Genomic DNA, 144,179 nt, shown 5'->3' on the forward strand with positions numbered 1-144,179 from the left:
ATCTCTATCTTTCCACTGCTCGCCATCTTCTTTTACCACCAGAATCAATCTCGTAGATCTCCTACTGAACAGGGTCTACCACAGGCTCGAGCGAAACCCCTCAGCGATAAAGGCGTCCCCTTGAAGCTAAAAAACAACTCTGATACCAAATATAGGTTTTAACCCCGTATAGAAATTACCTGCATACAAATTCTAAAACACATAAAATAAAAAAGCGAGAGCATAACACATAAAACACATATACACAGAGATTTCCCCTGGATCCCAAAACCAGGACTACCAGCTTGATTTTTTCATTATGTTCCTTTCACTGTTACAATACATATTTATACATGCCGAAGCATCCAATACCATGGACCGAAAACCATCACGTCCAAAAGACATGTGCGAAAATTATACACAAAACCGTAGGTGGGTCTGCCCAACTTAACATAGGGTCCAAAACCAAATTTTTTTGTTGCGCTGCCCCGAACCCCATAAAGTGGGGTTACGGGTATGCCTCAAACCCCCTATGACCCCCCCCCCGCCCCCCGCTACACCATTGGTGCAACGAAGGGGGCCTCCGCCTCCCCCTCTAACCCCCCGGTTAAGTACGTCGGCTAGTCGTGGAAAGAATATAACACAACCCAACAAAAGAATGGGAAATCCAGCACTACAATGGTCCTCGATCGAGCTACAAATGGCGAACCAACAAAATATTATTCCTATGGGACGACTACATAGAGTAACTATGGATATTGAAGGGCCGCATACCATAACCAATTTTGAAGTGATCAAAATAGTGGACAACAATAATCCATACCCGCCACTGCTTGGCATTGATTGGGCATTTGATATGAATGTAGTCATCAACCTTAAGAAGTGCAACATGACATTTGAGAAGAAGGAACTCAGGTTTATTGTTCCATTGGATCCAGTTGAAGGTGCACGATATACTGAATCAGCATGAGATTATTATGAGGATGATTTTGAACAAATCTATAAGCTTACTGCGCGGGATGAGGATTGGATCAACCCTACGGTGGATGGGTGAATTACTTGGGAGAAGGACAACTCCTGCAATTTGGATTCAGATGAGGAGCTTGAGCACTGGCAGAATAGATTACATGAGGTATCGACATTGTGATGCAACAGGCTTATTAAGTCACTTCGATGTATAGTGATTGAGGTACACAACTTACCGTATTATAATGGTTTAGAAGATGTCAATTTATTTCTAGATAAATTTGAAAGAGATGTACTGGAGGAACATCAATTCCAAGCATTAGACATCGCGCTGAGAGCTATGCCTTCTAGATGGTGGGGCACACGTAAGAACAACTTTGCAAATTGGAAGGAGTATCAACGGATGATAAAACTGTGGTTTGGGTATGCCAATACCTGAATTTCAGAGAAATATACAGGAGAGGATGATGTTCGTGAGCATCTGGTTCGGTGGAAAAAAGCATGGGGAGAAGAACCACAACCAAAATGGGTTCACATATTCTCCTACACTTTGTATATGATTATGGTGAACTGGTATCTAGAAACATATTTACGACATGGAACCACAGAGTGGGATGTTTTGAAAGAAAATTTTCTATTAACTTTCAGTTTTGAGGATGGATTTGAGTGTATTGACAAAGCGTTACAGGAGATCAAGGCTGTAATATTCAGAATTCCTAAAGAACCTGTCACGTGGGTACAACCAGACTAGAATACGCAGCTGTACCATGCTCTGGAATGCTACAATGTGACTAGAGAGGAAGGTGAGGAAGATCCTAGGAACATCAATATTCTTGATTTAGAAGGACAATGCGAAGTTGCGGGACCTAAGGCAGAAGTCCTTGACATCTCAAAGCCCTTGAAGACTAATTAGGTGAACATTGGGTTGGAAGTGCAGCCGAAGTTCACAAATATATGTGATTACTGGGATGAGGACATAGTGGACAAAGTCTATGAGTTATTGCAGGAGTATCAGATCTTGTTTCCCACAAAGTTCTCTGATCTAAAGAGAATAGCAGGTGATTTTGGTGTCATGAAGATCACTCTGAATCCATATGCGAAGCCATAAAGCAGCGCCCACACCGATTGAATCCTAAGTACAAGGAAAAATTGCACGAAGAATAGGATAAGATGCTTGTAGCCCGAATTATTGAGTCTGTCAAGGAATCACACTGGTTAGTCCTATGGTGGTTTAGGAAAAGAAGACGAAGTGCGAAATTCAGATCTACGTAGATTTAAGAAAGTTGAATGATGCTTTTGTCCATGATCCATTTCCTACGTCGTTCATAAATGAAGTATTGGAGAATGTTGGAGGTTAGGAAGCCTATTCGTTTACCGATGGGTTCTTAGGGTATCATCAAATCAAGATCATGCCAAAGGATCAAAGTAAGACTACCTTCACTACAGAATGGGGTTTTTTTCAGTATAAAGTTATGCCCTTTGGACTTAAGAATGCCTTGCAATCTTTTCTAGGGTGGTAGTCGTGGCTTTCAAAGAATTTATTCATAAGTTTTTGGAGGTTTACTTTGATGATTGGACAATGTTTGGGTTAGTAAAGAAGCATGTTTCTAGTCTTCGCCTCATGCTGGATACTTGTCGAAAGTATCAGATATCCCTTAATCTGAAAAAGTGCATATTCTGCGTACCATATGGGATACTCTTGGGCCATGTTGTCTGTAAGCAGGGGTTGATGGTAGACCTTGCCAAAATTGCAGTAATTATCAATTTGGAGCCTCCAAGAAATTTCAAACAGTTGCATGCAACATTGGGCCATACAAGATATTATAGGAAGTTCATCAAAGCATATGTGCAAATCATTGCGCCCATGGAGATATTACTGAAGAAGGATGCGACGTTTTGCTGGGATGATGATTGCCAGAAGAGTTTGGATGTATTAAAGGAAAAAATGGTCACAACGCCTATTCTAGTGTTCCCTGACTGGAAGAAAGAATTCCACGTACATGTAGATTCATCCTGCATAGCATTAGGAGTTGTGCTAACCCAACTAGGCGTAGGTGATATTAACCACCCGATAGCATTTGCAAACATAAAGTTATCTAAGGAAAAAAATAATTATTCAACCATAGAGCACGAAGGTTTGGCGATGGTGTATGCGCTCTAGAAGTTCATGCACTATTTGTTGGGTGTGCACTACAAAATGTACACAGATCATTCCGTTTTGAAGTACCTGGTCAACAAGCCTGTGTTTGGGGGGGGGGGGCAAATTTGTAGATGGTTGTTGCTCTTTCAAGAATATGACTTTGAAGTAGTTGTGAAGCCAAGGCGATTAAATGTTGGACCAGATCACCTCTCGTAGATTGAGAATGGTGATGAACCTACAAATCTGGATGAAGGATTGCCTGATGTGCAACTCTTTGTTGTGTGCGTCGCAGATGAACATTTTGCAAACATAATCTAGTTCTTGTCTATGGGTACAACTCCTGAAGGGTATACGACACAACAAAAGAAAGAATTGGTGGTCAGGGCTATATATTTTCTGTTATTGCAGGGCACTTATATAAAATGGGATCGGATGAAGTGTTGCATAGGTATGTCCCAGATTATGAATGATAAAGTATCCTTGCTGAAGCACATGGAGGGGTTGTGGGAGGACATTATGCGGGAAGAGAAACTGCGTAGAAGATCTTATGAGTCGGGCTATGGTGGCCAATTGTGCATAAGGATTCCAAGGATTGTTGCAGGACATGTGATGTATGTTAGAGAATGGGGAGGTCATCGCGAAGGGATGAATTTCCTCTAAACCCACAAGTGTCATTACAGGAATTCGATAAATGGGCAATAGACTTCGTGGGACCAATTCAACCGCTCAGAAAGAAGATAGGAGCAAGATACATCATTACAGCGACCGAATACTTGACCATGTGGGCTGAGGTGTAGCGTGTGAATGATTGTAGCTCGACCATAGTTGTGAAGTTAATTTTTGAATACATTTTGTCTCGGTTTGGCTGCCCTAAAATTTTGATGAGTGATAGGGGTTCACACTTATTGAATGAAACAATTGTTGCCTTGCTTGAAGAATTCCAAATGTATCATCAGAAAAGTATGTCATATCATCCTCAAGCAAATGGAATAGTGGAAGCCTTTAATAAAATCCTGGAGAATTCTTTGACGAATATTTGTAATGCAAATCAGAATGATAGGGATGTGCTCATACTCGCTGTTTTATGGGCGTATAGAACTACCCGTAAAAAATTGACTGGATAGACGTCATTTAGACTGGTTTATGGACAAGAAGCCATAATGCCGATCGAGTACATTATGCCGAGTTTTCAGATTGCTGCAATCACAGAGATGGTCGATCGGGATACCACGAAAGAACGCCTTGCGCAGATAGTTGAGTTTGAGGAAGATCGCTTCTTGGTTGGTTTTCATCAGCAAGTGCAGAAGGCTCATGAAAAAGTGTGGCATGATCGCCACATTAAAAAACACACCTTTAAAATTGGAGATTTAGTGTTTTTGTATGATATCAAGTTCACAAAGTTTACAGGGAAGTTCCAGATGCATTTGCTGGGGCCATATATTGTCAAGGAGATTACGGATGGAGGCAAAGTTCAGCTCGTGAAGCTAAACGAGGAGATGTTTCCAAGAAAGATCAATGGGAGTCAATTAAAATTGTACAGGGGTGAACCAACCCCTGCGCAATGAATATATGAATGTAAAATAGTCTTAGTACTCTAGGAAGTTTCAAGGGAGTGCGGGACTATAAACTACACTTCCAAAAGGATAGTTTGGCAAAGTGAATGGGTTGTGTGATGAATTGAGGGAAGGTGCAGAGGAGAGCTACGATGAAGGAGCTGCGCTAGAATTGTGGGTCCCATGCAGCCTGCGAAAAATTCACCATTGGAAGCACTGTAGATGATTGGATGGCGATTTTTCTATTGAAGGGAGCGGGGGGAGAGAATTTAAGGAGGATATCTTTGGAAATCTGCCGCCAAAAGCACATTAATGATAGGAATCTGGAGGGAACGAATGGATTTGAATTCAAATTGGGCTATAAATACAACATCCCGCTCCACATTTGAACACTTTTCTTCCTGATAAATTTCCTTGAGCTTTTGCGCTTTAGTTTGCACTAAGATAATTGTTGCATGTCTGCAGAGGATTGGAAAATACTTCGAGAGAAAAATTACAACAAGGATTTGAGAATTTAACTGATTAGAAATGCGAAATATTCTTGGAGATTATTATTGCAAACTGACCTAATCCAGCCCAACCTGTGCCTAAAACCTTGCCTACCACAGTGCCTAGGTCACTGAGGCCTAAACCATTTGCCTTCGCGGCAGGAGAAAAGAAGCAGAAGAAGCCCCAACAAGCACCGATGTGACAATTGCTCCGCAAAAATCCAACAGAGGTCAGACAAAAGGAGAATATGGATAGAACCAAATAGCCGACAGAACCCTTGGACTTAGACGAAGAAGAGCTATTGGCTTAGTGGGGCCTGACCCAGGTTCAGAGGTGATTTAGCCAAGAAAATCCCCATACTACTGGCCCTTTCGGCAACAGTCCGGGGAGCGCGGACTGAGGTCTCACCCAAAGTAGTATGGGAGGGTGCTAGAACTAGGTTTCCACACCCTAGGGATGTCTGATGGGCTTCTAGAGGTTTGCGGTCTGACCTGTCGCTACTTGCACTTGTGATCCCTTCGCGACCTGCGGTGTAGCGTCTGCGCAACCCTACTTGGGGCGCGACCCATACAATACCCAAGATCCTTGTTAATTAACCGATTACTTAACCTGCGTGTGTAATATTTATGATGACTACAACATATTCATCAACTATAATAGTGCACACAATACATAAACGAATACAAACATAAAGCAGATAATGCACAACAAATACACAGGAATATGAATCAACTTCTCTTTTACTAATCTTCAATCTTGCTTACAAACTCGAAATCGCCTCGTGTACTCAGCTTCAGGGGTCCATGCACTCAGTTGCAGACTCTACTAGGCCTCTTCGCACTCAACTGCAGAGCTTCTTCCTACTACTACAACCCAAGACACTTAGAACTCTACTCTATGCTCGAACCATTCCTTCACTATTCATCCCTTCCTTAACCGACTTTACAACTTAAAGCCTCGCTCTATTTATACAATCGCATGGTCCACGAACCATGGGTAGGCCGACTTTACACTATTTTACAATACAACACTTAGTGTAGACAACCCTATGACTCAATTGTACACTTCGCACTCCGCGCCCGCAATTCGCAGAGTTTTACAACATTTCTGACCAAAAATTGGGCTTTGAGCCCCAAAAACCTGTTGTGGGGGGGATTCCATGCCCAACAGGCCCCCAACACAATCATTGTGACTCGTCCCGAGTTACACTGCTGGTGTGATGATCTTGGCGTGGAGCCCCTCCAACCGTTCCTTCGCTTCCCGGAGGTCTACGGCAGACTGATCTGCAGTCCATTGGATCTGCTCCACCCTCTCGGCCGAAGTCTTGCTGTTAGGGGAAACTCCTCATCTTAAGGAATGCATCGCCTTCATTTATGTTAGCTTTCCTTCGATGCCTGTAGTGATGATGAAGGCCTCATCAATCCAATGTTGGACGCGCGCTTTAAGGACCACCTCTTTCTGCCACGCAAAATCCACCTGTTCCTTCAATGCCTTTGCCTGCTGTAGCTTCGTAAGCCGCTGGGTCAGGACAACTGTTTGCGTCGTACTGCACACATTATCATACTACCCCTGAAGCTCTCGTGCCTCCATTTCCAGGCATTGTATGTTGGGGTCCTCTTGTAATGAAGTGAGGACCACGAAGGATTCCTCCAACATAGCGGTGCAGTTTTGTACTGCCTGTCCTATTTCTTCCAACCCCTTTTGAATAGCGCCAGTGCGCTGTTCCCTAAATTCCGGGGGCATAGAGGACTATGCCTTTAATCACAGCTCAGAAATCTGAAGGTTGAGGTCAAGTTGTACTCTCGTTGCTTCCTCCTTTGCCTCGCAGAATCTAGTCGCCAATCAGTGGATCTGCTCTGCTACTGGTAGATCTGTCGGGATGACCAATTCTGGGACGTTTCTACAAGCATTGTCTACCGCCTGCTCTAGTCCTTGAGTCTATGCAACCAGTTCATCACGCTGCTGGCTGAGTTGTTCCATATTGATATTTTGTTCGCTCAATACCTATAGTGCGTGACCTTCTCTCACGCGGAGCTCGACTGTGATCCCATCTTGTAACTGGTACATGGTTTCTCGCAGAAGGGAAGCCAAGTTTAAGCCCAGTCCCTTAATCTTTCCCACCACAGTTCAGTCAACCTCGTTCGCTGCTACTAACATGCCCTCGGGGAACACAAAAGTGTTGGTCATTTAGGCGCACAACATCTGTTCTGCCTCTAATGTACCTGCTACGACATATGGGGCCATTGTTCCTGTTTGTGGGGTTTGCACCTGTAGTCCCTGTAGCTGCGCGCTTAGCGCCCCCAACACAGTTTTCTACTGTCATCACCTCTTAGAGCGCGTCCTTAGTGACATTGTGAACCATTTCGCCGATGTCAAAAAGATCACCTTCTGTAAGCATGATGGGGTCGATAGATGTCTTCGATGCCTTAACCTTCTTTCCGGGGACCGGTTTCTCAGGGATACATGACCATTTCAATGGTTGCGAGGTGGTTGTTGGGACCATGCACTTTTCAGCCAGGTCTATGTTCTCAGCCCCCTACCCTATGGACATGTCATGGCCCTCCTCGGCCTCTTCTATTGGCGTTGTTATTGTTTCTGCTATCTGCGCTGCTACTGATTCATCGACTGACTTCTGCTGTGTGGATGCCTCTACTGCTGCTTTTTCCTAGGACCTCTTTTCAGCTAGCTGCACGATGCGCAGCTTGGTGTCCTTCTTCCTTTGCTAAGTTGTGGCCCTTTCCATTCCTATGAAGTCTGGGGTGCACCACTCTAGAGGCCATGTTTCCAACGCCGTGAAGATGGTGTCGTTAGTAGCAATGAATGGGAGCTTCATCCATGCCTTTGCCAGATCCTTCCGCTCCTGGACATAAATGTTGTGCATGTCCACTTTAAACTCTGCAAAGCTCTACAGAGTGGCATACACTGTGGGAGACAACCGTGGTCTTCTATTGATCCACATCCAGATGCTTGCCTCCATCAACACCCAAAAAACCTTGGTGGCGCGAATCCGCTTTGCATCCTTAGTGGCCCAGAGCGAAGCATACTTCGTAGCCTCAGGTATGTCCTGGTCGATATCCGGGAATTGGCTATCTTCCGGTAGTTCGCCCGCTATCAATAAGATGGATAAGAGCAACCATGCATAGTGGAAGGTCTTACCTTGCTCTTGGGCCTCCTTGCAGTTTGTCAAAAATTCCTCACAGAGGAACTTTGCCCAGTTGAATTGGACCCCCTCCACGCATTGTTCGGTCAGTGCAACCACAGGCACTGGTACTTCATCGGCGTGGAACTTCCGCATTAGTTTTCCAGCTAGGATCTGGGTGGCTAGGCACACACCTTTCTCCTTGATACTTGCAATTGCATAGCCACACTTCTTCTTTTCCAGCTTGTATTTAGTTTTCATGGCTTCTGCGAGAGCCAAATCACTGCTTTTGCTTGCCATCATCACGGGGTCCTTTCCCTTATAGGGAAGTTGAGAAATTTGGTGAATAAGCTCTGTCATGATGGGAATAGGCTCCTCCAACCATAGATACCCATCATGCACCAGGCACAACAGCTACCTCATGACGAAATTGGTGATGGACGCGTGGTGAAAGTGGGGTATCCAGCATAGATGAAGTAAGCCAACCTTCTCCACACCGCGCAACCATTTTCATTGCTCTAGCATGGTTACTTGCCCCTCCAAATTTTGCTTCATAAAGCTCTCTGTTGCTAGGTGTGGGAACTTCTCGCTATCTGAAAGTTCCTAATCTTCGAATTTCAGGGTAGGCACTCGGCTTAGGAGCAGACTTTCAAAATTAATTCCGTTGGGGAGGAGCGGGGTCTGGAGCATACTCTTTATGGCCTCTAGGTCTTTGGGCGCCCTAACTTTCCCTTTCCATGGAGGGATGTACGTGGGTAACTTCACTGCGGAAGACATTGGTGGGACGTCCTCTTCCACGTCATCTTGCGCCTCTATTTGATCAATTAGAGCCTGTAAATCCTCCTCCTCTTCGTCCGATTCAATGGTGATGGCCTTGCCTTTTTCTTCCATTGATATCTTGCCGAACTGTGGGTTTATTGGGGACATGTGGACTAGTCCCATATTCTATTTATCTTTCTTCGGTCACGACGTCCGTGGTGATTTTGGAACTTCTGGCGCAACAGCCGCATCTCCGGGCTCCTTAGCAGTATCTTTGACAAATTTCACACCTAGCTTGGTAGCAGTCATTGTGGGTTCACGAGATATGTTCTGTCGTCTACTCAAAGATGGTAAGATTGCTCAACGCTCAATACTCTGCAATTGCTGAAATCCCAAACAACAAAGTGTTGTCTCGTGGTTAGTCCTTGGAGTTTTATAGTGTTTTTTGAATTTGAATTCGACCGTTCCCCCTACTTCTGAGTCATTAATGCATTCTTGGCGCCAGATTGTCCCAAATCTAGCCCTTAATTCATGTCTTAATTGTCCGCCACTCGCTCCCTTTTGCCTTAAATTAGACATCTTGTCATGAACAGTGACATCAACGGTTACTTCCTGGTTGACCCACGTGGCAGCGCAGCCCCCTGTGCACAGGCGCAAACCTTGTACCATGTTGATTTTGTGCGTACCTCCCTCACTGCACAGTTCCCAAATAGACTCATTTAGAGTCTCATGCTCTCTTTCAACTGTCTGGAGTGCTGAGACTGTGCTCCCTACGGCTAGTCAGGTGGTTGCACCACCTGTGTGAGACTTCAATTTGCCTTCTAATATAGTCCATGGACACTCCTCAATTGCCATCGCGATGACCGGCGCAGCTCATTCTACCTTATGTGGTGTGCTCCCCTTGTTACTACGTTTGGTAAGGTGCAGTCTTAGCCATGGTATCAGAGTCATAAATTCTCAGCGATAATCATCTAACATAGTGGTATGATCATCCGTATCTCACCTTGTCATCCTTGGTTTATCAACGAGACATGCTTGCATGACCTCGGTTTTCCGTCTTTTGATCCCAGCATATTTCAACATACTTTTCTCCCTCAAACGTACCCAATATTATTCGAGTTCAAAAAGTCTAAAGTTCCCTCGTTGAATGTCTTCCCAAATCCTTATACGGTCGTCCTTGCATAGCTGTGTGATTCCTTCGTCTTGGTCTTCACGCGCTATCATAACTATGGGGGCTATTACATGTGGATTCCTTCTGGTATTCCCTTAAGAAATCTTGGGTTATACTCTGTTTCACACCTTTGGAATCACTTTCGCACTCAGGTTTTTGCATATGGTCCTATGGGCCCACTGAACCGCTGGCACGCGCAGGTCCCAGCCTGTTCGTCTTACTTTGTAAACCTTGTTCAGTACTCCATGCACCCTATGGAATGCTTCGTCATGGAGAATTGGTAACGCGCGTTGAATTTCTTGTTGTTGTGGTTTGTTTCGATGCTCTAGGTTGGGGTTGGTGTGCGCTTGTGTAGACTATACAACATATGTCTGTACCCATTAGGAAAGGTGGGCATGCAAGTCATTCCACCCCATATGATTTTCTTTCATTTAAAGTTGGGGTTTTCCAAAATGTAGGCGCATCATCCTTCTGCATCCACGCCAGTCTTCAAAAGTTCCTTGATGCATACCCCACCATCGTGCGGGTGTTGCGTGCAGTGCCCACTTCAGCGCATCGAACCACTGCTGCTCTAGTACTGCACTTTCAAATTTGCTCAGAAATTCATCCACCTATGAAAATCCATCATATGTCGATAGATCCCTTTCCTAGATTGTTACGCAACATAATGACCTAATCATCATGTTACAGTTCAGTGTTGTTACTTCGTGCAGCCGATTTTGCCATCGCTCTATCTCTTCGTCCGAATCCAACGTGTAGGAGCCTTCACGCTCCCATGAAATCCTTCCATCTGCTGTTGGATTCACCCAATCCTCTCCTTGTGTAGTTATCTTGTAGATACAGTCGATATCGTCATCATTAACGTCCTCGCGCACCGATAGTGAATTTTTCTCAAAGATCATTTTGCGCTTCTTCAGATTTATGAGTCCATTCATATCGGTAGCCCAGTCTATCCCTAGTAGCGTGGGATAGGGATTGTTTTCATTGACAATCTCTATCACTTCAAAATCTGCCTACGTGCTGGTGCCTTCAATATCGACTGTGACCCCTTGCAATCTTCCCATGGTCAAAATCTTATGTTGGTTTTCCATCCGTAACTGAATAGGGGACCATTGCAACATAGGTCTGCCCATGTGTTCCCATGTTTTCTTTGGTAGTGCATTCGCGTCGGAACCCAGGTCCAGGATTACCTAATCCATTTTTTACTCACCTATTTGCGCAACCAACCTCATCTCCCTTCCTGTGCGCAATGCATGCTTTCCTAGTTTTCGGACCACACGCGGTTCTCCTAACCCTGCGAACCTAGTGATAAGTTCATGTAGCCCTTTGACTACCTTGTTGCCGCACAGCAGTTTCATGCATGTCTCCAGAAAGGTAGTGAGCATTGAAGGATCCATCGCTGGTTCTAGTTGATCCTTACTACTTGAAGTGGAGGCCTCTGTGAAGCTCTTCTTAGCTTCCATGAATGTCTCCTTCGCGTGTTCTAAATCAAACTCGAGTTCCTTTGTAGCAGCCTTATGAAACCATGCACTTTATTCTAGCTACTTCCCTTTATCATCTCCTGTTTTCATACTGCTCTTGAGCATCATGTTTACATTTGGGACTTCTTCGCACGGTTTAGACCTCATCATTTGTAAATTCTGGGCCGGAGTGGGCTAGAGTACCCCCTTTTCACACATCTTTGCTATCAGTGAAGGGCAATCTTCCTTCTCATAATCAAACTGATTATAGTACCAACATGATATCCTAGTCGGGTTAGTACAATTGCGGGCATAATGCACTGGCCCCTTCCTGGTCCCATTCCTCCTTGACCCTAACCGTGCCCCTGAAACCCAGCACGTGCCATCCCTGTATTTGGGTCGAGGGCTCGGGTTTTGGCCTGCACCCTGTAGGCAGGAGTCTGATCCATCATTAGTTCATAACTTCAACAGGTGCGTTCGTCATGGCCTACCAACTTGTAGAAATAACAAAAAAACTGCTAGGATGTCTGCATGTACTTCTGCAACAGATGACAATTATCTGTGGTATGTTTTCCTCCTATTTGGCAGATCACGCACCATATTGCAAACTCTGTGTGCGGCCCCGCCTGTGCCTCTGGTCTTAATGGCATTGGCCTTCCTCTTGCCAAGTAGTTCGCGAACACTGAACAATGATCTTTTTCGTGGCCCTGGCCTTTGCATTTTATGCACCATACTTCCTCGTGCGCCTCTGGCCGAGGTGCCCTATCCTATTTCAAACTCTACATTTATAGACACAGATTCTATAGCTGTGTGTGGATCTGTTGGATTCCTAATCCAGGGTCTTGTATAGGGGTCTCATGAAACCTCATTTCCATCTCCAACGCTTCGTCCTAGGTGGAAATTTTTTGCTGTGACAACGCCATCCTTAAGTGTGGTGTAAGTGAGGCCACAAACCATGCATGACGCTGTGCATCCGTTAACATCATATTGGCTTCGTAGATCGTGCTCTTCAGCCTTTGGTCTAAATCCCAGGGGGTCTCTCCCAAGAGCATCACGATCTCTTTAAACCTGATGATTGATTGTGTCTCTGACTTTGGCTTGCTAAACTCCCTATTCAACACGGTCTGGATCTCTGCAATTCCTGCGTTCAGGTGGTCATTAGAATGCTTGATATACCACGTTAATGTGTGATCCTGCAACGCGCCCACCAACGTAGCCTTTTTAATATTATAATCCATGACTCCCTGTGCTTCCCATATTGCTCTTACCACGAACCAGAATTGGTCCACGTCTTCATTTCCTACTCCTGTGAACATCGGCAGTTTGATCACACTTGCCATGCTAAACTACGGAGGTGGCAGAGGTGGAGTGGGTGGAGATGGAGGTGATGGGGGTGAAGTGGGTGGTGGTGTGGGTGGGGGTGGTAAATGCAGAATTCTCTGCCTTATCAAACTGACTACGCTTCTCAGAGAAACCTTTGCAAGCTCGTCCTCGCTCTCCTGCAAGGGTGAAATTAAGGGATTGTTTTCTAATTCTTGACTGCTTCCGCTTCTGTAGATATTTCCACCCCGCATAGTCCCAAACATTAATTTATTCGCATAACCTACTTTTCACACAATAGCATCTTAATCCATGTGTTCAAAGATTTAACGTACTTACCTTGCGGTCCCTTGAGAAAACGTCGCTCTGCCTCGCTGTAGCTTACAGTCATGTCTACCGCGAACTCAATGATAAATCCTCCTATTATCTAGTCGATCCAGTGGTCCACAACTCATTCTGTCTTATATTCTGAGGCTTCTAGTCTGCGCACTAGTTCTGGAGTCCACACTATTGGTTTATCGAGCCTACACCTTCCTTGGTTGTCTGTTAACTTTGCGATCCACTCATACAGCTCAAATGGCAAAGATGCAAAGAAAATTTCGTGGATTTTAGTGTACAAGTAGCGATCCGGCCACTGCTCCTTAGATACTCATGGATTTCTATTTTCCAATGCCACGAACTCATGAATCTCCTTGTCCAACCACTCTTCAATTTATTTCTTTGTAGGGTTCCAGTGGCATGACATCAAACATCCTTTATGTAGATCCTGGTCCCGACAACGGAACCATTTTTTGGCTTAGTGGAGCCTGAACCAGGTTCAGAGGTGATTTAGCCAAGAAAATCGCAGTACTACTGGCCTTTTCGGCAACATTCTGTGGAGCACGGACTGAGATCTCACCTGAAGTAGTATGGGAGGGTGCTAGAACTAGGTTTCTGCACCTTAGGGATGTTTGATGGGATTCTGGAGATCTGCAGTCTGACCTGTCACTATGCACACTTGTGATCCCTTCGTGACCTGCGGTGTGGCTTCCGCACAACCCTACTTTAGGCATGACCTGTATAATACCCAAGATCCTTATTAATTAACCGATTAATTAACTTGTGTGTGTAAGATTTATGGTGATTACATCATATTCATCAACTATAATAGGGCACGCAATACATAAACGAATACAACCATAAAGCAGATAATTCACAACAAATACACATGGATATGAATCAACTTCTCTTTTATTAATCTTCAATCTTTCTTACAAACTCGACACCGCCCTGTGCACTCAGTTGTAGACTCTACTAGGCCTCTGCACACTCAACTGCAGAGCCTCTTCCTACTACTATAACCTAAGACACATAGAACTCTACTCTAAGCTCGAACCATTCCTTTGTTATTCATTTATTCATCCCTTCCTTAACCGACTTTACAACTTAGAGCCTCACTCTATTTATACAATCCCATGGTCTGCGGACCATGGGCAGGCCGAATTTACACTATGTTACAATACAACGCTTAGGGAGGACAACCCTATGACTCAATTGTACACTTCGCGCTCTGCGCTCGCAATTCGCAGAGTTTTACAACATTTTTGACCAAAACTTGGGCTTTGAGCCCCAAAAACCTGTTGTGGGGGGATTCCATGCCCAACAAGAGCTCACCATGGGGATTGAAGAAATTGATGTTGATGAAGCAGTGTCGATTACTCGGCTACCACCTTATATACCACCAAGGAAATGCACCGCCAAGGTTCATAAAGATCGAGATTCAATGAAATTCATAGTCTCCACACCATTGTCGCTAGATAATGTACCTTTTGAGGGAAATCTATTAACCCAAATACCGTATTTAAAGATGGAGGACTGGGAACTGGAGGATCATGTGAGGTTCCCGCAGTTGGAACCGAGAAAATAACTGAAGAAGGTATACTATGAGGAGTCAGATGTTACACGGCCTGAAATAATGCAGTGGGCAGCCGGAGTTGAGTGAGCGGGGTTGTTAAACATGTTATGGGTGCCACATTTTAGCCACAACATCATTAACACTGTCTATGTGGGTCAATTATTAACGTTGGTTCATGATGGGTGACTTTGGTTAGGAGGGCCCATCCCAATCACTGATATGTTGATTCACTGGATAACATTGTTGCCATATTAAGGAGTAGATCCTACAAATGCTTTCATAGGAAAATCGCAGGAGAATAATTTGGCATATTAGATGAAGAGCGACTTCGGGTTGGTGAAGTCATACAACTATGCAATTAGTTCCATCTCAGATGGAGTGGTGCAGTTCACTGCACAAATATTGGCCAAGAAGATCATGAGGAAATGTCACACTGATGAAGTGCTAGCGCCAGTAGTATATATGGCTGCGTAGTGCGCCAAGGGAGTCCAATATAATTGGGCTAAGTATTTATGCCATGATATTTTGGAAGATTTTCGTGAAGCCCAAGATGATAGTAAGGCATTCCACTACATGTGGTTGCTTCTCTTGATCATGCTAGTGGCATGGAGAATGCCAGAGGAAATTCAGTTCTTGTAGCATGATTAAGACCTATGTGAGGTCGCAAAATTCGCCTCGCTATGGGAAACAAAGGACCCTGAGCGCATTATGGAGACAAAAAATATTTTGGGTCCTCTCTTAATCATAATTAAGGATGGTGATTAACCAACGGCCATGGTTATCACCAAGCTTGCATGCCCAATATGCGAATGTTGTTGATTTCAAGGTAGATTTTCATAATCTGTCTATCTGCGTGAAGAAAGATTCCACGAGCATATGGCACAAGTTTCCATACTTGGTTGCCGAAGATGATATTATGGGGGTTGTCAACAAATGACCGAGCGATTGGCTCATCCCATCTGATGCAGGCACAGGTACCAGTAAGGCTACCGAAGGAGAAGCAGAAAAAATCACATCTACAACAACAACAACGAAAGAGAAGAAGAAGGAAGAACATAAGGCTTTTGTGAAGGAAAAGGCCGCACAGAAGAAGGGGGCTTCTTCCAAGGAGAGGGATGCACTAAAAGAGGTCTTTGCCAAAGAGATGAAAGTGCCAAAGGAGAAAGTTGCCACCACGTCCTAGGCCACTATTGACCTTGGAGAATTTGAAACAGAGTGCACCAATGAAGAGATTGAGACAGAGGGTGAAGAGGAATGGGGTGCAGGAGTCCCCCTTCATTGTCAAAAAGAGACAGAAGAGGAGCTCCATGGGACTGTGAAAAGAAGCAAAAGTCTAACAAATCTGCGAGCATGACACCTTTGTTCCTCATGGAGGGGGACCCGGATGAGATTGGTAATGTGATTCGCAGCGCAACAGAGTCTATTTGGAATGACATTGAGGACCAATACCATTAGTCACTGGACAAGGTGCAACAGGGTCTGAGAGAATTGCAGGTCCAAATTGGGGTTATTCAACTGAGCGTTGGACAAGCGAGCCTGAAGAAAGAGAGCGGGTTAGCCTTAGCAGCAGAGATCATTATAGACCTCTGCATAGTACAATTACCATAGAGATCACTACACATCAAGACTTCATAAGACAAGGCGTGCCTAGTGCATCTAAAGAATTTGAGTCTGAACCTGGTGGTGCTCCATATTTAGACACTGCACAAGCTGCATCATGGAGTATCAGATGAGCTTAAGGTTTGGGAACAATGAGAATTACTGGTCATCAACGAAATAAATACCAATAACCAGCAGACGTTCAAGGAAAAGGCGCATGCACTTAAGGAACGCGAAGAAGTCATTGCTCGTAGTTAGCAGCTAGAAGCAGCAATAACACAGGTATGTAATGAGATTCTCGAGCTCCAGATCCCAGCAGAAGCGACCTCTGTAGAGAAGATCAAGAAGTTAGCTGTCGCGGTAAAAGAGTTAAAGGAGGAGATTCATAAGTTTTTTTTTTGAGCTGCAGCTGCAAATATTTGAGCTTCAACTTAAGCTGTAGCCAACCACTCCTCTGGAATTCAGAAAGAAACGCGAGGATATTATTAAAGAAGACATGACTACAATAGAAGATGCAGTGAAGGATTGCACCAGTTGTTTGAATAGGCCATGGAACTATGGACCTTGTTGAAGGAGGATCCAACCTTGCAGAAAATCAAAGCAGATATCTGGGAAAAGCAAAGGTAGTTCGACGCAATGTTGCACTAATTGTTATCGGGATAATTTCAATGCAGGGAAAAAATCAGAAAAAATTGTAAAAGTCGGGAAAAAATCGGTAATAATCGGGAAAAAATTGTAACATACAAAAATATTCATTTTTTTCAATTTTTTTAATATCTAAACCATCTACAACATAAAATAAATACATTGACACATAAATATGATAAAAGAACTAATATATAAGATGTTTAATATCATTTCTAGTGCTACATCACACATAACAGTGAATCGTGTCCTAAATAGTAAGTCCTCACTCCTGAGTCCCAACTCAACCTCAAAATATCAACAAAAAATATAATAATGTATCTCATGAGTCATATCATGAGTCATAATGTCATATACAATGAAATGAACAAAATAAATAAAGTCTAATACTATTGATTTCCTCTGCCCCTCTTGTGAGAAAATGCCATAGCTTTCCCTTTCCCTCTAGATGTAGATGCTGGTGGAGTTGGTAGTGGACTATGCTGTGCTCTAGAAGCTAAAGAACTAGGAGTAGGAGCTATAGGAGGTAGACCACATCCTCTACTAGTGGCAGGGGTAGCTCGAGCAGGTGGTGTCACCTCCTCCTCCTGTTGCTCTGCCTCCTCCTCCTCCTCCCCCTCCACTACATCTTGCACTAACCAATCATCAGTAGACTCCATGAGAGGCCTCTCGGCCTCAACCCTCCATGCAACAGTGGTGTCAATCCCATCCAATGAGATGGCCTCCATATCAGGCGTCCTCTCAAGTTGCCTCACCCACAATTTAAGATTGTAGTAGACGTAGACCATGTAATTAAGTCACTAGGACTCCAACCTATACAAAGTTCATGAAATAATAATTATAAAAAAAATATTGTTTAATGAATTCAAAAAATTATTTGGAAATTTGCAATATTTTAAATTTGTAAGTGTTAACCTGTTGCACTTCTTGTTGTGTATTTTTTCAAATACACACTAGTTGCGCTCACATCCCGAGGAGCTACATGTTTGGCAAAGGATTTGAATGGCAAGCTTTTGCAGAAGGGGTACCCTGGCACCATACATTCTCCACCATGCATCTACAACAAAATTACAAATAAAATTTTAAATAAACATAAGAAAAAAAATGGAATTTGAAAAGACAATGAAATTTGAAACAAACTAAAAAATACCTGGCAATTTAACCGTCCTATCAGTCACAGCCATGTCAAAGCCAAATGTGCCACCTTCCATCCTATATGTCTCAATTTCTTTAGAGATTTCTGTACGTTTTGCTGGAGATCGCACCATCCTCTAGACACAGGTTAAGAATCCATCCATGATCTTAGCATCAAATATGAACCCACATGCGTAAGAAAACGTGGGGTTTAGGTGGATCCTTGCAGCATGAATGGGACGATGGAGTGTGTTGTTCCATCGTTCATCAATCACTCCCCATAGGAGGAGTTGTCTCTGAAACTCCTCATCTCCCTTATCATTATAGTAGGCCCGAATGGACTCCTTTGCCTTGTCCATGGCCTCATACAAATAGCCCATTGCGGGCTTCTCACCATCAACTAATCGAAGAACCTTTACCAAAGGTTCAGTAATGGCGCACACCTCCTGCACTCCCGCCAGAAGTCTTCCTGGTATGAAACTAGTCTGCATATGGCCTCTCCCTCTGGTTTGTGGCTCATTGTCAAAGCACACCACTCCTCTGAAAGAAACATTCTCTTCACATCCCACATAGAATTCAAGAGGAGTTGAAGAGATATGAAATTGGTGGCAAACCGTGTAATGGCGGGGTGCACCAACTCTTTGTTGTTGGTGAATTTTCTCATCAAGCTAAGCACATATGTATGATTATATATAAATTTTGTAATGCTTTTGGATGAATCAACAATATCTTTGACAAAGGAAATTTTCCCTATGTCCTCCAACATCAAATCAATACAATGTGCAGCACAAGGTGTCCAATATAAAGTAGGATGCATATCCATAAGCATCCTGCCAACAACAACATAATTTGCAGCATTGTCCATTATGATTTGGACAACATTTTCTATACCCACCTCCAAAATAAACACATCCAGCAAATCACATAAAGTTTTTGCATCTTTGATTTGTGTAGATGCATCAACAGATTTGATAAACATACTTCCCTTGGGACAACTAATCAAGAAGTTTATAAGGGTTCTCCCCTTTTGGTCAGTCCAACCATCTGACATCACAGTGCATCTTGTTTGTGCGCATGATTCCCTAAAATCTCCAATCTTTTGGTGCAATCAAGCTTTTCATTTTGAGGAATCTGGCCTCTAATGTCATGATAAGAATGGATTTTGTACCCTGGGCCAACAGTTGCAATAGCATCAATAGCAGGCTAGAAAATGGATTATTCCTTACAATGCTGAAAGGAATATCACTCCAAAGGAGAAATTTGGCCAGCAACTTGTCAGCTTGTTCTTTCTCAGTTTTTTTAAGCATTGAAGTGATAGATGGTTGTGAACCACGTGTGGTTCGAGGAACAAAAAATGATGAGGCAGCTACCAGGTTGGTTGATGCCATAGTAGAACCACTATCACTTCCTTGTTCAGCTAACTTTGTTAGTTACCTCTTCATTTCTGCTTTGGCTTCTCTAGTGTGGTCTAAATTTTCCAATGATCTCATGGCTTTTTAGATGATTTCAGGATTTGTATTTATGCAATGCCCTACATCAAATCCAGGGATTTGTGAAAGGTGATACTTCAATCTATACACCCCCCTGGACATATGGTGCCCACACAACTTGCAAGACAAGTTTATTCTATCATTCCCTCCATCAGGTTCACCAATTTCCTTGGCATGTTTGACTTTGAACTTTGAAGTTGAAAATTTGAATGGTAATTCAGTGAACCTATGGCAAAATAAGGATTACAATTTACAAGTTACAAACTTACAATTTACATTGTACAAAAAAAAATAAAAAAAAATTTACATACAATTTAAGAAAGCCCATTCCAAACCCAAGCAAAAAAACTAAAAAAAAAATTACATTGGACAAATGTCAAAAACCCCATTCCAAACCCAACCAAAAACATAGAAAAAAAACAATGGGTTATCCAGATTCCAAACCCAACCAAAAACATAAAAGAAAAACCAAAACAAAGTTACAAAACACAAAACGTTGGTGCCCATACCGGTTTTATGGAGAAAATTCATCTCCTCCTAAGCTCACACTTTATTTTTCTCCTCCAGTTAGCGGATTCAGCTCCAAAATTACCAAGAGCTCACTCCAAGACTCCAAACCCCTGTCGCGCGCCTGTCTACTGTCCAAATGAAAAAAAAAACGTGTTTTTCTAGTTATAAATCGCGCTGCCTGACATAGCCATGATTTTTTCATAAAAATCGGCCAAAAAAATAAAAATCGTTTTTATCGTGCGATTTTATCCTTTTTTTTAAAAATCGCGATAAAACGATTTTATCGCGATATTTTCATGATTAGTGCAACACTAGAACTTCGATGAGATCAGATCTACATCACAGACCTTAGCACCATTGTAAAGGTTCATTTGACTATAGGAGGGGAAGTTCATCCACACTGAGATCGATGAGTTGCGACGAAAGGCATCAATCGTATCCTCAAGGATGCAACTCTGGGCAGACGAGGCAAGTCAGTTGACACAGATGGTGTAGAGCAAGTTGAAGGCTATGCAGCAGACACAAAGAACCATGGGCCTTGCAGTCGAAAGTCCAACTACAGATAAATTGTTTGAGGGAGTAAATTAGGCCACTGCATAGGGAACGACATATCTTCAAAAACTGATTACAGAGTTCAGTAGTTTGTAGGCAAAAATCGAGGCAACACCAGTAGAGTGACTCAGGACAAGTCACAAATTTGTGTTGGGGGCCTATTGGGATAGGGTACCTTGGGGTCAATTGAGGAATGGAGTACGCAGGTCAATAGGAGTGAAAGGGGATTTAGGAAGGTCAAATCCCCTTAGTTGGTTAGGAGTTAAGTTGTTTTGTGACCCACCCATGGTTCACGGACCATGGTATTATAATAGAGAATGATATAAAAAGGATTCATAGAGAATCATGATAGAGAATGGAGAATCTATCTATGTGTGAATGATCTAAGTAAGAGAAGTTTGTTTTCTGTACTTAGGCAAAGGGGAAGGATAGTGCAGCTATGTGTGCGGAGACCTTGGTAAGTCCGTAGCTAATTTTGCAGGCCCCTGCAGCTGTGTGCGCAAGGTTGGAAGAGTCTATAATAGAAGATCTGAGTATAATAAAGATTGTTTTGGAGCACTATCTATGTATCTGTGTGTTATTATTTACTTCTAAATTTACCATGTATTCACTCTGTTTACTGCAATGTATCATGAAACATACTTAATAGATGTGCAAAAGGGGTAGATATGTTTAATTACATGATGTTATGAATGTTTAAAACAATCGACAAAGGGTTTGAATCTGTTAATTGTTAGTTACTTTAATTTTTGGGTTTTAAGGGTTAGGATTAATGAAGGTAAAAATAAAGCCCTAAAAGTAACATAGTCACATCACATAGTCCTTTGGATGCAGAAACCTGGTTCTAGCATCCCCCAATACTGCATCAAGTGAGACTATAGCCTACACTATGCAGGTTGTTGTCGAAAGGACTAGTAGTGTAGGGTTTGTTGGTTAGCGCAACTAAATCTGAACTTGGGTCCAAGCCCCCTTAAGCCAACACCCCCCTCCCCCCTCCACACCTCACTCACCTCCCATTGAGCGTGGGAAGTACCATCAAGGTATACTTCCATCAACATGAATCATATTTACCATTACACCTCCAATAAGGCATGTTTTATTGTTTAGTAGGCATATAAATGGTTTACTACCACTTTAGTGGTGGTAATATCCAAATTGTAAGCACTGAGTGGTTTCTCAGCCCCAAGCTAGCACTCAATGGTGCATGTGCCTCATGACTTGACCAAGGACTCCAGTTAGTTGTTAGTATACCCGTTGATACAATATTCAACATTTCCTTGTCATAAACACAATATAAACATGGTCACATAAAAGTGATAAACACATGAGCATAATAATAACAACAAGAGTTGATTCTTCAACACTTACTTGATGGATCCCTTACATGACAGGGAATATTAGTGGATAGCCTCATCATGTTATCTTGAACATACCATTCACATTGTCATCATATTTTTAAGAACATTAATTAATAATCCTTCCACTGGAATGATTCTCAACAAGTGACTTCTTAAATGAAATGGAATCATACACATACATTTCATCATTAACATATTCATGAAATATGGTGCATACATATGCTAGACAATATAAAGGTTAGGAAAACTTCATTTTTATGTTATTTTCATAGCTTTCATATCACTGTCTATTTTGTTCATGTGGACCTATATAGGTCCATGAAGTTGTTTGTTCACCTTCTTCTACCTTCCACTTTTATTCTTATGATGTACATGATTTAATCATGGTCTTTCACTTCCATTTGGGTTCTATTTAGCTCTTATAGGTTCCTTTTCTTTCCTTTCCCATATCCAACAACCAACCAAGAACAAACCTCGAAAAAAAAGGTAAGAAGAAAGAATTAAAAATAGAGAAAGACCACAATAACAACACATGAAAACATTACAAAGTAGCATGGCCATGCTCAAAGTCAACAAACAAAAGAAACAAGAAAAACCGTGGTAAAAAATAACAACAAAGGCATGTAAAACATTCCTTTTCACATCATCCATTAGTTCTCAACAAACTCAATCCTTTGAGTTGTAGTGTTTAGTGTCTCCACCATTAATATATACATAAAATTTTAGTTGGAATCGTTTCCAAGGTTGATAACAACCTCAAAATTCTAGTATCCCTCTAAATAGTTCAAGAAGGGACTTTTAAATATTTCAGAGAGCTTGAGGGGATGTTCCCTCATCTCTTTTTTCATTATAGGTTACTAATTCAGGTTCCTGAAGTTTTCTTGATTTTTTCTTCCTTTACTGCTTGTTTGGGCAGTCTCTTCTCGGGTGTCCCCCTCCACAATTTCAACATGAAATTGGCTTTCTTTTCTCTCCTACCTTATAAGATTTCTCTCTGACTTTATCAGCATGACATTACTGTATATCTCCAAAGGTTGATGCATATTGTAACAACCCTTCCATGTATGATAAGTTTTGTAGCAACATTGTGTTCATCCTTTCTTTCTCTTCTTATCTTCTAATGAGCCTTTTATTTTCTTCCTTACAATTCTTCAACTCAGCTTTCAACTTTTTGATGATTTTTGTTCTATTAGGGGGATTTTTCCTTTTTTTCTCTCATGGTGGACTTGGCCCATGTTGTGTTGTACCATACTATTTTCCACCCTTTTATTTCTTAATGCAATTAGATCTTCTTATGTCTTGTCATGCACACATAATTATTAGTCATATCAAGCATGAATGGATTGGCTAAATGCCTTGTCTTTCCAATACTATGCATGTTGATATGAAGCATATTGTTGATCTATTGTAATTCACACATCTAGAACCCATGTTACTCACACATTCCAAGAAATTAAAAGAGCATATCAACATGTTTATACCCATACCAGTTAGCAAGTTTAAAATCAACATTTTACGAAAATTAGCAACCATAACCTTTACAAGTTTCAAATCATATGTTGACCTTTATAACAGATTGTATAAGAAAATTGATAATTTACTCATTGAAATGGATTTTAATTATTTTCATGCAAGCCTCCTCAAGCTTAGTGTTGAACCTTAAACTTTCATTTCATCTATTCTTAACCCCATCTAGTTGATTTGAATTTAAACAGGAATGCACAAATTATAGATATAACCATAAATATAGAGATGCAACAGAAATAACACTTCATTTCATTAAAATCAGATACTGAAATATGCTTACAAACAGAATGGAAATAAGACTAGCTTGGGCGATGGTAGCTTATCTCTGAGAAGAGATGTGGAGGCTACATGCCTCTGAACTGTGTTACAATGAGGCTTGAAGGCCTATTTATTGTTGAGAAACAATGGAAAACTCTAAAACATCCAAAAACCTAACCCTAGGAGATGAAACACCAAACTATGGGCCCTGTTGGGGTAAATTGGTACATCAACTTCCCGGGGTCGTAACTTTGGCATATGATATCTGTTTGATGCACAAGATACCTCCTTAGAAAGGTCTATTCGAGGAATACAACTGCTGAAAATGAAATGATACGGTGATTTTCCAAAAAAAAAAGTCGTTTAGGGCCTCAAAACGGCTCCAGAAGTTCAGGACCCAAAAACCTGCTAAAATTAGTAAACTATGCTACAATTAAGGAAACTGAAAAAAGTGAAAGAAACAATGGTGGGGGTCCAAGGGGAATAGGTGGGTGTCCACCAATATCCACCTAGATCATTCCTCCCCCCTTGGGAAGAAATGGTCCCCATTGCATTGAGTTCCTCCATGAGATGAGAAAACTTTTGTTGAACTTGGTCCTTGATGAGCCACTTGCCTTGGTTAAGGAGTTGGCCTACTTTGACAACTCAATATAGTTGGATCCTTTGTTTTTAGGTGTTCTTGATCTGTGTTTCCATGATCCGATCAATTGTGGCTTGTTCCATGCAGTCTGGGTTTAACTCTGTTGGTGTGAGTTGTTCTGCAATGTCGGATGTTTCCAACAATAGTGGAAAGTAGGGCCGAAGGCAGTCCACATTGAACATTGGGTGCATACCAAGGAATGTTGGAATATTAAGCTCGAAGGCATTGTCCCCTACTGCCTTGGTGATGGTGTATGGCCCATATCAGAGTGGGTGAAGCTTCCGGTGGGGCCCAACGAGGCTCTCCTTATGAAAATGTATCCAAACTTTGTCGCCCACTTGGAACTTGTGTGGCACCCAATGTTGATCATGTCACTACTCGTACTTAACATTGGCTTTGTCCAATATGTCATGGACCTATCGGTGGATGTGCTCAATGAAGTCGTTTGCCTTATTAGATTCAGACTGGACATGAGTGGAATATTCCTAAGTGGCTACAAATGGTATGATCACATCAATGGGACATAATGGATGGAATCCCGGGCCCACCTAAAAAGGGTCGTGGCCAATCGAGTTGTGGAGAGCTCGGTTATAGTTGTGTTGCACATAGGGGAGGCTCTCATCCCATATGCGTGGATGCTTTGAGTTGTACATGCTTAGAATGTGTATGATCATCCTATTGTTGACCTTTGTCTAACCATCAGTTTGGGGATGGAAATTTGTGGACTTAGAGAGCTTGGTGTCTAGCATCGACCAGAGATTAGACCAATTTCTGAGGAACCTGATGTCCTGATTTGAGATGATAGACTGTGGGGTCCCAAAGTGTACCTACACTTGTTCAAAGAAGAGTTTAGCAGTGGCTTCTGCTGTGATATTCCTTTTTCATGCCTCCGTAATGGCAATCTTTGAGAATCTATCGACGACCACAAAAACACAGTCATTACCATGCTTAGTAGAAGGAAGGCCTGACATGTAATCCATGGAGATGGATTCCCAAGGTCGAATAGGGGTAGGCAGCCGAGTATAGAGGCCTTGCTTCTTAATGGTCAGTTTGGAAATGGCGTAGGCAGTGTAGGATCTGATGTACTTCCCCACATCCTATCGAAGGTTCGGCCAACAGAAATACTTCTGCAGTACTGCCAATATTTTCTTGACCCCGAAATTCCTAGCGATCCGATTGTAGTGTGCTTCCAAAATCATCTTGGCACACTCTATTGAAGGAACACAAAGGCATCCCAGGTGGCATAACAGTGCATCCTGGAGGTTAAAATCTGGAACTTGTTGACCCTCCAAGAGCGTCTGGTATGTGTGGCTGAATTAAAGGTCGCTTTTGTAGAGAAGTGGCCAATCAGAAGTCTCGTGACCACAAGAGTTGAGTACAGTGATTAATGACATGATTAGTGGTCGATTAAGGCTGTTTGCAACATTATTGATGTTTCCCTTGTTGTACTTTATATTCAAATGGAATTGTTGCAGGTGTGTGAACCACTTCAGATGACGATCATTTTTCAACTTCCGTTGCATATGTATGAACTGCAGGGGTCAGTGGTCTATGTGGATGACCATTTCCTTCCCCAAAATGTAATGCTTCCATTGTCGACAGGCCTGCACAAAGGAATACATCTCTTTGTCATATGTGGGATACTTCTGGACTATGTCTAAAAGTGTCTCACTGTTATTACGAGAATTTTGAGGTCTAAAATGGCCCTCCTAAGGAAATTATAAAATAATAGTGGAAATAATAAAATAAGATTAGATTACATCATCAAATTTTAGAGGGAAAAAAGAAAAAAACCATTTTTTCAGCTTGTATTTTCAACTTATCTCCCTATGGGTTTACTAAAATTTCAAGTGGAAACACTCATTGGGTAAAAAATTTGATTCCTCATCCAAGGATTACCCATGTTGCATACTTTCGATGGACCCTACTACATGAGAAATGAAATATACATGAAAAATGTGATTGCAATAATGTTTTTCATGTATTTCTCATTTTTCGTGTAGTAGGGTCTATCAAAAGTATCCAACATGGGTACTCATTAGATAAGGAATTAAATTTTGTTTCCAACGAGTACTCTTTCTTGAAATTTGAGTAAAACCTTAGGGAGATAAGTTGAAAATACGAGTTGAAAAAGTAGTTTTATTATTTTATTATTTTTAATATTTTTACTTTTTAACTCCAAAAATGGTGAATCATCCCCCATGGTTGACATCAACATATTGAATCCTATTGGTTCATATAAAATCTATTTTGGTTGTACATTTTTCTTAGGAGGCCCATTTTAGGCCTCAAAATTCCCTTAATGGATATGCCACGGGATGCTCTTGTTGAGTAAGGATTGCCCCAATAACATAGTTAGAGGCATTGGTCTTGATCTCAAATGGTTGTTGCGAGTCTGGTAATGTGAGCACTGGTGCAGATCAGAGACGATGTTTCAACTCTAAAAATGCCTTTTGTTGAGATTCAGAAGAAAATAATTTTTCTTTCACTCCTCCCTTGGTGACTTGACTCAAGGGAAAAGTGATATGAGAGAACCCCAACATGAACCTGCAGTAGAAATGGGTAAGATCCAGAAAGTTGTGGAGCTCTGTTAGAGTGGTTGGGGTTGGCCAATCTCGAATGAATTGGATCTTGGCTAGATCCACGTGCACCCCTCATTCATCAATAATGTATCCCAGATACTGAACTTGGGTCATGCCAAAAGTTCATTTCTCTAAATTGGCACACAACTTGTGTTGCCGCAGTGTTTGGAGAACTTGTCGGATGTGGTGGAGGTGCTCTTCCCAACTCTGGTTGAAGATCAGGATGTCATCCAAGTATACCACTACAAATGAGTTAGTGAATGACCACAAGATGTCATCCATCAGTCTCATGAAGGTTGCAGAAGCAATCGTCCACCTGAAAGGCATAACCATCCATTCCAAAAGGCCCTCCTTGGCTTTGAAGGCAGTTTTCCACACATCGGAGGGTTCGATTGATACCTGGTGATATCCAGACTTCAAGTCAATCTTGCTGAAATATTTTTCCGCCTTGAGTTGGTCCAGAACTTCATCAATCTGTGGGATTGGGTACCTATTCCGGATAATGATCTTTTCAGTGCTCGATAGTCAATACAAAGTCTCCAAGTCCCATCCTTCTTCTGTAGAAAATCTTATGGTAGGTTAACCCGATAATGCAATATAAATCAAAGCAGAATACTATAACCTACTTCTACTATCAATTTGCAGAAGCTTAAAGATCGAGCTGAACAATATAACCAGAAGAAGAAGAATCAATGGCACAATACACATGAAAATACTTTGGGGAAAGCCTCAGCTAAAAACCCCACACTATTGAATTATCAACATGGTGGAAATACATAGGAATTATACAAGCCTTAGCTCTCACAGCTAGCCAGCTCTCAGTACAATCCTCACAGATGATCACAGGCAATATTGGCTTCTCTCCAGCCTTAATCTCTGCCCTCCAAGCTCCTATTTCCTTGCACTATTCCTTGTGGATGATTTTCCTATTACCAAGTGGAAAAACTTTCTTCAAAACTGTGCAATCCTCAAGGATAAATCCTTGACTGCATGCATGAGTTTTCTCCATGAGAAAATACATGCAACTGATAGTACACTGTCCTTGAACATTAATCTCAACTGGGTCTTTCTCAGAATAGACATGCATGAGTTTCTAATGAGGGAATGTTCAGTTATCTGGATTAGCACTAGTTGAGTGCATTAATGCATCAAGTGACTGTTAACTCATTATTAGTTCCTCAAACAGTTTGGAACTAATTTAAATGGACTTAACTCAGTAAATTGAGTTAACTAATTACAACTCAAATATAACTCAATCTTATCTCCTTAATTTAAGAGATAACTCTTGCGTGACTTCAGAAAGACTTCTAACTTGAATTTCTCCAACTAATTAATTTAAAATAAATTAATTAATTATTTCCAAGTAGCTTTTAAGACTAAATTCGAATTTAATTCAAAATTTAATGCAAGGACAAATTAAATTGGAATATTCTTGTTGCCATATTTCAACACTCCCTCTCAACAAGAAAGGGATTATCTGCCACCCCGATCCTGTCTCTATGGAACTCGAATTTACACTTTGACAATGCCTTTGTCAAAATGTCAACATCTTGCTCCTCTGTCAAAATATACTGCAACAACATGATCCTTCTCGCTACACAGTCTCTGAGATGATGATACCGGATGTCGATGTGCTTGGACCTATCATGAAAAACTGGATTCTCAGAGAGTTTGATACAACTCTGATTATCACAATAGATCACAATTGGATCCATCCTCTGATCAAACAAATCAACTAGGATTTTGCACATCCAGAAGGCCTCACATGTTGCCTGACTTGTAGCCATGTATTTTGCCTCTACCGAGCTGAGTGCAACTGACCTTTGTTTCCTACTGTACCAAGAAACTGTAGTTGACCCAAGGTTGAAAATTCCTCCTGATGTGCTCTTCCGATCTGATGGACTCCCTGCCCAATCTGCATCAGTGAAGCCCTGTAGCTTCACTCCCTCTATTCGTCTGTACCATAATCCATACTAAGATGTGCCTCTAAGGTATCTCAATACATGCTTTGCCACCTTCCAAAACATCTTGGTAGGTTGAACATTGCTTGACTCAGCTGGTTCACTGCATAGCTCAAATCTGGTCATGTGTTCACAAAGTACATCAGTAACCCCACAAGCTGCCTGTGAAAGTAGCCTCTACCACTTCTCTTGAAGTAGCAACTTCCTTCCTCCAGTTACCTTCTAGAGGAGTATGCATGGGCTTGCACTTCTCCATGTGGAATCTCCTAAGTATCTCATTGGCATACTTGCCCTAAGACACAAACAACTCCCCATCCTTCTGCCACACTTCCATGCCAAGGAAGTAATGCATGAGACCCATGTCTTTCATCTCGAATTCTCTTGCAAGGTCCTCCTTGCAAGACATAATCAACTGATCATCACGAGTCAATATGATATCATCAACATAAAGTGCGATGATCAATAGCTTACCTTCCACCACGATGTGGTACAGGTTCGCATTCGCTTCACTCTTTGTGAAGCCCAACCTGGTGAAGTAGTTGTCTATCCTAGTGTACCAAGCATGAGGTGCTTGCTTCATCCCGTACAATGCTCTCTTGAGTTGGCACACATGCGACTCACGATCAAAGGTCTCAAAACCTTCCGACTGCTCTATGTACACCTCTTTCGCAATTTGGCCATTGAGGAATGCAGTCTTCACATCCATCTAATGGATCTTCCAACCCATCTGTGTTGATAGTGCCAACATAGATCTCATAGATGAGTACCTTGTGACAAGAGAAAAGGTCTCATCATAGTCAATCCCCTTGACCTGTGAAAAGCCACGAGCAACAAATCTTGCCTTATGCTTCTCCACACTACCATCAGCAGCTTGCTTTACCTTGTAAAGCCAACAGGAACTCACAACTGACTTGCTCTCCGGTCTTGGAACCACGTCCCAAACACTATAACGAACTATGGAGTCATACTCCTCCACCATAGCATCAACCCAAATTGGCTATTGCACTGCTTCCTCAAAGGAAGATGGCTCGGTCTCAACACATTCCCCCACAAGGGCCATGTATCTAATGTACCTCTCAGATGACCTCCTATGTCTGCACTGAGAAGATGGTTTTCCCATATTCTCTCTCACATCCTCCAACAAATTTTCAGCTCCTCTTGTGCGCTTCCATCCATCTCTGGAAGACTCTGCTTGAGTGGATGCATCCACTCCCAGAACCTTTGCATGCGGCTGCTCCGCATCAGTCTAAGGCTCCTCCTCCTTAGGAACCAACAGTTCCTCCATAGCCTATAGTTGGAGCTCCCTCTTAAGGGAAACTCACATGGCCTTCTGCTCATCAAACTTGAGATCTCTACGAACCATTGTCCTCTGACTGGTAGGCAAGTACACCTGATAGTTGTGAGGTGTATCAGTGTACCCCACAAATATCCCCAACTCTGTTGTCAGCTCAAGCTTCTTCTGTGCATCCTTTGTCACATGGCAATATACCGATGAGCCAAAGATCTTGAAGTGACCCACATCTGGTCTCTTACCAGAGAAATCTTCCTCTGGTGTCTTCATCCCAAGTATGCGATGCAGGCTTCTATTCTACAAATAGACTGTTGTGTTGCATGCCTCAACCCACAAGTGAAGTGGTAGGCCTTGGTCATGCAACATTGCTCGTGTTGCCCCTACAATAGTTATGTTCTTCCTCTCGGCCACCCCATTCTGTTGTGGGTTATGAGGTGCCATCAACTCTCGTTTAATTCCTTCCATTGCATAAAGGTCCTTAAACTCTTGAGAGACATATTCTCCACCGTTGTCGCTTCTCAAGGCCTTGATCTTCTTCCCTGACTCTTTCTCGACCAAAGCTTTGAACTCACAAAACTTTGTGAAAGTTTGGTCCTTCTTCTGGATGAAATAAATCCAGTGTTTACGATAATAGTCATCAATGAAAATCACATAATACCTTTGCTTCCCTATGGATTCCGTCAAGAATGGTCCACACAAATCAGTATGAACTTGCTCTAAGATAACCTCTGCTCAACTATCTCGATCATGAAAGGAAGACTTGGTGTACTTTCCCAAGGTACAACCTTTGCATGTGTCAACTTTCTTAAGTTTACCTTTGGGAAGTCCTGTAGATATCTGTTGCATTATCTTCAAAGCCCCATGATCCAAATGGCCCAACTGCCTATGCCACAACTTGCCAATGTCTTGACTTTGCACCAATTCTGCTTTCGTACTCAATGCTGCACAATCATATACCTCTAGTCTATAGAGATTCTTCACCTGAATCCCTATCCTCTTGGTCTAACCCATGTCTTTGTGTCTTAGGAATGCCTTTCCTTTACTGAAGACAACATTGTAGCCTTTGTCCTCCAACATCGTGACCGATACCAAGTTCTTCTTCAATCCAGGCACATACATCACATCTATCAAGGTGAGAGGAGCTCCATGATCCCTCTGAAAAGCAACCGTGCCCACTCTTGAAACACTACACCTTCCATCGTCACCCATATCTATGCGCATCTTGAGGTTTTTCTCCTCCAAGGCACTGAATAAAATTTTATCACCGGTCATGTGGAATGAGGCTCCACTGTCAAGATACCAGACACAACCCATCATCGATGACACTATGCATGTGATGAGGGTAAAGTCCATTTCGAACTGAGAGGCTAATGCCTCACCTTCCAATCCTTCTGAGGATCCCTTCTTGGACTTTTTCGATGGGCAATTAGTTGCATAGTGCCCCATCTTGTGACAATTAAAGCATCTTACTTTAGATATGTCACCCTTCTTCCCTCCATGAGAAGAATTTGATTTGAAATGGGAATCCTTCCCCTTCCCTTTCCTTGCCTTACTTGCCAAGGCCAGATTTTCTTCATCATCATTCTTGGATGAAGAACCATCTCATGTGCTCCTCCTGATCTCCTCCTGCATAAGATCCGACCATAGTCGTTCCCAATCCGGTATTTTCTCCCTTCCATTCACAGAGTCCTGGTAACTATTCCAACTCTTTGGAAGGCCAAGGAGAGCGAGGCTCACCATATCATCATCGGTAATATTTATTCCCACACTACCAAGCTCATCTTTGCAGGTGGTGAGCTTGTTCAGATATGTGGAAATAGTATCACCCTTCTCCATCTTGATTCTTCGAAGCTTATCCTTGAGCGCCAATTTCCTCTGGTTGCTACTGTTCTGGTAGAGGTCCTCCAATATCTTTCACATTGAAAATGGAGTATCCTTCCCATGGAGACTCGAGACAATATGGTCTCAAACTCCCTCAAGGATGATTCATCTTGCCTTCGCCACATACTTATTCCACTCAACCAACTTTTGTGCATTAGTTGAAGTTGGCTTTGGGATTTCTTGATCAACAAATTCCTTCATGCCATTGTCTTCTAATACAACATACATTCTATCTTTCCATGCTATGTAATTCGAGCTACCTTCCAAGGCATACTCGAGTCTCAAGCCATAGAATGCCATTGGCCAACTTTGAAGTATGATATGAATTGGATTTGCACCTGCAACCCTGAACTTCAAACTTCGAATTCTCTTCTTAGTATACTATTCACAGCTCTGATACCATGTAGAATAATTTCTACAAATCTAGCTCTGATAACATGTAGAAAATCTGATGGTAGGTTAACTCGATAATGTAATATAAATTAAAGCAGAATACTATAACCTAATTCTACTATCAATTTGTGAAAGCTTAAAGATCGAGCTGAACAATATAACCAGAAGAAGAAGAATCAATGGCACAATACACATGAAAATACTTTAGGGAAAGCCTCAGCTAAAAACCCCACACTATTGTATTATCATACATGGTGGAAATACATAGGAATTATACAAAGCCTTAGCTCTCACAGCTAGCTAGCTCTCAGTACAATCCTCACAGATGCTCACAGGCAATCTTGGCTTCTCTCCAACCTTCCTCTCTGCCCTCCAAGCTCCTATTTCCTTGCGCTATTCCTTGTGGATGATTTTCCTATTACCAAGTGGAAAACCTTTCTTCAAAACTGCGCAATCCTCAAGGATAAATCCTTGACTGCATGCATGAGTTTTCTCCATGAGAAAACACATGCAACTAATAGTACACTGTCCTTGAACATTAATCTCAACTGGGTCTTTCTCAGAATAGACATGCATGAGTTTCTGATGAGGGAATCTTCAGTTAACTAGAGTAGCACTAGTTGAGTGCATTAATACATCAACTAACTGTTAACTCACTATTAGTTCCTCAAACATTTTGAAACTAATTTAACTGGACTTAACTCAGTAAACTGAGTTAACTAATTACAACTCAAATATAACTCAATCTTATCTCCTTAATTTAAGGGATAACTCTTGCATGACTTCAGAAAGACTTCTAACTTGAATTTCTCCAACTAATTAATTTAAAATAAATAAATTAAATATTTCCAAGTAGCTGTTAAGACTAAATTCGATTTTAATTCACAATTTAATTTAAGGACAAATTAAATTGGAATATTCTTGTTTCCATATTTCAACATCTTCTCTACCAATACGATCAGCTCCCACAGGGTGATGAACTTGGCCGGATGTGAAGTTTTTGTAGCAGCTCTTGAATATACCTCTTGATTTCTTTGTTCTCCATAACAAAGTGTTGATAGATTGGTCCATTGGGCAACAACGCATCTGGGGTCAGATCGATGAAGTGCTTGACTTGACAGTGCAGAGGCACCCCTGTGGGGGAGGTGAAGATGTCCTCATACTCCTCCATGACCTTGTCCATCTGTTGTTGTTGTGCGGAGGGGCTCTGTCTAGAGGTTGTGGCCACCATATTCTTCTTTCCCTAAGGGTGTATCTTTAGGAAAAAAAATCCCGGTTTTGGAAATGAGTTTACTGCATTGTTTTATAATAACCAAAGAGATGGCGGTAAGTGGTGCTCTTTGGTATGCTGTACAAATTATTTCCCAAGGTAACCATAACAACACGAGGCCTTGACTCATACATAGCATGTCACTTCCACAAGTATGGTTGGCCTTATAATACATCACAAATATCAAGAGGAGCAATGTCAATAATACCTCATCCGTGAAGGGCTTGATGTTGTATGGAAGGTTACACTATTGGCTGACGCGGAGATCTCGTCCTTGATGAAGCCACCCAATGGTGTACAGTTGTGGGTGTGTTGTGTTAGGTAAGCCTAGTTGCTTCATGACCTCTACTGAAATGAGGTTCTTTTGGCTCCTATTGTCGACAATGAACTATAGCGAGGAACCCTTTACCCACATGTGGGAGTGGAAGAGGCACTCCTCCTCCTCTAGATATTTGGGTTCCTCCTTCTAGATCAATAATTTTCTTCCCTTTGTCATTCCCCTTGTTAGGTTCTGACTTAGAGTCAAAACATGCATCTCATTTAGAAGCCTTCATCTTGGCCACCAGTGACTACTTGGCCCAACAATCACTTGTGTTGTAAGTGGAGCTCTTATGGAACTCACACTACTTTCCTGTGTCCTTCTTCAGCTTCGCGATGTTGTTCTTTGCTTGTGTCTTTAAGTAATGTTCCTAAATAGGAATTTAAGTGATAAAGCAATTAAACAAACAGTGCAATAGTGGAAAACTAAAAACATTTAGCAACCACCCATAAAACACTGTAATACTAGAACTGTTGAGCCATATATTATGAAATATGAGAGCATAAGTACAAAATATAAATGGATTAGTGCACCTGGGCTTTTCTCAAGGACAAGTTGGACCAAACCCAGGTGGTAGAATAGCTGGAAAGATGGTTTTTTAGCTATTGCTCTACTATGCTCTGCACTGTCCTAGTAAACTATTGATATGTTGACTTCATCCTGTTGGAAAATGCCCAAAAACTGCCCAGAAAATTTTGCCTTTTTAGCCTTAGACTCCTTGGACAAAACACAGAAAAACCCAGAAGGCAATTTCTCTGATTTTGACTTTAGATTTTCGGCCTGTTGGGAGCTGCTCTCTAGCTACTTCTACTCACTTTCGGCCTGCTAGAAAGTGCCAAAAACCTACCCAGAAAATTCTGCCTTTTCAGCCTTAGACTCCTTGGACAAAACCCATAAAAACCCAAAAAGGAATTTCTCTGATTTTGACTTTGGACTTTTGCCCTTTTGGGAGCTGCTCTGCGACTACATTTGCTGAATTTCAGCCTACTGGAAAGTGCCCAAAAACTGCCCAAAAAATTCCTCCCTTTTAGCCTTAAACTCCTTGGACAAAACCCAGAAAAACCCAGAAGGAAACTTGTCTGATTTTCACTTTAGATTTTTGGCCTCTTGGGTGGCTAAATCAACCTCTGCATATTTTTGGCAGCCCATAAAACACACAGTCCCTTCCTCTATGTGGCTGGCTAAGCTATGAATCACCGATGGTCCCTTGAAGTAGAGGTTGAATCTTCCCTATAGAAGACTCGTGGCTAAACAGCTGGTAGACTCGCTAAGTAGTTGAGCGTACAAGAGTAGTTTTTTTGTCAAATATTCAAAATGAAAACAAAATGAGAGCTGATCTCTCTTTATAACTCCTTGGGACCCCTTAGCCTCATGTGAGCCCCTCCATCCACCCATTCAATTTTCCCTCCAAGCATATTGAATGGCTAATTCAAACTCCTATGTGAGTGGCCCCCACATTCCATTAGTAGCTAAATAAATTTGATTTAGCCCCTAAGTCCCTAAGTCGAAAGTGTGGGGCCCTCTTCCTTTGTCAAAAATGTGCAAAATTGTGTAGTAGTACCCTATTACTAATGTTTTTGAGAAGGGACATGACAGTCCTCCCCTCCCAAATGTTGCTTGCCCTCAAGCAACCTAAAATCAGAGTGCTCCAAAATATGATCACCCTCCCAAGTCTTATCCTCATCTGGCAAGTTCTTCCAATGCACCAAAAATTGCTTGTCCTCAAGCAATGCCTAAACAAACACCCTCTTTGACTATGGACCCCCACTATCATTGCAAAATTCACCAGGGTCCCAAATGTGCCATTGGATCGTCCCTGATCATTGTACTATCCTATAGTGAAGGAGTCCCTCGATATTAGTATCCCAAGCCAACCTAATCAACATGAAGGCCCCCTTGCTCCACTAAATATCCTGCCAGATATGGGCATTAGAACCCCTGTGTCTATCGCCAATAAGTAGAGCATCCTAGCGAAGTAAAACCCTGCCCAAATCTTCATGAAGTTGCTCTACTGAATAGTCCATCTCATGCACTACAAGATAAAATCCTGAATATTCAATCCAATCTTGGTGAAATTGAACCCTCGTCTACCTTGGCCTCCCCTATTCTCCTCCTGTTGATCACCCTGCCACACCAGTGAAGTTCCCCACACCATCAATGAATCACTATAACCAAATGGAAGATTTACATGACCCTCCCCTGTAGAAACCAGCTCACCTCTATGGGTAGTTGAACTGCTCAGCCCTGTTATGCAAGAGTCCCCTGCCCATTGTAGAAGGAACATATCCTGCTGACATCATGAAACTCTGGTCATGAATGACTGCCTAACATGCTTGTACCAGAACCTCCTCTCCCATAACTCTTGGCCATAATCTATGCGATGATCAAGGCTAGGCCAATCTTGCCAAAGTGACTCAACAATGTGAGCACCTATCACTCCATGGCTAGCCCAAATCTTGAGCAACAATTTGCCTTGTCCTAAAGTGAGGAATTTGGTGATCGCCCATGTGCTCACCTGTGAACGAATCAGTTCCGCTTGTTATCTCAACCATTCTCACTAAGGAGTGGAGTATCCCACCAATCCATTGGATCCTTGGATCCCATAATAGTATTGGAGGTCCACAAACCCCAATCCTCTCTATCTGTTGCTATGATATGCTGCTGGTTTTTGGGACCCCTTTGTGCCCCGTCTCTGCCTCTTGTAGGTATCCAACAGGTAGGCACTAAGCATCAAGAACCCGTGCCGTAAAGATCCAGTTGTTATGTGCCTGCCAAATCACACAGCGAAATATGCTATCCCAGCTCATGATGATGTGCTCGGGTACTGCCAGAAGCCTAGGCATCATCCTGCCAACACAGACTATTGTCCTTTGCACCTCATGCTCCCCTAACGCCTCAAGTTGTTCAACTGAAAAATCACCATGTAACTCCCTCTCGGTCACCTCCCCAAGTGTGAACCTAGGGGTGGAACATATGCTACCTCGACAATCAACCATGCCATCCCTAATCCTGTAACCGTCAACTCGTGCACTTACTAAGTGTCTCAACTGGAGAGTCTCCTCTCGGCCCATGACACATGGTGTCTCATCCAAGTGCCTAGGGTGAGTCCCCCATGCCCTGCTGCCTGAATGGAGAGTGTCAAAGTGAAACAACCAAACTCTTTGCGATTGTAAGCAACACTGGAGGATGATGGGTGGGTATGTCCCAAAGAGTATGATCAAGAGTCTGCCAGAATGCTCAAGAGTAATCCTATGGATGACCCTCTCTCTGCCTCAGAACTACTGATAACTCCCTTGAGGCCCTACCTCCACTAAACATGGTGTCCCCAAATGCTCGACAATGTCCTCATCGATCCTAGGTGAGTTTCGTCCAATGGTACACCCACTATCCCTATCCATAAGTCTCCCCGGAGGCAAATCTCCAAGAGCTCGTTGCACCGCATCATGTGTCACTGCATACCACCAAGTACCATTGCACTCCATGAAATGCCATTGTATGCTACAACCTATCCCCGTACACCACTAGATACCCCCGACTATGGCTATACCATCATGTACCCTCTTGTGTCCTTCCTGTGTCACTGTACCTGTCACTCCTCACACGTCCTTAATGCGATGCAAGTCAATCCTCCTACCCCATAGTGTAAACTGGCATGCTATGGTATACCACCATGTATCTCCATGCTCCTCTGCAGACCACTGCTCCTCGATGCAAAGCCTTGCACACCACTGGGTACTATGGCCTAAAATTGGGTCTGTATGCATCATGCCACATCCCTCTATATAACATTGAAAGATATGACCTGACTCTGTGTAATCTTGTGTACCACTGCCTACTATCATACCACCCTATAACATATGGTATCTTGCATGTGCCAAAGTGCCTGCCACTCTCAATCCAATGTGTAAGGATGGGTTGATAGCATTGTAGATCCTATTAGTGTGTCTCTGAAGTGAACTGTGTTGAAATCCTAATGTGTGGTCTCTATGTTTCCCCTCATCAATGGCTAGCCCAAGGGATGGTTGCACATCCTCCTCCATCACGGGCTCGACATGAGCCTTCGACTACTCCTCCATAGAAACCCAATATGCACGATATGCTCACTAGTTAGCTGTAGGCAATTGTCGTCTGGAAACTTCGTCATATATTTGGAGGCCTCTATACCTATCAGCTCCTCAACAATAGTGGAGCTATCTTCTGACACCTCACTGACCTGTGGTGCATTGTTATCACCTGAGAAATCGGTCAAAACCCTGAATACCTCATCAATGTATGATGCCTCATCAATGGGTGTATGTTCAACTATCTATGTTCCAACCATGGCCCCTTCAACTACTCTTTCATCTTTTTTCTTAATACTTCTCATCATCCCTACAAAATCCCACCGAATCTCCATTAGTTTGTGCATACCTCTTAGTTCACAGAATTCCTAGAAAGATAGGGATGCCTGAATTCCATGACCCAATGATTGGTATGCCCTTCAGTTTTTCCCAATAACTCCACATCAGTTGCAATCATGTCAGGATTCCCAACTGAGGAATGAATTAACTTCTTCCCCACATCAATCATCATTTGTTGTTTCCTCACCACCTCATTCCAGGTGACCGCCATGTTGTTTGATTCTAATCTTTCCCATAGGATGAGCCAATATTATGGCTCTAATACCACTGTAATGTTCCTAAACAAGAATGTAAGTGATAAACCAATTAAACAAATAGTGCAATAGTAGAAAATTAAAAACATTTAGCAACCACCCATGAAACACTGTAATACTAGAACTACTGAGCCATATATTATGAAATATGAGAGCATGAGTACAATATATAAATGGAGTAGTGCACCTGGGCTTGTCTCAAGGACAAGCTGGACCAAGCCCAAGTGGTAGAATAGCTGGAAATATGGTTGTTCCGCTATTGCTCTACTATGCTTTATGTTGTCATAGTAAACTGTTGGTCTATTGACTTCAGCTTGTTGGAAAGTGCCCAAAACCTGCCCAGAAATTTTTTCCATTTTAGCCTTAGACTCCTTGGATAAAACCCATAAAAACCCAGAAGGAAATTTCTCTTATTTTAATTTTTTATTTTTGGCCTCTTGGGAGCTGTTCTCTGGCTACATCTGCTCACTTTTGGCCTGCTGGAAAGTGCCCAAATACTGCCTAGAATTTTTTTCCCTTTTAGCCTTAGACTCCTTGGACAAAACCTAGAAGGGAATTTCTCTGATTTTGACTTTGGAATTTCAACCTTTTGGGAGCTTCTCTCTAGCTACATTGCTGACTTCCGGCCTACTAGAAAGTGCCCAAAAACTACCCAGAAAATTCTGCCCTTTTAGCCTTAGACTCCTTGGACAAAACCCAAAAAACCCAGAAGGGAATTTCTCTGATTTTGACTTTGGATTTTCGACCTTTTGGGAGCTGCTCTCTGGCTACATTTGCTGACTTTCGGCCTGCTGGAAAGTGCCCAAAAACTACCCAGAAAATTCTGCCCTTTTAGCCTTAGACTCCTTGGACAAAACCCAGAATGGAATTTCTCTGATTTTGACTTTGGATTTTCGGCTTCTTGGATGGCTAAATCAACCTCTGCATATTTCTGGCTGCTCAAAAAACATGTAGTGCCTTCCTCTGCGTGGTTGGTTGAGCTATGGATCGCTGCTAGAAACTCCTACAATCTCTATGGAACAACCTCCCTAAGGCGGGCACAGATGGTCCCCTGAAGTAGAGGTTGAATCTTCCTTACGGAAGACTCGTGGCTAAACAACTGGTAGACTCGCTAAGCAGCAGAGCGTACAAGAGTGAGTTTGTTTGTCAAATATTCAGAATGAAAACAAAATGAGAGTTGATCTCTCTTTATAACTCCTTGGGCCCCCTTAGCCTCATGTGGGCCCCTCCATCCACCCATTCGATTTTCCCTCCAAGCATATTGAATGGCTAATTCGAACTCCTATGTGGGTGGCCCCCACATTCCACTAGCAGCTAAATAAAGTCGATTTGGCCCCTAAGTCCCTAAGTCGAAAGTGTGGGGCCCTCTTCCTTAGTAAAAAATGTGCAAAATTGTGTAGCAACACCCTGTTACTAATGTGTTTGAGAAGGGACATGACACTTTAGCGGGTTGTCATGGCCACCCCTTGGCTTTTTCATTGTTCTGTTGTTTGGGGGCAACTTTCCCTTGCTTCAGATTTGCAGATCCAAAGTCTCACTTTTCTCTTTAAGCTTCTGTTCGATCTTGATAGTGTGTTAGTACGTCGTGTTGAGCAAGGAGATGTCTAGGAAATCCATCTCATCCTGGATGTACCTGTGTAGGGAGTCACACTTGAGTACCAAATGTTTCTCAGAATCCTTGATACCTAACTTCATGCGAAGGGTATTAAAAACATTGGTAAACTCCAGCACGTCCTGGTCCCTTCCCTGCTGCAACGTGGTCCACTTTATGTATTTATCCTCATAGCTCCCAATAAGGTAGTACTGCTCCTTGATGGAATCCCGAAATGAATTCCAAGTGGGTGCAGCTAAAAACAGTGAGGGCGTACTTTCATCCTTTTGTTCATAATAGGTTTCCCACCAGTCCTTGACGCGGGGGGCAACTTTGAGAAGAGCAAAAGTAATATTTTCTTGGCTGGAAAAATCATGAACAAAAAAAATATCCTTCTAGCATTTTTAACCAGTTAATCAAAGACGTTTGCATCTATTTGGCCCTCAAATATGGGAATGTCAAATTTTACTTGTACCTTAAAAGGAATGGCGCCTCCAGAGTGGTTGTTGGATGTGGATGTGTCGCTGGTGGGCCACTATTGAAGGATCTGGGAAAAGTTATCCATTATCGTGTTCCTTTGTTTCTTGAGGGCATCCTCGAGCAATATTTTGATAGGATCTCCTGCTCCCTCGTCTTTCTTTTCTTCCCCCATGGGCGGTCATTGGGCTTTGCAACGCTGATCTTGCAAAGGTTCAACCAGATCGAACCCTAACTCCTTAAACCCCAACCTCGTTGGGGACATGCAAGAAGGATCAAGAAAGAGAAAACTGCTTTGATACCACTAATCCAAATTTAAACAGGAATGCAAAATATTACAAATATAACCATAAATATAGAGATGCAGCCAAAATAACACTTCATTTCATTAATATCAGATACTAAAATATGCTTACAAATAGAATCGAAATAAGACTAGCTCGGGTGATGGTAGCTTATCTCTTAGAAGAGATGTGGTGGCTACATGCCTCTAAACTGTGTTACAATGAGGGTTGAAAGCCTATTTATTGTTGAGAAACAATGGAAAACCCCAAAACATCCAAAAACCTAACCCTAGGAGATGAAAAGCCAAACTATGGGCCCTGTTGGGGTAAATTGGTACATCAACTTCCCGGGTCGTAACTTTGGCATACGATCTCTGTTTGATGCACATGATACCTCATTAGAAAGATCTATCCGAGGACTACAACTGCTAATAGTGAATATCAACTTGAAACTTTATACTTACCACTAGTAATTTTTCCAAAAAATGTCGTTTAGGGCCTCAAAACGGCTCTAGAAGTTCAGGACCCAAAAAACTACCAAAAATAGTAAATTGTACTACAATTAAGGAAACTGAAAAGTTGAAAGAAACAATGGTGGGGGTCCAAGTGGAATAGGCAAGTGGCCACCAATATACACCTGGATCATGAGCCCAAGTGTTGAACCTAGATGCTTTGATACTACTTTGTAACAATCCCTTCCACCCGCTTAGATCATTCTTGAGTTGTGGAAGGTTTGACTTTAAAATTAACCCAATATCTAAGGTCTATTATGAATATGGGGTCACAAAAATCTTCTTTTTTAAACCTCCTTGGTACTCAAAATCGATGCCACCATCATGTTTGGCTCATTAAGAGCTTTCCAATGATATAATTTTATCTCAATCAAACTTCGGGGTTGAAAGTTATGCCCATTTGAAGATTTTCTCATTAATCCCTACCACATTAGCATGTACCACCACATGGCACTACCAAGTGGTATATGTAGCTCCACCACGTCTCTTTTAAACCAACATGGATCTGCCACATTAGCATACCCAATGTTATCATGCCAAGGTGAGAAGTAATTTCCATTTTGCATCGACACAATGAGATGTTAAATTCTTTGTGAATTACCATGGATTTCCTCATTTAGTGCTTTCCATTAGTTTGTGTCCATTTCCCAAAGTGTTTCCAAAGAACATAGCTCCAAACAGAAGGTGCAAAAAGAAACTTCTCTATCTATGGATGCCAAACTTACTGTCGTGCCCTCTGTCACCTCAGATGTGGTGTGACCCATGGTGCCACTTGGTAGCCAAGTCATCTAGCGCAATGTCACATGTCTCCTTTGCTTCTTGTTGATATCAAGGTGATGTCATTCTGCCACGTGGAATCCCCTAATGATTCCAGTCATCCAAAAATTAACTCTTTAGCCATCCAATAGGGTCGATTCAACTTGCCACATGTCACTCCTAGAGGCACCACATCAGCAATAGTTCACGTCACCATGCATGTGGTTACCACATAGTGTTGCTTAGCCTATGTGACACCTGCCACCTCAACCTGAAATGTGGGTCCCACCAAGCTAATTCATTTGTGTTTTTCAGTGAAAACACATTGTATCTTATTTTGAAGAAATCTAGTGCACACCAAATTTTTACACTTAGCAAACTTCTTGGACTTTCAGACTCCTAGATAATCATTTCATTCACGAAGTGATCTTACCCCTGGCTCACATCCAAATTCTCTTACAAAAAAACGTAACATCTAGCTCCATCATAATATGGGCTTGTGCCAATAATTCCACCTAACCATTCCCACCCTAGTACTCACACAAAATCTAGCTCCAAAACCACGATCCCCATAGTGGGCCCTACACCAAATAAATTTTATTTTGATTATTTAACATCTAGGCCTCATGCACTAACCATGTCAGTGGGGCCCACTCTGAATGCAACTCCAAAATATGGATCAATTAACAAACATTGATTAAAAGACAATTTCTACAAGTTCAATATTAAATTGATGTACATGATATATTTTAGTTCATTTTAAGTATCAAAGTGACTTTCATATAGTAAGATTGTACTTATTTTCTTAGTCTATGGAACTATATATCAAAATTGTTATTTTGTAAAGTTTTACTTCTTGAATGTTCTTAATTGAAGGTCTTATGGTAAGGAATTGATTGAAATATTTGTATAGCCAAGTAAATTTAGGAAATGTTCATAAAATTATATAAAATTATCTAGAAAAATATCATTAATTATTGTTTGGTATATCAAATTCCAATACATATGACTTATATCATGTTATGACTAAGCTCTTATAGATGACCTCAAAGGGAATAAAATTGAATAAAACTTATTTGTTGTTTATTGGTTGAAGACATCTTTTAAAAATTAATTTAAACTTATTTCAATCCTATTTTTATTTTTTAATTGAATCATGATATATTTTAGTCCATTTTAAGTATTAAAGTGACTTGCATCATAGTCTAAAATTGTACTTATTCTTTTAGTTTCTGAAAGTAGAAATCAAAATTGCTATATTTTTTAATAAATATTGTATTATAGAATTTTTTTTAAACTAGTGAAATAATTAATAGATCCATAAAATGAAATTTAATGAGCGTCCATAAACTAAAATAAAGAGTGTATCAATAAAATATACATATGAAAATATATACAAATTACATTACATGAACATCCATAAACTAAAATAATAAGCATCCATAAACTGAAATAATGTTCGTGCATCCAAAAAAAATCATGTATGAAAATATACAAAGTTTGTAGCACATGTGAATGTGCCCTACAAAATGGGCTTGGAAATATACAAATTATCTATGATCCACTCTAGAAAGTATCACTTATAGAAATATTCAGTCAGTTCTGTTGCGCAAAGTAAATGTCCATAATATGGTACTGCAATATAACACATTCAAATTCAAATTAATTAGAACATTAATTTTACAAAATAAATAACTTGGAAATAATGAATTCAAAATGTGCATTTAATTAGTCCCATGCTTGTGGCTCAGTCGAGTGCAAATGGAAGTCAGTTGGGATAGGGGTCTGATCAATTTAGGTTTGGTTCTCCCTTGCCTGTGGCTCAATTGAGCGCAAATGGAATTTAGGCGGGATGGGGGTTTGATTAATCTGGGTTTGGTACTCCCCTACCCTTGGCTCAAAGATTGGGGCCTGCATAGATGGACTTGCATCGTCAATGCCTCCATACCCAACATCCCATTCATGCAGCCACATAACTACAACATTGACACCACTCTGCATTTGGTCTTGTGTATACAATGGAAACGACAAATCATAATTGATATATGAATTAATTAGCATGCATACATGTAACTTTAAAAAAAAAAATGTTGAGATCTTAGAAATAAAAAAGTTTACCTCAACTGTTGGTCCATGTGGTTGTATATAGTTACTCTCCTCCACATGGTGGATGTGGAGGAGACTGAGCCATAGAAACATGCACTAGAGGAGGTTACTATAGCTAATCAACTTCCCCCTCAGATTACCTTAGAAGCTTATCCATGTAGATGGGTTGTGTATGCATGTTATCATGAACTTATTAATATAAATGCAATCTGATACAAACTTATTAAGATAAATAATGTATTATTTGACAATTAGATTCAAATGTTCCATATATATGTACCTGGTTTATTTCATGTATTTCTTGCACCCTCCAAGTGCCACAGATGGTATCACAACACTTACGTGCATATGACAAAAGATGGTCACACCCTAGACTCTCATGATATGAATCATCATATAATGGAACTAGTGGGTCATGAGGTAACGAAGGTGGTCTGCTCATCTCTTATGCAATGCAACATGCACATTGGCCAATGTCCTATGCATGGTATCTACAATGATACGCCTAGTCTAAGCATCAAGTTATGATGCTTGCTCTAGCTCCATCGGCAATAACACACTCTAAGACTGTCATGGAAACAATCTCAGAGGTGGTGTGAAGCAACAAAACCTATAGCTTGTTGACTTTAATATAAAATACACGAGAGGTATTTTGTAATAATAATTGATTATATATAAAAATGTACAAGTGATGTAGAATGTTACAATGAGGACCCACATATATACCTAGGCAGGTGTCCTTTCATGATCGGGCATGTCTTTTAGACATGCCTTTTCACTTAACTAATGGCTATTTAACATAGTCCTCATTTCATTATTTATTTATATTTATTTATGTTTATTTTTATTCGATACAATTTATGTTCGTAACATTTCCCCTTCCTTCAAAAGCTTTGTCCTCAAATCCATATTGCTCAGAATTGTCTTTGCGGTTTTCATCTTGGCATATGGAAACTTGTTGTCACTGGTAGCTCAGGTTCTATAATTCGCTAGTAATTTTGTTTTGAGTCTAAGATTATGTCTACTCTTGAGCCCAGGGTTACGTCTATTTTTTTAATAATATATATCTATATCTATATCTATATATATATAGATATATATATATATATATATATATATATATATATATATATATATATATATATATATATATATATATATATATATATAGATATATATAGATATATAGATAGATATATATAATAAATTATTATTATTATTATTATTATTTTGATTAACTATATAATTAATTATATAGTAATCTTATGAAACATATATATATGTTGTTATAACTCTTGACTCGCGACCAACAACCATTGAACTGAAGTGATGCGATTGTTACACTATTAAAAAAATTACATTTGGCCTGGTTGAACATAGATGGTCAGCCCGTCGGCGGAAAGGAACGAGGTTGTTGGAGGTAACGAAACATATGACAGGGTAGAGGTCAACATCGTGGTAGAGAAAAGGGTGTCAACTGAGAATGATGTGCCTAGTAGAGTGGTTGACGGCAGTGTGGACAATGGTGGAAGCTTGAATATATATATATATATATATATATATATATATATATATATATATATCTATTGAAACATGTGAACTAATGCCCAACGCACATATATATATTGAAACATGTGAACCTTATCACCGGGGAACACATCGTATGACCCAGCGTTTGACCCTGGGGAACAGTCATTTGACCCAACATCAACGGGGGACACAACTTGTGACGAAGACATCGATTTTTATTTTTATTTTTTATTGATATGTCGAAGAAAATATTTGGATCATCAAAATCTGCGAGCATAACATTCCACAAGGCCACATTTCTTTCATGCATGTTATGAAAAGCTCAGGTTGCATAGTTTGTTCTCCCATGTTTGGCATATATGCTTATGATGACAATGGCCACAAAAACACTTGACTCAAAGCCACATTTTGTTACATAACTACAGATACCCTTGCTCTGTTTCTGAGCTCCCAAAAAACTTAGTGTGGATAGTAAATTAACCACAGTTAGCGAATTGGGTATTTATACCTAAGAGTTGCATTTGATTCAAGAGTGAAAAGGCCTCACTTGAATCACCATTTTGAGCATACCCATCTTCGACATATCTTGATGCATTATTTATAGTCTGCATAAAACATTCCTTCATGGCTCTAAAAAGAGTAATTCAATGAATTGGTGAATTAAGACACACATAATTCCCTTCCCAAAGGCTTCGAAAGAAATCAATAAAGAATTGTGCTGCTAAATTTGTACTAGGAGGCATAGAGATTAACATAGGAAGTAGGTAGGGATATGATGTTTGTTGTGACCCATAGAAAACACATCTAAGAAAACACCATAGTCGAGGTAATATGACTTTCTAAAGAGGAGTAGCCCTCCATGCTTTTGGAAACTTTCCTGTAAATAACAACAACATATTCCACCTGGAAGAATGGCAGGTTGGATCCTTTTCTTGAAATGAACCAAGGACAATACTTGTTGGAATCTTCATGTCTCCTTCACTAAAAACTTCTGGAACATACTTCACAAAACTCAACAACACTTGGGAGATAGCTCTACAAACTCTAGAACTTCGCGACTTCAAAATTCCTTGATAGAATTTGTGTGTACGACAAATCTTCTCTGCTACTGTGAAAGCTCCATATCTTGCCTTTACAACATTCTTTAGATTAATACCATCAGAACGAATGACATTTTTAGATGATGACCTTTGTAAATATGTCCCAATAAAAACCTCAAGAATTGATGCTAATGCAAGCAAAGAGGACGACACAACAAGCTCAGGAATTTCTTCCAATTCTTCTATTGGAGTTGTTTTGTCATATATTGTTTGCAGCATAAGATTTAAATTCTCATCCACGTAGTGAAAAATCTCATTTCCACATAGAATCAAGGCATCTAGTCTTTTCTCCTAGACTGGAAAATCCAACTGGAAGGACCTCTTTATAGCTTCAAATATTCCTGTGAAGGGGCCAAACTAACCTAACCACGATGAGCCCATTAAAATCCTCAAATGTGGAGAAATACCTCTTCCAATAGTAAAATAAAGATTAGCCATAGCATCATGTGCTGCCTGCCGAACTTGTCAACTATTATCCTACACAAGTCTTTTGTATTCAAACACCCACCATGGTGCAATCTGACAGAGTTCCCTAAATGGAATTTTTTCTGAGAAGAGTACTCAATGATATCAATGCTTTGAGATTTTGATAATGGTTGTGCTCATTGTCGGATAGGTTTTCAAAGCCAATTTGATTGAATAAATTTCCTCCTGGACTCAACCAAGTTGGATCATACATATCTAGAGGCTATGCTTCATCGCCTGTAGAGAAATTATGTCCATTGAATTGTAATTTATTATTTGCATTTGTGTCTCTGGTATTTGAAAAAAATTTGTTCTCTTCAATACAATTTGAAAAATCTCGGTCCTTCTCTACTGTAGTTGCTTTATCGTGCTTTCTATATTGTCTGTCTCTTGAATTCATGAGAGTTTTAGTCAATGTGGGTGTATCCATAAGCATCGCTTCCTTCCCTTCACATATTATGATTGAATTAGCAAGAGATGTTGTTGCATCGATTTCCTTATCATCACTTTGTTCTTCATCCTCCTCTTCTCTATGTTGGCTTGTTTCATTCAAGTAATTCATAGAATCTTTTACACTCAAAATTTTTACAATGACTTGCAACATAAATTTGGTCATCTTCTTCAACATTTTCCTCTTCATCATCATTAATGTCTTCTTCAACATTTTCCTCATTGTTATGATATTGTTCATCTAGATCATTATCTATTACATATTTGTTTTCATTATCATCATTGTAATCAAAATATTCTTCCCCTGCTTCACCTTGTTCCGTTAAATCATCGCTATCATCTTCCTTATTATGGATTTCTCTTTGACATACTTTAACTTCTAGATATGTTTTTTCTAAACACTAAAATGCTTCTTGAATTTTACTAAATTTCTCCATGAATTCAAGACGTGAACGTAATGGCATATTGTGCAACGAACAATGTTCAAAGACTCACATTATTATATTGTGCGGCATGGCTCTGATACCACTGAAGCAACAAACCCTATAGCTTGTTAACGTTAATGTAAAATACATGAGAGGTATTTTGTAATAATAATTTATTATATATAAAAATGTACAAGTGATGTAGAATGTTACAATGAGGACCCACATATATACCTAGGCAGGTGTCCTTTCGTGACCGGGTATATCTTTTAGACATCCATTTTCACTTAACTAATGACTATTTAACAAATCCTCATTTCATTATTTATTTTTATTTTTATTTTATACAATTTATGTTCGTAACATGGTACTACATGCGCAAGGTCGCTATGAGCTATGGCATGATCATATCTAGGTCCATAAAACTCAAATTCAGTGTTGGTATAATATGGCATCATATGTAGCATGAACTCCACATATATGTGCTTTATAAAGTAAATGGGGACCTGGTCATGGTGGGGGAGATGGCCTTAAGCTCCAATGAATCGATCATGAACAAAAGGGGTCGCATCAACATTCTTAAAATATTTGAGAAGAATTAGACCGACACGTCTAGCATAACAGTTTGAAGGGATGTCAAGCAACTCCCCACAAACATCAATGTCCTTGGTGGCATCTTTCACCACCTCCCAAGTATGTGGGCCTAAAACCTCCAATCTCCTAATCCTATGTATGGAATATAGGAGGTGGCTTTGTGGGCCCGCCCTCTAATATGTCTCGATCAACCTGTTGATGTTATCCAACATCAAAGAAAAACTACGCCTAGTAAGTGAACTAGCATATATTTTACCTATCTCTCATGTGACCCATTTATGTTGGGCCCTAACATCCTCAACCGTGATATTAGCTATAACATTGTTCCATAGAGGGATCGATGTTGCACTTTGATCCTCAACTACGCCCTGTTGGGGGTTTGAAAATTGTAAACATAATTTAACATATATAACAAACTAGAAGCATAATAACATAAACATTAAATTCAAACACATTAATTGAAGGCGATTTAAGAATTAAAGGCAATTTCAAGACATAAACACATAAAATTTAAAGAGGATTTAAAAATGTAGGAGGTGTACCTACAACTAGTGAAGAAGCTCTACTATATGTAACACGATCATCCACAGAGTCAGAAATACTGCCTTTGACACTACGGCTAGTGCCGAAGCTAGGATCTATGAGTGGAACACAAACTCTAGTTGGGATACATGATCTTTCATGAGATTGACCATGTATACCAGATTCCCCCACACTCTGACAACCTGCGGTTAGGGAGCATATAGGAGATGTGTTTGCATATTACCTTTTTTTTATAAGGTGGTTCACAGACACTAAGTGACTGCTACATCCATGGGAAAATCCAGGTAGATCAACCTAAAGGAATCTACCCGCCAGCGAAACTAGCAAGGCCTAACCCCAAGGGAATTGAGGAGATTTGACCTCGTGACCTCTTGATAGGCGAGTTACTTAGAAACAGGAACTCAACCAACCGAGTTATCCCTTGGGGCTGTCTACATATTACCTATAATACATATATAAACTAACCCAAGAAAAAAATGTTAACTAAACTATTACATATAAAAAAAAATATTATATATAATACATATAATCTAATCCAAGAAAGAAATGTCGACTTAGAAAGAAAATTGACAAGAAAACAATTTCTAAACTCAAGTAGAATAATCTAGCCTCAAGTCCTAAATTATAGAGTCTCTTTTTTTTTATAATTTATCAACTAAAGTATTGAGTTTATGTAAACACAATTGAAAGAGATGATCAAATCTAACTTCACACTTTTTTCCATTTCTAAATAATTCATTTTATTCATAGAGCATAAATATGTAAATATATGTTAAAAATTAAAATAAATGTATTTGCCAAACTAATAAAATTTCATGCCAACCAAATACTCCATAAGACAATTTCTTATAATTTTTGACTTTGACACATGACATGTAATAGGTACAAGTGCATTAAGAATGTTTATGATACAACACACTACATAAAACAATTTAATGCAAATTACAAAAGAGTTAAAATGTGTTTACTCACTTTAAATGCACTTTTCATCATGGATTTAATGTATGTATCAATGGTACATTGTTGAAACTTGGATATATATATATATATATATATATATATATATATATATATATATATATATATATATATATAGATATATATATAGGAAGTGTAAGTTACAAAATCATTAGTTAACTAATAAATTTAATAAGAATGGGAACTAAGATATATATAGTTTCCATGTCATTAAATTAAAATAATTTTACAAATATGAGTGTTGGAAATTTTAAGGAAAATTACATTTTGTAGATAAACTCAAGCCTTAAAAAGTTGTTGAGCATCACTCATATTATATTATTACGAAGAGCAAATTATGTTAAATAGTTATAGAACTATGTTATGTTATAGAGAGTGATATATATATATATATATATATATATATATATATATAACAAAAAAAAATCTTGTTTTGGACTTTTAATATAATTAATATTTTATTTAAGTACAATTAATTTTTTAAAATAAATTACAATATTTATTATTAAAAAAATATTTAAAAAAAAATGTATTTGATAAATAGACATTCACCATGAACAACCATTTTCATCATGTCAATCTCAAGCTCCTAATTTATTTATTTATTGGTTGTTTTATGTTTTGGAATCTTTTTGGGCATATTTCTTAACTGCATTTTAAATAACAAAAAAAATGAAAATTTATTTAACTAAATTTCTAAGAAAAACTTTAAAACCTAGAATAATTAAAAGATAATTTTTTTACAATAGAAAAATCATAATATTTTTTTCGTGGTTTTCAAGGGTTTTCTTTTTGGCTTGCTAAGTTTTTTGTGGTTTTCAAGGGTTTTCTTGGTGGTTATTTATGGTTTTCAAGGGTTTTCTTGGTTTTTTTTTTTGCTTTTCATGGTGGTTTTCGTGGTTGTTTTTTGTAGTTTCTGCATGATGGATTCTTATTTCAAATTAATTTATTATATTGTGCAAGAAAGAATAAATAAAAGAGACAAAAAGATAGGAAACCTACCTTGTCTTGAGCCTATGGGACATTGGCAATAAATAAAAGAGAAAAAAGATAGGAAACCTACCTTGTCTTGAGCCTATGGGACATTGGTAAGGTTGTTGCGTAGTTGGAGCGAGCTCATCCATCTTGGTCGAGCTTAGAAATCTTTTTTCGAGCTTCTTCTTACTTGCAATCCACACAAAATGGTTTGCGTAGACTGTGGCTAGGTCTTTTTTATAAGAAATCCTGGCTTGATCGAGCTCTACGACTCGATCGAGCTCCTATACGTAACGTTACGCATGAGCTCAATGGAGTGTTTTTTTAAACGTTTGATCAAGTTATTTCTTATCCCCCAAGCAACACGATTGATCGCTTTAAAATGGCTCGAACAAGGGCTTAAAATGGCTCGATCGAACTCCCTTTTTTCACCTAAACAAGCCCTCCCTTTCCTAAAAAGTGTAAACCGACTCCATGCGTAGACCCGTAAACAGTTTTCAACAATTGATATCTATTAATTGAAGTTCTTTTTTGTTGTCTCTCTATGACTTTGGTTTGAATCCGTGTTTCATTTCATTATTTCATAAATATGGATCAATATCATTAACTTACATTATCTTATTAACCTAAGTATTGAATTATTGAATTTTTGTGCTTGATTCCAATAAATATTATTATTGTAGATACAAGGTATGTGTATGCTAGCTACATACCCATATCTTGCATGAATACATTAGTATTCTAAAGCTTTAAATGTTAGGTGATTAAATAAATGCTTAAGCTTGATTAATGGTTAATATTAATTAATGTTTAATTAACCTTAAAATCTTAGTTTGTAATTATTAAATTATATTGGTATATACTTATTAATATTAAATTTATTAGATTCTTGTGAATACATAATTTTACTGATATGACCTATTATTTTATTATTATTTCATTTCCCAAAGTTTCACAAGTTGCTTCCTCAAACTTAATTTTGGATAAGATATAGCGGGGAAGTCAAGGTCATTAAATTAAAAATATGGGGGTGTATTCATGGCCTTAATGATAGGTGGTCGAGGTGTATGAATGGGGGAGACATAAAAGGAAGCAGGATGAGAGGATAAGGGAATCATTGATCTATATTTTTGGTATTAGAGGAAGGAATTAGAGGAGTACGGAAGGAATGAGAACTGAGGATATTGGTTTTGAGATTGACTTTTGTTGTGGTTGGAGAGTATTGGGCCTATTTTTTGACACACTATGATAGTCGTTGTTGGACTTAGGCTCTGAGGGCTAGGAACCCTATGGAGGTTCCCTAGGCTAAGAAGCTAATTAGACATTCCTAGTTGGAAATGTGGAAAATTCAATCAAACAGTCTTAATAGGAGCACCCTAACTAAGCCACTAGATCAAACATTCTTTCATTTTCTTTTTTATTTATGTAAAGTGATACAAATCAAATTCTTTACATCTTTAATATGTTGTAAATCAAATTTTATTTATATGCTATTGTCAAATAATTGTTGCATTATAAATATGTTATTTTCCTTCTTGTGAAATTATATGATAAATTTAGTTTTAGTTAGAGGGCCTTGATTGAGTCTCAACACTTGAAGAAGATGCATTTTTGACTCCTTGCATCAACTCTGTTTCCTTGCACCTTTGGAATTAAGGCATAACAAGTTGAACTAAATACCGTGAGAAGCTTCACTAAAATAATGTGTCCATACCACATTTCATAAGGCATCTTGCTCCCAAGAGCATGAAATCATCACCTATTTTTAACATATACTACTCATAGCATTGCATTAATCCAAAAACATAAAAATTTCATTTTTTAAAAATATCATTGAGCAAACCATATTTAAGGGAGTCCCTTTCATTCTGTTAACTACACCATTCCATTGATAATTGTATGAAATTGTGGTTTGATGTTGAATCCCGTGTTGGAAAAGATAGTTTGAAATTCTTTTGATGTATATTTTCCTATGTTACCAATACAAAGAGTGCTAATATGTGTTTGTGCTTCATTTTCAATCCATATGTGAAAATTTGTAAAAGATCCAAAAGCATGTGATTTATCTTTCAACAAGTACATCCAAGTTTTTTTGGTGTAATTATCAATAAAGGATATGATGTATTTATTTCCATTAGTATATAGAATGGGAAAGGGGCCACAAAAATAAAAATGTATCAATAGAAGTTTCCTACATGCCTAGAAGTGGAATCATATAAAGGTTGTTTTCTTTGTTTTCTAAGGAAACAAATATTGCATTGCTTTAGCTTCCTAGGAATAGTAGGAAAAATAAAAATACCATTCATTTTCAACAAACAAACAGTTATAATAATTAATTTATCCAAATTGGCATGCCATAAGAGACTATATCACAATGTATCTTCACCATGGTGTGGAAGGTATATAGAATATTTTTCATGAGTAGATGTCCCTTTCAATGTCAATAATCTTTCATCCTCCACTTCTATAATAATGAACATGTTCTTGGAAGTCTTCCTTATTTAAAATTTTACATCAAATATATGAATACAGTGGCTTTGGTATCAAATGTGCACAACATATAGCAAGTTCCTTTGTAGGTTGGGAATATAGAGAACATCATGTCGAAGAAAATCCAAGAACCTTGGCAATTTTATCTTAACAGTGCTAATTTTCAGAGGTTTTAGAATTATTCATTTGTAATATAGATTGTACTATCTACATTATCATTTAAAGCTTTAAATAAGTCTCTCCATAAGTTCATGTGGCATGTTGCATCTATTTCAAGCAGGAATGCATTCCTCCAATAAGTAAATGAAGTGTGAAATAAATCTTCATTTACTTCAATATAATCAATAGATTTAGATGCTTTACATTTCACCAGATCTTATGCTTTACCTTTTCTTATTTTTAATCCTACTTGCCTTTGCGTCATGTCCATTCTTGTCATAAGATACATAATGAAGATTAGATCTCTCAACGTGATTGTTCCTACCTTGTACCTCTGGAATTATTTCTTACACATCCCCTTTATTACCTTTTCCTCTAGAATAATCATGTGATTGATTCTTCCTTTTTGAGAAATGCACATAGCATCTCTAGTGGGGTGATTTGTCTTCTTTCCAAAAGGTTTCTACGTTATCAAAATTTTCCACTAGAGTCTTTTGTGAGAAACTTCATATGGCCACTAGCGTATAGGGATTGAAGGTAGTAATAATGTGTAGGATAGAGAGCCTTGATGAATTTTGTGAGATGAATTTGTATCTTTAATATATTGGTATGGATATCATGCATGATAGCTTTGATCATAGAAGCTAAAGGCATGGGATCATCATCCTTCAAATCTAACTTGAATATCTACGCCAACAATTCTATGAATTCCAATTGTAAGTGTCAGTCATACAAATATTTCAATTTATTTAAAGCATCAAAAGAATCTTTAATAGAAATAATGTTACAATTCACTTCTTCGCTTGCCCTCACAACAATCAAGGAATATGTTTTATTGTATTTTCTCTTCCATATGACAAGCTCTATATTTGCTATAGGTTTGATAGATACATTGTCATCATCTCGTTAACAACTACCATCCTATACATTTTTAAAAATCAGAGCATGTTTAATATTTCATTATTTTAGGGAAAAAAATTGATGCACCATGCTAACAATGGAAATGAGAGAATGCAATTTTAAATAGAGTTTTGAGTTGAACCCTTCCCCATGGATAGGACTATCAAGTTACGTGTCTTTGGCATAGGAAGGAGAGTCATTTGTTGAGTAAGCTATAAGTGCTACAATCCTCTAGAAATTTGAGTTTCAAAGTGGCACCATATATATCCTCCATGCCATGCTCTTCAACCTTTGTAAATATAATTCTTATGTTAGGGATTGATTCTACACCAAAAGCTATAAGAAAGGCAGGGGACCTCTTTCAAAGAAGAAACTCACACGTTGAAATTTCACCCAGTTTCTTATGAGGGAGTAGATTCCATCTTTTATTAGAGTGCCCTAGAGTGGAATCCCATTTGAATTATGTCTCTCTTTCCATATACAATCTCTAAAAAGCCAAGTAGGAAGATGCTTTCAAAATATCCGAGCATTTAACAATTCGCATAAGGAGATATGGATTTCCTCTTGATTATGGCGACTCACAAGAATGAATTCATGTTCTATGCATCTGAGACATGCACCTTGGAACTTATCATGGTTGAGAAGAAACCTTTAGAGAAGAGACCCTTGTGATTTCCCTTCATTCATTGTGGGGATGCATCTCCAAGTTTTTCAAACGTGTTATAAGAGAAGAACATAGACATAATATATAACCACTGAGTAGGCACTCAAATGGGGATGTTCCATGTGAAGGTCAAGAATCTCAAGTGGCATTCCAAACTAGAGAAATAACACATTGTTGATAGAGGGCTTGACAAAGATTCTTAGAAATGAGTAGAGAATGGTAGATATTTCTAGAAGAAAATCATGAAGTTATCAAAAAACCTAGGCTTTGATAGCACTCATAGGAAGAGAGAATGAATCTATGATTGAATAATTTTCATTAACTTATATAATGCATATGTACAAGAGAAAGTGACTTCAGGTTTCATCTTCTAAAAACTTTTAATGGATCCCTCAATTCACCTATAGTTCTTCATCTATTTCCTAAATATTTACCACATATCTCAGTCCCTAAAGACTAGATATCTAACATCTACTTTGTAACCTTTTTCCAATAATTATCACTAAATGTAATTATAAAATTATTGTGAAATTGCAATTTTCCTTTATTTAAATTATATTCAAAATGCATAAATAAATTCAATAAAATAAAAAAACTCATATTACACTCAAAATATATAATCTTCGCAATTCCAATGATTCTTTTAAATTTTTAATTTCACTTAAACAACCCAAAAAAAACTATTACGGAAAAATCTCAATCAACTGAGGAAAAATCACAAAGTATGCATGGCTAACAACAAAACAAACGAATTTAGAAAAAATAAAACAGAGAAAACAAAACAAGCTAGAAAAAACAAAAAAAGAGAAAAGAGAAAAAGCTTAAGATAAACCTATGAAGACATGATAATATTCAATTTTCATACAACAGTGAATCCATTCTAATATTCATTTCGCATACAACGGTAAGTCGATTATTAACCCTAAAGAATTTATTAATCCTTTTGGTAACATGCATTATATAAATAATAAAAATGAGTTGACTTTGTTACACAACACTAAATATTTTATGTTTTCAACGGTCATTGGTGAATATAAATAACATTAATCTTTGTGTTAACTAACGGTCATTGCGGTCTGGAGACTTAAGCGACTTGAACATGCTTGAAGATTGCTGGGTTTGCACTTTTGATTATGTGGGTAAATTCAAAGACCCGATTAGTGAGGGATACTTTATCTAAATTTTAAAATCAGGATACGCTGTCGACGACTCTCAAGTGAGCGCGGGCGCTCCTGTCCATTCGTCCTTTAATTCACAGGCGGAGGCAGCGGGCAGGCCCATTTTGGAAACCTTGTGCAAAATTTGTGACCTCCGCATGTCAAGAAAACAGAGTGGAATAACGAATGACGCTTATCGCCCGCCATCAGAGCAGGGCGCTTTTTCGGGAGCCAAAGGCATTCAATATATCTACTTCTTGTATCATATATTTAAATTGAAATCATGGATTGAGCCATAACATTAATTACGTAAATAAAATATATTATTGAATAAGAAATATAGTTATTTAAGTAAATAGAATGTTATAAACACTAAATTAAAAAAGAAAAAATATATAAACCAACATTCCAATATATTACAAATATCAACATTTAATATTATATATTTTTATTTCTATTAAAAATTATTATTATATTTTTTAATTAATTAACATTATAAATACTCTTAATATGTATTATCAGTTGATTATTTGAAATAGTATGTATTATGTATTAATTATTACTTATTTAAAATAAATATATAATATTTTAATAGTTCATATTTAAGTTTTTATATTTATATACGTTCTAGTTAAACTATGTATAACATTATATTAAAAATGTAATATACACAAAGGAAGTTATTTTAGGGGAATGAAATTATGGCCTGGAATAATTCAAAACTTTAAATGAAATAAAATAATAAATATAATATAATTTAAAAGTATAAAATATTAATAATAGTACATTGGATATTGAGATATTGTCAAAGTCTATAACGAGAAACTCTAAGACGAGGACAAGTATGGAGCTGTTAAATAAATAGATAAAATAGACTATGACGTACTGAACTAATAGATGAAATTGCTTTTTGGCCTAAATAAAATAATATAATTTTTAGCAAGATCGTGATTTCTTGTTGTTTAAAATACATTTTTAAATTAAACGCATAAACTTATTAATCACATCCGAAAAGCCCAGAGGCATTCTAGCTTTGCAAACAAAAAATTAAACTTATAATTTAAAAGAACTTGTAAGTATTTTGATAAAAATTGACGAGAAATAATGCTCGGAAAAAAGATAGTTTTGTCTATTAGGTGGAATAAGCTTCAATTAAAGTGTTGTTGAGTAATGAATATTATTACACACATTAATAATGAAGTAAATTAAAAAATGAATATTTATTTATAGAAAACTGAAATTTTCTTATATTTTAATAAACCTACCCTCGTACATTATCATTATATTATATTGTAATATGATCATGGTTTACATTAATTATAATATAATTAATTCACACTTTACACATACAGAAAAGAGAAATTAGATTAAATGAAGTAAAATAATAAATATAATATAATTTCAAAATATTAATAATAACAGTTTACATATACCTAGAAACTAGACTAAATGAAATAAAATAATGAATATAATAATATATGGATAACAATACGGAGAAAATGGAGAAACTGTCAAAGCCGTAAAACGAAGAATATAATAATATATTGATAACTATAGGGAGAAAGTGGAGAAACGGTCAAAACCCTAAAACGAAGTTGCCAATCTTTTTTACTATAAATATAATAATATATTGATAACAATAGGGAGAAAGTGGAGAAACGGTCAAAACCCTAAAACGAAGTTGTTGCTAATTTTTTTAACTATAAATGTAGAAGAGGTTGAGGGGTTGTGGTACACTGTACTTTCGGTTTAGGAGTTGTGGTACACTGTAGTTTCTCTAACTCCAATAGAAGAGTTTATGCCCTTGGTTGGTTTCGAAAATGAGATTCTCTTTTAGTTATGTGATCACACTTGTAATTCTATGCAAATGGGTGGCTGTGACTAATGGCTGGCAGCCGGCCACTGCAACTTGGTATGTAGATTTCTACATGGATTCGGGAGTGACGGTAATTGCAATATTGCATTGTAGTATTATATATTATATTATATACAAATTGGAATGAAAGAGAAAATGAAATTGTATTTCTAATTTTGTTGCACTGCAGGAGGCGCATGTGGATTCGGAGGCATAGTGAAAGGATCCCCTTTCAATTCAAAAATAGCCGCAGGAAGTTCAGTCCTGTTCAAAGGCGGACAAGGCTGTGGAGCTTGCTATCAAGTAAAGTGCACTGAGAGCGGCGTTTGTTCTGGAAAGCCGGTGACTGTGGTGATCACTGATGAATGTCCAGGTGGCGGAGTCTGCGGAGGTGGCAAAACACACTTTGATTTCAGTGGTGCCTCCTTTGACAGCATTGCAGCTCCCGGTAAAGATGCAGACCTCCGTAAGATTGGAATCGTGCCTATATCATTCCAACGGTATTTTATATCTACTCTACTGAATTAACCCCCCATCAATAACAATTTGGCCCATTTATAATTTCAATTGTTTTTGACATAAAACACACTTGATTTTTGTTGGTTATGCAGGGTGCCTTGCCAATACTCGGGGATGAATGTTGCCTTCCACGTTGACGCAGGAACCAATAATTTCTCTTTCGCGGTATTTATTCAATATCAAGCAAGAGATGGTGATCTTGCAGCAGTTGAGCTACAACAGGTATTCTGCGCATATATATACCCAAGTTTTATGATATATACACAGATTCATACTTTGTGTATATATACGATCAGAGAGAGATTTATATAAGAGCTGGGATTTTGTGTCATATCATCTCCGTTTTGCTTTATTTGATTTTGATGCAGGCAAACTCTAAATCATGGCAAAAGATGACACATAATTGGGGTGTAAACTGGGTTCTCAATAGCCCTAACCCTCTCCAAGCGCCTTTCTCTATTCGATTGACCTCTCTTTCCGGCAAAAAAACGCTCACGGCAAACAACGTTATCCCGAAAAATTGGGAACCCACTGCTACATACAAATCGAATGTCAACTATCACTAAGGTTCAATTGCACCCACTGCTCTCACTCTATGACAGGCATGCCGCACACGCGTTGATATTTTGTTTCTTTGTAAAGAAATTTTGTGTGTATATCATTAGCAACAGTGCTCTACTCCCTTGGAGTGTAAGAGTCCGCTATATAGTCTTGTTTCCTGGTATATAGTCTTGTTTCATTTAAAAACTACGGATCACAGAAAAGACAGGGTTCAAGAGTGCTTATTTATTAAATAGTTAATTTTATCTTTAATATCACATTGTTTTTTATATAGAGAGATAGAGTAATTAACAGTAAAACAAATTGAGTGCTTTATGCATTTTAGTACCAGTTAGTTGTGTAATTTTTATCGAATTGAGTGTTTTATGCATTTTAATACCAGCTAGTTGTGTAATTCATATCGAATTGACACATAACATTTAAAAATAATTTGATAATGAAGTTTAATATGAACAAGGTGTGTAATTCATTATATGCTCGTGGTATTTAAAAACATATGTATAAATAAAAAAATATTCCAATCATAAATAAATGTTTCAATGTCCATATTAAGTAATACAATTTTGTATCAATTTTAATTTGAAACATAAGTAATTGGAATTATTATTATTATTATTAACAATAAAAATAATGTGAGATAAATAAATGGACACAACAGTGTAAATTAAATGATCCATGAATAAGACATGTGTCAATTTATAATAAACATCCAAACACTTCATTTCATTATAGATGACATGTTACAATTTTTTTAAAAAGAATGATAAGAACTAATTAAATTATTATTATTATTTATAAGAAATTAATATATAAGTCAAACATATATACATTTAATAAAACATGGAATATTAATCTTAAACTTGTTTTACACCACAAATAAAGATATTTTATTCATTTTACTTATATGCATATCTTATATCTTACCCCACAAACAAGGAAATCTTAAACATCAGTTTCACTTTTAAAAGTTATTCTTAAAAGTAAATTATTATTATTACTATTGAACCGATTGTTATTTATTTATCTAGGATGGTGGGAGTGGGGGTTGTTTTTCACCCCAAAAGACTTAAAAAACATCTCATGCTTGGAAATTGAGACCTAACTAAAACAACTAGCCAAAGGATCTAGCTCATAATCTAAATTCACTCATAATGATCACCCTTAGCCTTGGCTTTCTTCCAAAACATAATAAATTGAAAAATATATCTTTTAGAAAAATCACTTTGTAAGTTGTTGGATGTTCTTCCCTAGAGTAATCAAGAATTAGACAAATTGTTCATTAAAAGGGCTAGTTTGGAAACATGAATGATATGGATCAATTGACTAAGTCAATATGCCATATCCCCTAATGCTCCTCCTTCCATGGGAATGGATAAGTTATTACTATGTTTATTTTTTAATTTTTTTGTTACTACTATGTTTTAATTTGGTAATGTAAGTATTATTTTATTATTTTTAAATGTAACATTATAGGATAATATCGCGCCTTTATTGGACTGTAGAGAGACCTATTGGTGCAATTAAATTGTTAATCCATTTTTATATATGAAAATATTAAATTTAAATCACTGATTGACAAATCCATTTTTATATATGAAGATATTAAATTTAAATAAGTGCTTGACTGAATTCACAAGGCTCGAAAAGGTTTTAATATTCATACTCACTTAAGAAGCCATACAACGGTATTTGTCAATGCATTGTAAGTCATCATGTCACTTGTAAGGATCTAAACCTAGGTGGGGAAGATTACAACTATTTTTCTAAACCACCAAAGATAACCCTACTTGATTGATTATTATTAAGTATACTAGGAACGTTGATAAAAGTTTCCTTGTAAGCTTATTCCTCCACCTTTTCCATTTTAAACACATCTAGTTGATTGGTTGTTGTTAAGTATACTAGTAATGCCAATAAAATTGCCTTGTAGGCTTATTCCTCCACCTTTTCCACTTTAAACACATCTGTTGGAAGAAATTCTTCCATGTCATGTGCAGCTGTCATTAGCAGTTACGAGGAGTCAGTCTAGAAGTTGTTATTTCTAATGTATGAGTTCTAGTCTTGATCTACATGTGTTGAAGTCAATAATTTGTGTCCTATATATATGTAACCTTTGTTATCAATAAAAATATCTAGGTGTGATTTATTGTGTGTAATAAATCGCTCTCTGATCTCTCTCTATTTTATAGCATGGTGTCAGAGCCAATTTTGGCTTGACTCCTTCACGAGAGGGCTAGGAAAATGTGAGATAGCCTTGAATTTTATTCCTCTGTAAATAAATAGGAGATCGTGTTGTGTAGATGTATGCACTATGTTTAGATTGGATTTGAGAGTAAATTGTGTTGGTGATGCCAACCTTAGCCGACAATACCCACAGTGTGCATATAAAATGCATAATCTATTATGTCCCATGAATTTTAATAAGCGTGCCTCCTCAAACCTTCACAAATTGAGGCTTTAGGCTTCTTAATCTTAGTATATATATATATATATATATATATAGGATAATTGGTAACTGGTGAGAGTTATCTTGAACAAGGCCCAGGATCAAATCCAACTAGCTACCACTATAAACCTAGGCTAATCCAACTAGCTGCCACTATAAACCTAGGCTAGGTGCAATAGCTTGCAAGCCGCACACAATAGTAATTAACTTATGCCTCAACAAGAGCTGAGACGTCCGCTCAGGGGTCGCCTACTCTTCTACTCTTCTAGCCAAGACACAACAGGCCATATACTCAGGACACAACAGGCCATATACTATAGTAATTAACTTATGCCTCAACAAGAGCTGAGACATCCGCTCTTCTAGCCAAGACACAACAGGCCATATACTCAGTGAGACTAAACTTACCGTTAAACCCCATAGATATATATACTTTGCCCCAGAAGTCGCCTACTCTTCTAGCCAAGACACAACAGGCCATATACTCAGTGAGATTTGAACCTCCATCTGGTGGATTTCACCCAACTAAACTTACTGTTAAACTTCATAGATATATATACTTTGCCCCTTAATTTAAGAACGAGAACCTGACCCTTAATATATCTACTAAGAATATATAAATCTTAGTAGATATATATACTCTTAGTAGATATATTAAGGGTCGGGTCGTCGTCCTTAAATTAAGGGGCAGAGCAGGGCGCTTTTTCGGGAGCCAAACGCATTCAGTATAGTTTAATGTTGCAATCTCCAAATATTTAGAGACTGTAGTTCTGAATCTTTTGGAATTCAATGGAAAAATGGACTTTTTTCTCTTTTCACAGGAGGCATGAAGGAAAATTAGTGGAGTAATGGGACTCTCAAGTCATCATGGGTCGCTTTCTCGGCAGGGTTTTGGGAATGATTATTTATTTTATATAGTTGTGGTTATATTATTGAAATCACTAATAAATTTATGTTAATATAATTTATTAATTTTTAATTAGAAAAATGAGAAGAATTTATATATATAGAGGAATTCATTAAAATTTAGTAAAAAAATTTCAAGAATATTTTTGTTAAAATATAATTTTGAATACATAAATATATTTAGCACTCTTAAAATATTCAAATTATACAGATTAAACAATTTAAACTCAAATTTTTAAAAATCTCTATCAAATTTTGGTTAAAATTAACAAAAAAATATCCATAAAATCATTTCCTCTATAAATTAGACTATATATAATTTTAATTTCAAATACATTTTAATATAAATTTTCAAAATTATTAAAATCAGATTTAGAATAAAAATATTATTTATAAAAAAAAATATTTATTTGAATTTTACATTAAGAAAGATAGTTATATGGCTGAATGTTTTTGTCTTTATTCTTTAAAAAATTCTAAATTTAATATTTTTTTGATAAAATTTTAAATTTTGAATTTTATAATCTATTAAATATATTATAAGAGATTTTTAAAACAATAAATTTATTTATATGTTTAAAAATATAATTTAAATAATAATAAAAAATTATTATTCCATCAAAAATTATATTAAGAAATTTATTTAAAAAAAACTAAATATTTCAAGTATACTTACATAAAATCGAAATTATAAAATTATAAATATATCAAATAAAAATCCAAATTAAAAATATATAAAATAAGAATGGGTTTCTTATGAACGCTTAAAAATAAATAACAATTATTGTATAGTTTGTCCTTGTTTGGTAAACTATAAAGGTTGGTTCATATAATATCTCTAACATTAATGAATAATAATTAATATGGTAATTTATAAAGTTTAAGCTATAATATTTTCATAAAAAGAGTTTATAAACTTAAACCAATAAATGAGAATGAATAGTTGAGATAGGTTTTATTTAAAATTTATTAATCTAAATTATACAAATTTTGTATTTTTATTTATATATTTAAATTATTTTTTATACAACTATCAATTGCTTATTAGATAATTCAAAAATGATCAATTATAATAAGATATCTATCAATCCCTAATCTCTTTCTATGAATTTTAAAGAAGAGAAACATCTACACCTCACATATTACATAATATTATAAAATAATATTATAAACGACAAATTATTCCATAATATCCTACAAATATGTTTTCTTTTAAGATCACACATAGTTTAAATTTATATATTTTTAAATTTCAAAAATAATTATTTATATTATAAAAGTAAATTAGATGAGAAAAAGCGAAAAGTAACCTCTAAACCTAAAAACTGGGAACCTATTAAAAAGGTTAAAATTGAACTTCAAATTCTACTCCTTCACACTGTCATGGGAAGTTGGAACGGAAACCTCAAATCTTTCCCCGATCACTTCGGAGATCATGAAGGCACCTCCCAATAGACTTTCCCACGACGCTGCCTGCCAGAGGCCGATCTCTTTCACCGTTAAATAAATGAAAAAATTCGTAAGAAGTCGACTCGTTGCGATACTGCTGCAAATAGGAAGCGCTCTGTGTGAATCCTTCGCTTCCTATCTGCTGATGTTGTAACTGCAAAGCACCTCTCTATGAAAGTACGTGATACGATGGCAGTTTTCTATAACGCGACTTTTTGAAAGGCTTTTCCGCTGGTTTTTTCGATCGAAATCCTGCAGGAATTTGTTGGAATCGCAAGTTTGATAGCTAGTTTCTGCACAATGAAACCGTCCTAGGGGTTTTCGAGGGTGCTGAATCCAAATATGCAGTTAAAAAACCATTTTAACTGCAAGAAATCAAGATTTAACCTCAATTTCTTCCGCCGGATTCCGTCACCGATATATCCAAAAAGTCGCATTATAGACAACTCCGATACGATGGGCAAAATTGGATATGGTAAATGGGGTTGTTGGACAGCAGCACTAGGCGTGCTTTTGTGTTTCGTGGGTGCAACCACTGCTCAACCAGGCCATTCAACATTCTATATTGAAGACACGGAGTAATTTCATTTGAATACATTGTATTATTATTGCGCTCATTGTTTATTTGTTTTGCTATTCGGTTAATAAGATATTGTTTTACTGATTAATGTCTGGGGGTATAACAGGATTTGTGAGTATTGATTGCGGAAGTAGTACAGATTACAGTGACATAAACAATATAAGATGGGACGTCACTGATGATAATTACATTGACCACCTCGGTCAGAGAGCAAACATAGGGAATGTGAGTAAGAAATCCTATGGTCTACGCTTCTTTCCAAAGCCTCTCAACAAATCTTGCTATCACTTGCCTGTAGAACCTCACGTGCCTTACCTCGCAAGGTTATCGTTCTCGACATTATGGTCCATTGTTAGAAATTACAGTGGACTCCAAACAGATATAAGCTTCGCTTTATCTATTGAAACAAACGGTACGTTGTATATGAGAAACCTAACAGTCGACCTATAAGGAAGTTATGCTGAAAGGATATTGGCTAGTTCTGGCACAGTCCTATATATTAAACATATAAATTAAAGAAATTAAAAATATAAATTATGAAAGAGATTAAATTTTAATGGCTTTATTTAAATAATATTAATCAATTTATAAATACATATAATATTTAATGTAAAAAAGGTTGATTTAATTATTTTTTTAAATAAAATTAACTTAAAGACATAACCTAAATTAAATATTTCACAACCCAATTTAATCTAAAATAAACATATATAGTTTATATGAACGTTTGAAATAATTTTTTGGCTTTTAAAATACTTACATCTTAAAATTTTAATTATTTGAAAATAACATATCAAAATATTATTATAAATTTATATTAAAATAACAATAATTAATAAATAAATAAAATTTTATTTAATTTTAAATTAAAAACAAAAATATTAATTAATTAATTTAATAATTAATAAATAAATAAAATTTTATTTAATTTTAAATTAAAAACAAAAATATTAATTAGTTAATTTTAATCTATTTTTAAGCGAATCTTTAATTTATCAAGCCTTTTAAAAAATTAGTTTAGAATATTGAATTATAAATATTATTTTTAAACAATATAATATTTAATATTTATAATAACATCTTAATATAAGCTAAGAGGGTCATCAACCCCACCCTTGAAGATCAAAAGTATCTCTCTATTTTAACTAGTTCAAAGAAGAAAATTAATATAGCAAAGATTAGAACGAATTCTCATGAGCTCCATAGTGAAACTGGCCGTTGGACAGTTCCTAAAACGCCATGGATAGAAAGGATCTGCCATATTTGTGAGAGTAAGGGCATCGAGGATGAAAACCACTTCCTCTTAGAGTGCCCTGCATACAACCACATTAGATCTCAATTTCACAATCTTTGTTACAATACTGACCTTCCTACCCTTTTACAATGCCAAAATTATAGTGAACTCGGGAGGCTTCTCTCCAAGCTTTTTGAGCATAGGAATAAAATCTTAAATCAAAATAAATAATTTGTCTTTGTAGGTCCGATAGATCAGTATTTGGTCTCAGTGGACGTTAACCATTATCATCATCATATTATAATAATAACGTTATAATATGAGTTGACAATATTATTTCGAAAAACTATCATCATCATATTATAATAATAACGTTATAATATGAGTTGACAATATTATTTCGAAAAACTATTACCGGTTTATAACGTCTCTTTGGGTAAAATATTATCTGTATATATAACCAGAATATAGAGATTTATGCACTTCAATTTGTGAGTTCGAAAGAAATACACAATCTTTGATGAAACGGTCATTTATAAATCTCAAGTCCATTTGATATAATCCATCATGGTGCTGGTTAACTAGAGACGCTCGAATCCTTAAATTTAATTTTATGTATTGTTTTTCATTTTGTGCTTTTCAATTCTTTGTTTTCATTTTTAAATAAAGTTAGACTGGGTAAGTATTAAAAAACAGGATTGTCAATGGTCGATTAACCAGGTCACTCGACAATAACAATCTCATGGGACCTTTGCCAGACTTTTCGAATTTAACAAAGTTGGAGAGACTGTAAGTTGGTTGTCGATATAAATTTTTCAGTGTCTTTTCTGCAGACTTTCACCAAACATTTTCAGTAAAGATTGGTTATCCACCATTTTCTTTGTGACACAGACATTCAGAAAACAACAACCTCAACGGTAGTCTTCCAGACTAGCTATCTGCACTTAAAAACCTTTAAGAGTTGTAAGGCTTCTTTGCCCTCCTATTTTCTTATGCAAATTCTACGTTATATCGATTTTTAATCTTTATCTGAATATTACAGGTTTGTAAAAAATAACAATTTCAGTGGTGAAATTCCTCAAAAACTACTGCATAACCCTTCATTGACACTCAACTAATCAAATATCTATTTATATTATATACCTCCAACATTTTGAATGCCAAAGACAATTATTATTAATCCAGTTGAAATTCTAATTAATCTGACTGAAAATCTCTTTCTTTCATCTGTACCAGATACTCTGGAAACCCCCGCCTATCTATTATTGATTCCATGGAACATAAACCTCCGAATCCTAGAAGCAAGAAATTGAGGGAACAACTTACCCTCGGAATAACACTCAGTGGAGTTCCAATCATCGGACTATTGTATAGGAAAAAGAAAGCAACTGAAAGCAATGGGGTGGAAAATGTCGTGCACTTTATCCCCAACGAATGGATTGATGCAACGAATATGGTACCAAATTCAGCAAAGTCCTGTGCCTTCACTCTAGATCAGAGATGACTGCCACACAAAAATTTAGTGCGAAAATCGGAAAAGGGGGCTTTGGCTCTGTGTTCTTTGGTAAATTGCCGGAAGGAAAGGCTATTGCCGTAAAAGTTCTCTCCTTGTTCTCCAAGCAAGGAGTTCACCAGTTCCTAAACGAGGTAATTCTGAGTTTCTGTTTTTCCATTTGGACATAGTATCACACTTCAATTTCTAGTGGCTTTAAACATATTCCGAGATAAGCATGTAGAGTAAAATTTATGACTCCGGGTTCATTTGATGAACAGATTGATGTTCTCTCCAGAGTTCATCACGAGAACTTAGTGACTTTACTGGGATATTGTAATGAATCCAAAGAACTTATGATAATCTACGAGCACATGTCCGGAGGGTCCTTGAGGGATCGCGTTTATGGTAAATATATATATATATATATATATATATATATATATAACTTTCTCATAAATATAATGGTGTCCAAAGGTAACAATTCTTACTTTCCAAGGGATCGCCTTTATGGTAAATATACATAACTCTCTAGTAAATATAATGGTGTTCAATTCTCATTTAGCTTTTACTTTCCTTTCCCAGGTCCTAACACAGGTTCGGAACTAAATTGGAAAACAAGGGTGAAAATAGCTTTAGATGCAGCACAGGGTAGTTTTTTCATGTCCTCTTTGTTGTGATGTATTTTATTAGAATTGATGTATTTGATTAGAATTTAAACGTTGGTAGATGTAGACTCTATGCTTCAGAAGGAAAACGACATATTTTTCAAGCAATTTCTTATGTAGCTTTCTATTTTATCTCTAAAAGGCAATTAATGCATAACAAAATGTTTGCCATTTTTATTCGAAAGATTGGAATACATGCACGTAGGTTGTACTCCGAAGATTATTCACAGGGATGTGAAAACAGCAAACATTCTTCTAGACAACAATTTAAAAGGAAAACTTGGGTAACTTTGGTCTTGGATGGATGAGGAGGATGGTGAGGCTTCTCATGTTACCACTAGGGTGAAAGGAATGGCGTGATACCTTGATCCAGAGTATATCACACATAACTTGTACTCTCTTTAAAATATTAGTGATGGTGAAGGAATTGAATTGTATTTGTTGTAGAATCTCATTCTTTCATTTTTCTTGCCATTCTTAGCCCATATTATTTTTTTATTTTATTTTATTTTAATTTTTTAGTTTAACAAATACTTTAGCACTCAAAGGTTGACTTAAAGAGTGATTTGCCATTCTTAGCCCATATTATTTTTTTATTTTATTTTATTTTAATTTTTTAGTTTAACAAGTACTTTAGCACTCAAAGGTTGACTTAAAGAGTGATTTACATAGTTTTGGAGTAGTTTTGTTAGAGATCATATGCGGTAGACAACCTATGGCTTATACGAAGGCTGCTTATGGTTTATACGAAAACCACCGAAAAGTCTAAACGTTTATTTGGTGAGATCCGAAGGTTAAGATATGTGCTCGTTTGTTATTCATCGCGTCTCTCAATCTCAAAATTTGAAAATAGAGACGAACGGTTGTTTTGTTTTCATTTCTAGTACTTTATTTTAAGTTTTATGGGAATTTATGATTTGTTTTTTAAAGGAGTTATAAGTTCATTAAGTAATATGTCATGCTTAATATAATAGACTAGTGTTTAAATGAGAAACATCAAATTTGTTTTGGGAGTCATTATTTTCTTCACTTACATTTTCTTTATTTTGAAAATTTCCCAGCGTTAGCTTCAAAAAAGTGCTGAAATTTTTATGGGAATGGAAGGTGAAGGGTGAAATAAATATAGTTAAATTAGATATAAAGGTGATATTGTTGGTATCAGAGAATGTAGATCACATCACAAATTCAGGATTTACATTGCCAAAGAAAGTATTTTATACATCATGATGAAGCTTCTCGATTCTAGATGTTGGTGACAGTAGCTTCTTGGGGAAGCTATCTGAACACTCTAGAAGGTGCGAGACTTCCTCCTGAAGTCTCGAGAAGACTTCCTACCTAACACAATTAATACATAAGGTGGTTGGAATTAATGTTTTCCAACACTCCCCCTTAATTCCTACCATAATATAAACACACAAAATATCCTATAGCATAATACATAAGACACAAACATATTCTTAATTGACACACCTAACGCACCTGCTAGTCTAAGTCTCAACTAGGCTCCTTCAATTGCTCTTTGCTTACACGCTTAACAACCTCTTCTTGATTGGGATACAAGGCAACATCCCAAACAATGAAAACAAGGTAATCTGATCATGCTCTCCCCACTTTCCATCACAAGGAGCCTTGTAAAGTATGCGACCAACTTTCTCTTCATCCACTGATATGCACTCATCTTCGAACATGTGCAGCTTCTGAACAACATCCATGGTCGTATCCTCCACTGTAGTAGCCATCATAGAAGCAGATCCAATCAAATTTCTAACAATTGGGTTCGGGGAGAAGCAATTTCTTCTCTCGGTGATTGCAGGAACATGTGGAATAAACCGCACCTACTAATATTCATGGTCATCAATAAAACCATTATGTTTATCGACTAATTCTTCTAACTCAAAAATACTACCTGAATAAAAAATACTACCCGGCGCAAAAATACTTCCAAATGGACTCTCTGAAAAATCATCATCAAAAAGATCACTATCAAACATTATTCCACTTATTTATTAGGTTGGTCAAGAGCACACATATACTCTTTCAACAAACACAGGAGCTAACACTCATCCACGCCTCAAAGCTTCATGATCTTGTCTGCGAACCCCCTTCTAGTTTAATTGTAAGTCTACAACAACAACCAAACAACATTGGTTCACGGCAAGTGTTAGCTTGGATCCCAGCAGCCACACCAAAATTCAACCACCACAATTTTAATTTTACCCACCGTGTAAATTAACAATTCCTTTTTTAAACTCCTTTCACCAAAAAAACTTTATTTCTCCTCTTATCTCTCCACATGCAATTTGTTCTCCACGAATTCAATATTTATAACACCTTTACCATTTACCTTATTAAACTTCAGCCACAAAAACGTTATGCCACAAGTTTCATTACTTTGAAAAGTAACTAAGAGTGGACTATTCCACGTGGTAAATAAATGCTCACGAATAATTAAGAAATGGTGATTTTTTGCATGACTTCTCCTTAATTTACTTGCAGATGCATGTGACAGCACCTCGGCAAGACCGAAGGTTCTGCAATACAAAATATTTACAATGACTTTCTTCTCCCCATTGATAGGGCTAATACACATATGTGCTTCTCCAATCAGCTATTCAGACTCCTTCAAATAGTGATAGTCCTCCAAACATAGCGGGCTCTCCTTGTGGTTGTGGGTTTCTACCCCTCAATGGCCGACACGGTCTTCTCCACACATCGGTGATGGGCAGCTTCAAAGGGCCACACAGTCCCCAAACACAGTCTGCATTCAAGACTCCTCCGTGCCAACAAGTTAAACACACTTTTGCACAGTGTTCAACGCAACAACTGAAGCAACTCAATAGGGCCTATGCCGCTTTCCATTCTTCCGATGCGCACTCCTCTTCATTGTTGAGAAGAACAAGCAATAATCTTAACTTTAAAGTTGAACACTCCCTTTTTATCCAAGCTTCTGGGAGTAGTAGTATACTCGTATCACATAGGACAATCTTGTTCCTTCCTTGTACACTGCAGTTGGGGTTTTACACAGACTCCCTTGGATGGCCTTCAAACAAAAAGACATCCCCGTCGCAGCTCACACTCAACTCCACACAAAGAAACAAAAAACACACACCAAACACAGGTCTCCTCTCAGCTCTCCCTCGACTTTATTCCATAGCAGACTGTTGTCTTCTCATGGACAAGTCAAATGCGCCTCTTGAATCAGCGAATAACAAGGGCTCTCCAATTAGCACCAAGAACAGGGCACACTGTCTCACAACTAAAAAAAGGCCTACTATGCCAACAATAACCACAACTCAACCTACCTTAGGTCTGCTTCAGGTTCACCACATTGCACGACTCGACAATTAGTGACCACTGCTCATACAACCCTCACTACCAAGCTCTCACAACACCACCAATGCTCTTCCAATAACGTTATACTGAATGGATTTGTCCAGCTGCTCCAACGTACACCACTGAACCCACACGACAATTTCCCTAATTGAGAAGACAATTTCTCTCTCTCTTGCACGAGCTATCAACTCCTTTACACCGTTGGTCATAGATGAGGCAATTTCAGGATGGTCTCCTATGCAGCTCTGGCTCCTTTTACATATAATTGATGCCACACAGACTCAGTCACATTCTCATCTTACCACATCCATAAACAATCCATGCTCCATGCACAAAGATGGATCATAATGGTTGACTCTAGCATAGTGTGTGACACTCCTAACAGAATAGATCCCTCACACTTAACTATAATCCATGGCTCTGAATGGATCTCCCCTCTGCTTCTTCTAACACAGTTCTAGACAGTCGAACGCTCACTGCACTCAAACACATAGCACCATAATTACCACAATTGGCCTCACGCAACTATTTACCACTCTAGCCTCTCCTCACAATTCACATGAGCTCGTTCACCTCACGACTCACCTGAGCTTTGATACCATATCATGGAACACAAATCACACCACAAACTCAGGATTTACATTGCCAGAGAAAGCATTTTATACATCGTAATGAAGCTTCTCGATTCTAGATGTCAGTGGCAGTGGCTTCTTGGGGAGTCTATCTGAACACTCTAGAAGGCGTGAGACTTCCTCATGAATTTTCGAGAAGACTTCCTACCTAACACAATTAATGCAAAAGGTGGTTGGAATTAATGTTTTTCTAACACTTGGTACAATTGTCAAGTTCTATTAATTATCAAGATCACTAAATGAGAAATCTGGATTGATAAATAGAAGAGTTTAAAAGTTTGTACCAAATGTTTTGGGAGGAATTGATGGGTAAAACTTGAGAATATAGTTGGGGAGGAAATAGTTGAGTGAAACCATGTTTGCTTTCTTTTGTTTGGGTAAGGAGATATTACCTTGATTGTTTTCGTTTGTTTTTTTTAATTAAATCAGAGGAACCCAACTACCACTTGACACGTAACTGCCAGTAAATTTTTGGGGGCTACGACCTGTCCTCTTCTCTATAGCCCGGGCTACAACAAGGGGATTTGATCTTGGGTCTCAGTTCCAACCATTTCACTTGTCTCAGATTACCATGATTGTTTCTTAATTGAACATGTAATTAGATTTTTAATTAACCATTAACATATGAGAGACCTTGATTTATTCAAAATTTAACTCTCCTCGGGCTTGATGTAACACTCCCTCTCACCCTCTTAGATTATTCTTGAGTTGTGGAATGTGTTACTTTAAAATTAATCCAATCTCCATTGTCTATTATGAAAATGGGTTCACAATTATCCAACCTCTTGGAAACTCAAAATTGATGCCATCACATTTGGCTCATGGAGAGCTTTCTGACGATATAATTTTCATCTCAATCCAACTTCTAGATTGAAATTTATGCCCATATGAATATCTGATCATTAATCCCTGTCGCATCACCGTGTACCACCATGTGGTGCTACCAACTAGAATATTTGGCTTTGGCACATCGATCATAGACCAAAGTGGATTCCACCGCGTCAACATGCCCAACGCCATCGTGCCAAGGTGAGAAGTAATTACCATTCTGAATCGGCATAGCAAGACAATAAATTTCACATTAGTTATCGGTGAGTTCCCCATCTAGCAATTTTTGTTAGTTTGTGCCCATTTTCTGGAGTGTTGCCAAAGAAATTAGTTCTAAACAAAAGGAATGGACAAAAAATTCTTCGTCTATGAACATGAAAATTAAGATTGCACCCTCTACCACCTATAACATGGTATGACCCATTGCGCCACCTAGAAGCCACGTTATCTAGTGTGACGTCACTTGTCTCCTTCACTCCTTATTGATGTCATGTTGATATCAAGGTGATGTAATCCTACCATGTGAATCCTCTAACAGTGCCATGTATCATCTAAAAATCAACTCTTTGGCCATACAACAAGATTGATTCACCATGCCACGTGTCACACCACAAAGACTCCATGTCAATAATGTTCCACATCACCATGCACGTGGTGACCATGTAGCCTTTCCCAACCTATGTAACACCCATCGCCTTAGTTAGGGTTGTGGGTCCCGCCAAGCTAAGTCCTTTATTTTTTGTAGCAAAGACATGTTATATCCAGTTTCAAAGAAATCGGGTGCAAACCAAGCTTTTGCACTTAGCAAAATTTCTGGACTCTCAACCTACCGAATATCCATTTCATTTGCGAGGTAATCAATCCCTTGGCCCACATATCAACTCACTTACCAAAAGACATAACATATAGCTTCGTTCCAATCCTAGCTCACGCCAATTATTCGATCAAACCAATCCACCTCATATACTCATACTAAATCTGGCTTTGAGCCCATGATCCCCATAGTGGGCCTTCCACTAGATAAAAATTATCTAGACTATTTAAGATATGGGCCTTGTGCACTAACCATCCCAGCAAGCCCCACCCAAAATGCAATTCCAAAATATGGATCGAACCTTTCTCAAAAGTGCACTTGCAAAATTTGGCCAGGCATCAAATCCTTATATGACTTGTCATACCAAATAATCATCTAGCTTTGCCCATGAAAGGCCCCACTAGATGACTCCAACTTATATTATATCTGGTCTACATAAGGTTTTAGATTACATATGAGGGTTGACCGTATTGATTGCCTAGATACCCAAATGTGATTTTCACGTGAAGGATGTATCCGACCCTTCACACATATGGATACAATGGCACTAGGATTTAATAATTTTATCTAGCCTAGATACAAGTGTAGAATTTATGCTACACTTCACAAAGGGGCCAGTTTAGGAATTCCTTCGGAATTCCTTCAAAATAAGGCATTGCCCAAATTACTTAAACATTCAAGATTAGAGTCTCGATCTAAAGATATATCTTTCCAAGGGAATTAATCACACTCAAGCAAGGTAATTGGTACTCACAAAGTAAACATGACAAGTTTCTAAACAAGACTGAGCAAAATATTCATTAAACATATTTCTTCAGGAAATCCCAAAGAGTTTGTTTCCTCTAAGAAGCTCTATAAAACATAAATTCATTGTATGTTCATCTAGTTATTTCCCCTCACAAGAGGAAGGTTACAACCTTCAATAAGACTATATCCATGTCAGTTATAGCACATCCAAAAACAAGGTCATAGACCATAACTAGTTTAACTGTAAACATATCATACAACCATACAACTCATGGATATCTTTCATAACTTGTTAAGTGCTTTACATTCTCAAATAGGGAAAGAGACATCAAATTTCACAAACACATTAGACAATGAAAACACATGTTATAGCATGCTAACTATGGAGTACAAACAACCATGCATCTTCATGTAAATAATTCTATATCTCGTGCAAATAACAACAAACATAGAGGTCCATGAGTCGCACATAGTCCACGAAAACATAGTAGAAAACATTCATCATGGACATACATAGATATCAACAGTGGGGGAGCAAGTCCACTCACACAACATGTAATCTAAACTACTCAAGAGGCAACTCATAAACATGGATATAATAAGGAGGTTCCCTAAACTCATAAACACAAAAGATGAATAAAACATGTGAAATAAAAGGTTAATTTTGATTGTTTTGAGACCACCAGTCTTAGGCATATCAGGAAACCTGCAAATGGATTAATAAGGTTGCAACCACATAACTCAAGAATCTCATATTCACCATAGATACATGATTTAGCTAATCAACCCAAACTATATAATAAATCAAACATTCTTAAATAAACACTACAGGGTTAACCATTAGTCATAAACACAATAAGGCATATCGTAGCCTATAGTCTAACATGCATAAGCAAGAATTTCTTATTTGTGTATATTGATTTAGCTGGAAACTAAAGGAGGGGTTGCCACTCTCCACCCTATCATAGACCAGCTACACTGCAACCTTTCTTGCAACTGACCACCCTTGGGTTGGATCGAGTGTTTGAGGGAAATTCTTTGACAGGGAAAGGGTTCACACCAATGGGTTGAAGTCAATTTCAAGAGATGAATTGCATTGTTCCCGTGCTTCACTAACTCAACAACCATCACTTAGTGGTCCATTCGCTCACTAAAGTTCACACATGATGGAATAAAGGACTCGGTTGTTACAAACATAGCTACATGGATTATCACCAAGGTCATAGAAAGTAGGCCACCAATTCAAAGGTAAAAAATCTAAATGCAGGAAAATACAAGTATGGTAAGACTGACCACATGACCCTAATCCCTAAGCATCTAGTGCACTCTTTTTTTTCTTCATCTTCTCCTTCGATTGTTGGATCTTGCTCATTAGTTTATTTTCTTCTCAATCTGCTAGTGGAAAATCCCTTGAAATGGGTGTTGTTTTCCCCTTTTGTTCCACTCATTCCTTTCATGTCTCTTCCTTTCCTTCATGTCATAGAAAAAAATATTTGTCTTCCTGCATCAAATCTCATATTTTCATGAGTTAGATGGTGGCTCAATCTGTCAGGTCACCTCTTCCCTCTTTGGATGAATATGGGCCTATTCACATCATGCATTAGGTACCCAATAAGTACACAACATGTGTAACCCATTAATACAACACCAGTAATTTAGTTAATATGACTCATGGCTACAAGAAAAATAGGTAAGCAAGCGAGATTCAAATATTAAAGTGACTTTAGGTAAAGATCGATGGGAAAGCAAGTTTACCCTCAAGCCAAGATTCATAAGGTTGTCCAGCCTTCAGTTGTGTTAATTTAATTAATAATAATTATTATATGTTTAATCAAAAGTCCAACTAGTTGTGGTCCTTTCACGTTGGCATTACAATCACAATCATTATTACAATAAGCAAAGGTAGAACATGGGGGTGTTACAAACCCCACCCCCTTAAAGGAAAATTGTCATCAGTGTTCTATAACAAATAATGGAAACAACAACTAAGCTTTGCACTCTTTCTCTTTTCATCGACACCTTTTCTATATCTTGGATTGTCTTGTCCAGCCATGTTGTCCATTTTCCTCAATATTTTCACAAGAAGGACAACTCTCATTGGGCTACCACAGTTCAGATTCCACTTCCATTATTCCATATGTCTACAAGAATTCGCTCCCAACAGTACTAAATCCATTTTGAAGTGGCACGGTGTATGTTGACTTTTTTGGACAATTGGAGTCCAATTTGGCATCCTTTTTGGGCCCACTTGAGCTTGTGTCTTTCAACCATAGCTTCCATCAAAGCCTCTGCTCCTCTGATTGGTCCAAATCAGACTTAGTGTCTGATAGCGGCCTAGCTGTTGGTTTTCTAATCATGTTCAACATGTCAATCGCCCCTACAATTATGTCATCTTCTCCAAAGACTGAGAAACTCATCAAGGTCACTATTATCATAGAGGAACAATTCAAACAAAAAAATCCTTGATTGTGGCTTCGGACCATGAACTTCCTCTCTCGCTTGAATTAATTGGCCTAAGACAAGGCACCTCAAATGGAGTGGATCCTCCACTGCGTAAGTTTCCTTTCACTCGGAAAAAAAAGGCCACTAAAACTATCAAGCAACCCCAGGGTCTGGTTCTCAATGTGAATGGATATTGGGATGAGGCGATCAACCCAAAACAACAAGATTTGGTGGGCCGATGGGTATACTACTAGATGGCTGGCACTTAGATGAAAGGGTGGGTGGAGACATGGTGGTTCCCTCTACTCAAATATCGAACTTGGATCAATGCATTACAAATAGTTGGTTCACTTTTCATTTTCTCTCACCAGATTGTGTGCACCACATCGTAGCCTCTCCTTGGGCCAAAGGTCATGGATACTTATCACTCCAGAGATGGTTCTTTGGTTTTGACTTGGCCACTCACCCATCATGGTGAAATATTATCTGGGTCAAGCTTCCTAGACTTCCTCTAGAACTTTGGACTAGGGAGGCCATCACAAATATCACCAACGCCATTAACAAGCTCTATTATCTAGATGAAGGTTTCCTTGGGGGCATGGACAAGCACGCCACTTGGGTGTTGGTGGAAATAACATTATTAGGCAGTCGTCTTATGCATATTGATCTCTATTGGGGACCTTACTCACACAAATAGATATTAGATTACTAGGTTGTAAAGAGACATTGAAAGGGAAGCTTTGTACTTCTTCAGCACCAATTATAGCACAAAAGACTGCGTTCCTCTCAATTCTTAGTTGGACATCTGTAACCTCTTTCCAATTATGACTAATGCAAAGGAAAACTCTATATTGGAACAACTCGTTACTAAGGAAGAGGTTCAATCTATATTAAAAGAGATTGCCAGGGGAAAAAGCACTAGACGTGATGGCTGGACTATGGAGCATTTTTTTTCATTTCCAGGACATCATGATTGATGAATTAACTGACATGGTTAAGAAATCTCTCAGACTTGGAAGGGTCTCCGGCACCATAACTGATACTTTCATCACTCTTAATCCTAAATTTATTAAGTCGTCTACCTCCTTATACTACCTACTGATCTCCTTGTGCAACACGTTCTATAAACTAATCTCCAAAACCATAGCTAATCAAATCAAACCCCTCCTGCCCAAACATATCGCAGCCGAACAATTTGGATTTTTGGAACAACGCTAGATTCATGATTTTGTTGCCATTTCCTTGGAATGCATTCATTCCATTAAGACCCGTCATCTGGATGCCTGCCTCTTGAAAATCAACCTCACTAAAGCATTCGACTGTGTAGATTGGGAAATCTTGTGGATGATATTGCATAAGATAGGGTTGGGCTCTTCAATGATCATATGGATATAATCTTGTATTAAGATTGTTTCTTTTGCCATCATTATCAACAACTCTCCTACATAATTGTTTTCTACTTCCAGAGGACTTCGTCAGGGCTGCGCCCTGTCTCCACTCTTGTTTCTTCTTGTAATCGACAGATTAAGTAGAAATTTCCTTGATGCTTGAGCTCGGGGTCTCATCCCTACTTACAATATTGTCGGTGAAATCCCTCTCTCTCACCTGATGTTCATAGATGATGTTATGGCAATAGGGACCTCATATCCATTTGAATGGCAGATTATTTCTGATATCCTCCAAAATTTTGGACTTGCCTCAGGTCTCTTTATGAATAAGATCAAGTCCATTATGCTTTATGAATAATATCAAGTCTGTTTTGATTTTGAATGATCCTGATGCGATGAGGATGTCAGAAATTTCAGTTCTATTTGATGTTCAAATCACAACTTTGGATGAGAATTTCAAGTACCTCAATTTTAGATTGAAGCCTAATGGATATAAGAATTTGGACTGGACCTAGCTCATTCAAAAGATCGAAAAGAAGCTCCTGCAATGGACACATAAATGAATATCTCTTGCGGACGCGTCATTTTGATTCAATCTATACTTCACAACATCTCTAGATGCATATCTTCAAACTCCCTCAGGGCATTGCCAAAAAATCAACTCCATCATCTCTAAGTTTCTTTGGGTTGGCACTTGCCCCAACCAAAAACTCCATTTAGCTTGGTTGGAATCACTGACTAGACCTATTGTTTTCAATGGAAACTTCAATTACGCTCTTCTACTTAAGAACCTCTAGCGGGATATTTGTGACGATGGTCTTTGGAACCGTATCATTAAACAAATATATCTTCATAACCGTGACCTTCTAGGTTGGATCTGCTTCAATGCACATGTGCCTCTTCAGATCTTAGAAATTTGGCATAGCCTGCTACTAAAAAAGCATTGGTTCTTCAACAATATTAAATGGGACATTGGATTTGGTTCTATCTCAAAAATTGGTTTGGATTCTCTCTTTGGCTTGGAAGGTACACATACATTCTCTTTCGCTCCTCGAATTCTTACACAATTTGGAAATTGTTGACGATGTTGGACCTGGAAACATGTCAAGAGGATCTCCCAGATAAGAAGTCCCAATTAGACCTCATACAGTTTGGTGTAGGAGTCCCAGTAGTGGGTCGTAAGGTAATGCCTTGACCACGATGTCGCATAGAGGCAAGTAAGATAGCTTTGTCAGTAGCAAGGGTGTGATTTTTGTAGTGAGTCAAGGAAGGTGAATGAGAGGTTCTAACACATGAGGGGTGAGATGAGTGCGCCCCTTAGCAACCTGTAGCAACACTCAGCTGATAAGGGAACACACGAAAGAAGATGCATCCCAAGCTGGAAAGCGGAACAGTCGACAAACCAAAGTGATGTTTAAACCAACAACACATCTGCAACAAGATTCATATAATTGCATACGAAGCAGTTCATACACAAATACGTAAGTTAAACAACATATATTGCTAAGAAACTAGAGCAGTCCAACTACAATAACAACATATGCATGAAAATGTGTTGGCTCTTATTATATAAATAAGTGTAAGTTCCAATCATACAATACATCCATGTAAACCTGCTAGCCCCAACAGTGGAATGTTACAGCCACATCCACCTACTCCTCCAAAGAGATGAACTAGATCCGTGCAGTGGAGAAGCCAAGGAGCGTTACAATATTGTCCAAGCTTTCTCCAAGATAGTCTTATTAGAAGCTTTGCTGACCAAAAGCCCTTACAATGAGTTATGAGGGACTATTTATAGCAAAGGGTGGGGTTACCCTTGACATTCCCCTTTGTGACAGTTCAACTACCCTCATGACTCTTCACCTACTCTACGACTGTTACATCCAACTATCGACACTTGACATGACGTTACATTACAATGCACGTGTACTCATGTGAGACAACATTGCTTGAGAAAGCCTTGCAAGACATCACAAACACTTGGTCAATTGTCATGATACCAACTCTTTGACATGCTTGTGATGGTGAACATGGTGAGCTGATGTCAAGCTTGGTCATCCGTGATGGTGTGCATGCATCCCATGGTGACATCTTGCTAAAGCGAACTCTTGCCTCCAATGCAACTTGTGCATTGGTTTATCTCCTTCATTCAAATCGTTTGCTAACATGCGCATGGTCTTCTTGGGTGCAGCTAAACCGGAAACACACTGATGCATAGTGTCTGTGTTAATCTTCAAGTGTGTGCTGGTGGTCATGTGTATCAACTAGCCGAAGTACATGTTTAGCTCTATTTGGAATTGCCTCTTGTCTTCGCCTTGGTGAGTGTATTGAATGGGTTGGATTGCATGTGTGCACACAATGACATGCATGTTGTTGAATCCCTTGCATGCGACCAACAAAACTGCTCACCATGTTTGCCCTGTGTCAGCTGCTGAGATGTATATTTAACTCGTACAGGCATAGTTTCATTTGTGAATGCATGTTGCACCCACTGTTGTTCTTGTTCCTGCTACAACTTATTCGTATGTCTATGTAGCTTCATGTTCTTCCTGATTTCTTGCTTTAGCAGATGCAACTCCTTCTCTGTTCCATTCTCTGTTTTCACACGATCTTCATGTTGCGTCGTCACCTCATAACCTGAGTCTTCAAAGTTTCTTTCATTATCAGTGGATCTGCTTGATCTTGCAACTTTGTTCCACCTCTGTGTTTTCAACAACTTTCCTCTTGCTTTCATTGCATCCATTATGTTCATTGCATTCACCGTATTTTCTGTGTTCGGTATGCTTCCTTCAGCTACTATTCATGATGTTGCTTGTTGTGATACCTTGATGTTCTTATCTACGAACAACTTGATATGTTCATGAGTAGGAAAGCTCATAGAAATTTGATTGACTGCATCTCTAGGTGTGCTCTGAGTGGTGTCCTTGACTCTACTCTCTTGGAAACCATTGTACCTGCACTGTTGAGAGGCAGATGAATACCTGCAATATCCGTAGACATGGCAACACTCATGGCAATAAATCCGTTAGTCGAAAACCAAAATGAACCTGAGAACTGACTTGCAACATAGTTGTGTGACTGATCATGAAGGTAGCGCAATTTCAGTTGGGAGGTCGGGAGAATGACTGTCAAGACAGCACAAGGAACAGTCTAAGCTTCTAGGATACTGACTGACTACTGGAACTATGCAATGCACAGTCTAGTCTGGCTGCAAACTGTTGGGATTGTGCAATGCACAATCATAGCTGGTAATGGTTGTAGGCTAAGTGACTACATTGCACAATTTTCTTGGCCAGCAGTCACTGTCTGTCAGGATTGCATAAAGAAAGCCTGGGGAACAGTTGTTGGGTAGAAATGCACATTTCTAGAGAGGAAGGTAGAGCAATGTTGTTTGGTGAGGCAGAGTCCGGGCTAAGGTTGGGCGGACTCGCCGACGGGCAACTAAATGTGAATGTGAATGTGAATGCATGCTGATATTGAGTGTAAGCATGAGTGAATGATCATGCATGCAAATGATGAACAACAGATTCAGAAAATGGAACAACATGCATGTGGGTGAGGCGAGTCGCTGAATTGGCGACCGTTCGCGAAAAACAGTTTCATGCATGTGACAATAGTGGGATGTTGATGAAAAATGAAATGGTGCTAGGACAAGTTAATATACATGTAAATGACAACAAGTGTTCAAAGAAATCAAGAAAACAATACTCATACTAGCGAAAACACAAAAAGCGACAGAAATGCAACACAAGGCATCAGAAGTGGGCTTACCCCAAAACAACTGAGTTGAATATGCCAACTGCTCCTAGATGTGATGTGGGATATCAGAGGCACAAGGTTGATGTGAGGAATGATCTATGCAGCATCTGGTTGATGAATTTTAATAACATCGAGGTTGTGACGCGCATGCCACAAGTCTAGGGAAAGCGACACTCAGTGGGATGTTTCTGAAATGATCCTTGCATGTAACCTCCAACTGCTAAACATAGATCCATAAAACAAGGGATGTCTTGGCATGTTTCCTTAGGAGAAGCAGCCTATGCATGCAAGTTAGTTTTGCTCCGTCTTGTAGGGAACCGGTCAACTCAGCTGCACATGCGAGAGACTGCTCGACTGCTGGGAGAAAATGCACATTTTTGGCTGGGAGATGGGCTGACTGCCTAGGAGATTTGCATGATTTCTAGGCAGAGTAGCTAACTACTACCCAGATTTGCGCAAATTCTAGGCTGAGCAACCCTGCTGGGGAAATTTGTGCAATCTCTGTTGGGAGTGTTGGCTGGAAAAATTGGGCAATCTGAGAGCCCAAAAGGCTGCCAAACAGGATTGTGCAATTTCTGAAGGGAAGGTTGGTTTCTCTCCAGAAGTGCGCAATTTTCTTGGGGAAGCTGCTCAACCTACAGTTGGACCAAGTCCAGGTGAACAACCTATGAGGGAAATGAATCAAGCTGTGATCGACAGGTTGACTTTGTGCATGACAAACACTGAAGCTTGTGTACTTGACGGAGCAAGACAAGTTGTTGTGAAAGGTTGGGAGGGAGGCTCCAAAACAGGCCAAGGAAAAATTTTGGAGGGTGGTTGTAGCTGCTACAACAGAAATTTATGTCCTTAAAGACACTGCCATTACTTCACTCTCTTATTTTATTTCCATGCATTGGAAATCAGTTGGTGATCTCGGATTACCTTCACATCTAGCACCAGAGTGGTCTGACTCTATCTCCAATATTAAAATTGCAGGCATTGTCATTTCCCCAAAGTAGGACTGATTAATCTAGTTTGAAGGTTATCTAAAAGGACATGTTATTGTTCATGAGGCGTATCACTTAATCACCCATCCCTATGGATCGAACATACTATTCTTCTGACTCTCGCAATCCTAGAAATGGAACATGCCACTAAAACTTTAGTGTTTTATCTGGTTGGTGGCTCACAATTGTGTATTCACATGGGACAACCTTTCTAAGCGGGATTTTCAAGGCCCTAACAAGTGTGCTCTATGCATGTCACATGGTGAAGACATTAATCATCTGTTTATCCTTTGTGCTTTTGCATCCTCGATTTGGCATAGGGTGCTTAATTCACTGCAAATTCAAGATGATTGGGATAAGTCAGATATTGTTACTTGTCTTGGTTGGTGGACTAAGGACTACAAGCAGCATCAAACTTTGCCTTTTTTTGTTCTCTAAGGCATCTGGAGGGCCAAAGAGACCCTCATTTTCAAGTAGGTGCAATTTGACATCTAGAGGACTTGCAGTAGGATCACATGCTACTACCAAGAATTCTAATCTCACTCTTCCATGTGCCATAAAATTATCCATCCTCCTAAGAATATATGGTCTTCCTTCCCTGTGGGATTTTTCGATGGTGCATCTTCTTTCGGATTATGGCAATGGAATGGAGTCTCCTACACTCTCCAATTAGAAGCAGAGGGTCAGAGTTCTCATTAATCTCTTCTGAAAATTGTCCATTTCCCACATATACAGACATCAAAATGGTGAGGACACTCTATCCAAGACTAGATGCAACGTTATTCCTAGAAAGATCCATTTTCAATCTCTCATCCATGGTGAACTACAAGAAACTAGACACATCAATATTTGAGGACTTTTTTTATCACATGGATAATTAAAATTTTGTCATGTTTTATGACCATGGATCAATGGAAATTTTGGCTCAATTGTATGAGTTACTAGTGTTTTCTTCTTTCACATGTATTTTTTGCATTATTTTTGCTCTTTTGTAACTCAAAATGTTATGGTGCATTGTATTTCGCAGTAGATTCTGAACTAGCTTTTGCCCTTGATTTCAAACATCTCTAAAAATGGCATGACATATCATTCATGATATTGTATTTTATTATTCGTTTTATTGAAAGCATTTTTTCTATTTTGAAAAAAAAAGTACAAAAAAATATTTCATAGAATGGATCTCTTATCTTAAAGCGACCAAGATCCAACAATAACTTGTATTTCTTCCCAGTGGGGTGCCCGCCTAACCTTAATATGTTATTTATTAATCTTTTCAAATGTGAAATGTGGGTGGAGATTTGGCTTTTAACACACATGGCTTGGCACATTGATGGAGGTTAGCGTCAATCTATGTATCTGACATTCCCTCATGTTAAATACATGTGCGTGGGGTGGCAAAGAATTGTGAGCTACAATGGAGGTGAGGTAGGCCACCTACTCCCACACTTATGGTTTCACAATCATTTGCAACAAAATTTTAATGGTATCAACTATGGTGTATGATATATCTCCCATGCAATGTTGATCGTGGTGGTAATTTGATGAGTTTTCATCTCTTGTCTACTATCCATGGTGTTTTGAGCAGGGAACCAATGTACCTCGTGTTGTTATTGCACTCTACGAAGCTAGGGCTAGTTTTGAATCAATGGCATTTCTATCAAATTCACATCTTGTGGAGTCTAAATCCTCAAGTATCTCATACCCTTGTCTAGTGTTGGTATTCTAAACACTTTTCAATTTAGTTATGAGTCTTGGACCTTGTTGCTTTAATGGGTGCAATTTCATTTCATAAGTTGGCTTCTGAGTTATTCTTGTTTGCATTTTCCACCATGGTCTCAATTATTGGTTGTTGGGAGTTTCTATTTGCAATCTTCATCCTTTTTTGTGTTGTCACCGTGGTTTGAGTATTGGTTGCTAGAATTTTAGGGTCACATCAAGGAAAATTGGTTATTATCTCCTGTTTTGTTCACACAGACTATTACTTGGGTTAGGTCTTTACAACCTAAGTTCATTCATGAGTGGTCAAGTATTGTACTGCAGCCTCTAATTTTGTCTTTCAAGGACAACACTCTTGCCTTAGCCATTAACGAGTTACTAGTTTGTCCTTCAGTTAGTATTCTAAGGTGTGGCTCTTTAATTCAATGTTTGCCTAGTCTTTTGGCATTCAAGGTCATGGTTCCCCACCAACGTTTGTTAAATTTTCAAGCTAGTGGTCATCCTATTAGGGGAAAATGGAGTCATCAAATCGCAAGTGGCTCACTTGATTCTTTCTTTAGCGTTGTACCCCTAGAGGTGCATAAGAAGATTCTAATACTAGAATCTAAGCAATTTGGGGACCACCCCTATTTCTAGAACTCAGAGGTTGCCTAAGAAAATTTGCTAAGGTTTCCAAAAATTAATAAAATGAGAAAAAAAACAACTAATTTTCTTGAATTCCTTGGCTACAAGGCTACAATCTGACTCTTTGTTTAAGCTAGTTATGAAAAACAACCAAATTAATAACTGTAACTTGTTCTCTCATTTGGAAGAGAACAAGAAAATTCCCAAAAACGTAAGATTCAAAGTTAATGATTTGAATGCTCATCTATGTCAAGTGGAGAAAACTCTTCTATCAAATTCGAATTCTAGGGATCTCACTAACCCTCCAAGAGACCCTACCAAATTTCTATTTGGTAGCTCTCCAAAGCCTTCAATTCCTATGTTAGATTAATTAGACCATTTTCTAGATTTTGGGTCTTACTTTTTTGAGAATGTAAGGTATGGTGCTAACTTTGGTTCAATAGTGTCTTGTGGCTCTTTTGGTTGGATGTTGGGGCAATTTCACATCTGAAGCACTAGTTATGTTCACAAAACATTTAATGGGAGATTCTAGAGCTCTCTAGTCTACTTCATTATCACAATTGCTCTAATGATTATACTAATGTATGCCAATGGGCAATCTTTTGGTAATTTGGCATGGCCACCAATGTGGTTCCTAGCTTATTTCACTTGTGTTGGCACTAGCAATCATTGTTGGTGGCAATTATGGTTCTTGTTGTGTTCAATTGTTGGTGGTGATTCTAATGTTGTGATGTTCACAAACAGAAATAAGAACCTAGACGACGCAGGAACGTTTCAATGAAAAGAGAAAATAAGAGATCACGGATCTCAACAAAATATCGAAAAGGAATTGATTGTCAGAGAGGAGATGATTGGGTCTAGAACCTTTCTCTGAGTTATATTAACAGAAGTCTAGGCTCCTATTGGTTGGTTGGGGGTGGCACGGATCGATGGCGTCTATTTAATCTGGATCTTAGATTAGAATTATTTTCCATATTAGCAGTTAGAGACTTTGACCAAGCGAGGAATTCTCTTGGAAGTAAAGGATGCACTTGGTCATAAACCGTTCTCATTTTGCCAAATAAAATCGCAGAATGCGTTTTTTTTCATTTAGTTTATCCGGTGTGAATATTTTGCAATTTTTCAAGATATTTGAATTTATATTTATATTTAAAAACACATTTGAAAATCTTATCAAAATTTGGAATCGCAAAAATTTTATGAAAAAATAAAAAATTAATCCAACAAAATTTTTAATTATGAGAAAATAAAAAAACAATCTAACAAAATTTTAATTTTCAATTATTTTTTCAATAATGATTTATTTTATATTAAAATTCTAATTTAAATTAATTAATAATTTATAATAAATAAAATAAAAAATTAAATATTTTTTTAATGGCCATTTAAACTTTGAATTTCATAGTTTATTTATGAAATTCAAATACTTTATAACATGGTAATTGCCAATTAAACTACCCTCATAAACTTTTATATTAAATAATTTAAAATAAATAAATTATTCTAATTAAATAATAAATATTATTTAAATTATGGTGCACTGATAATCCCTATTCTTTTTCCTCCTTTATTAAATCTAACCTCTAAATCTAATTAATCTAAATTTAAAGTTTTAATTTTTAATATTTAACCAAAAAAAAATCTCTTTATATTCTTCTTGTTTTAATTTTAAAATTTCCTAACATTTTTTTTTTGTTAGTATTAATTTTAATAATAATCACTTTATTTGACATGATCATGCACCTTTTCTTCTCACAAAAAGCTTTGTGTTCATGAGGATGGGTGCTTTAGTTCATGAGGATGGGTGGAGCGTCCACTCGAAACATTGGAACATCCACCCTAAACATTGAACCTTTTATACACGTGTTACATGTTACACTAGCCTAAATCCATCTTAAAAACCACTTTTTTGAGTGCAAAACCTGAGACATTGGAACATCCACCCTAAACATTGAACTTTTTATACACGTGTTACATGTTACACCAGCCTAGATCCATCTTAAAAACCACTTTTTTGAGTGCAAAACTTGAGGAAAGGTCCGCACCTCGAGAGATTTGATTCCTCTCAATGCTTAATAGATTTGAGGTTAAGATGGATCTAAGTTGGTTTCAATTGTGTGCGGCCATGGAAAATTTGTTGAACATCAAATTATTCTAATCATTTTAAATATGTTAAATATGTCAAAAATTAATATAGTCATTTTAATTTTAAATTTAGCCAATTATGATAGAGATTGTTAATAACTTGAAAGGTGAAAAATTATGAATAAAAAAATTGAATGCAAAGTAACAATTGAATGATAAAAGTGTGAATAATACTTGAATGTAGTCAATTACAAATAGCCTTTATTGTGACTTATCTCAAACTATTTTCTTATACTATTCTTATTGCCACACATTAGTTTTGGGATCTTTTCATATGGATCATATGAAAAGGGTGGTTGAAATCATAGACCATTCAAAATTTTAACTCGGTCTATTGTAGTAAACATCATACCTTGTCTCTCTTGCTATCCAATATTAATAGTAGCTTTCTCCAAAGTCAATCATTGTGACTTATGGAGTGTAAACCTCAAGTAAGTTTCAAAGGTAGTTGTTTTTTATTATCTTGTTTGAATGCAAAGTGAGTAACAATGTTGAATAATGGAAAATGAGAATAATTAGAATGTAATCAATTACAATAGTTTACAATTTCATGAACCAAACATTCTAGGTAAGTGAATGATTTAATATTTTTAATTTTAATTTTCAATTATTTTTTCAATAATGATTTATTTTATATTAAAAATTCTAATTTAAATTAATTAGTAATTTATAATAAATTAAATAAAAAATTAAATATTTTTTATTTTAAATATTTTTTTAATGGCCATTTAAATTTTGAATTTCATAGTTTATTTATGAAATTCAAAAACTTTATAACATGGTAATTGCCAATTAAACTACCTTCATAAACTTATATTTTAAATAATTTTAAATAAATAAATTATTCTAATCAAATAATAAATATTATTTAAATTATGGTGCACTGATAATCCCTATTCTTTTTTCTCCTTTATTAAATGTAACCTCCGAATCTAATTAATCTAATTTTAAAGTTTTAATTTTTAATATTTAACAAAAAAAATCTCTTTATATTCTTCTTGTTTTAATTTTAAAATTTCCTAACATTTTTCTTCTGTTAATCTTAATTTTAATAATTAACTATTAATAATAAAAAAAACTTATTTCTAAAGTTTCACTACTAATAATAGTTAACCAATCACTTTATTTGACATGATCATGCACCTTTTAACTCAGTCTATTGTAGTAGACATCATACCTTGTCTCTCTTGCTCTCCAATATTAATAGTAGTTTTCTCCAAAGTCAATCATTGTGACTTATGGAGTGTAAACCCCAAGTAAGTTTCAAAGGTAGTTGTTTTTTGTTATCTTGTTTGAATGCAAAGTGAGTAACAATGTTGAATAATGGAAAATGAGAATAATTAGAATGTAATCAATTACAGTAGTTTATAGTTTCATGAACCAAACATTCCAGGTAAGTGAACATTTTATTTAAGATGAAAATTTAAGTATTTTATTTATGGTTGAATTACTGTAACACATAAATCAATGCACACCGTCAATAACTTTTTGTGCTTACACCAAAATCAATGCACACTATTAATTTAATTACTTTAAAATTAATGTACATCATACATCTAGTTACATCAAATATGAAATCAACATCTACAGTGAAATCAATGCATCTAGGGCAAGCAATCAAATAAGATTAGAAATCAACATCTACACTTAAATCAACGCATCTAGTGCAAGTAATCAATTAGGATTAAAAATCAACATCTACACTTAATTCAATGCATCTAATGCAAGAAATCAAATAAAATTAGAAATCAACGACTACATTGAAAGCAATGCATCTAGTGCAATCAATCAAATAGGATTAGGAATCAACATCTACACTGAAATCAATGCATATATTTCAGTGAATAGCATTGTATCTCCATCTCTCTCTCTCTCTCTCTCTCTCTCTCTCTCTCTCTCACACACCCCCAAACGCACACACTCTCTCTCCCTCCCTCTTCATCTCTCTTCCCCTTCTCTCCCTCTCTTCCTCCTCTCTCTCTCCGCCTCTCCCTCTCTCTCTTATCTCTCTGTTCTTTCCTCTCTCTCTCCCTGTCATCTATATCTATATCTCCCTTTGTTTCTCCTTTGTCTCTTTATCTCAACCCCAAACACACACACACACACACTCTCTCCAAATATATCTATCTCTCCATCCCTTTGTCTCTCTATCTCTCACTTCTTCCAACTCTCCCACCTCCATCTATATCTCTATCTCCCTTTTTCTCTCCTTTTGCGTCTCTCTATCTCACACCCCAAACATATAGAGTCTCTCTTCATATCTATCTATCTCTCCCTCCATCTTCCTCTCTCTGTCTCTGTCTCTGTCTCTCTCTCTTCTCCTTCTCTCCCTCTCTCCTCTCTCCCTTCCCTCTTGCTCTCCACACTCCTTCACTCTCTCTCCATCTCTCCCTTGTCACTCCCTCTCACCACCTTTCTCTCTCTATGCATTTCTTCTTCCCTCCCTCTCTCCCACTCTCCTTCTCTCTTTCAATTCCTCTCTCTCTTCCTTCCTCTCTCTCCCCTTCTCTCGCACCTCCTTCTGTCTCTCCCCCCATCACTCTCCCTCTCTATCACTATCTCCCCCTCCAAATCCATCTCTATCTCTCTCTCCCTCTCTCCTTCTCTCTCAACCTCCTCTCTCTCTTCCTTCCTCTCTCTCTCTCTATATCTCTCTCCCTCTCTCCTTCTCTCTCCCCCTCCTCTCTCTCTTCCTTCCTCTCTCTCTCTCTCTATCTATCTCTATCTATCTATCTCTCCCTCAAGGCTCAAGGCTTAAGTCTCAAGGCTCAAGGAGGGGCCCCATCAAGGCTTCAACCCATCCTCCTCTTTATATCTCTCTTCCCTTCTTCTCTCCTCTCTCCGTCACTCACCCTCCATCTATCTCTTGTCACTCCCTCTCTCTCTCCACCTCTATCTCTTGATGTGTTTGTTCTTCCCTCCCTCTCTCCCCTTCCAAATCCATATTTCTCTCCCTCCCTCTTTTCTTCTCTCTCTCCCCTCTCTCTCTCTCTCTCTCTCTCTCTCTCTCTCTCTCTCTCTCTCTCTCTCTCTCTCTCCCACCTCCATCGCTCTCTCCCACCCCTCCCTGTCCCTCCTCCAGCTATCTCTCTCTCTCTCTACCTCTCCCCCCCCTCTCTCTCCCCCTCCATTCATATGATCAAGAATTATCCCTATGTGAAATCAATAATATATGTAAGGTCTAATATGATAATAGTTATAATAAAGATGATTATTATTATAATATATTGGAATAATAATAATCAATATTATTGATTATTATACCAATAATAATATACAAATAAATAACCCCTTAAAGAAACAATAGTATGTTTACTTTACATTATAGACAAACCAATTTCTTTTGATCAAATTAGTAGCTCTATGCCTTCCATTTTACATTTTGCATTACATTTTACATTACATTACGAATTACATTTTATATTTATATATTTTTTAATTTGAATATTAATTAAAACATATAAAGCCAACATTGATTTTGTTTTATTCTTTTCTATATGTGTTTTTCTCAACATTTAAAAAATGTTGACACAACCAAGAGAAAAATTGACAAAACATGATTTCTATCTCTAAAAATTTACATACTCAAAGTAAATATCAACATAGATCCATCTTAATTTTGAATATACCAAGTGTCAAGAGGGATCAAATCTCTCAAGATGCAAACCTTTTTTTAGAACAAAACTTGAGAAAAAAAATTGTTCCTCCAAATATTTAATCCCTCTTGGCATTGGTAGATTCCAAATTAAGATGTATTTACACTCGTTATTCTTGATATTATTTAAATTTATATAAATTTCATGTTCTTATATATAGAAATATTCTTATAGCTCAAATCGAGTTCTGATAGTATGAGTTCTTAAAAAATATAGAAATATTCTTATTTTTAATTTTATTAAAACCCTAAAAATACAAATAGTTACATATATATCTCGCATTTCTTTTGACATGCTTTATAATAAAAAAAATTAATGTAATATACATAGCATTATGATATATATTGATAGATAACTAGATAGATATATGACAAAAAATATTATTAATATTGAATTTGAATGTGTGTTAATTAAATTTAAATATGAAGTTCAAGCCCTAGGTTGCTTAGTTGGCAATGGCCCTGAAAATGAAGTATTATGTACCACACAATAATAGGTTCAAATTCATTCAGTTTACCCATGGGTTGCATGCCCAAGGCGGCATGGTTCACCTAAAGTTTATAGTGGTAGTTGTCTGAATCGACCCGATGTCATGTGAGTATGAGACTCAATTATCAATTACTCTAGTGTGTGTGTGTGTTTTCCTAAAATATAATAATTACTAATATAAATCATTTTTTTTATATTGTTAACAACTTATAACTACTATTTATATTATATTCATTTCATATTTCTATGTTTAGAAATATTTTAATTTTAATTATATGCTTGTTAATAAAATTTATTAATTTGTTATATGTTTATTAACCGATCTACATCCATCTTAACTATGGATCTATCAAGCGTTAAGAGGGATCAAAATGTCAAGGTGTAAACCTCTTTTTTGAGTGCAAAACTTGAGGAAATGTTTGCACTTCGAGAGATTTGATCCCTCTCACCTCTTGATAGATCTGATATATCTATATATAAGAACCATTGACAAAACCATGGGTTGTCAAAACCTAGAGCCCAAAAATCACCAATGGTAAATTGACTCTATAACATCAATTTTACTTGAACTACTATAAAACTATTTATAAGCATTAGGTTTTTATAATTTTATAATTTTATTTTTATTTTATGTTTATTTTAAATAATTTGAATTTGAATTTGAATTTTATTTTTATTTGGCCGAGTCAAAATGTTTACACAATAGGACATTACAATATCTCTTTCATATTGGGCTAAAGAGCGTCTCTTGACGCAATTATATGTTCTAAAATATCATTTTTATAAATTAGAATTATTTTTATTTTTATTTATTTTAATGTAATATGCTTATTAGTTATTTTTTCCTGAAAATAAATAAATAAATAAATTTTTGTAATTTTTATAATAAAAACAACATTTCAATAAAACAAATTGAATTGACTAGATTTATTATTTTCAATAATTTGTACATTTTATTACTTTTTAATTAGATGACAATATGTTTTATTATTATTATTATTATTATTATTATTTAATGTTTCATTTTACACACGCTACAACATCTCCTTGGTATCGAAGCAACATTTAAATGTTTACATTCATTTAAGGACACTATAACATTTTCCCCATACTTAGTTGTGAGCGCCTCTCGACGCAATTATTGGTTTATGATGATAATCTTGTAAGATCAAATTTGGTTTATGAAATTTTAAACAAATGTAAATAATTATTTTCTTTGCTCTAAACTTTTATTTTTGTATGTGAAAGCTTTAATAAAACCATTTGTAAATCACTATAATATTGATGAGTTAAAAGGTTAAGACATGGATATTGTAACAAATATTTTAAAATTGTGATTTAATATGAGTGTAAGTAGGAAATTCTAAGAGAAGTATTTTATATCTTCAATCTTTTTAGTGTCACAAAATGGAAAATTTGACCAACACCTTCTTTCACTATAGTGAGAGATTGTTAAATTATTTTAGCAAGGTTGATTTTATTGTTTATGCTACTCAAAATACAGAGATATTGTTTATCTTTTAAATTAGGATTAATCACCTTCTTATAGTATCTTAATTTGTTCTGTTTTCTAATTCTTTATTGCACCACAATTTTTGCTTAAATTTAGATGTAATATAATATTTTTAGTATTATTTATTTTGTAAAGTGACACCTTTCTTTATTCCCCAATGATTTTGCCAAGGTTTAGCATCTTTATGCCACCCTTTCTTGAGTTACAAGTGGTTTTGACTAGAGTTTGAAGCAATCTTAGGAAGCCATTTGTCTTTAATGTTGTTTTTCTTTTTTTTTATACAGTATATATCAAGTCAAAATCCTACTCTCAATGGGGAAAAGACTCACTTCTATGACGAGGATAGGATAGGGTTTAATGCCTTCAATTTTGAGATTATAAGTTATAAAACACTTTTGGGTTTCCTCTATCTTTTCCTACTATTACCTAGAGTGTTATAACCCCAAACTTCACAATCATATAAGATAACAAAAGTGACAAAAATATCAATGAGGATGTAACAACCCCTAGTTGATTTTACATGTAAAAAAATATAAGACCAAGGTCACGAGACATGTATTCCAAGCTAAATGTTGGTCAAAACATCCTAATGGGTGTCACTTTGGTTTATTATGGCTAAGGGGGAATTGGCAAAGGCAAAGTGGCATTAATTGACATTTTAATTATGAAATAAAGGAAAATAAGAGAAAAGGGAGATGAAAGGTCACATATTGCATGAGAGAGAAATTGAAGGAAAATTTGAAGAAATTGAAAAAAATAGAGACCTTAATGATAAAAAGGCTTATGAGGATCAATTCACAAATTTTGTTAGTTAAACTTTTGTCAATACAGTTTTGGAGCTCTCTCTCTATTCTCTCATACTCTTACACACATAGAGCATTCTTGGAGCACTATAGCATTGGAGAAAGGAAGGACAAGGAAGCAAAGGAAAGTAACGGACAAGCAACAAAAGGTTGGATCAAGCAGTTTTAGCGGGAAGACCTAACATGTCCCTCTCCTTCAAAAAGTGTTGTCCTCAACACTTGAGTAGTTCTTGATGCTTTTGTATAAAACTCTTGTCCTCCCATGTGGAATTTTCAGGGGGTAAGTTCTTCCTCTTGGTGAGATCCTTTGAACTTGATCGATTTCGTAGCTATTGGGTTCTCGTTTCTGTGATTGCTCCAGGTTCCAATATGATTTTTCCTTCCTCGTCTTGAGTTCTGGCAATATTGTTTGAACTAGGATCTTCTACAACTTTTGAATGAGTGGCCACACTTCTTCATCCTTCTTCCATTCATCCCTTGCTTCGTTTATCCAATCTAGTTGGATAAAAGAAATAGCACAAAAGAATGCTTCCACGTCGTCATCCTTTCTTGAGAGTGCATTTGCAACAACATTTTGCTTCCCTTTTTTGTAGATGATTTCAAAGTCATAACCCAACATATTTGTGACCCATTTTTTCTGTTCTTCTAAAGATAATATTTGTTCTAAAAATTATTTACGACTATCATGATCCATTTTTACCTTGAAGTGTCTTCCCATTAGGTAAGGTCGCCATTTATTAAGTGCATGTAGTATTGCCAACATTTCCTTCTCATAAATAGCTTGCTTGAGATGTAGCCGTAAAAATACCCAGTCACCTACATCAAAACTTCTTTCACTGTGATGTTGATCTGCCTTTTGTTTTATTCAATTTTGCACCAAATCGGTGTTATCCTTTAAAAGTTGGAGAACTTGTTGTTGATGTTTGATGTGATTTTTAACTGCTTGAATCTTTTTCTTCTTGCTATGTCCTTCTATCTTTAGAGTTTGAGGAGTGGTAATTTCTTCCAATGCATTACAAGATATGGTCGGATTCATTTCTTGATGCTCGATGTGATCTTTCACATCTTGAACATTTTTCTTATTGATATGCCCTTCTATCTTGATAGTTTGAGTAGTGGTAATTCCGACCAATGCATTACAAGATATGGTCAGATTCAATTCTTCTTTATTGATGTGTTCTTTCACTTCTTGAACCTTTTTCTTCTTGTCCTTCTATCTTGAGAGTTTGAGGAGTGGTAATTCTTGCCAATGCTGTACAAGATATGGCCGGATTCATTTCTTCTTTCTCTAGGGTTGGTTCCTGGTGTATATCCTCTTCTTTTGATGTTTCTTGATCCTTTTCTTCCTCCTCTTCATAATCTATGTAAAATAATTTCTTCTCAGCACACTTATGACCTTTAGTGCATTTGCTATCACAATTGTAACAAAGCCCTTTTTCTATTTTTTCTTCAAATTGTTGTGGTGTAAACCTTGTAGGTTGTGGAAGGCTAGGAGAAAAAACACTTCCATAATTATAGTCGTGAATGGTGGGATTCGTTGTTTCCATAATTTCGCTTTCAATTTTTCTTGCCAACCTGAATGCCTTCTCCAATGAATCAGGTTCCCAAAGATGAACCTCATGTTGAATGTTATCCTTTAAAGTCCCTATGAAGACATCAATCCTTTGCTTCTCTAGAATATCATTTACCCTTATATTCAATTTTTGAAAGTCCTCAATGTGCTCTACCATTGAACCCTTTTGTTTGAGATTTATCAATTGGCTAAAGAAGGTGTTTCTCTTTGTATCCTCATAATGTGCTATCATTTCCTCCGTGAAAATTGACCACGTGACAAGTGGTTTACGAGAAAAAAGGAGTTCACCAGTTCCTAGACGAGGTAATTATGAGATTCTATTTTTCCATTTGGACATAGTATCACAGCTCAATTTCTAACTGCAATCATGTAGTGGCTTTAAAAATATTCCTAGATAAGCATGTAGAGTAAAATTTATGACTCTGGGTTCATTTGATGAACAGATTGATGTTCTTTCGAGAGTTCATCACGAGAACTTAGTGGCTTTACCGGGATATTGTAATGAATCGAAAGAACTTATGATAATCTACGAGCACATGTCCAGAGGGTCCTTAAGGGATCACCTTTATGGTATCTATATATATATATATATATATATATATATATATATATATATATATATATATATATATATATAACTTTCTCATAAATATAATGGTGTCCAAAGGTAACGATTCTTACTTTCCAAGGGATCACATTTATGGTAAATATATATAACTCTCTAGTAAATACAATGGTGTTCATTTCTAATTTAGCTTTTACTTTCCTTTCCCAGGTCCTAACGTAGGTTTGGAACTAAATTGGAAAACAAGGGTGAAAATAGCTTTAAATGCAGCACAGAGTAGTTTTTTCATGTCCTCTTTGATGTGATGTATTTTATTAGAATTTAAACATTGGCAGATGTAGACTCTATGCTTCAAAATGAAAACGACATACTTTTCAAGCAATTTCTTATGTAGATTTCTATTTTATCTCCTAAAGACAATTAATGCATAACAAAATGTCTGTCCTTTTTATTCAAAGGATTGGAATACATGCACATAGCTTGTACTCCAAAGATTATTCACAGGGATGTGAAAACAACAAATATTCTTCTAGACATCAATTTAAAATGAAAACTTGGTGACTTTAGTCTTTAAAAAATATGGATTGATGAGAAGGATGGGGAGGCTTCTCATGTTACCACTGTGGTGAAAGGAACGACAAGATACCTTGATCCAGAGTATATCACACATAACTTGTACTCTCTTTAAAATATTAGTGATGGTGAAGGAATTGAATTGTATTTGTTGTAGAATCTCATTCTTTCATTTTTATTGCCATTCTTAGCTCATATTTTCTTTTTGTTCTGTTTAACAGGTATTTTAGCACTCAAAGGTTGACTGAGAAGAGTGATGTATATATTTTTGGAGTAGTTTTGTTAGAGATCATATGCGGTAGACAACCTATAGATGCAAATCTATCTTTAGACAAATTAAAGAGTGTTAAGAGTATTAAAACTGTTTTGTGATTCATAAAAACTAATGATAATATTGATGTTACTATTTACAAGCTACACCTTTTGTGGAGATGGACACAATTACTAGAAAAATAGAAGAGATCATTGACAAAAAGTTGAGTGAAAATTACAACATAATGTCCATCACTCGTGTTGACAATGTAGCCATCAGATGTGTTAAGGCTGAATTGTTTTACAGGTCGAGTATTAGTGAAGTAGTTGCAGAACTGAGGGAGGCTATTAAACTTGAGGAGTCTGTATTAATTCCATTTATGAACGAAAATTTATATGCGACGTTTTATTTTAAGTTTTATGGGAATTTATGATTGTTTTTTTAAAGGTGTTATAAGTTTCAATAAGTAATATCTCATGCTTAATATAATAGACTAGTGTTCAAATGAGAAACATCAATTTTGTTTTGGGATTCATTATTTTATTCACTTACAATTTCTTTATTTTGAAAATTTCCAAGCATTATCTTCAAAAAAGTGTTCAAATTTTTATGGGAATGGAATGTGAAGGGTGAAATAAATATAGTTAAATTAGATATAAAGGCAATATTGTTGGTATTAGAGAACGCAGATCACATCACAAATTCAGGATTTACATTGTCATAGAAATAATTTTATACATCATGATGAAGCTTCTCGATTCTAGATGTCGGTGATAGTGGCTTCTTGGGGAAGCTATCTGAACACTTTAGAAGGTGTGAGACTTCCTCCTGAAGTCTCGAGAAGACTTCCTACTTTACACAATTAATACAGAAGGTGGTTGGGATTAATGTTTTTCCAACACTTCCCCTTAATTCCAACCATAATATAAACACACAAAATATCCTATAGCACAATACATAAGACACAAACATACTCTTAATTCACATGCTTGTTGGTCTATGTCTCAACTAGGCTTATAACATAGTATGGATTTTCTACAACACACGACTTGATAACACATTTTTCATTTTTGTCTTCTTGCTAAAGGGTCCATGCTTGTTCATTTGTTGATGCAGTTTCATCTTCACCTTTCTTGCTTTCCTTATGAGCTCCTTCAACTACTCTTTTCTTACATACTTAACAACCTCTTCTAGATTGGGATGCAAGGCAACATCCCAAACAATGAAAACAAGGTAATCTAATTCATGCTCTCCCCACTTTCCATCACAAGGAGCCTTGTAAAGTATGCGACCAAGTTTCTCTTCATCCACCAAAATGCACTCATCTTCAAACATGTGTGGCCTCTGAACAACATCCATGGTCGTATCCTCCACTGTAGCAGCCATCTTAGAAGCGGATCCAATCAAATTTCTAACAATTGGGTTTTGGGAGAAGCAATTTCTTCTCTCAGTGATTGCAGGAACATGTGGAATAGACTACACCTCCTGATATTCATGGTCATCAATAAAACCATTATGTTTATTGAATAATTCTTCTGACTCAAAAATACTACCTGAATAAAAAATATTACCCGGCCCAAAAATACTTCCAAATGGACTCTCTGAAAAAACATCATCAAAAAGATCACTATCAAACATTATTCCAATTATTTCTTACGTTGGTCAAGAGAACACTTATATTCTTTCAACAAACACAGAAGCTAACACTCATCCACGCCTCAAAGCTTCATGATCTTGTTTGCAAACCCCCTTCTAGTTTAATTGTAAGTCTACAACAACAACCAGACATCACTAGTTCACAACAAGTGTTAGCTCGGATCCCAGCAGCCACACCAAAATTCAACCACCACAATTTTAATTTTACCCCTCGTGCAAATTAGTAATTCCTTTTTTAAACTCCTTTCACCAAAAAAACTTTATTTCTCCTCTTATCTCTCCACATGCAAAAACATTATGCCAAAAGTTTCATTACTTTGAAAAGTAACTAAGAGTGGACTATTCCACGTGGTAAATAAATGCTCATGAATAATTAAGTAATGGTGAATTTTTGCACAACTTCTCCTTAATTTTCTTGCAGATGCATGTGACAGCACCTCAGCAAGACCGAAGTTTCTGCAATACAAAATATTTACAACAACTTTGTTCTCCTTGTTGATAGGGCTAATACACATATGTTCTTCTCCAATCAGCTATTCAGGCTCCTTTGAATAGTGATAGTCCTCCAAACATAGTGGGCTCTCCTTGTGGTTGTGGGTTTGTACCCCTCAATGTTCGACACGGTCTTCTCCACACATCGGTGATGGGCAGCTTCAAAGGGCCACACAGTCCCCAAACACAGTCTACATTCAAGACTCCTCCATGCCAACAAGTTAAACACACTTTTGTACAGTGTTCAACACAACAATTGAAGCAAATCAATAGGGCTTATGCCACTTTTCATTCTGCCGGTGCGCATTGCTCTTCGTTGTTGAGAAGAACAAGTAATAATCTTCACTTTAAAGTTGAAAACTCCCTTTTTATCCAAGATTCAAGGAGTAGTAGTATACTCGTATCATAGAGGATAATCTTGTTCCTTCCTTACACACTTCAGCTGGGTTTTTATACAGACTCCCTTGGATGGCCTTCAAACACAAAGACATCCCCTTCGAAACTCACACTCAACTCCACACAATGAAACAAATAAAACACACCAAACATAGGTCTCCTCTCAACTATCCATCGACTTTATTCCACAACGGACTATTGTATTCTCATGGACAGGTCAAATGTGCCTCTTGAATCAGCTACTAACAAGGGCTCTCCAATCAATGCCAACAGTAGGGCACACTGTCTCACAACTAAAAAAAGGCCTACTGTGCCAACAACAACCACAACTCAACCTACCTCAGGTCTGCTTTAGGTTCACCACATTGCACGACTCGGCAATTAGTGACCATCGCTCATACAACCCTCACTACCAAGCTCTCACAACTCCACCAATGCTCTTCCAATAGTGTTATACTGAACTGATTTTTCCAGTTGCTCCAAATTACACCACCGAGCCCACACGACGATTTCCCTAATTGGGAAGATAATTTCTCTCTCTCTTGCACAAGCTATCAACTCCTTTATGCCTTCCGCCTCTAGACGAGGCAATTTTGGGATGGTATCCTATGCGGCTCTGGCTCCTTTTACATACAATTGATGCCACACAGACTTGGTCGCATTCTCATCTTACCACATCCATAAACAATCCACGCTCCATGCACACTGAGATGGATCACAATAGTTGACTCTAGCACAATGAGTGACACTCCTAACAGAATAGAGCCCTCACACTTGACTATAATCCACGGCTCTAAATGGATCTCCCCACCACTTCTTCTAACGCATTTCCAAACAGTCGAACACTCACTGCACTCAAACACTTAGCACCATAATTACCACAATTGGCCTCACACATCTATTTACCACTCTGACCTCTTCTCACAACTCACATGAGCTCGTTCTCCTCACAACTCACCTGAGCTTTGATACCATATCAGGGAATGCAGATCACACCACAAACTCAGGATTTACATTGCCAGAGAAAGCATTTTATACATCGTAATGAAGCTTCTCGATTCTAGATGTTAGTGGAAGTGGCTTCTTGGGGAGTCTATCTGAACACTCTAGAAGGCGTGAGACTTCCTCATGAATTTTCGAGAAGACTTCCTACCTAACACAATTAATGTAGAAGGTGGTTGGAATTAATGCTTTTCTAACACTTGGTACAATTGTCAAGTTCTATTAATTATCAAGATCACTAAATGAGAAATTCGAATTAATAAATAGAAGAGCTTAAAAGTTCATACCAAATGTTTTGGGAGGAATTGATGGGTAAAACTTGAGAATATAGTTGGGTAGGAGATAGTTAAGTGAAACCATGTTTGCTTTCTTCTGTTTGGGTAAGGAGATCTTACCTTGATTGTTTTCGTTTGTTTTTTTTTTATTAAATTAGAGGAACCTAACCGTCACCTGACATGTACTTGCCAGTAAATTTTTGGGGGCTACGACCTGTCCTCTTCTCTGTAGCTTGGGCTACAACAGGGGGATTTGATCTTGGGTCTCAGTTCCAACCATTTCACTTGTCCCATATTACCATGATTGTTTCTTAATTGAACATGTAATTAGACGTTTAATTAACCATTAACATATGAGAGACCTTGCTTTATTCAAAATTTAACTCTCCTCGGGTCTGATTTAACACTCCCTCCCACCCTCTTAGATTATTCTTGGGTTGTGGAATGTGTTACTTTAAAATTAATCCAATCTCAAATGCCTATTATGAAAATGGGTTCACAAAAATCCTCTTTTCCCAACCTCTTGGAAGCTCAAAATCGATGCCACCATCACATTTGGCTCATGGAGAGCTTTCTGACGATATAACTTTCATCTCAATCCAACCTCTGGATTGAAATTTATGCCCATTTGGATATTTGATCATTAATCCCTGTTGCATCACCATGTACCACCATATGGCACTACCAACTAGAATATGTGGCTTTGGCACATCGATCATAGACCAAAGTGGATTCCAACGCATCAACATGCCCAATGCCATTGTGCTAAGGTGAGAAGTAATTACCATTCTGAACCGGCACAGTGAGATAGTAAATTTTACATTAGTTATTGAGGAGTTACGCATCTAGAATTTTTTGTTAGTTTGTGCCCATTTTCTGGATCGTTGCCAAAGAAATCAGTTCTAAACAAAAGGAATGGACAAAAAATTCTTCCTCTATGAACATGAAACTTAACATTGCGCCCTCTACCACCTCTAACATGGTATGACCCATTGCGCCACCTAGTAGCCACGTTATCTAGTGTGACGTCACTTGTCTCCTTCACTCCTTATTGATGTCATGCTGATATCAAGGTGATGTAATCCTACCATGTGAATCCTCTAACAGTTCCATGTATCATCTAAAAATCAACTCTTTGGCCATCCAACAAGGTTGATTCAACATGCCACGTGTCACACCACAAAGACTCCATGTCAATAATATTCCACATCACCATGCACGTGGTGACCATGTAGCCTTTCCCAACCTATGTAACACCCATCGCCTTAGTTAGGGTTGTGGGTCCCACCAGGCTAAGTCCTTTGTGTTTTGTAGCAAAAAAATGTTATATCCAGTTTCAAAGAAATCGGGTGCACACCAAGCGTTTGCACTTAGCAAACTTTTTGGACTCCCAAACTACCGAATATCCATTTCATTTGCAAGGTAATCCATCCCTTGGCCACATATGGACTCACTTACCAAAATACATAACATCTAGCTTCATTCCAATCCTGGCTCGTGCCAACAATTCCACCAAACCAATCCACCTCAGATACTCATACTAAATGCCGCTTCGAGCCCATGATCCCCATAGTGGGCCTTGCACTAGATAAAAATTATCTAGAATATTTAACATATGGGCCTTGCACACTAACCATCCCAACAAGCCCCATCCCAAATGCAATTCCAAAATATGGATCGAACCTTTCTCAAAAGTGCACTTGCGAAAGTTGGCCAGACATCAAATCCTTATATGACTTGTCATACCAAACAAGCATCTAGCTTTGCCCATGAAAGGCCCCACTGGATGACTCCAACTTATATTATCTGGTCTACATAAGATTTTAGACTACATATGAGGGTTGACCGTATTGATTGCCTAGATACCCAAATGTGATTTTCATGTGAAGGATGTATTCGACCCTTCACACATATGGATACAATGGCGCTAGGATTTAATAATTTTATCTAGCCTAGATAAAAGTGTAGAATCTATGCTACACTTCACAAAGGGGCAAGTTTTGAAATCCTTCGGAATTCCTTCAAAACAAGGCAGTGCCCAAATTACTTAAACATTCAAGATTAGAGTCTCGATCTAAAGATATATATTTCCAAGGGAATTAATCACACTCAAGCAAGGTAATTAGTACTCCCAAAGTAAACATGACAAGTTTCTAAACAAGACTGAGCAAAATATTCATCAAACATATTTCTTCAGGAAATCCCAAAGAGTGTGTTTCCTCTAAGAAGCTCTAGAAAACATAACTTCATTGTAACATCTAGTTATTTCCCCTCACAAGAGGAAGGTTACAACCTTCAATAAGACTATATCCATGTCATTTATAGCATATCCAAAAACAAGGTCATAGACCATAACTAGTTTAACTGTAAACATATCATACAACCATACAACTCATGGATATCTTTCATAACTTGTTAAGTGCTTTACATTCTCAAATAGGGAAAGAGACATCAAAATTCACAAACACATTAGACAATGAAAACACATGTTATAGCATTCTTACTATGGACTACAAACAACCATGCATCTTCATGTAAATAATTATATATCTGGTGCAAATAACAACAAACATAGAGGTCCATGAGTCATACATAGTCTATGAAAACATAGTAGCAAACATTCATCATGGAAATACATAGATATCAATAGTTATTTCAGAGGGGGAGCAAGTCCACTCACACAACATGTAAGCTAAACTACTCAAGAGGCAACTCACAAACATGCATATAATAGGGAGCTTCCCCAAACTCATAAACAAAAATATGAATAAAACATGTTAAATAAAAGGTTTAATTTGATTGTTTTGAGACCACCAGTCTTAGGCATATCAGGCAACCTGCAAATGGATTAATAAGGTTGCAACCACATAACTCAAGAATCTTATATTCACCATAGATACATGATTTAGCTAATCAACCCAAACTATATAATAAATCAAACATTCTTAAATAAACAATACAAGATTAACCAATAGTCATAAACACAATAAGGCATATCGTAGCCTACAGTCTAACATTCATAAGCAAGAATTTCTTATTTGTGTATATTGATTTAGTTGGAAACTGAAGGAGGGGTTGCCACTCTCCACCCTACCATAGACCAGCTACACTATAACTTTTCTTGCAACTGACAACCCTTGGGTTGGATCGAGGGTATGAGGGAAATTCTTGGACAGGGTAAGGGTTCGCATCAATGGGTTGAACACAATTTCAAGAGATGAATTACATTGTTCCAGTGCTTCACTAACTCAACAACCATCACTTAGTGGTCCATTCGCTCACTAAAGTTCACGCATGATCGAATAAAGGACTCGGTTGTTACAAACATAGCTACATGGATTATCACCAAGGTCATAGAAAGTAGGCCACCAATTCAAAGGTAAAAACATCTAAATGCAGGAAAATACAAGTATGGTAAGACTGGCCACATGACCCTAATATCTGAGCATCTAGTGCACTCTTTTTTTCTTCATCTTCTCCTTCTGTTGTTGGATCCTGCTCATTAGTTTGTTTTTTCTCAATCTGCTAATGGAAAATCCCTTTGAGATGGGTATTGTTTTCCCTTTTTGTTCCACTCATTCCATTCATGTCTCTTCCTTTCCTTCACGTCACAAAAAAAATAAAAAATAAAAATAAAAAAAATAAAATAAAATAAAATAAAAAATAAAAAAATTGTCTTCCTCCATCAAATCTAATCTCTTCATGAGTTAGATGGTGGCTCGATCTGTCAGGTCACCTCTTCTCTCTTCGGATGAGTATGGGCCTATTCACATCATGCATTAGGTACCCAATAAGCACACAACATGTGTAACCCATTAATACAGCAACAGTAACAACATCATTGAATTTAGTTGATATGACTCATGGCTATAAGAAAAATAGGTAAGCAAGCAAGATTCAAATATTAAAGTGACTTTAGGTAACGATCAATGGGAAAGCAAGTTTGCCCTCAAGCCAGGATTCATAAGGTTGTCCAGCCTTCAGTTGTGTTAATTTAATTAATAATAATTATTATATGTTTAATAAAAAGTCCAACCAGTTGTGGTCCTTTCATGTTGGCATTACAATCACAATCATTATTACAATAAGCAAAGGTAGAATATGGGGGTGTTACAAACCCCACCCCCTTAAAGGAAAATTGTCATCAGTGTTCTATAACAAATAATGGAAAGAACAACTAAGCTTTGCACTCTTTCTTTTTTCATCGACACCTTTTCTATTTCTTGGATTGTCTTATCCAGCCATGCTATCCATTTTCCTCAATATTTTCACAAGAAGGACAACTTTCATTGGGCTACCACAGTTCAGATTCCACTTCCATTATTCCATATGTTTACAAGCATTCTCTCCCGGCAATACTAAATCCATTGAAGTGCCATGGTGTATGCTGACTTTTTTGGACAACTGGAGTCCAATTTGGCATCCTTTTTGGGCCCACTTGAGCTTGTGTCTTTCAATCATAACTTCCATCAAAGCCTCTGCTCCTCTAATTGGTCCAAATCAGCTTGAGTGTCTAATAACAGCCTAGCTGATGGTTTTCTAATCATGTTCAACATGTCAATCGCCCCTAAAATTATGTCATCTTCTCCAAAGACTGAGAAACTCATCGAGGTCACTATTATCGTAGAGGAACAATTCAAACAAAAAATACTTTGCGGCTTCAGACCATGAACTTCCTCTCTTGCCTCAATTAATTGGCCTAAGACAAGGCACCTTAAATGGAGTGGATCCTCCACTGCATAAGTTTCCTTTCACTTGAAAACAAAAGGCCACTAAAACTATCAAGTAACCTTAGGGTCTGGTTCTCAATGTGGATGGATATTGGGATGAGGCGATCAAACTAAAATAACAAAATTTGGTGGGCCGATGGGTATACTACCAGATGACTGGCATTCAGATGAAAGGGTGGGTGGAGACATGCTGGCTCCCTCTACTCAAATATCGAATCTGGATCAATGCATTACAAAATAGTTGGTTCACTTTTCATTTTCTCTTACCAGATGACGCAGACCGCATCACAGCTACTCCTTCGACCAAAGGTCATGGCTACTTATCTCTCCAGAGATGGTTCTTTGGTTTTGACTTGGCCACTCACTCGTCGTGGTGAAATATTATCTGGGTCAAGCTTCCTAGCCTTCCTCTAGAACTTTGGACTAGGAAGGCCATCACAGATATCGCCAACGCCATTAGAAAGCTCTATTATCTATATGAAGGTTTCCTTGGGGGCATGGACAATCACACCGCTTGGGTGTTGGTGGAAAGAACATTATCAGGTAGTCATCCTATGCATATTGATCTCTATTGGGGACCTTGCTCACACAAACAGATATTAGATTACTAGGTTGTAAAGAGACATTGAAAGGGAAGCTTTGTACTTCTTCAGCACAAATTATAGCACAAAAGACTTTGTTCCTCTCAATTCTTAGTTGGACATCTGTAACCTCTTTCCCATTATGACTAATGCAAAGGACAACTCTATATTGGAACAACTGGTCACTGAGGAAGAGGTTCAATCTATATTAAAAGAGCTTGCCAGAGGCAAAAGCACAAGACGTAACGGTTGGACTGTGGAGCTTTTTTTCGATTTCCAGGAAATCATGATTGATGAATTAACTGACATGGTTAAGGAATCTCTCAGACTTGGAAGGGTCTCTGGCATTGTAACTGATACTTTCATCATTCTTAATCCTAAATTTATTAAGTCATCTACGTCCTTATACTACCGACCGATCTCCTTGCGCAACACATTCTATAAACTAATCTCCAAAAACATAGCTAATCGCAAACCCCTCCTATCCAAACATATTGTACCCAAACAATTTGGATTTTTGGAACAATGCCAGATTCATGATGTTGTTACCATTTCCATGGAATGCATTCATTCCATTAAGACCCATCATCTAGATGCCTACCTCTTCAAATCAACCTCACTAAAGCATTTGACTATGTAGATTGGGAAATACTGTGGATGATCTTGCATAAGATAGGGTTGGGCTCTTCAATGATCATATGGATATAATATTGTATTAAGATTGTTTCTTTTGCCATCATTATCAACGACTCTCCTACATAATTTTTTTCTACTTGCAGAGGACTTCGCCAAGGCTGTGCCCTGTCTCCACTCTTGTTTCTTCTTGTAATCAACAAATTAAGTAGAAATTTCCTTGATGCTTGAGCTCAAGGTCTCATCACTTGTTAGAAGATTGTTTGTGAAATCCCTCTCTCTCACCTGATGTTCGTAGATGATGTTATGGCAATAGGGACCTCATATTCATCTGAATGGCAGATTATTTCTAATATCCTCCAAAATTTTTGACTTGCCTCATGTCTCTTTATGAATAAGATCAATTCCATTCAGATTTTCAATGATCTTGGTGCGATCAAGATGTCAAAAATTTCCATTCTATTTGATGTACAAATTACAACTTTGGATGAGAATTTCAAGTACCTCGATTTTAGATTGAAGCCTAATGGATATAAGAATTTGGATTGGCTCTGACTCATTCAAAAGATCAAAAAGAGGCTCTTGTAATGGACACATAAATGAATATCTCTTGCGGACACGTCATTTTGATTCAATTTGTACTTCACAACATCTCTATATATTGGATGCATATCTTCAAACTCCCTCAGGACATTGCCAAAAAACTCAACTCCATCATCTCTAATTTTCTTTGGGTTGGCACTTGCCCCAACCAAAAATTCCATTTAGCTTGGTTCGAATCACTGACCAGACTTGTTGTTTTCGATGGATGGGGCCTTCTGGACACTGAAAACTTCAATTACGCTCTTCTACGTAAGAACCTCTAGCAGGATATTTGTGATGACGGTCTTTGGAACCATATCATTAAACAAAAATATCTTCATAACCATAACCTTCTGGGTTGGATCCGCTTCAGTGCACTTGTGCCTCTTCAGATCTCAAAAATTTGGCATAGCCTGCTGCTAACAAAGCATTGGTTCTTCAACAATCTTAAATGGGCCATTGGATCTGGTTCTATCTCAAAAATTGGTTTGGACTCTCTCTGGCTTGGAAGGTACACATACTTTCTCTTTCGCTCCTCGACTTCTTACACAATTTGGAAACTGTTGATGATGCTGGACCAGCCAACATGTCAAGAGGATCTCCCTAGTAAGAAGTCCCAATTAAACCTCATATCATTTGGTGTAGGAGTCCCAACAGTGGGTCATAAGGTAATGCCTTGACCATAATGTTGCGTAGAGGCAAGCAAGATAACTCTGTTAGTAGCAAGGGTGTGACCACTGCAGTGAGTCAAGGAAGGTGAATGAGAGGTTCTAACATATCGAGGGTGAGATGAGTGTGTCCCTTAGCAACCTGTAGCAGTACTAAGATGATAAGGGAACACATGAGCAAAGATGAATCACAAGCTGGAAAGCAGAACAATCGACAGTCCAAAGTGATGGTTAAACCAACATCACATCTGCAACAAGATTCATATAATTGCATATGAAGCAGTTCATACACAAATACGTAAGTTAAACAACATATATTGCTAAGCAACCGGAGCAGTCCAACTACAATAACAACATATGCATGAAAATGTGTTGGCTCTTATTATGTAAAGAAGTGTAAGTCCCAATCATACAATACATCCATGTAAACTTGCTAGCCCCAACAATGGAACGTTACAGCCACATCTGCCTAATCCTCCAAAGAGATGAACTAGATCCATGCAGTGGAGAAGCCAAGGCGCATTACAATATTATCCAAGCTTTATCCAAGATAGTCTTATCAGAAGCTTGGCTGACCAAAAGCCCTTACAATGAGTTATGAGGGACTATTTATAGCAAAGGGTGGGGTTACCCTTGACATTCCCCTTTGTGACAGTTCAATTACATTCATGACATTACAATGCATGTGTTCTTATGTGAGACAACATGGCTTGAGAAAACCTTGCAAGACATCACTAACACTCGGTCCACTGTGATGAGACAAACTCTTTGACATGCTTGTGATGGTGAAGGTGGTGAGCTAATGCCAAGCTTGGTTATCCATGATGGTGTGCATGCACCCCATGGTGACATCTTGATGAAGTGAACGCTTGCCTCCGTTGCAACTGGTGCATTGGTTCGGCTCCTTCATCCAACTCGTTTGCTAACATGCGCATGGTCTTCTTGGGTGCGGTTGAACTGACAACACACTGATGCATAGTGTCTATGTTGATCTTCAAGTGTGTGCTGGTGGTCATGTGTATCAACTTGCTGAAGTACATGTTCAGCTCCATTTGGACTTGCTTCATGTCTTTGCCTTGGTGAGTGTGTTGAATGGGTTGGATTGCATGCATGCACACAATGACATGCATGCTATTGAATCCCTTGCTTGCGACCAATAACACTTCTCACCATGTCTGCTCTGCGTCAGCTGCTGAGATGGATATTTAAATCATATAGGCATAGTTTCATCTGTGAGTGCATGTTACACCCATTGTTGTTCTTGTTCATGCTGCAACTCATTCATCTGTCTGTGCAGCTTCATGTTCTTCCTGAGTTGTTACTTCAGCACATGCAACTCCTTCTCTGTATTTGCGCAATCTTCATGTAGTGTCATCACCTCATAGCCTGAGTCTCCAAAGTTGCTTTCATTATCAGTGGATATTCTTGATCTTGCAACTTTGTTCCACCTCTGTGTTGTCAACAACTTTCCTCTTACATTCATTGCATCTGTTGCATTCGCTTCATTCGCTGCATTCATTGTATTTGGTGCATTCAATATGCTGCCTTCAGCTACTATTCATGATGTTGCTTGTTGTGATACCTTGATGTTCTTGTCTATGAACAACTTGATATCTCGTGAGTAGGCAAGCTCATAGACATTTGATTGACTGCATCTCCAAGTGTGCTCTGAGCGGTGTCTTCGACTTTGCTCTCTTGGAAACCATTATACCTACACTACTGAGAGGTAGATGAATACCTGCAATATCTAGAGAGATGGAAACAATCATGGCAAGCAATTCATCAGTCGAAAACCAAAATGAACCTCAAAACTGACTTGCCACATACCTGTGTGACTGATCATGAAGGTTGCACAATTTTAGCTGGGAGTTCGGGAGACCGACTACCAAGACAACATAAGGAATAGTCTGGGCTGATGGGAGACTGACTGACTACTGGAACTATGCAATGCACAATCTAGTCTGGCTGCTGACTGCTGGGATTGCGTAATGCGCAATCTTAGCTGGCAATGGCTGTAGGCTCAGTGACTGCATTGCACAATTTTCTTGGCCAGCAATCACTATCTCTCAATATTGTGCAAAGCAGGCCTTGGGAACAACTGTTTGGTAGAAATGTGCATTTCTAGAGACGAAGGCAGAGCCTTCCCTCTCAAAATTGTGCAATGTTGTCTGGTGAGGCAGAGTCTGGGCCAAGGTTGGGTGAACTTGCCGACGGGCAACTTAATGTGAATGTGAATGTGAATGCATGATGATACTGAGTGTAAGAATGAGTGAATGATCATGCATGAAAATGGTGAACGACAGATTCAGAAAATGGAACAACATGCATGTGGGTGAGGCGAGTCACCAAATCAGTGATCGTTCGCGGAAAACAGTTTCATGCATGCGACAACAGTGAGATGTTGACGAAAATTGAAATGGTTCTAGGACAAGCTAATATACATGTAAACGATAGCAAGCATTCAAATAAATCAAGAAAACAATACTCATACAAGCAAAAACACAAAAAGCGACAAAAATGCAACACAAGGCATGGGAAGTGAGCTTACCCCAAAACAGCTGAGCTGAATGTGCCGACTGCTCCTAGATGTGATGTGGGATGTCAAAACCACAAGGTTGATGTGAGGAATGAGCTCTGCAGCATCTCATTGATGATTGTTAATAACATCAGGGTTGTGACGCGCATGCCACGAATCTAGGGAAAGCGACACTCGGTGGGAGGTTTCTGAAATGATCCTTGCATGTAACCTCCAACTGCTAAACATAGATCCTTGAAACAAGGGATGTCTTTGCATGTTGCCTTGGGAGAAGAAGCCTATGCATGCAAGTTAGTTTTGCTCTGTCTTGGAGGGAAACAATCAACTCAGCTGTACATGTGAGAGACTGCTCGACTGTTGGGAGAAAATGCGCATTTCTGGCTGGGAGTTGGGCTGACTGCCTAGGAGATTTGCGTAATTTTTGGGTATAGTAGCTATCTGCTGCCCAGATTTGCGCAAATTCTGGACTGAGCAACCCTGCTGGGGAAATTTGTGCAATCTCTGTTGGGAGTGTTGGTTGGAAAAATTGTGCAATCTGGGAGCCTAGCAGGCTGCCAAACAGTATTGCGCAATTTCTGGAGGGAAGGCTAGTTTCCCTCCAAAAATGCGCATTTCTCTTGGGGAGGCTGCTCAACTTGCAGTTGGACCAAGTCCACGTGAATAGCCTATGAGGGAAATGCATGAAGCTGTGATCGACAGGCTGCCTTTGTGCATGAAAAACACTGAAACTTGTGTACTTGATGAAGCAAGACAAGTTATTGTGAAAGGTTTGTAGGGAGGCTCCAAAACAGGCCAAGGAAAAATTTTGGAGGGTGGTTGTAGCTGCTACAACAGAAATTTATGTCCTTAAAGACATTGCCATTACTTCACTCTCTTCTTTTATTTCCACGCATTGGAAATACGTTGGTGATCTCGGATTACCTTCACATCTAGCACCAGAGTGGTTTGACTCTATCTCCAATATTAAAATTGCAGGCATTGTCATCTCCCCAAAGGAGGACTAATTAATCTAGTTTGAAGGTTATCTGAAAGGACATGTTATTGTTATGAGGGCTATCACTTAATCACCCATCCCTATGGATCGAACATACTATTCTTTTGACTCTCGTAATCCTAGAAATGGAACATGCCAATAAAACTTTAGTGTTTTATCTGGTTGGTGGCTCACGATTGTGTATAAGCATGGGAAAGCCTTTCTAAGCAGGATTTGCAAGGCCCTAACAAGTGTGCTCTATCCATGTCACATGGTGAAGACATCAATCATCTGTTTATCCTTTGTTCTTTCGCATCCATGATTTGGCATAGGGTGCTTAATTCACTGCAAATTCAAGCTGATTGGGATAAGTTGGATATTGTTACTTGTCTTGGTTGGTGGACTAAGGACTACAAGAAGCACCAAACTTTGCCTTTTCTTGTTCTCTAAGGCATTTGGAGGGCCAAGGAGACCCTCATTTTCAAGCAGGTGCAAATTAACATCTAGAGGACCTGCAATAGGATCACATGCTACTACCAGGAATTCTAATCTCACTCTTCCATGTGCCACAAAATTATCCATCCTCCTAAGAATATATGGTATTCCTTCCCTGTGGGATTTTTTGATGGTGCATCTTCTTTCGGACTATGGCAATGGCATGGAGTCTCCTACACTGTCCAATTAGAAGCAAAGGGTCAGAGTTCTCATTAATCTCTTCCGAAAATTGTCCATTTCCCACATCTACAGACATCAAAATGGTGAGGTTGACACTCTATCCAAGACTAGATGCAACGTTATTCCTAGAAAGATCCATTTTCAATCTCTCGTCCACGGTGAACTACAAGAAACTAGACACATCAATATTTGAGGACTTTTTTTATCACATGGACAGTTAAAATTTTGTCATATTTTATGACCATGGACCAATGGACATTTTGGCTCAATTGTATGAGTTACTAGTGTTTTCTTCTTTCACAGGTATTTTTTGCATTATTTTTTCTCTTTTGTAACTCAAAATGTTATGGTGCATTGTATTTCACAGTAGATTCTAAACAAGCTTTTTCCCTTGATTTCAAACATCTCTAAAAATGGCATGACATATCATTCATGATATTGTATTTCTTATTCATTTTATTGAAAGCATTTTCTCTATTTTGAAAAAAAAGTACAAAAAAATATTTAAAAAAAATATTTCATAGAATGGAACTCTTATCTTAAAATGACCAAGATCCAATGGTAACTTGTATTTCTCCCCATTGGGGGTGCCTGCCTAACCTTAATATGTTATTTATTAATATTTTGAAATGTGAAATGTGGGTGGATATTTGGCTTTTAACACACATGGTTTGTCACATTGATGGAGGTTAGCATCAAGCTATGTATCTGACATTCCCTCATGTTAAATACATGTGCATGGGGTGGCAAAGAATTATGAGCTACAATGGAGGTGAGGTAGGCCACCTACTCCCACGCTTATGGTTTCACAATCATCTGCAACAAAATTTTAATGGTATCAACTATGGTGTACGATATATCTCCCATGCAATGTTGATCATGGCAGTAATTCGACGAGTTTTCATCTCTTGTCTACTATCCATGGTGTTTTGAGCAGGGAACCAATGTATCTCATGTTGTTATTGCACTCTACGAAGCTAGGGCTAGTTTTGAATCAATGGCATTTCTATCAAATTCACATCTTGTGAAGTCTAAATCCTCACGTATCTCATACCCTTGTCTAGTGTTGGTATTCTAAACAATTTTCAATCTAGTTATGAGTCTTGAACCTTGTTGCTTCAATGGGTGCAATTTCATTTCATAAGTTGGCTTCTGAGTTATTGTTGTTTGCATTTTCCACCATGGTCTCATTTATCGGTTGTTGGGAGTTTCTATTTGCAATCTTCATCCTTTGTTGTGCTGTCACCATGGTTTGAGTATTGGTTGCTAGAATTTTAGGGTCACATCAAGGAAAATTGGGTATTACCTCCTCTTTTATTCACACAGACTATTACTTGGGTTAGGTCTTTGCAACCTAAGCTCATTCATGAGTGGTAAATTATTGTACTTGGCCTCTAATTTTGTCTTTCAAGGATGACACTCTTGCCTTAGCCATTAACGAGTTACTAGTTTGTCCTTAGTTAGTATTCTAAGGTGTGGCTCTTTAATTCAATGTTTGCCTAGTCTTTTGGCATTTAAGGTCATGGTTCCCTACCAACGTTTGTTAAATTGTCAAGCTAGTGGTCATCCTATCAGGGGAAAATGGAGTCATCAAATCGCAAGTGACTCACTTGCTTCTTTCTTTAGCATTGTACCCCTAGAGGTGCATAAGAAGATTCTATTACTAGAAGCCAAGGAATTTGGGGACCACCCCTATTTCTAGAACTCAGAGGTTGCCAAAGAAAACTTTCTAAGGCTTCCAAAACTTAATAAAATGAGAAAAAAACAAATAATTTTCTTGAATTCCTTGGCTACAAGGCTACAATTTGACTCTTTGTTTCAGCTAGTTATGAAAAACAACCAAATTAATAACTGCAACTTGTTCTCTCATTTGGAAGAGAACAAGAAAATTCCCAAAAATGTAAGACTCAAAGTTAATGATTTTAATGCTCATCTATGTCAAGTGGAGAAAACTCTTCTATCAAATTCCAATTCTAGGGATCTCACTAACCCTCTAAGAAACCCTACCAAATTTCTATTTGGTAGCTCTCCAAAGCCTTCAATTCCTATGTTAGATTAATTAGACGATTTTCTAGATTTTGGGTCTTACTTTTTTGAGAATGTAAGGTATGGTGCTAACTTTGGTTCAATAGTGTCTTGTGGCTCTTTTGGTTAGATGTTGGGGCAATTTCACATCTGAAGCACTAGTTATGTTCACACAACATTTAAGGGAGCTTCTAGAGCTCTCTAGTCTACTTCATTATCACAATTGCTCTAATGGTTATACTAATGTATGCCAATGGGAAATCTTTTGGTAATTTGGCATGGCCACCAATGTGGTTCCTAGCTTATTTCACTTGGTGTTGGCACTAGCAATATTGTTGGTGGCAATTATATTTTGTTGTGTTCACTAGTTGTCATGGTTCTTGTTGTGTTCAATTGTTGGTAGTGATTCTAATGTTGTTATGTTCACTATCTATAATGGCTCTTGTTGTGATGTTCATGGTGGATGTTGTTCTTCTTATCATGTACTAGAGGAGTGGTAGTTGGCCTCTTGTAAGTCAATCATGTTTTAAGCTTTCAAAATCTTTGCTGATATTTTCCATATAATTCAGATTCCCGTAATGCAATAGAATGTTTCTTATTTACCGAAATAAACAAAAATATATATATATATATATTATTTACGACCAAAACAAACAAATGAAAATCTATATAAATACACAAATACATCACAAAAAATAAATATCTATTATCTAGATGAAGGTTTCATTGGGGGCATGGACAAGCACACTGCTTGGGTGCTGGTGGAAAGAACATTATGAGGCAGTCATCCTATGCATATTGATCTCTATTAGGGACCTTTCTCACACAAACAGATATTAGATTACTAGGTTGTAAAGAGACATTGAAAGGGAAGCTTTGTACTTCTTCAGCACCAATTATAGCACAAAAGACTTGTTCCTCTCAATTCTCAGTTGGACATCTGTAACCTCTTTCCCATTATGACTAATGCAAAGGACAACTCTATATTGGAATAACTGGTCACTAAGGAAGAGGTCCAATCTATATTAAAATAGCTTGCCAGAGGCAAAAACACTAGATGTGACGGCTGGACTATGGAGCTTTTTTTCCATTTCCAGGACATCATGATTGATGAATTAACTGACATGGTTAAGGAATCTCTCAGGCTTGGAAGGGTCTCTAGCACCGTAAATGATACTTTCATCACTCTTAATCCTAAATTTATTAAGTCGTCTACCTCCTTATACTACCGACCGATCTCCTTGCGCAACACGTTCTATAAACTAATCTCCAAAACCATAGCTAATCAGATCAAACCCTTCCTGTCCAAACATATCGCAACCAAACAATTTGGATTTTTGGAACACCGACAGATTCATGATGTTGTTGCCATTTCCATGGAATGCATTTATTCCATTAAGACCCGTCATCTGGATGCTTGCCTCTTGAAAATCAACCTCACTAAAGCATTCGACTGTGTAGATTAGGAAATCCTGTGGATGATCTTGCATAAGATAGGGTTGGGCTCTTCAATGATCATATGGATATAATCTTGTATTAAGACTATTTCTTTTGCCATTAGTATCAATGACTCTCCTACATAATTGTTTTCTATTTCCAGAGGACTTCGCCAGGGCTGCGCCATGTCTCCCCTCTTGTTTCTTATTGTAATCAACAAATTAAGTAGAAATTTCCTTGATGCTCGAGCTCAGGGTCTCATCACTGGTTACAAGATTGTCAGTGAAATCCCTCTCTCTCACCTGATGTTCGTAGATGATGTCATGGCAATAGGGACCTCATATTCATCTGAATGGCAGATTATTTCTAATATCCTCCAAAATTTTGGACTTGCCTCAGGTCTCTTTATGAGTAAGATCAAGTCCATTCTGATTTTGAATGATCTTGATGCGATCAGGATGTCAGAAATTTCCATTCTATTTGATGTACAAATTACAACTTTGGATGAGAATTTCAAGTACCTTGATTTTAGATTGATCCTAATGGATATAAGAATTTGGATTGTGTTATGAAATCAGATGACAAAAAGATTGAAAAGAGAGATCAACGACTTAGAATTCAGCCTCTTCGAGGGGGAAACCTCCTTTACATTACATAAATGAGCAATTCTTGGATGATACAAATGAAAAGACCTCCTTTCTATATATAGGAGTCTAAGGGGTCATAATATAATCAGAGCCGACATAACAATAATAATGTAGGGACACAATAATAACAATAGTGGGCTTCTATGGGGCACAATAGTAACAATATGGGCACTACATGGGTACATCAATATAATAAGTGGGTTGTACTAATAACAAAAAGGGGTTACTCTAGTAGTATAGGGGCCTAACATGCCCCTCTCCTTCAGAAAGCGTTGTCCTCAACACTTGAGTAGTTCTTGATGCTTTTGTATAAAATTCTTGTCCTCCCATGTGGAATCTTCAGCAGGTAAGTTCTTCCACTTGATGAGATACTCTTAAATTGATCGATTTCTTAGCTGTCGGGTTCTTTTTTCTATGATTGCTCCAGGTTCCAATATGATTGTTCCTTCCTCTTCAATTTATTGCAATATTGTTTGAATTGGGATCTTTCGCAACTTTTGAATAAGTGGCCATACTTCTTTGTCCTTCTTCCATTCATCCCTTGCTTCATTTATCCAATCTGGTTGGATAATAGAAATAGCATAAAACAATGCTTCCACGTCCTCATCCTTGGAGAGTCTTCCCATTTGGTAAGGTCGACATTTTTTAAGTGCATGTAGTATTGCCAACATTTCCTTCTCATAAATAGCTTGCTTGAGATGTGGTAGTAAAAATACCCAATCACCTACATCAAAACATTTTTCACTATGATGTTGATCTACTTGTTGTTTCGTTTGATTTTGCACTAAAGTGGCGTTATCCTTGAAAAGTTGGAGAATTTGTTGTTGATGCTCGATGTGATCTTTCACTGCTTGAACCTTTTTCTTCTTGATATGTCCTTCTATCTATAGAGTCTAAGGAGTGGTAATTTCTTCCAATCCTTTACAAGATATGGTCAGATTCATTTCTTGATGCTCGATGTGATCTTTCACTTCTTAAACATTTTTCTTCTTGATATGTCCTTCTATCTTGATAGTTTGAGGAGTGGTGATTTCGACCAATGAATTACAAGATATGGTTGGATTCATTTCTTCATTCTCGATGTGATCTTTCACTTCTTGCACCTTTTTCTTCTTGATATGTCCTTCTATCTTGAGAGTTTGAGGAGTGGTAATTCTTGCCAATGCTTTACAAGCTATGTTCTGATTCATTTCTTCTTTCTCTAGGGTGAGGTCCTGGCGTATATCTTCTTCTTTTGATGTTTCTTGATTGTTTTCTTCCTCCTCTTCATATTCTATGTAAAATAATTTCTTCTCAGCACACTTATGACCTTTAGTGCATTTGCTATCACAATTGTAACAAATCCCTTTTTCTCTTTTTTCTTCCAATTGTTGTGGTGTAACCCTTGTAGGTTGTGGAAGGCTAGAAGAAACAACACTTATATCTTTATAGTTGTGAGGGGTATGCTTCTTGTTTTCCATAATTTTGCTTTCCACTATGTCACAAAGCTTTTTTACTCTTTCCAATTTTTGTGGTGTTGCTCTAAAGAAGGTGTTGCTCTTTGTATCCTCATAATGTGCTATCATTTCCTCCGTGAAAATGGACCATGTAACAAGTTGTTTACGAGAACAAAGCCCTTCATACCATAAAAATTGATCCGGTTCTAAATATGAAGATGCAATACATACCTTTTGTAACAGTGGTACACCATGTAGATCAAAATATTCCTCCATCTGAAGTATCCAATTTACCGGATCCTTGCCATCAAACTTCCTCATCTTGATTTTTCTTTATTTTAGGAGCTAGATCTTGAAATGACTGTAACTCTATACTTTCAGATCTTTAAGTTCTGAAATTGTGACTTGCAGTAGCCCTTTATGTCATCTTTCCAATGCCACAAGTCTGATCGAAATTGGATTCTCCAAGGAAGAGTTATGCGAAATCTCCCACAGTGACTTGATTATAGACTAGTTCAGTAGAGCGAACTTGTACGACGTGCCACGAGTCATTGTTTCGACCTTTGGATCTGAAAAAAGCATAAAAGAAACTACAGTCCGTCCTCTTTCTGTACCTTCTTACGAAATTTCAATCCGATCCCCAGAGAGAAAGTTATGACGATTTTCCCCAGGTCACCTATTTGGAATGTAATTCAGGAGTCTACAAAAAGACCAATTTCCTCAGATCATATCTCCGCAAATATAGCGGAAAGAGCTCTAAAATTCGGACTCGAGGTTCAGCACGATTTCTTCTCAAATGGGTTTTTTTGCAACTTCTGAAACGTCGCAGAAAAAAAAGTTATAGTGAAAATTCCACGATGACCTGTTTGGAGCAGCGAAACCCTAGAATCCAAAGCTCTGATACCAAATGTTATGAAACCAGCTGACAAAAATATAGAAAAGAGAGATCAACGCCTTAGAATTCAGCCTCTTTGAGGGGGCAACCTCCTTTACATTACATAAATGAGCAATTCTTGGATGATACAAATGAAAATACCTCCTTTCTATATATAGGAGTCTAAGGGGTCATAATATAATCAGAGCCGACATAACAATAACAATGTAGGGGCACAATAATAACAATAGTGGGTTTCTATGGGGCACAATAGTAACAATATGGGCACTACATGGGTACATCAATATAATAAGTGGGTTGTACTAATAACAATAAGGGGTTACACTAGTAGTATAAGGGCCTAACAAATTGGCTCTGGCTCACTCAAAAGATCGAAAAGAGGCTCCTCCAGTGGACACATAAATGAATATCTCTTGCGGACGCATCATTTTGATTCAATCTATACTTCACAACATCTCTTTATACTGGATGCATATCTTCAAACTCCCTCAGGACATTGCCAAAAAATCAACTCCATCATCTCTAAGTTTCTTTGGGTTGGCACTTGCCCCAACCAAAAATTCCATTTAGCTTGGTTGGAATCACTAACCAGACTTGTTGTTTTTGGTGGATGGGGCCTTCTGGACACTGGAAAATTCAATTACGCTCTTCTACTTAAGAACCTCTAGTGGGATATTTGTGACGATGGTCTTTGGAACCATATCATTAAACAAAAATATCTTCATAACCGTGACCTTCTGGGTTGGATCCGCTTTAGTGCACTTGTGCCTCTTCAGATCTCAGAAATTTGGCATAGCCTGCTACTAACAAAGCATTGGTTCTTCAACAATCTTAAATGGGCCATTGGATCTGCTTCTATCTCAAAAATTGGTTTGGACTCTCTCTCTGGCTTGAAAGGTACACATACTTTCTCTTTCGCTCCTCGACTTCTTACACAATTTGGAAATTGTTGACGGTGCTGGACCCGCCAACATGTCAAGAGGATATCGCCGGTAATAAGTCCCAATTAGACCTCATATCATTTGTTGTAGGAGTCCCAACAGTGTCATAGGGTAATTCCTTGACCGCAATGTCACACAGATGCAAGTAAGATAACTCTGTCAGTAGCAAGGGTGTGACCGCTGCAGTGAGTCAAGGAAGGTGAATGAGAGGTTCTAACACATGGGGGGTGAGATGAGTGCACTCCTTAGCAACCTGTAGTAGTACTAAGCTGATAAGGGAACACACGAGCGAATATGCATCACAAGCTAGAAAGAAGAGCAATCGACAATCCAAAGTGATGGTTAAACCAATAGCACATATGCAACAAGATTCATATAATTGCATATGAAGCAGTTCATACACAAATATGTAAGTTAAACAACATATATTGCTAAGCAATCAGAGCAGTCCAACTACAATAACAACATATGCATGAAAATGTGTTGGCTCTTATTATATAAAGAAGTGTAAGTCCCAATCATACAATACATCCATGTAAACCTGTTAGCCCCAACAATGGAACTTTACAACCACATCCACTTACTCCTCCAAAGAGATGAACTAGCTTTGTGTAGTGGCGAAGCCAAGGCGTGTTACAATACTATCCAAGCTTTCTCCAAGATAGTCTTATTAGAAGCTTGGCTAACCAAAAGCCCTTACAATGAGTTATAAGGGACTATTTATAACAAAGGGTGGGATTACCCTTGACATTCCCCTTTGTGACAGTTCAACTACCCTCATGACTCTTCACCTACTCTATGACTATTACATCCAACTATTGACACTTGACTTACACTTGACATGACATTACGTTACAATGCACTTATTCTCATGTGAGACAACATGGCTTGAGAAAGCCTTGCAAGACATCACTAACACTCAGTCTGTTATGATGAGACCAACTCTTTGACATGTTTTTGATGGTGAAGGTGGTGAGTTGATGCTAAGCTTGGTCGTCTGTGATGGTGTACATGCACCCCATGGTGACATCTTGATGAAGCGAACTCTTGCCTCTGTTGCAATTGGTGCATTGGTTCAGCTCCTTCATCCAACTCGTTTGCTAACATGCGCATGGTCTTCTTGGGTGCGGCTGAACTGAAAACACACTAATGCATAGTGTCTGTCCTGATCTCCAAGTGTGTGCTCGTGGTCATGCGTATCAACTTGCCGAAGTACATGTTCAGCTCCAGTTGGACTTGCTTCTTGTCTTCGCCTTGGTGAGTATGTTGAATGGGTTGGATTGCATGCGTGCACATAATGGGTTGGATTGCATGCATGCACATAATGACATGCATGCTATTGAATCCCTTGCATGCGACCAACAACATTGCTCACCATGTCTGCTCTGTGTCAGCTGCTAAGATGGATATTTAAATTTGTACAGGCACAGTTTCATCCTTGAGTGCATGTTGCGCCCACTGTTGTTCTTGTTCATGTTGTAACTCATTTGTCTATCTATGCAGCTTCATGTTCTTCTTGAGTTGTTGCTTAAGCACATGCAACTCCTTCTCTATTCCATTTTTTTTCTTTGTGTGATCTTCATGTCATGTCATCACCTCATAGCCTAAGTCTCCAAAGTTGCTTTCATTATCAGTGGATCTGCTTGATCTTGCAACTTTGTTCCACCTCTGTCCTGTCAACAACTTTCCTCTTGCATTCATTGCATCCGTTGCATTTGTTGTATTTTTTGCGTTCGGTATGCTGCCTTCAGCTACTATTCATGATGCTGCTTGCTGTGATATCTTGATGTTCTTGTCTACGAACAACTTGATATCTTCGTGAGTAGGCAAGCTCATAGACATTTGATCGATTGCATCTCCAGGAGTGCTCTGAGTGGTGTCTTTGACTTTGCTCTCTTGGAAACCATTCTACCTGCATTGCTGAGAGGCGGATGAATACCTGCAATATCTAGAGAGATGTAAACACTCATGGCAAGCAATCCGTTAGTCAAAAAACAAAATGAACCTAAAAACTGACTTGCAACATACCTATGTGACTGATCATGAAGGTTCCGCAATTTCAACTGGGATTTCGGGAGACCGACTACCAAGACATCACAAGGAATAGTTTGGGCTACTGGGAGACTGACTGACTACTGGAACTACGTAATGCACAGTCAAGTCTGGCTGCTGACTGCTGGGATTGTGCAATGCACAATCTTAGTTGGCAATGGTTGTAGGCTCAGTGACTGCATTGCACAATTTTCTTGGCCAACAGTCACTGTCTCTCAAGATTGCGCAAAGTAGGCTTGGGGAACAACTGTTGGGAAAAAATGCGCTTTTCTAGAGATGAAGGCAGAGCCTTCCCTCTTAGGATTGCACAATGTTGTATGGTGAGGCAGAGTCCGAGCCAAGTTTGGGTAGACTCGCCGACGGGAAATTGAATGTGAATGTGAATGTGAATGCATGCTGATACTGAGTGTAAGCATGAGTGAATGATCATGCATGCAAATGGTGAACAATAGATTCAGTAAATGGAACGACATGCATGTGTGTGAGGCGAGTCGCCAAATCAACGATTGTTCGCGGAAAATAGTTTCATGCATGCGACAACAGTGAGATGTTGATGAAAACTGAAACGGTGCTAGGACAAGATAATATACAAGTAAACAATAGCAAGAGTTCAAAGAAATCAAGAAAATAGTACTCATACAAGTAAAAACACAAAAGTGACAGAAATGCAACACAAGGCATGGGAAGTGGGCTTATCCCAAAACAATTGAGCTTAATCTACCGACTACTCCTAGATGTGATGTGGGATGTCAGAGCCGCAAGGTTGATGTGAGGAATGAGCTTTGCATCATCTAGTTGATGAGTTTTAATAACATCGAGGTTGTGAAGTGCATGCCACAAATCTAGGGAAAGCGACACTCGGTGGGAGGTTTCTGAAATGATCCTTACATGTAACCTCCAACTACTAAACATAGATTCCTGAAACAAGGGATGTCTTTGCATGTTGCCGTGGGAGAAGTAGCCTATGCATGCAAATCAGTTTTGCTCCGTCTCAGAAGGAACCAGTCAACTCAGTTGCACATGTGAGAGACTACTCGACTACTGGGAGAAAATGTGCATTTTGTTAAAAAGTGTGCAACAAGAAATGCTAAATTTAGAATATGCTAAAAATAGACCTACTAAAATAGCATGTCTAAAAATAGCAGTTTGTCTAGTGAGGTCATTGGCCACATTGGGTGAGAGGTGAAACTACTAAAAATAGAAAGTTCTAAAAATAGCATTTCTGGGTCCCTTCCTATTTATAACAGTCCCTAGTCTATGTATAGGAAGTAAAATTAATTTTGGTCTTAACAACAGTTTGAAATATTAATTAATTAATTTAGTTGAGTTAATTAATTAAGGAAATAAGCTTGAGTTCTATAATGAGAGAATCAGTTGACTTAGTTCTTACTAGTCAAGTCCAGTTAGATTATTTTAACAAGTTGTTAAAATAATAAAATATAGTTTGTTAATGCTTGCATGCATGTGAAAACTATTATTTTAGATAACTGAGGATTCACTCATGGATAACTGTTGCATGTCAGTTCTGTCAAAGACCCAGTTGAGATCAGATGTGGGACAGTGTACTATTAGATGCTTAAGTATTTCTACTAAGTAGTTTTTGCATGGTTGAGGACTAGTGTTCTCAAGGAATACATAGTTGGACCATTGGTTGTTTTTGGTATGTTGGAATTAATAGCATATGATTTTGATATCATTTCCTAAGCAAACTACGTAAGTACCATAGGGAAAGCTTATATAAACAGGGCTTGGGTGGTTCATGAGACATATCTTCATATCTTCATAGTTCATTGAGAATTGAATAGCTTGAGAGCTAATTCTTTTTGTATTGTGAAGAGGATTTCCACTTGATTGATAATACATGGTTGGGGTTTTATGCTGGTGCTTTCCCCTGGATAAATCTTGTGTTATGTGTGATTATTTCTCTTGATCAGTTATGCATCTTTCTACTTGATGTTGCTCATGAATTCGATTATGCTTCCGCTTAATGTTTTGTAGAAGTAGAACAAGTATTATGCTTTAGGACATTGCATATATCGGTTTGTTCTACAGGTGAAATTTCTACATGGTATCAAAGCACAAGTGATCAAGAAAGAACAATATACTGAGAGGAGATGTCAAAGTTTTGAGTTTTGGGTCGAGAGTTTGTAGAGAAGATCTGAAAATTTATATACAAAATTTTCAGAAATAAATAGCAGATTTGGATTCCTTGCAGAAAAATACCCAAAAAAAAAAAAAAATGGCTGAATCGGAGTTCGGATGAGGGAGATATCACTAATTTAAAATCAGCTCCTTTTCTAGAAAATTTCGTGACAGTGGGAAAGTGGAAATAGATTGGTGTGCTAGCCAAGAACCTGTATGCACTTGAGGTACAAGATGCATGCAAAGCCTTGAGGAGCAAGGCAAAGGTTAGAGACTTGGTGGTTGAGAGGGAGGGTATATTACCTCTCAACATGTAGAGATAGAAGAAGTATCAGATGATTGTGGAGGAGCCACGATTGGTGCAACAGCTTCAGGAGGTTGTGGAGCAGCCACAACAGGGGAAGTTGAGAGGAGATCGAGTAGAGACATCTACTCATGTAGAGACCTCCAGTAGGGGGAAACTTCGAGCCAGGTGGGCAGAGGGATCACATGCAGCCATACCTCCAGGTAAGAGGTGGGGCGATGTGGAGTGATCATCCCAAGGAGGAGGGGTAGGATCCTTGAGGTAACCAACCTCTTGGATGAGACCTTGCTACAAGAGCCCCGATGTGGAGTAGCAGGAACTGACTGATTGGGTAGAGACAGATGTAGATGCAGCGGCAAAGAGAGCAACAGTGCATGGAATCCCAGGATAGTGCATAGCTAGCAGGCTGCAGCAATGCGAGAGGCACAAGTGTTTTGCACAGTGCTAGGTGGCACAAAGAGGTGTGCAATGGTGCGAGATGCATGGAGATGTTGCAGTAGCACAGATGTCAGAGAGGGAGAACTTGTCAGTAGCAGGTAGAGCTTCAACATCATAGTATGTTCCTAGCCCAACAGAGTGGTCAGTTGGGAGTGTTTTTGTTCCAAGTGTTATTGGAGCAAGTGGACCGGGTAGATATGTTGAATGCAGAACATTCCATAGTTACATGATCGGGTTTGAGAGGAAGCCTTTTTTGTTGAGAGGGAGTGTTGAAAAGTGAGCAATAAGAAATGCTAAATTTAGAATGTGCTAAAAATAGACCTGCTAAAAATAGCATGTCTAAAAATAGGAGTTTGGCCAATGAGGTCATTGGCCACATTGGGTGAGAGGTGAAATTGCTAAAAATAGAAAGTTCTAAAAATAACATTTCTGGGTCCCTTCCTATTTATAGCAGTCCCTAGTCTATCTATAGGAAGTAAAATTAATTTTGGTCTTAACAGCATGTTGAGGCCCCGAAAATCGAGTCTACAACAAGGGGGATACCCACCCAGTCCGGACCTTGGTTGGCAGCTCCTTATCCGTTTGGTATAGCAGGTCCGACTGGGGATATGGGATCAGTTTCCCAATCTATGAGTGTGTGTGTGTGTGTAGAATTTTATGTTCCTGATCTAACAGTTCCTAATTAAGATATTCTAATTTTAACTTTAATCTAATGCTATGCTATTGTATTCTAATAAGCAGCAACATCTAAGTCTATACTAACCCGAGATGTAATTCTTCTATTATGTGATCTAAAAAGATTTCAAATAACAACTGGTAATAAAGATCATTAAGCTATTATGAGAAAAGAAATCAATAAGGATGAACCACTTCGTATAAAAAGTTAGACGAAACAGTTGTGAAAAAACATATCGCATAATGATCTATTCATACATTAAGCATAAATAAATAGCTATCACCGTACAAAAGTTCCAAATGATAACTCAGGCAGTCACGCAATAATACATAAACAACTAAAAATTGTATATCACTTTAACACATAAGCAGAAATGGTTAAGAGATAAAAGTACCATTTATAACTAGTCCTACTCATGAGCTTCAAGCGACAATGATTTATCTCTCCTTGATCTAACATCCACTAAGAGTACAGAAGTGCAACATCAGTAGCAGATATCAAATGCAAACATCAACAAATCCTGTTCCATTCATTCATCAAAACCTCCTCAAAGGGTGCAAAAGTGCATGTTCTGAGGACAAGTTTTTGATAAATTTCTGGACCCTTCTCTAAATGCATGAGAAGGGTTTAAATACTACTAACTAAATCTAAAAATAACTTATTTACAAAAATTCAGGATACGGTTTAAATGACCATCCTTTTTCTAAGCAAAAATAAAGCAAAACTATTTCTAAAATTAAATCTAATATCTAACTATTTCTGCATTTGCTCCTTAACGTTGCAAGCATTCAGTATTTGCTTGAGTAGAGTCGGCTGACTTTCTTCCGCTTTTAGTTGAGCTAAGAAAATAGAATTGGCAAGAGCTGGCACCATCTTCTCAGCAAAATCGATGATATACTTGAGAGTCATCCACTGATTATGTGGCTTTACCGTGTATGCCCAGTAATAATCCCAGTTCAACTTGGTTAACCCTTTAGATTGCTTCTGCCTTTTCTTTAGCTTTCTGTTTCCAGTTTGTTTTTATCATTTCTTTCTTTCAATTTTCAGGCTTACAGGTGACTGAGCAGTTAGAAGATTTCCTTCTCGAGCAATTTTCTCAGCGATGCACGATTAGCGCCATCGGAAACTGCCTCTGTTCTTTGATCCGGGCTTCTATGATGCGTTTTTTCGCTTTTTACGCCTCTTTTTCTTATCGGGTATAAAGCTCAAAATTTGTAAAAATAATGATTTTGTGAGCTCTTGACCCTAAGCATTAAACTGTCTGTTTCTGATATCAGCATCATTCAATACCCATTTAACCATGGCTGTATATGAGAGATCTGTAATGGATGGCTCAGCAGAATTCTGTGAATCTGCGGCTCTGTTGCATGCGGTGTCTGCATATAAGGGCGCCATTTCTCTGTCTTTGGACATTGGAGCCTTACCCTTTTTCCCCATAGCTTCCTGCACATTGCTTTGTGTAACTTTTGTTCTTCGTTCCTGCAGTTCACAAGTGAGGTGAGAGTAATGATAATAAATAATGACAGGAAAGCTTTAAATGCCAAGGATATGCAAAAACACGCCACCTTACATGAACTGGCTCTTCGGAAAACACAAAACCATATTTTATTAACAACTGGCATGTAACTCATTAATTATCATTAAAGCACGTAACCGGTTTTTGGTTTATGGAAAAACTTTTTCTTGAATATTGAGCCAGGAAAATCTGCGATGGAATGTTTCTGCGATTTGCATCGCAGTATCACATATCGCTGTATCGCATTACCACAATATCATCATGTTGTTTTATCGCAAGGTTGCTTGATCACAATATTGCAAGATCGCGGATCGCAATATCGCAAGATCGTAGTTCACTTAATTGTTTAATCACTATGTGTATTTTATGCGATTTTGCGGTATGTGATATGCGATATCGCATATCGGCGATTTTAAGGTTTTCCAACGTGAGTGCTCATTAATGCATGTGATGCGATGGAGTTTTGCGTCGCATTCTCGCATTTTTTATTATTTTGACTCATAAGAAGATGCCCTATCATTCTTTGCGCGATGCGATATTTCTTAAGGAGTGACATTATTTTCTTCATCATGAAACTTAAGCTTTTTAGATTTTTCAAAAGTATTTTCTTAAGTCCATGATGGTAAGTTTTATCCAAAAGGAAATGTAAGCACTAATTGATTTTTTTAAAATTTTTTGACAAAGGGTCCCCACTTATATAGTGTTATTGCTAATACTAAATAAGGAGGGGGGTTGTTGGTGGCCACAACAATTGGCGATTCATTTGGAAGAACCAGTTATCTCTGTTTTTCTATTGAATTTTCTAAACTTCCAAAACAGAAATTTTTTTGGAAAGTTAAACTTTATTATGGAAAGATAAAGTACATTATACTCTAACTTGTCAACAACATTTTGTTTCAACTATTTTCAACTTTGATTATTTGCTCCCTCAGGCTAGTCCTTGTATTTACATTAGTCATTACTTGGTTTGTAAAGATAAAACAAAGTCTTATCTGTAAACCAGTTTTAAATATGCTCACTTGTCGTAGGTAGAGCCTCTGCTGCCAGCAGGCGTTTATAGCCTCGACAGGGTTACCTGTTACCTAGTAATGATCCTGTATCCTACTTAAAGCAGCCTACAACTTTCAAAGAAGAATCCACATCCAAACTTATTGTTTTGATTTTCTTTTTACTCTTAAAGAACAATGTCTTGGTTTGATAGCCAATTTATGACACAGTCATTCACTTGATTTATAACTTTTCTGAACAAGCTGGCTCGTGATGAGACCCCTTGTCTTTTGATTGCAATAATCTTGAGTCATTGCCCTGTTGTGGTGTAAAGTATTTGGCAAAGTCAGCAAGTTATAATATCTGTGATTATGATAAGCCGGCTCGTGATGAGACCTCTTATTCTTCAAGATGAAGTGTATCCTTGGGTTGTTCCTCTGAAAGTTGCGATTTCCTTATCAGGGAGGAAGTCATTGTTTCCTTAAGATAGCTCTGGACGACAATAGTAGAGTTTTTGGAAATAGTTGTTCTACAGAGAATCTTCATTTTGTTATTGATACCTTTCATTGTACTGACATAAAACAATTTCTTCACTAAAGGTTGTTTTCATCAAACTTTATGAAGTTGAAATTAGTATCATATCTAAGCTAGAGTCTTTAACTGTGTCTATCAATAATAAAGATCAATTTTCCAAAAGATTTGCTATTTATACAAGCGAAACATCAAAATATGAAAGAGAATTGGTGTCTTATTCGTAAATGCCTAATGTAACCACTCACAACTGGTTTTATTATGAAAAGAAAAACAATTACTCTACAAAAATAGAAGAATAATCTTCTATGGAAAATATTTCTTGAGAATTTGTCCGTTAATAGGAAAAGAGTCTCTCTTATCTGCTAAATCCTGTAACGCAAACGTTGATGGACCTATGACTTCTACAATTTGAAAAGGACCAAGCCACATTCTTTGAAATTTTGTATGTTTGCCTTCCTCTTCATGAGCCTTGTCCCATTTTAAAACTAAGTCTCCCATCTGAAAGTCTTTTCTGGTCATTATGTTTGAATCAAAAGAGGATTTTACTAGTGCTTGATGATGAGCATGGGTTTTCTTAGCCTGTTCTCGTTGTTCTTCTAATTTGATTATTTCCATTCGTCTTAGCTATAAGGAGGAAGTTGGTACTTCATCAATGTATTGAACTAGAGACAAAGAGGGAATTGCTAAATGAGTCAAAAGAACCACTTCTTTCCAATAAACTAAATTAAAGGGAGAAGTGTCGATAGAAGCTTTTTGCGTTATTTGGTTTGCCCATAAAGCATATATCAATGCCTTATGCCAATTTTTATGATTTTGGTCAACTGTTCTTTTAATAATCCTGATTAGGTTTTTATTTGTAGACTCAGCTAACCCATTGCCTTGTGGGTAATAATTGGCCGAATATTTAAGTTTGAATCCTATTTTAAGTGAAAATCTAGTCATTGCATTTCCAGAAAAGTATGATGCATTATCAAACATTAAAGCGGAAGGCAATCCAAACCTGGTGATTATAAATTGATCTATGAACTCAATGATATTTTCAGCATTAGCCGCCTTGAGTGGAATTGCTTCTACCCACTTAGTAAAATAATTTGTTGCTGTAAGGATATATCTATGCTGCTTAGAAGAGTGAGGAACGATCTCACCTATTATGTCCAATCCCCATTGACTGAAAGGTTGCTCAATGTTAACTGGTTGTAGTGGCAAGGATGGCTTCTTTTGTCTCCCAACAGTAGTTTGACAGACTTGACATTTCCTCACGTAACTGTGCCAGTCTTTAAATAACGTGGGCCAGTAATAGCTTGCGCGCAAGATTTTATGTGCAGTAGCATCTCCAACATAGTGTCCGCCTGCTAGCCCATCGTGGAGTTCCTGCAAAACTTTTTCAGCTTCAGATTTCTCAAGACATCTAAGAAGAACATAATCATAATTTATTCTAAAAAGAATATCATTTATGAGCTGATATTGTTTGGCTTTCAACCTTAGAGATCTTTTCTTAGTATGATCGAGGTGTGAAGGAGCATACCCGTTCTTAAGATAATAAATGATATCAACGTATAATGATTCTGCATCGTTTAGGCTTACCTCACACATTTGTACCTCTGCAGATGGAATTTCAGAAATTTGCGACGCTCCAGCCAACATTTTGCAAAAGCCTTGACCTTTTACAATGTTTGCTGGTTTAATTTCTATGTCATATTCCTGTAAGGCAGTAACCCAATTGGCCCTTTTCTCACCCACATCCTTCTGTACTAGAATATTTCTTACTGTTGGAAACGGTACTATAATTTTTGTATGGGTCTTGAGTAAAAAAGGTCTGAAGTATTTGACTGCTTTGAAAACAACATAAGCCTGTTTCTCCACATCTGAATAATTTAATTCAGTGCCCTGTAAATTTGAACTGAAAAAAGAAATTGGGGCTTCCGCTTTTTCTTGATTTGCTTGAGTGAGTATCGCAACATATGACCTATCTGAGGCAAATGTATATAAAATAAAAGGCTCTGAAAAATTCGGAGTTGCTAAAGATGGAGCATTAATAATAGCTTGTTTGATTAGGTTGAATGCTTCGTGTTCATCTTGGCCCCATTTAAAATTTTAGTTCTTTGTAATCATGGCTTGCAAAGGAGACACGATCCATGAAAAATCTGGAACAAATCTCTTTACAAATTTGATCTAACCAAGGAAAGATTGCATGGCTTTTCAGAAATTTCTTTGATTCTGTCGGAATCGATGTGAATTCCAGATTTTGACACTATGAATCCTAGAAGTTTCTCTTCACTTAAAGCGAAAAAGGATTTTTTCGGGTTAAGTGAAATTCCATACCTTAAACACCGTTGGAAGATTTGTTTTAAATCTCTAAGATGGTTGCTTCGTTTCTTGGAATACACTGTTATATCATCCAAATAAATTACTACAGATTTATTGACTAAACCTTTGAATGCTATGTCCATGGCTCTCTGGAATGTGGCACCAACATTAATCAAACCAAATGGCATCTTTCGATATTCGTATGTGCCCCATTTGATTCTGAATGTGGTTTTTAATTGATCATCAGGATGTACCAACACTTGATTGTATCCTGAAAATCCATCCAAGAAAGACATTAATTTTGAGCCTACCACTGCTTGCAATATTTGTTCCATAGGTGGTAAAGGAAAGTTATCCTTTTGGCAAGCCTTGTTAAGGTTTCGAAATGCAAATCCTAATATCTCCGTTTTTCTTTCTAACAGGTACCATATTGGAGACCCATTTAGAATGTCTAATGAGAAACATTATTTTGGCTTTCAATAACTTATTGAGTTCAGTCTTTATCTGATTTTCTAAATTAGGATGGATCTTTCTCAACTTTTGCTGGACAGGTTTTTCATTATCGATCATTGGAATAGTATGTTGGATGATAGAAGTGTCATATGTTTTGAGTTCATCATAGTTCCAAGCAAAAACATTTTTATATTGTCTCAAAAGACGAATATACGCTAATTTTTCTTCAGGGGCTAAGCCGAGACCTAGATTAATGTTTTGTGGTTTGGCATCGGTTCCTAGGTTTACCAATTCGTAATTCAAAGTTGAACTTTGGAGTTTTGAATTGGTAGACCTTTTAAACTGATCTTTCAAATCGTACAGGTCTTCTAACTTGACTACCGACTTAGGTATAGCATTGTTAGTGCTATCTTGTTGCAATTGTTGATCATGTTGGCCTTTGTCAATTATTTGATTGGAGTAGGATCCTTCAGATGTGAGGAAATTTATGATATCAGGATCGTCGTTGAATACTCTCCAGTTTTTGATGTTATCAGGAATAGATGGTCTAAAGATTAATTCTATTGAAAATCTATCTGGACTAAAGTCTTCTGAAGGAATAAGCTTAGATGCTATGTTAGCCAAAAGGTCTGCACTTGCATTCTGGAGTCTGGGAATTGAAGAAATATTAAATGCTATAAAATGCTCAATTAGATCTTGAACTAAGGATTGATAATGTTTTAAATGACCTGATAAGAAATGTATAGTATTACGTACCTGTCTGACTACAATTTCAGAGTCTCCGAAAACTTGAAGGTACTTGACGTCTAACCCGATTGCTTTGTAAAACCCTTGGACTAAAGCCTCATATTCTGTTGTATTGTTGGTGCAATCAAATTCAAGTCTGCATGTTAGCATAATTTTATCTCCTTCTGGACTAATTAGAATGCATCCTGCTCCTGCTCCTTCGTTAGATTTAAAACCATCAAAAAATAATTTCCAAAACAAAGATTTATTTATAGGACTATCTAAAAAATTGATACATTTTGAACTATCCGTTTGAGAAAAATTTTTGACTTGGGAAAAAACAGAATGTTCCAAGTAAGGTGACGTATGAGCATTAAAATTGCCGAGGAAAGAATCTACTGAGTAATTGCCAATAATGGTACTATTATATGCTACTGGTTCATTTTCCCCCTCTAGATCCATTACTATGTATTTCTGATGTAGTTCTCGTTCAACTTTTATTTGATTTGGTTTACCATTATAGGGCAGCCACATGTGCGACCAGTCATTTGCGAAGTATCCATGAACTTTTTCTGACCAATCCCTGCTAAGAATTAAGCCATAAAATTTTGGAATATCAGCAACTAAAATGTCAATAACTTGACATACCTTTGGGTTGGATGATAGCCTTATGGTTACTTGATTTATTTTGCCAATCACTTCGAATTGAGATCGATCTAGCTGAACTATGCACACAGTGGATTTCTGTGGTTGAACGTTTAATTTGGCACATATGGACTTTGGTAAAATATTCGATGAAGCACTAGAATCCACTAAGCAATTATGCACATTTTTATTGAAAATTTCATAAGTAAGGAGAAACGAGGGAGTATGAGATCTCGATCTTCCTCCAATTAGAGTGATGTCATTTGGATCAATCTTATTGGTCACATTAGTTGGAGGTCTTCCCATGTTATGGGAAGCTTGAGAAAGTACAGCGGTAGGCAAAGGTGCAACTGGCACAGCATGTAATTCTTTCAACATTATCTTTTGTTGATGCTTTAACTTGTTCAATTCGTAAAGAGTGATGTTGGCCCTAGTCATTTTCATATCTTCTATAATATTGTACTCCATTTTAGCCGAAACGATCAGCGTTTTAGATGGAGTTGATGAATCTGTTTGGACTGGGCTGGTTTGAGTCGCTTTAGATGTCGTTTTCTTTGTTGCGACTTTATCCTTTATTGTAGAGCTTGCGCTCTTTGGTATAGGGATAGTTTGGGGAGGATCAAGCTGATTTTTACTTCGTGTGCTAACTGGGAATACTTCTTGATATTCTTCTTGTGGGAGGATGAAATCCCACATTCCTTGTAACTCTACAACCTCTTCTTCATCAGTTTGCCCTTCAGTGGCAATTTCCTCTTCCTCTTCTTCGGATTCAGCGTTTGTAATAGCATTGGGTGGCTTTGAATCCGTTGAAGGGCCTCTTTTAAAAGCTCTGTAGGGATTTTTTGAACAAGTTTATGCTACTTTCTTCTTGATGTCGACCATTTCATTGGACATGGTTTTCAGAACTTTTTGCAATCCTTCCAAATCGAATGGATCTTTTGTTTGTTTCTTCTTGGAATCTTCCTTGAAGGTGACTTTCTTGGATTTCCGTTCCTCTATTGCGGATTTCTTCTCTAAGGCTATTATACGTTTCTCTACTACTATTGCTTCTTTCATGTTTTCGGCTAAGGTTGTTTTACTAGCCTTGTCCACGAAGATTGCTATGTTTGATGGTAGACCAATGATATACCATTCACTTCGTACTTCTTCGCTAGGCTGGGAAGTAGTAGGAATTTTGTTTAGGATTTTATTGAAACGTAAATTGAAATCTTTGATAGGCTCTCTTGACTCGGCTCTAAGGTTAGATAGGTCGTTGATTAGCTTGTCGTAGACTTGTCATCACCAAACTTGGTCAGGAATTGCTCTTGGAATATGTCCCAACTAATGATGGATCCAGAGGGTAATGAGAAATACCATGATCCGGTTGTTCCTTGCAGAGTATAAGGAAAAATTCGAACAACAACATCTTCATTAGTAACCCCATTGAGATTAATGGATAGCATAAAGTTGTTTATATGCTCTTCTGCTAGCATGCCTGCCTCAGGATTAAACTTAGGCAGCCATTTCTCAGGATGGGCCAGTATTTGAATCAAGGGTACAAGCATTAAGACTGCCCCAGGGTTATTCCATGGAGATTGGGCCATTGCTGAACTACTAATAGAGGAAAGTGCAGAAGATGATCCCTGCGGTTGGGAAGATGAGGATATTATGATTGCAGATGATTGAGGAGGAGTTGTGGGGGTTCCAGTGGAAGGATGGACAATGATCTGAAGTGGAGGAGTGGATGGTTGACTTCGCGGTGAAGAGGTTGATATGGATGATGATGATGATGAAATAGTCTCGCTATTGGACTCCTTAAGTGATTTCCTTTCTCTTTTCCTTTTGGGAAGAGGTAATTCAATTGGTTGAACGCCAAACTTTTCACTCTTTAATCTGGTCAGGGGATGAGCAGGGTTATATTGCGAAGTCACGTTGCCTTGAGATTTATCAGATCTTTGAGGAGAAATAGAAAATCGTTGAATTTTGTGAATCAGAGATTCGACTTCAGGAGGTTCAATAGTAGATTGTTCTGAAATGTCAGGGTTTGTAACAGCGGTTGATACTCCAGTGACTTCTAACTTTGGATTTAAGTGTAATGGAGAATTCGGGGGAGATGGTGAGGGCGATTTACTCTCAGAATGGTATTCAGATTTAGATTTACTTGCCATTCATAGTTCAGGACCTCCTTCTACTGCCAAATATGTTGAGGCCCCGAAAATCGGGTCTACAACAAGGGGGATACCCGCCCGGTCCGGATCTTGGTTGGCATCTCCTTATCCGTTTGGTATAGCGGGTCCGACTGGGGATATGGGACCAGTTTCCCAATCTATGAGTGTGTGTGTGTAGAATTTGATGTTCCTGATCTAACAGTTCCTAATTAAGATATTCTAATTTTAGCTTTAATCTAATGCTATGCTATTGTATTCTAATAAGTAGCAACATCTAAGTCTATACTAACCCGGGATGTAATTCTTCTATTATGCGATCTAAAAAGATTTCAAATAACAACTGGTAATAAAGATCATCCAGATATTATGAGAAAAGAAATCAATAAGGATGAACCACTTCGTATAAAAAGTTAGACGAAATAGTTGTGAAAAAACATATCGCATAATGAGCTATTCATACATTAAGCATAAATAAATAGCTATCACCATACAAAAGTGCCAAATGATAACTCAGGCATTCATGCAATAATACATAAACAACTAAAAACTGTATATCACTTTAACACATAAGCAGAAATGGTTAAGAGATAAAGTACCATTTACAACTAGTCCTACTCATGAGCTTCAAGCGACAATGATTTATCTCTCCTTGATCTAACATCCACTAAGAGTACAGAAGTGCAACATTAGTAGCAGATATCAAATGCAAACATCAACAAATCCTGTTCCATTCATTCATCAAAACCTCCTCAAAGGGTGCAAAAGTGCATGTTCTGAGGAAAAGTTTTTGATAAATTTCTGGACCCTTCTCTAAATGCATGAGAAGGGTTTAAATACTACTAACTAAATCTAAAAATAACTTATTTACAAAAATTCAGGATACAGTTTAAATGACCGTCCTTTTTCTAAGAAAAAATAAAGCAAAACTATTTCTAAAATTAAATCTAATATCTAACTATTTCTGCATTTGCTCCTTAACGTTGCAAGCATTTAGTATTTGCTTGAGTAGAGTCGACTGACTCTCTTCCGCTTTTAGTTGAGCTAAGCAAACAGAATTGGCAAGAGCTAGCACCATATTCTTAGCAAAATCGATGATATACTTGAGAGTCATCCACTTATTATGTGGCTTTACCGTTTATGCCCAGTAATAATCCCAGTTCAACTTGGTTAACCCTTTGGATTGCTTTTGCCTTTTCTTTAGCTTTCTGTTTCCAGTTTGTTTTTATCATTGCTTTCTTGCAATTTTCAGGCTTACAGGTGACTGAGCAGTTAGAAGCTTTCCTTCTCGAGCAATTTTCTCAATGATGTGCGATTAGCGCCATTAGAAACTACCTCCGTTATTTGATCTGGGCTTCTCTGATGCATTTTTCGCTTTTTGTGCCTCTTTTTCTTATCGGGTATAAAACTAAAAATTTGTAAAGATAATGATTTCTTGAGCTCTTGACCCTGAGCATTAAACTGTCTGTTTCTGATATCAGCATCGTTTAGTACCCATTTAACCATGGTTGTATATGAGAGATCTGTAATGGATGGCTCAGCAGAATTCTGTGAATCTGCAGCTCTGTTGCATGCGGTGTCTACATATAAGGGCGCCATTTCTCTGTCTTTGGACATTGGAGCCTTACCCTTTTTCCCCATAGCTTCCTGCACATTTCTTTGTGTAACTTTTGTTCTTCGTTCCTGCAGTTCACAAGTGAGGTGAGAGTAATGATAATAAATAATGACAGGAAAGCTTTAAATGCCATGAATATGCAAAAACACGCCACCTTACATGAATTGGGTCTTCGGAAAACACAAAACCATATTTTATTAACAACTGGCATGTAACTCATTAATTATCATTAAAGTGCGTAACCAGTTTTTGGTTTATGGAAAAACTTTTTCTTGAATATTGAGCCAGGAAAATCTGTGATGGAATGTTTCTATGATTTGCATCGCAGTATCGCATTACCGCAATATCATCATGTTGTTTTATCGCAAGGTTGCTTGATCGCAATATCGCAGTTCGCTTAATTGTTTAATCACTATGTGTATTTTATGCGATTTTGCGGTATGCGATATGCGATATCGAATATCGGCGATTTTAAGGTTTTCCAACGTGAGTGCTCATTAATGCATGCGATGCGATGGAGTTTTGCATCGCAATCTCGCATTTTTTATCATTTTGACTCATAAGAAGATGCCCTATCATTCTTTGCACGATGCAATATTTCTTAAGGAGTGACATTACTTTCTTCATCATGAAACTTAAGCTTTTTAGATTTTTCAAAAGTATTTTCTTAAGTCCATGATGGTAAGTTTTATCCAAAAGGAAATGTAAGCACTAATTGATTTTTTTTTAAATTTTTTACTGAGGGTCCCCACTTATATAGTGTTATTGCTAATACTAAATAAGGAGGGGGGTTGTTGGTGGCCACAACACAACAGTTTGAAATTTTAATTAATTAATTCAGTTGAGTTAATTAATTAAGGAAATTCGAATTTGAAGTCTTTGTGAGCATGCACATGAGTTTCCTCCACTGATTTAGGGAATAAGCATGAGTTCTATAATGAGAGAATTAGTTGACTTAGTTCTTACTATTCAAGTCTAGTTAGATTATTTTAACAAGTTATTAAAATAGTAAAATATAGTTTCTTAATGCTTGCATGCATGTGACAACTATTATTTTAGATAACTGAGGATTCACTCATGGATAACTATTGCATGTCAGTTCTATCAAAGACCCAGTTGAGATCAGATGTGGGACAATGTACTATCAGATGCCTAACTATTTCTAGTAAGTAGTTTTTGCATGGTTGAGGAACTAGTGTTCTCAAGGAATACATAGTTGGACCATTGGTTGTTTTTGGTATGTTGGAATTAATAGCATATGCTTTTGCTATTATTTGGACCATAGGGAAAGCCTATATAAATAGGGCTTGGGTGGTTCATGAGGCATATCTTCATATCTTCATAGTTCATTGACAACTGAATAGCTTGAGAGCTAATTCTTTTTGTATTGTGAAGAGGATTTCTACTTGATTGATAATACATGGTTGGGGTTTTATGCTGGTGCTTTCCCCTGGATATATCTTGTGTTATGTGTGATTATTTCTCTTGATTAGTTATGCATGTTTCTACTTGATGTTTCTCATGAATTCGATTATGCTTCTGCTGAATGTTTTATAGAAGTAGAACAAGTATTATGCTTTAGGACATTGCATATATCGGTTTGTTCTACAGGTAAAATTTCTACACATTTCTGGCTGGGAGCTGGGCTGACTGCCTAGGATATTTGCGTAATTTCTAGGCAGAGCAACTAATTGCTGCTCAAAGTTTTGCAAATTCTGGGATGAGCAACCCTGTTGGGGAAATTTGTGCAATTTCTGTTGGGAGTGTTCGCTGGAAAAATTGCGCAATTTGGGAGCCCAACAGGCTGCTAAACAGGATTGTGCAATTTCTAGAGGGAAGGTTGGTTGCCCTCCAGAAATGCGCAATTTTTCTTGGGGATGTTGCTTAGCCTGCAGTTGGACCAAGTCCAGGTGAACAGCTTGTGAGGGAAATGCATCAAGATGTGATCGATGGGCTGCCTTTGTGCATGACAAGCACTGCAGCTTGTGTACTTGACGAAGCAAGACAAGGTGTTGTGAAAGGTTGGTAGGGAGGCTCCAAAATAGGCCAAGGCAAAATTTTGGAGGGTGTTTGTAGCTGCTACAACATAAATTTATGTCCTTAAAGACATTAACATTACTTCACTCTCTTCTTCTATTTCCACGCGTTGGAAATCCGCTAGTGATGTCGGATTACCTTCACATCTAGCACTAGAGTGGTCTGACTCTATCTCCAATATTAAAATTGCAGGCATTGTCATCTCCCCAAAGGAGGACCGATGAATTCATTTGAAGGTTATCTGAAAGGACGTGTTATTGTTCGTGAGGCCTATCACTTAATCACCCATCCCTATGAATCGAACATACTATTCTCCTAACTCTCGCAATCCTAGAAACGGAACATGCCACTAAAACTTTAGTGTTTTATTTGGTTGGTGGCTCACAATTGTGTATTCACATGGGACAACCTTTCTAAGCGGGATTTTCAAGGCCCTAACAAGTGTGCTCTATGCATGTCACATGGTGAAGACATCAATCATCTGTTTATCCTTTGTGCTTTCACATCCTCGATTTGGTATAGGATTCTTAATTCACTGCAAATTCAAGTTGATTGGGATAAGTCAGATATTGTTACTTGCCTTGGTTGGTGGACTAAGGACTACAAGCAGCACCAAAATTTACCTTTTTTTGCTCTCTAGGGCATCTAGAGGGCCAAGGACACCCTCATTTTCATGCAGGTGCAAATTGACTTCTAGAGGACTTGCAGTAGGATCACATGCTACTACCAGGAATTCTACTCTCACTCTTCCATGTGCCACAAAATTATCCTTCCTCCTAAGAATATATGGTCTTCCTTCCCTGTGGGATTTTTCAATGGTGCATCTTCTTTTGGATTGTGGCAATGGCATGGAGTCTCCTACACTCTCCAATTAGAAGTAGAGGGTCAGAGTTCTCATTAATATCTTCCGAAAATTGTCCATTTCCCACATCTACAAACATCAAAATGGTGAGGCTGACACTCTATCCAAGACTAGATGCAGCGTTATTCCTAGAAAGATCCATTTTCAATCTTTCGTCCATGGTGAACTACAAGAAACTAGACACATCAATATTTGAGGACTTTTTTATCACATGGACAATTAAAATTTTTTCATGTTATATGACCATGGACCAATGGACATTTTGGCTCAATTGTATGAGTTACTAGTGTTTTCTTCTTTCACATGTATTTTTTGCATTATTTTTGTTCTTTTGTAACTCAAAATGTTATGGTGCATTGTATTTCGCAGTAGATTCTGAACTAGCTTTTGCCCTTGATTCCAAACATCTCTAAAAATGGCATGACATATCATTCATAATATTGAATTTTCTTATTCGTTTTATTGAAAGCATTTTTTCTATTTTGAAAAAAAAAAGTACAAAAAAATATTTAAAAAAAATATTTCATAGAATGGATCTCTTATCTTAAAAAGACCAAGATCCAACAGTAACTTGTATTTCTCCCCAGTGGGGATGCCTACCTAACCTTAATATGTTATTTATTAATCTTTTGAAATGTGAAATGTGGGTGGACATTTTCCTTTTAACACACATGGCTTGGCACATTGATAAAGGTTAGCATCAAGCTATGTGTCTAACATTCCCTCATGTTAAATACATGTGCATGGGGTGGCAAAGAATTGTGAGCTACAATGGAGGTGAGGTAGGCCACCCACTCCCACGCTTATGGTTTCACAATCATCTGTAACAAAATTTTAATGGTATTGACTATGGTGTACGATATATCTCCCATGCAATGTTGATCGTGGCAGTAACTCGATGAGTTTTCATATCCTGTCTACTATCCATGGTGTTTTGAGCAAGGAACCAATGTATCTCATGTTGTTATTGCACTCTACAAAGCTAGGGCTAGTTTTGAATCAATGGCATTTCTATCAAATTCACATCTTGTGGAGTCTAAATCCTCAAGTATCTCATACCCTTGTTTAGTGTTGGTATTCTAGACACTTTTCAATTTAGTTATGAGTCTTGGACCTTGTTGCTTCAATGGGCGCAATTTCATTTCATAAGTTGGCTTTTGATTTATTGTTGTTTGTATTTTCCACCATGGTCTCAATTGTTGGTTGTTGGGAGTTTCTATTTGCAATCTTTGTCCTTTGTTGTGTTGTGACTGTGGTTTGAGTATTGGTTGCTAGAATTTTAGTGTCACATCAAGGAAAATTGGTTATTAGCTCCTCTTTTGTTCGCACAGACTATTACTTGGGCTAGCGCTTTGCAACCTAGGCTCATTCATGAGTGGTCAGTTATTGTACTGCGACCTCTAATTTTTCCTTTCAAGGATGACACTCTTGCCTTCACCATTAACAAGTTACTAGTTTGTCCTTCAGTTAGTATTCTAAGGTGTGGCTCTTTAATTCAATTTTTGCATAGTCTTTTGGCATTCAAGGTCATGGTTCCCCACCAACATTTGTTAAATTGTCAAGCTAGTGGTCATCCTATTATGGGCAAATGGAGTCATCAAATCACAAGTGACTTGCTTCTTTCTTTAGTGTTGTACCCCTAAAGGTGCATAAGAAGATTCTATTACTAGAAGCCAAGGAATTTGGGGACCACCCCTATTTCTAGAACTCAGAGGTTACCAAAGAAAATTTTCTAAGGCTTCCAAAACTTAATAAAATGAGAAAAAACAACTAATTTTCTTGAATTCCTTGGCTACAAGGCTACAATTTGACTCTTTGTTTCAGCTAGTTATGAAAAACAACCAAATTAATAACTACAACTTGTTCTCTCATTTGGAAGACAACAAGAAAATTCCAAAAAATGTAAGATTCAAAGTTAATGATTTGGATGCTCATCTATGTCAAGTGGAGAAAACTCTTCTAACAAATTCCAATTCTAGGGATCTCACTAACCCTCTAAGAGACCCTACCAAATTTCTATTTGGTAGCTCTCCAAAGCCTTCAATTCCTATGTTAGATTAATTAGAGGATTTTCCAGATTTTGGGTCTTACCTTTTTGAGAATGTAAGGTATGGTGCTAACTTTGGTTCAATAGTCTCTTGTTGCTCTTTTGGTTGGATGTTGGGGTAATTTCACATTTGAAGCACTAGTTATGTTCACACAACATTTAAGGGAGCTTCTAGAGCTCTCTAGTCTACTTCATTATCACAATTGCTCTAATGATTATACTAATGCATGCCAATCTTTTGGTAATTTGGCATGGCCACCAATGTGGTTCCTAGCTTATTTCATTTGGTGATGGCACTAGCAATCGTTGTTGGTGGCAATTATATTTTGGTGTGTTCACTAGTTGTCATGGTTCTTGTTGTGTTCGATTGTTGGTGGCGATTCTAATGTTGTTATGTTCACTATCTATAATGGCTCTCGTTGTGATGTTCATGGTGGATGTTGTTCTTCTTATCATGTACTAGAGGGAGTGGTAGTTGGCCTCTTGTAAGTCAATCATGTTTTACGCTTTCAAAATCTTTGCTGATATTTTCCATATAATTCTAATTCCCGTAATGCAATAGAATGTTTCTTACAGTGGTCTGAATCTCGCGAGAGGTAATCGTGGTTTCTTGTTGTAGCGGGCAAGTTTCGATGACTCGCTCGCTAACTTCTCAAAGATATCGTTGATGAAGCTGTTCATTATCCCCATGGCCTTGCTAGAAATGCCAATATTTGGGTGAACCTGCTTCAAAACCTTAAAGATATAGATCTTGTACGTCTCAATGCTCTTCTTGTGCTTCTTCTTGCCCTTCTTGTCTCCGCCTTCTTTTGGAAGCTTCTTCTCGGCCTTGGGACTGGGCTTCTTCTCTGTAACAGGGGACTTCTCTGCGACGGGCTTCTTCTCAACGGCTTTCTTGTCTGCCTTTGGAGCCATAGTTGTGACGAACAGAAAATACGAACCTAGATGACAAGGGAATGGTTCAACCAAAATAGAAAATAAGAGATCACGGATCTCAGCGGAAATATCGAAAAGGAATCGATTGTCAGAGAGGAGATGATTGGATCCGGAACCCTGCTCTGAGTTATATTAACAGAAGTCTAGGCTCCTATTGGTTGGTTGGGTGTGGTAGGGATCGATGGCTTCCGTTTAATCTGGAGCCATAGATTAAAATTATTTTCCATATTAGCGGTTAGAGACTTTGACCAACCGAGGAATTCTCTGGGAAGTAAAAGATGCACTTGGTCATAACCCATTCTCGTTTTGCCAAATAAAATCGCAGAGTGAGTTTTTTTTCATTTAGTTTATCCGGTGTGAATATTTTGCGGTTTTTCAAGATATTTGAATTTATTTTTATATTTAAAAACACATTCGAAAATCTTATCAAAATTTGGAATCGCAAAAATTTTATGAAAAAAATAAAAAATCCACAAAATTTTTAATTATGAGAAAATAAAAAAATAATGTAACAAAATTTTAAGTTTCAATAATGATTTATTTAATATTAAAAATATTAATTTAAATTAATTAATAATTTATAATAAAAAAAATTAAATACTTTTTTTTTTAAATATTTTTTAATGGCCATCTAAATTTTGAATTTCATAGTTTATTTATGAAATTCAAATATTTTATAGCATGGTAATTTCCAATTAAAGTACTCTCATAATATTTTATTTCAAATAATTTAAAATAAATAAATTATTTAAATCAAATAATAAATATTATTTAAATTATGGTGCACTAGTAATCCCTATTCTTTTTCCTCCTTTATTAAATCTAATGTCTGAATCTAATTAGTCTAAATTTAAAGTTTTAATTTTTAATATTTAACAAAAATCTCTTTATATTCTCTTGTTTTAATTTTAAAATTTCCCAATGTTTTTCTGTTAATCTTAATTTTACTAATTAATTATTAAACAAATCTTATTTCTAAAGTTTCATTGCTAATAGTGGTTAACCAATCACTCTATTTGATATGGTCATGCACCTTTTCTTCTCACAAAAAGCTTTATCTGTTCATGAGGATGAGGATGGGTGGAGCATCCACCTGAAACATGGTCATGCACCTTTTCTTCTCACAAAAAGCTTTATCTGTTCATGAGGATGGGTGGAGCGTCCACCATAAACATTGGAACGTTCACCATAAACATCGAACGTACATGTTACACCAACCTAGATCCATCTTAAAAACCTCTCTTTTGAGTTCACAACTTGATCAAAGGTTTGCACCCAGAGAGATTTAGATTTGATCCCTCTCAGCGCTTAATAGATATGAGATTAAAATGGATCTAAGTTGGTTTCAATTGTGTCGTTTAATAGATATGAGATTAGGATGGATCTAAGTTGGTTTCATTTGTGTGCAACCATGGAAAATTTGTTGAACATCTAATTATCCTAAACATTTTAAATATGCTAAATATTTCAAAGATTAATATAGTCATTTTAATTTTAAATTTGCTCAATTATGATAGAGATTGTTTAATGATGAAATAA

The 144,179-nt window shown here is 37.6% G+C and overlaps 4 protein-coding genes across 4 annotated transcripts; 2 read left to right on the forward strand and 2 right to left on the reverse strand.

Annotated features, from left to right (window-relative positions):
- Positions 1-4,245: 4,245 nt before the first annotated feature.
- On the forward strand, positions 4,246-4,650 carry LOC149159368 (uncharacterized). Its single transcript, XM_089434275.1, has one exon. It carries the CDS (start codon positions 4,246-4,248, stop codon positions 4,648-4,650), a length of 405 nt encoding a protein of 134 aa, XP_089290401.1.
- A 4,541-nt stretch (positions 4,651-9,191) lies between these two features.
- LOC149159369 (expansin-B16-like) lies at positions 9,192-60,030 on the forward strand. The gene is made up of 5 exons (XM_089434276.1): positions 9,192-9,375; positions 57,127-57,327; positions 59,136-59,445; positions 59,557-59,686; positions 59,833-60,030. Exons 1-5 carry the CDS (start codon positions 9,192-9,194, stop codon positions 60,028-60,030), a joined length of 1,023 nt encoding a protein of 340 aa, XP_089290402.1.
- Positions 60,031-70,323: 10,293 nt separating this feature from the next.
- On the reverse strand, positions 70,324-99,025 carry LOC149159370 (uncharacterized). The gene is made up of 2 exons (XM_089434277.1): positions 98,813-99,025; positions 70,324-70,635 (listed from the first exon to the last, which is right to left on the reverse strand). The coding sequence occupies exons 1-2, from the start codon at positions 99,023-99,025 to the stop codon at positions 70,324-70,326; spliced, it is 525 nt and encodes a 174-aa protein (XP_089290403.1).
- A 43,249-nt stretch (positions 99,026-142,274) lies between these two features.
- LOC149159371 (histone H2B.1-like) lies at positions 142,275-142,619 on the reverse strand. The gene has a single exon (XM_089434278.1). It carries the CDS (start codon positions 142,617-142,619, stop codon positions 142,275-142,277), a length of 345 nt encoding a protein of 114 aa, XP_089290404.1.
- Positions 142,620-144,179: the final 1,560 nt, after the last annotated feature.

The sequence above is a fragment of the Pinus tabuliformis genome, chromosome 5_2, assembly GCF_031772625.1.
Source record: "Pinus tabuliformis cultivar Carrire ecotype Pingquan chromosome 5_2, CPIR1, whole genome shotgun sequence".
Classification (NCBI taxonomy): Eukaryota; Viridiplantae; Streptophyta; class Pinopsida; order Pinales; family Pinaceae; genus Pinus; species Pinus tabuliformis.

What these genes read in the sequence shown, in the direction of transcription:
- LOC149159368 (XM_089434275.1), top strand. Translation starts at nt 4,246, where the DNA reads ATGCCGATCGAGTACATTATGCCGAGTTTTCAGATTGCTGCAATCACA.
- LOC149159369 (XM_089434276.1), top strand. Translation starts at nt 9,192, where the DNA reads ATGTGGACTAGTCCCATATTCTATTTATCTTTCTTCGGTCACGACGTC. An exon ending in CGCTTTTTCGGGAGCCAAAG is followed by an intron (nt 57,328 to 59,135) that starts GCATTCAATATA and finishes GTTGCACTGCAG; the next exon opens with GAGGCGCATGTGGATTCGGA. An exon ending in CAGCAGTTGAGCTACAACAG is followed by an intron (nt 59,687 to 59,832) that starts GTATTCTGCGCA and finishes ATTTTGATGCAG; the next exon opens with GCAAACTCTAAATCATGGCA.
- LOC149159370 (XM_089434277.1), bottom strand. Translation starts at nt 99,025, where the DNA reads ATGGCTGCTACAGTGGAGGATACGACCATGGATGTTGTTCAGAGGCCA. An exon ending in TAGAAGAGGTTGTTAAGTAT is followed by an intron (nt 70,636 to 98,812) that starts GTAAGAAAAGAG and finishes GAATATTAGTAG; the next exon opens with GTGCGGTTTATTCCACATGT.
- LOC149159371 (XM_089434278.1), bottom strand. Translation starts at nt 142,619, where the DNA reads ATGGCTCCAAAGGCAGACAAGAAAGCCGTTGAGAAGAAGCCCGTCGCA.